Source organism: Brachyhypopomus gauderio, chromosome 3, assembly GCF_052324685.1.
Source record: "Brachyhypopomus gauderio isolate BG-103 chromosome 3, BGAUD_0.2, whole genome shotgun sequence".
NCBI classification, from domain to species: domain Eukaryota; kingdom Metazoa; phylum Chordata; class Actinopteri; order Gymnotiformes; family Hypopomidae; genus Brachyhypopomus; species Brachyhypopomus gauderio.
The window spans coordinates 13,473,964-13,618,142 of NC_135213.1; the positions used below are offsets into that span (position 1 = coordinate 13,473,964).

General features: G+C 40.6%; 3 protein-coding genes across 11 annotated transcripts in view; 2 read left to right on the plus strand and 1 right to left on the minus strand.

The window, feature by feature from the left end:
* Positions 1-911, plus strand: part of LOC143509733 (uncharacterized) — a 2,248-nt gene extending 1,337 nt beyond the window's left edge. Inside the window, exons 1-2 of the mRNA XM_076998564.1 lie at positions 1-272; positions 627-911. The exon at positions 1-272 is cut by the window's left edge and continues 1,337 nt beyond it. The gene's annotated coding sequence lies outside the window, so the exon portion shown is untranslated. The remainder of the gene's footprint in view (positions 273-626) is intronic.
* Positions 912-44,188: 43,277 nt separating this feature from the next.
* On the plus strand, positions 44,189-71,080 carry LOC143510359 (uncharacterized). 8 transcript variants are annotated; one of them, XR_013129954.1, is made up of 22 exons: positions 44,189-44,926; positions 46,680-46,816; positions 56,618-56,780; positions 57,066-57,258; positions 57,451-57,552; positions 58,221-58,322; positions 58,991-59,092; positions 59,761-59,862; positions 60,531-60,632; positions 61,301-61,402; positions 62,071-62,172; positions 62,841-62,942; positions 63,611-63,712; positions 64,381-64,482; positions 65,151-65,252; positions 65,647-65,745; positions 66,035-66,106; positions 67,858-69,807; positions 70,036-70,104; positions 70,305-70,343; positions 70,498-70,572; positions 70,770-70,832. XR_013129954.1 is itself a non-coding variant. In XM_076999624.1 (22 exons), the coding sequence occupies exons 2-22, from the start codon at positions 46,714-46,716 to the stop codon at positions 70,991-70,993; spliced, it is 4,197 nt and encodes a 1,398-aa protein (XP_076855739.1). In that variant the 5' UTR covers positions 44,189-44,926; positions 46,680-46,713; the 3' UTR covers positions 70,994-71,080. The 8 variants fall into 8 exon arrangements, 4 of the variants coding, with proteins under 4 accessions (XP_076855739.1, XP_076855742.1, XP_076855741.1 ...); XR_013129955.1 differs by having other exon boundaries at positions 70,308-70,343; XM_076999624.1 differs by having other exon boundaries at positions 67,858-69,895; positions 70,770-71,080.
* A 10,208-nt stretch (positions 71,081-81,288) lies between these two features.
* cdh10b (cadherin 10, type 2b (T2-cadherin)) lies at positions 81,289-112,707 on the minus strand. 2 transcript variants are annotated; one of them, XM_076999630.1, is made up of 13 exons: positions 112,538-112,707; positions 112,191-112,314; positions 105,485-105,824; positions 95,870-96,164; positions 92,453-92,572; positions 91,129-91,296; positions 90,209-90,396; positions 89,182-89,435; positions 87,388-87,524; positions 86,341-86,459; positions 86,057-86,165; positions 85,537-85,788; positions 81,289-82,396 (listed from the first exon to the last, which is right to left on the minus strand). In XM_076999630.1, the coding sequence occupies exons 3-13, from the start codon at positions 105,680-105,682 to the stop codon at positions 81,906-81,908; spliced, it is 2,331 nt and encodes a 776-aa protein (XP_076855745.1). In that variant the 5' UTR covers positions 105,683-105,824; positions 112,191-112,314; positions 112,538-112,707; the 3' UTR covers positions 81,289-81,905. The 2 variants fall into 2 exon arrangements, with proteins under 2 accessions (XP_076855745.1, XP_076855744.1); XM_076999629.1 differs by having other exon boundaries at positions 112,191-112,414.
* Positions 112,708-144,179: the final 31,472 nt, after the last annotated feature.

The window sequence follows — 144,179 nt, forward strand, 5'->3', positions numbered from 1 at the left end:
ATATCACGATGCAGTACTAGTTTCAACCAGTAGGTGGTTTATTTGTTCACTATCGCTATATTTCCTAAAAATATATAGATTGAGAGAAGAAGCGGTAGCACGTTGTGTCGCTGATACTGTGAACGACGGAGAAGAGAAAAGTTAAGGAAAAGTTAATGGATATTTTCACATTGATGTTAAAGAAATGTTAATTGTTTCTTTATACAACATAAAATTGCAAGAAGTATTGGGAATTGAGAGATTATCAAGACCCTTTTCAGTTGTATTCCCCGGTGAGTGTTCAATGTTCTCTATGTTATTTGAATGGTGTAATTCACTAGCGGTGGTTATGCTAAATTGTACATTCACAATGAATGATAATTGTTTGCATTATATAGAGTTGTTCTTTAAAACCAACCGGGAGGAAAAATGTGACTGTATGTGTGAAGTGAGAATTGCGACGGAATGCGGTGATGAATGGGCATGCAATGTGCTAGCGTTAGCTAGCGGCGAGCTAGGCTCCAGTCGATATAGCACTGTGTAAATGCCCGAGAACTGTTGAATGTTGCGGATTACAGATACGATAATTTTCAGATCTGATGTTATTTTATTTAGAGAATTTATCTGATATTATCCTGCTTATGCAGGTTGGTTTTTTTGTAAGCCTGAAGAAGCTAGGTCGACTGCATGTGGAGCTGCCGTCGAGAACCCTACGCCAAGGACGTGCTGAGCGCCCTCACACTCCACAGTGGACACTTCCTTGCTCCTTCAGGACAGATAAGCTTGAGTACATAACCTATACTACCCGGGTAGTTGTATAGAGATTCCTCTTTTCTTTTTTTGTTATTTTGAGCTCTGGGGTATTTTTTCCTTTCTCCGCCATTCGTGCCAAGGCCAGGTACTGAATGTAGGGTGATTGGTGTAAGAAAAGACTGTTGTCCTTCTAATGTGTAATGGTTAAATAAATGCCGGCTGTATTTGTTAAGACTTTACATTTGGCTGATGGAGTTATTCCACCTTTACTCCTCCTCCCGTGTCTAGACTATCTCACACGTGTATTGTCTGATAGCCCATCTAGTGGGTGTATCTGACTTCTCTTCATACACGTTACAATTGGTTGATTTTTTATTGCACCGCTGAGGTTTTTTCCAGCACAAGTACGAAAAGTGGATTTAAAAGCCGATTTATAGGAAAAATACAAATTATTGGTGAAGCGTTATTAATATATATTACATATAATAGATAAAGCATCCTTTTTAAGATCAATTAACCTTCAGAGAATGCGTTGAAGTCCCTGACGGTTCGCCAATGGTATAGTGTTAATTCACCACATTTTAACATTATATTACCTGTTTTTTGCCGCCTTTCTTCCTCCACTTTTCTCTTTTTACCACCCTGGGCACCAGAGGACTTCTGCCTTTTTGACATCTTTACGGGGAGATGTCACTCACTCTGTGGTGTCTTTTTCCCCCCACAGAGAAACAGTAACGAGGTCCGCAGAGCGCGCGGGTTGGCGCGCGGGTGATAGGTGTCGTGTGTTGTTATTATAAGAATTATTAATTTGACTAATATTATTAAACAATGAAATTATGATTATGTGGTATGATTATGATTTATTAATTATTCATTTGTAAAAAAAAAAAAAACGCATGCACGCAAGCGCCCCCTGGACAGACGGCGCCCCTAGCATTTGCCTATGTCGCCTAATGGAAGGGCCGGCCCTGGGTAAAGTCTAAGTCAAGTCGCAAGTCTTCAGTGATGTTGTCTAGTCAAGTCACAAGTCATCAGTTTAGTGACTCGAGTCGGACTCGAGTCCAAGTCATGTGACTCGAGTCCACACGTCTGCTTATTCCTAGGTTCGCGTGTTCTATACTCTGAGTGTGATAAGACCTTATGTTCGTTCAGTTCTTCTGTCCTTTTCCTGTTTGGGTTATGTTTGAATAATGCTTTTGTGGTAGTGTCTCTAGTAGCCTGTTTAAAGTAGTAGCCTACTTCTAGTAGCGTGTTGCTTGCTTGCCGTGTTGTCATTCTTATGTTCCCTTTAGTGTATATTTATTTCTACCTAGTTGTTTTTCTTGTTCTATTCTGTGTTTATTTTATTTTATAAATTATATTAATCTGTGTTTGCGTCACACCCGCCCCCTTGATACGTTACACCTCACTACAAACTACGATCTCTTCAAGTAACTCCCTCCATCCATTTATGCTTGTGGTCTGCCCAGAGCTATTTATTACATTTTTGCCAGAGACCTTTGATTCTTCGACTGTCAGTTACTGATCTGCTTTCCTTTGTGAGTAAATTAAGATGCGGTCTTACACAGCTAATGACACAGCTGGCACTATGTAAGCAAACGAGGTGTAACAAGGAATTAAAATGGAAGGGCTGAGTTAACAACTGGCATGAAATACAAAATAACACTTAAAGTTTTCTTTTTAACATTTGACAGAACAACCTGTACCATCTGCTATTTGTATGACAGTTGGATGCGTTATGAATATGTAATCCATTTATCTAGCTGAACTGGGTTTAACTTTTGACTCATTAAGTAAGGATGCCCGCAACACTATACTGGCCTACAGTGAGCACCACTGGAAATCTGTACAGTCCCTGACCTAATTTCTGTCGCTTATCCATGTTGTGGACACAAAAGCTTATCATTTCCACAACATGGATAAGTGACAGAACTTATGTCAGGGACTATACAAAGCAAATCATTAAACACCCTCTCTGATCTCTAGATATTTTATCTAATCTCTAATCTCTAGATATTTTATCTATTTTATCTAGATATTTTAATCTATTATCTAAATATTGTCACAATATTTCTAACACTAAAAATAATGTGATGCCTTATAATGAATGACATGAGACATTATAACTACATCTAAGTATGCTGTGTACTATAAAGCAGGAATATCTGATTATAAAGATGCACTATAAACATTCATAGCAATAATGTGCTATGAGCAGCAGCACAGGCAACTGTGAGTTCTGTTTCCACAGGTGCTGATGTAGAAGACAATTGTTGGAATAGAAAGGGGGTCGAGACTTATTTTTAAGAAATATTTTGGGGCTTCTCAAGTTGACAGCTTACTCCTCCATTTTGTGAGGAGACACGCCTCCTCTGAAGCTTCCTCTCACCTTTTGTGTTTGTGCCAAACAGCCTCAAGTGCTATTATGTAGCATTCTCACTTTCTCACTCTCTCTCTCTCTATCTCTCCCTTGCTACTCTGAGATTTCTTTGAGAATATTTGTCCAAATTTTTTTTGAAGTGCATATCATTTACTATACTTAAATTATTTATCATTAGTCTCAATAATTAAATCTTTGTCATGTTCAAAGCAAATCAAAATGACGATCTTTAATAATTCTTATATCTAAGAGAAAGAAAGTAATGATTTGATCACTTAAGAATTTTAATAACCATGATGTCTTTGAAGATATTGGCAATGACCACAATATAATTATTATCATAGAAAACTTGGTAAAAATAAATGGTTCATTTATTAAAACTAACTACTCTGTCACTAACATTATCAACAGCCCCCACACCACCAACAACACGGTTTCATGTTAAACTTATTAATTACATAGGAATTTGGTGCTGAGGTGGTGGTATGGGGGCCCCATAAGGCATTGGCTGTCCCTGGTACCACTCCATGTATTTAAATACTGAATGGTTAATTATTGGGGCAGTTTCATTTGTTTATTTATTTTTTCTTTGCTACTGCTTCTGTCCACTTACTTTGACTCCAGTGTAAGGCAATACATGTTGATCTGTATTTGACTTATGAAGCACTAACCTTCCACCTTGCTTTATTATGGTTGGTCTGGGTTTATTTGCACAGGTCTAAAATAACAGCACTGCAGGTGATTTCACTCTTATCTGTATGTTACACGCTGTGGGAGATCCTAAGAGATGTAATCACAAATATCATGCATCAGAAGCCATGCTCTAGTGTAACTTTTGTGTCAGAAATTTGACCATACTGTCACGGTGAGGCGGCCCCCTACCGGCCGCCTCCGTCCACAACGGCTGTGTTGTTGTTGTTTTGTGACGTCGTGTACGCCCCTCAGGTGGGCGGAGCCCGTGATCCGTTCCCACCTGATGGTCGTTTGTCTGTCTATATATGTCTTGTCTTTGTACCAGTTGACCGCTGGTCATTATATCCTTAATTCGGATCTATTGCACGGGTTTTAGGTTTGCACACTTTATATTAAACCACCCTTTTTCCCTGAGACTTGGCGTGATCGCTTCCTTTTTGTTGCTCACACCTGCCCGTCACAGAATGACCAGCCACCCTTCGGAAGCCGCCGAGTCTCTTTTTCTTTCTCCTTCGTTTGTGGTCATGTCTCGTGGTAAGTGTTTGTCTGCGTGGTGTTTTGTTTGAAGAGCTCCGCCGTGCTTAGGTGTTTTGTGTGTGTGTGTGGCACGGCGAGGACCAGGGCAGTCTGCCCTGAGAAAGCTTTTCATGTCCGTTATTCGTTGCGAGAGTTCCGCCGTGCGTTTGTTTGTGTGTGGCACGGTGAGGACCAAGGCGTCTGCCTGGGAAAACTCTCATGTGTATGTTATAAGTGTGTACGGGTAGCGGACCGTAGGATCAGTGTGCATGCTCGTTTGTTATATGTTCAATGTTGCATGTGTGTGACGCGGTCGCCGCTCGTCACGGTCGCCTCGCTCCCCGTGTGTCTTGTGTTTAATGTGGGGAGCGACTGCGACTCTGAGCGGCGCGTCACCATTGTGTTTGTATATGTAGAGCACGCATGTTTTTGATCCCGTTCGTTTACCGTCTGTGCACTACTTTCTGTTTGTGTAGTATTTGCGTGTTCGTTGTGTCCTAGCGTGTTTGTGAAATGTCGTTGTTATATGTAATTCCACGCTTGCTCCTCCCCTTAAATGTGTGTTTGGGGGGGGGACCGGTTGTGGTCCCGTGCCACTGGGTATGGCACGGAGGGCGTCGGTGTGGCGCGTTTGTGTTGTATGTTGGTGTGTGGTTGGGTGTGTGTGTGTGTTTGTATGTGCTGTTTCTGTGCAGGTGCTTCCCCCTGGCGGTGTCGTGGTGTTCCTGGACCTTGTGGGGGTCTCCACCTGGCAGGAGCCCCCTTATATTGTGGGGTGACCGGAGCCCGGTCATGAAGAGCCCCTCTCTAGAGGGCTGGGGCCCCCGGATGTTTGGGGACCATGGGGCTCCGGTCTGAGAAGCTCCTGCTGAGGAAGGAGATCCTCCCTCCTGCCCGGGGTGACCAGGAGGCCCTTGGGGCTGCTCCCTAGCCCGCGTCGGGGGTGCTCTGGGCCTCGGTCTCTGGCGCTCCTGGGTTGGGTGGAGGAGTCCACCTTGCGATGAGAGGCCCCGGGAGGGGTTGGCTCCCCAGGAGGCTGGGGTGACCCCTAGCAGAAGGCAGGGGTCAGCTCTGGGAGGAGGTAGGTCCAGGAGGTGAAGTAGCCACGCCTCGGGGAGGTAACCTGCACACACGCACACACTAAGGACGACAAAGGAGTCGTAGCTCCTCGTCCGCACACCCTTGGGGCTCTCTGGCTAAACGCCGGTTAGGGCGTGAGGGCCCTGTGACCGACTGGGGCGTGGTTATGTGTTGTTAACGGCCCGGTCGGTCCAGGGTCCCGCCCGGGGAGGTGAGCTGAGTAATGTTTTATGTGTTTTGTGTTTCAGCTCGTGGACTGCAGGAGGTGTGTCCCTGCCTGTCCTTGCCTTCCTGCCCCTTCGTGTTGTTGTGCAGCCGCTGTGTGCCACACACCCAGTGGAGGGGAGTGCGGCTTGGTGGGGGGGTCTGTCACGGTGAGGCGGCCCCCTACCGGCCGCCTCCGTCCACAGCGGCTGTGTTGTTGTTGTTTTGTGACGTCGTGTACGCCCCTCAGGTGGGCGGAGCCCGTGATCCGTTCCCACCTGATGGTCGTTTGTCTGTCTATATATGTCTTGTCTTTGTACCAGTTGACCGCTGGTCATTATATCCTTAATTCGGATCTATTGCACGGGTTTTAGGTTTGCACACTTTATATTAAACCACCCTTTTTCCCTGAGACTTGGCGTGATCGCTTCCTTTTTGTTGCTCACACCTGCCCGTCACACATACAGCATGAAGTAAAACATATTTTTTTTAGAATATCAAGATAAATAAAAGCCATTTAGTGGAAATGCAAATAGCAGTTGTTTTTTTTTTTTTTTGTAAAGAACTGCAAATATAGACTTTAGTATTACTTACTGAAACAGAATAAAAGCACAGAATAAAAGGTAGTAAAATGTTGAAATCTTTGTGAATCACCATTTAAATCTAACAAATGCCAGCCCATGTGCTTAAAGTGCTCTCCGTGTTCAGCTAATTTGTTCGAGGTCACAACAGAATGGATCTATGTCCTCTACTGTATGAAGTTGCTGCTCCTCTTACACCATACTCTCATCAACTTCATTCATTAGGTCATTTTCTCATTCATTCATTCACACACACACACACACACACACACACACACACACACACATACACACACACACACACACACACACACACACACACACACACACACACACACGCACGTATGCACACACACTGTAGGAATAGGGATAATTGAATTCCCCATGCCTGAAGCTCAGGTCATGTGGTATAACTGACTTGTCATCTGCTCGAAAAGGTTTCTTTGTGGGATATGGTTACAGTTGCTATGGAATCAGAACAGAAGTGTGGCACTGAGGGGTTGGTTGAGGCTGAACAGTCTTAGTCAGCAGGATTACCCTTCCCAGCATAGAATCTGGACAATGAGTTTTTTCTTCCCTACCTGAACGAATTTGTCAATTTTCTCGTTCGCAACGATCCAATAGCCTCTTTTTCAATGCATGAACTTATTACAGACACTTATTTAAAATATTGTAAATGAGTATTATCTTTTTAAAGTGCTTCACACATAAAAAATTAAGAAAGTCCTTTCAGTGAAAGTCCTCTGGAAATGTTTAATCACATTTATTTTAAGAAATCATTTGTTTATATAATTTGAGTAAATTGATCAGGTTTGTATCATAACCATTGACTGCTTTTAAGATGATTAGTTTGTTTACATCTGGTGGTCTCCTAAACTATTATGTATTACACATCATTATGTGAAAATGGGTAATCCAGGACTTTTTGCAAATGAACCACTCAAAAAATGGACCACCAATAGCACTGCATATTAGTACACATTAGCTTAGCAAAATCCATGCACTGTATTATTTTCTGCACTTACTGGATTGTCAAAAACACCATCATGAGAATAGTATTGCTTCTGTTCTTTTTGAATATGGGAGTAGGCCTATGGCTAACTCTTTAGAACAGCCCTATAAGATTTCTTTGGAAGTGGCTCATTCAGTCTAAATTTCTTTATCCTGATATATATTGTTCCCTTCATTCAGGCAGTCAGTTGTTTCCTCCGAGCACACAGAGGGGGGTGGACTACCCTCTTCCTCTGAATCCTCTTCCTCATATTCGAACTCAAGCATCAATATTATGAAGGAAACTATCTTCTTCCTCATCCTCATACTCCGAAGGGGTATGAGGATGAGGATGAGGAAGAAGTTAGTTTAATGACTCTGGTGTATAGCTCCACCAGTTTCAAACTTTTTCCCCCGTGCTTACCTCTCTTCATCCTGCTTTTGGCTTGTCTTTCTGTAACATGAGGGGACAGGATGCCAATATGTGCATACATTAGATGCAGATTTTATTAGCTGAAAGCGGCACAATTAGCACTTGCCACATACAATACGTAAAACACACAACATAGTTAGACAGAACAATAAGTGGACTCAACAAAGACTAGTGACATTAACAGCACACACACACACACACACACACACACACACACACACACACATACACACACAAATTTTTAAATATAATATACCCAAGTGAACTACATGACGTTAACAATATGAGACACAGGTGAGACGGATGAACACATGCATATTGAACCACACCCAAAGGAAATACACATATGGACAAAACCAGACACAGACTACACATATATTTACTGAAGGGAGAGGTCAGGGGCTGTACCTACTGAAAACTCACTAACAGGTTATTAATAGAATGAAACGAAGAAACAAATCAAATGAAATTAACCATGAAACCAAAAGTTCCACAAACTTTTTAAACCAGTAGCTATAGTTAAAGCAAATTAAAATGGAGGAAAAATGACTTATGGAGGAAATTCCTAATGGTAATGTTGTGACTTATGCAACAGAGAGACCAGATCCAATTCTGTAATGCAAACAGGAGTGGAATTGACTAAAACATATGTATTACACTGAGCTGACTGACCAGAATGAGTAATAGTATGGTGAGGATAATTATGAGAGCAGTGGGCAAAGATGGTATCAAAACAGCATTATGGAGGAAGGCAGGCTTACTTAAGTCGAGGGTCCTCCACATTTAGATGGCTGTCCTCTTGTGCCAGCTAGAATACTTCTAATAATGTGAGGGCCAATATGAAACCATGTGCAAAGATTACCAGGTTCTGACAGTGACCCAGCAGTACATGATTTTTAGAGAAGATGTTTGAGCGAGACCGTTTCAGAGCCACCATGCACTCAGTTGAACAAGTAAGGCCTTTGGCACTTTGGCATTTTGCCAGTCTCTGAGTCACCACTGCCGATTTTTAAAATGTAGAATGAATAATTATTACTGCTGTCCAGACAGAGCTAGCCTTAACTCTATCAACAAAAAATGTAAGGGAAGGTGACTTCAAACGACAGCATATGTTACATATAGCACCGCCCCCCTCTGACCTGTCCTGTCTTTGCTTTGTTTATCCATGTGTTCTTTGTTTTTTTCTTGTTTCCCTGCCACGACTCTGTCAGTCTGTTCTCACGGCCCTCGTCATTGTCAGCACCTGGTTCTAGTTAAGTTTCCTTGTTCAGTTCCTTATTCATACCCTATGTTTCGTCTTCCTGATTGTCTGCGGATGTTCAGTTTATTCCACTCGTGGTCTCCTTCTAATCGCTCCCCTTTCCTGTATCCCGGTTCATTTGTTATTTCTTGTCCCGTTTTGGTATGTGTATTTCAGCTGCCTCTCTCTTCCCTGTTGTAGTCACTGTTCGTGTCTCAGTTTATGCTTCTGTTGATACGTTGGATTTCCATTCCCCCTGTTTCCCCTGTTACAGCAAGTGTTTTGAGTATTTTGTTTCCTTTTGCCTGATTGACTGATTGCCCCTTATTATTATTATTATTATGTGGTCTATCCTTCTGTTTATCCCGTGCATTCGTTCCTGTCAGCGTTATAATTGTTAGTATTATTTGTAGTTACCATCTTCATTACTTAAGTTAATGTTTCTATCCCTCGCCATGTCTTGCCTAGTCACTGTGTCTACATTTGTAATCCCCATAGTCACGTGTTTTCCCCTTTGCCTCGTTTTCTTTCCGTTTTTCATTGCACGTCTTGTTTCTTGAAAACCCCTTATCCTGTGTCTGCGTTACGCCTGTCCAGCCCAATTGTTACAGCAAAGTAGATAGGTAATAGAACATGCATGGCAATATATAAGAAAACTGTTGTACATTTCCTAAGCACATACTCTATTATTTAAAAATAAAGAATTTGGTTATTAGGAAACATTAGGCAAGCATTTCAGTACTGTTCAATCAGATAAGTCTGTGGCTTATCAGGTGTCTTCAACTCATTATACCTGAGCTGGAAGTGTGTGGCTGTGGTTCTTTTGGCATAAAGGTTGCAGGTTTGGGTACCTCAGTATTCTGGAATGTAGATTTATTCTTACATAAATGTTTATTGTTGTTTGTTGTTTGTAACTTCTCATAGCCAGAGGGCTTGAAGGTGGTGGAGCACACACCTGGTGGAGCCGTACGGGTTTATGGAATTGATAACTGATCATCCAAAGGAGTCAGAGATGAAACAGTCAGAGGTCAAACTGCAGCATGGAGAGTGAATGGTCATTCTCCACTATGCAGATATTAATGCAATAAAAAGTTTGTGTGTGGGTATTTTCCAAGTAATTTATTGTTTGTGAGATGAAAATAAACAGGTTGTTTCTCAAACCTTTTAACCTGTCTTTCAGTTCTACAAATGTTTCAAACACATCCGAACACTATTATGGTCTAGAAGAACAAAACCCCTTTGATGAACATAATTGCTAGACCAAAAACTAAAACGAAATGTTTGGGGGGATGTTTTTTTCTATGGAGAAGGTAGGAGTTCAGTAGTTGTTCACAAATATGAAGTTTTAATTAGTATTGCATACCTAATTATTAATGAATGTAGATTTTATCTTAAATTCCAAAGGGGTTGTTTTATGTCCTGAAAGATCACCAGGCTGGGTTGGGGTGCATTCATTTTCAGCCATGTGTCATTGAAGAAGAAATAAACTTCTCATACCAAGAGGGCTTGAAGACCGGATAAGGTTGTCGAGCTCAAACCTGGAGGGTGTGACGTTCGGTGCGGCAGCAAGGACGAGACAGGAATCCTGCTTGCGGCATACGTCACTGACAGTTTATTAACAGAATAGCGCTTTCTAACACACGGGCAACACTGACTATAGCACACACAAAGTGTAGACTTAGACAACGACGAGCACAGGACACTGCGCGAACGCACATTAAATAGACAGACCACATTAGCCCCACGTGATTACGAGACGATTCACGGGTGAGACAGATTATCACACGACATAACCATAACCACGGGAATCCACTGACGCAGACAAAGCACGTGGACAACGTTAACACACGCCCAAAAGGGAGGGGCCGGGGTCCTCAACGTGACAGAGGGGAGTTGTTAGGGTCAGTCAATCAGAGGTGAAACTGCAGGAGGGTGAAATGCCTTTCTCCACTACAAACCGAATAAGGTTAGAAATTGTTTTAATTATTTTCAATTTGTTTTTATTTACCTATGAAGTGCATGTTTACATTATGTTTGACCTTTGTAAATATGAAGGTAATGAAATTTGTGAACCATTATACTGTGTGTACAGCACATATGAGAATGACCTCTGTCTGTGACTCTCTCTTCTCATTTTTACAACATTACCACATTTCCAGCAATAATTAACTGTTTTAAGATAAATTCTAAGATGCATAACACTCATATATTTCCATATTTCCATCAATTATATATATATATATATATATACAGTATATATATATATATATATATTGTCGTAGCGGCGGAGAAAGGAGTCTCACGTGAAGAGCTCATTTTAACAAGAATTGTGTTTTATTGAGAATCTCCTAGGTTGTTTAACATACCCCTTGCTGCTCTTTATGGCAACTACCCCATTCAACTGCACTCACTCCACGATGAGGGTGTTCCTATGTTTTCCCCACAGACCTAACACATATTCGTCTCCAACCACCATAACTAGAAACATCAAAATAACTATGAACTCACTTATCTTAAACAGACTATTTACAATTTACAGTGTCTCTCTCTCATCTCCCAGCCTCCTCTGCTGGCGCGTGGGCGGGCTTGTCAGTCCGTGTGCCCGGCGCCGTCACAATATATATATATCATATCATATTACTCCGTGTTTTTCAGTAAATTCTGTTTCTGGGTTGGGTCGCGCTTGTAATCTCAATATTTCCAGTGGGTGATTTTGTCCTACACCTGATGGAGGTAAATGGATGCTTCACTCATCCATTTAGCTGTGAATAGCCATATTAACCTGAATATCTGTGTTTGGCCTTGCAAATTCAATGTGCATGTGCTAAATAGTCTAAGTAGGGAGGGGCTGATGAGAGGATGTTATATTGTGTGTGAAGACTGAGCGCTCTTGCCCTGGATGAGATGGGGTAATTAATCAGGCCAGTAATTAAGTGACTGCCATTTCACCCATTAAAAAACATGGGAATATACAGCCTGGTGTCTCCATTACACTAGTGTTACTGCTTGAGTGTCCTTCACTTTCATCCCTATTGTTAATCAAATAGCAGGCCTGGCTAAGTGGCTAATGTGATAGCAGGTGCTTTCTCTCATCTGACAGCAACCTGTCTGCCCCTAGGAAATGGCGCTCAGATAGAAGACTACATAATGAGGCTTATTGCTGCCAGACTAAAAGGTTAACCGTGACTGTACTTTCTGTAGCTCTTGTTGCTGTCGATGAAGGAATCACAGGGCCACAGGCACAGACGGGGCAAAATAAGAGTTAACAGCTGGTGTGTGTCATGGACAGACTACAACAATGCAAGACGTACCCTCGGTAACCATAAAAAAGGCTGCAGATTGGACTGAAGAACACTATGATTGCACAGCAGTACCTGGGGAATTGTTTAGGGTCTTTGTACTCATAAACTACCATGTATGTTTTTGACCCTTACATGCACATAGTCAACCACTGCTTTATTCTACAAGACTTCTGATACTGAGCAAATGACTGACTGTTAAAACCTACCCTTGAGGTATGAACTGAAAGAAAGTACTGCTATTTGGTGGGAATGGAAGGTATTTTATTTACACACTTCCATTGTCCTCTGTGAAGCTTTTTCATCCTTTGCTTTGACAAGGTATAATTTCGACCAAGCATTGCTATGCTTTGAATCTAAATCCGTTACACTTGTATGCATGTAGCAGATGTTGTGAGCTCATTGTCAGGAAAGCTATTGCCCTTCAGTCACATTATGTAATGGCCCCACAAGCGTGGACTCAGTTATTTACCATCAAAGCTTGTGTTCATTACAAATATTGGTGACACACCAGATCTTTCAAAACATAATGGTACAATTATGTCCTCTCTCATCCCAATCCCAAATTGCCCAAGTATGATAGGAATAACAACATCACAGTAAAATATCTCCTAAATATGTTTCTTTGTTAAAGAATGAAGGGTCAAAGGCCTACTGATTTAAAGGCTATGAAGATATGCATTGTCTTGGGTGTGACAAATTGAATGTTATTGTTTTATCAAGAGTGTGTGCTGAAAATGTAAAGAATATATCTGAATTAAAATTGTTTGCCTGTCAGTATCACTCAGGAAGTAATTGATCAGACATTTTAAATGGAAGGAAAAACTTAATCAAGACAGTAAATCAAGACTAGAAAACTCCTAACAATGTATAAGACCCTGCACCCAAGAGTCATCATCACCTGAACAACTAAGTGTATATGGGAAGAATAACAAAGAGTGGTCGAGAACAATAAGGCTAAAATCCCATGGGACCTCTAGATCCAGACAGTTAGGCAAATATTGGCAAACCAACCAGACATTGTAATAGTAGATCAGCAGTGATAAAAATGGATGGTAGTCCCAATTGATGGAAACATTGAAAAAAAAAACGAAAGAAGAAAGAATGTGCAATGTTTATACCAACATGGTCCCAGTGGGAAGAAGAAGGAATCATTTAACAATCCTGATTAAGTACTTGAATGAAAGCCAAATATCTATCACTCATTTACATTGATTCTTTGTCATTCAAGAAGTCTAATCTACACACCCTTTATATATCCATATGCTGAGGTGTCACATGATTAGGATATACATTACAGAACATTCAAAGTCCTCACAAGCTAAAAAACACAAAAAACATATGGTCCAACATGGCACCTACATTTCACTCACAGATATGTGGCAATAATTATTTGTCAAAGTCAAAGTCAAATTTATTTATATAACGCTTTTCACAACACACGTCACAAAGCAGCTTTACAATCGTATGGGTCCAGATCCATAATGAGCAAGCCAAAAGTGACAGTGGTGAGGAAAATCTCCCTATAGGGTGGGGATTAGGAAGAAACCTTGGGAGGACCAAGACTCAAAAGGGAACCCATCCTCCATTGGGCGGCCTATTAGCACAAGTCTGTGGTTGCAGGGTGGTTCTACAGTTCCACAGTAATAGTTAAGGTTCTTGTTCCCCGCCCAAGTAGTCACAGTCCCTTTGGAGCAGGTGGTAGGCCTCAGGTAGGAGCTAGCATCAGCACGACCTCTTGTGGCAATGGCACATCCAACGGCATCAGTACATCCACCGGCAAGCCAGACCATCTCCCAGGTATTTGTGTTAAATATTTGACAATGTACTATTGCCTACATACTTCTGGATTGGATCTGGACTTCTGTGCTGTGAAGCCCAGCTTTTCATGTAGTTTGCACATACAAGTTTTTTGAGAGGCCAACCACTTTTATTGGGCCTCAAATGGTGAGAAGTTGGCTATCCTTGCAGTGTTTTTAGAACGTAAAATCATATTCTAGTCTTTTATGATGTCATAGAGGAGCCTCTTAAGCCCCCCGCACACAGCGAGCAACTAGCTGAGCAAACGGTCACGCGTGCCCGTTTGCTCAGCTAGTTGCTCGCCGTGTGCGGACGCTTGAGACAGAATTCTCTGCCTCTTGAGCCTGTGAGACATTTATCTAACGTGTTTGATATTTTCAGGCACGCGTGCCCGAAATCTCACCGTGTGCGCTCGGCTGAGCAATTTGGCTCAGCAACTTTTCGTCACCAGCCAATTGGAAGCTCGCTTGGCGTCACATGACACTTCGGCGTTTACGCCGTTAACGGCCATCACTAAAGCCTGGTTCACACTACACGACTTTTCAGTCGTCAGGTTTTTGTGCCGTTCGCACTACACGACTGGTCGTGCTGTAATCGCGAGTCTTTCAGTTGTTGTGGCGTTCACACTACGACTGATCGGCGACGCGGGCTCACGAATTACACGACTGGGGAATCGCCGACTCATCTGGCTGCCGTCCAAAAACACGAGAACACGAAAACGAAACTCTCCCAGAACCAGCAACACCACGTAGAAGAAAAAAACAATGTACATGTACTCCACATTTTCGTTATTGTTATTTATTTTTTTTTACCGTTTATACACTCCATAGTCCCAAGTTGCCAGAATTATTTCATCTCTCCGTTGCAGTGAACATATAATCAATCGCACTATTTCTCCAGTGCTGTCACAATAACTTAAACACAGTGTTGTAGTAAAGTTGTAAGAAAGGTGATGATTTTGTGTGTTTGCTGGGTTACTGTTTTGAAAGCATTCTTGAAAGTTTTTTACATTCTTCAGAGATATCTTCAGCGGTGCCGCGGTTCTCTCTCCGCGTTCCCATTGGCTGTAGCTAGACGCTGCTGCCGACTCGCAGTGGCCGACTGCTAAGATATCTGCCAGTCGTCTGCGACCAGTCGGCGACGGCTCGGCGAGCGTCTTTCAGCAGTTCACACTACACGACTGAGCGAGCGACGAGTGATCGCCGATTCGCCTCCGACCACAGTTTTTGTCGGCGATCAGTCGGCGACTGAAAAACCAGCCTATCGTGTAGTGTGAACCAGGCTTAATCAAAAGTAAAGAAAGAAGTTGAACAAATAATAACAACCATGAAATTTAAGATAACATGGCTTATTACATCGAATTTGGCGATAGAACAAGAAAATAATCATTTAATCAATTCGGTGTCGTGAAACATGTCTTTATGAAACATAGCAGCATTTTTATTTGGTTGAGACGCTATATACTGACGACACCGAATTAGGGTTGCCTGTCTGACAAAAAACAAGGACACTGTCATACTGACACAGTGGGGGGTGGTGGGTGGCGAGTGTAAATTGTTGACAGAGGGGGGGGGGGGGGGGGGGGTGGCGTAAAATGTTACCGGGGGTGTCAAATGGACACAGCGAGAAAAAAAGACAGATTTAAAGTGTGCAGAAACAGTCTAAATAGTCGTTTGAACTAACCTAGTGAAAACCAGGACATTAAATTAATTTGTTTTTGCCGGGACCGAATATTAAAAAGAAGGAAAACCGGGACAGTCACGTGAAAACCGGGACAGGTGGCAAACCTACACCGAATTGATTAAAGTATTATTATTTTATTCTATCGCCGAATTCGATGCAATAAGCCATGTTAACTATCTTATATCTCATGGTTGTTGTCTCCTCTTGTATCTCATTTATTATCTGTTCAACTTCTTTCTTTACTTTTGATTACTACTTTTGATGTATATTTGATATATATATTTTTGCATGTAGCTGTATTCTATCCAGTTAACTACTTACCAGGGGCTATGCTCTTCTTCAACTCGACTTGGATTTAGCAAAAAACAACACAGAAATTGTATAAATGTATTTATTAGAAAAAAAGTAATAGAAAAAAATGTATTTTACAGTTTTCATAATGAACAAGTTACGGCAGCTCCGCAACTTGTTCTTCTTTTGGTCTACGCTACCGTTAGTACCACGTGACACTGAAGTGTCATGTGACTCCAAGCGAGCTTCCAATTGGCTGGTGACGAAAAGTTGCTGAGCCAAATTGCTCAGCCGAGCGCACACGGTGAGATTTCGGGCACGCGTGCCAGAAAATATCAAACACGTTAGATAAATGTCTCACAGGCTCAAGAGGCAGAGAATTCTGTCTCAAGCATCCGCACACGGCGAGCAACTAGCTGAGCAAACGGGCACGCGTGACCGTTTGCTCAGCTAGTTGCTCGCTGTGTGCGGGGGGCTTTATGCGTCTTCTTTTTGTTCTTTGTAAATGTTTGGCTTTTTGTGGTAACATTGTCTTTTGTAAAGAAGACCTCTTTGTTCTCAAACTCTATATTATTATTTACTCAAGATACCTATTTAATATTTTAGCTTCCTGAAGGTCCAGAAAATTTGTATTTAGTCATTTCTATTAATCATACTCACCTCTCTGGATAATGTTTGCTTCTTTCTTTCATCTCTGACTCAGTTTTTTTTCTTAAATTGAACCAATGAATGTGATTTCTAAATATATTGGTTACAGAATAATTTTTACCTGCTTTACTTTTTGTCTAGGTTAATTTGTCACGGTGAGGGGGCCGGGTCGCCACCAGAGGGCGCGCAACCCGGCCAGCAGCCGATCCCAGCACACACCCCCGCGCACGCAGCCACTCCCACAGTCGCAATCACCATCATACTGAGCACCTGTTTCTTGTTTACTTTGCACTTCTTAAGCCCGCAGGTCGTCTGGTCCAGTGCTGCACATTGCTGCTACACGAGCGTCTCTGGTTGACAGCACGTCCCTACCGTGTGTGTACGAGCGTCACCTTGCATCCACTGTGTATGCGCTACGAGCTTTACCTTGCATCTCCAGTGTATGCGTTACGAGCTTTACCTTGCGTCTACAGTGTATGCGCTACGAGCTTTACCTTGCATCTGCAGTGTATGCGCTACGAGCTTTACCGTGCATTACGTACTACGAGTGTTACTGGTTGCCATGGATAATAAACCACCTTCTGTCCAACCCACGTCTCCGGCTGCCTCTGTCCCGACGCCCCCGGCGTCACATAATTATTATTTGGTTTGGTAAATGCAGGGACCTGTTTATGGTTTTTTTTTAGCTTTCTTCTCTTTGTGCAGTACATTATCTAGTTCTGCAATTGTAGAATTTTCCTTTTGTTTCATCCTATTCCTGTGTACATATTTTTTCTGAAACACAGAAACACACAAGCAAAAGTAATTTTATGTGTAAGTAAAATTGAAAATAAATAGAAAATGCCATGCATTAATTACTAATGACAAACATCACTGCCCCAGACCACCTAGAAGAGCGTAGGAACTTTAATCGCTGGCAAGAGAAACACAGTTTTGGTATTTGTAAAGGAAGTAACAATTAACATAATTGTAACAGTGGTAGTTGAAAAGGTGCAACTCTCTGTTTTAAAGACAACCTCCAGCAACACACACTCACACATTTCCCTGATTCCCTGACACTGTTTTCTTTATGTGATCTTTAGTTTAAATGGTTTAACCTCTGCCAATACCTTGTCTTAACCCTGAGCACCCAGGACAGGCTGTTATTAGCCCAACAGCCTGGCAGTGGGGACTTCCTGAAGGGGTTGCGATAATTCCAAAGGTCTGTTGTATTTTTGTCTTCTCCACTTGTATCTCTGTCCTTCTACTGCTTCAATCAGGTCACCAAATGTCTTTGTGCCCTTCTCTTCGATTCCTCACAGTGTTTCCTGAGGGACTTTACCCTTCATACTGGATTAGCACTTCTTCCTGACCTATTCCATCTTTAGGTTTCTGCTTTGTTTTTTTGCTGTTATTGTGTCTGCAAACATGAAATCAATATGCTGACCTGCTTATGCTTTTTAAAAATAAACATGTCTACAGCAGCTGTATTTCATGCTTATTGTGACTTACAGTATGTTTCCTGTGCCAGACAATGACAGCAATGATTACATTACAGGTTAATAAAATGTAAATTCACATTTTATCAACTTTGGGCCTTTGGGCCTTGATGCTGCTGAATGCACAAATTGCCCTAAAAGAATTTAAATGAACAAACATCATGTAACAAGCTTTTGACCCTCACAATGAATCCTTCACATGATTGTTACAGGTTTAAAATCCTTCACATGAATGTTACAGGGTTCCCTATTCTAACAAAACCTGTGCATATGGTTTCATTCATGTAGCTATATTTATATTAGCTCAAACAATGTAAAATAGACCTCAAAATGAATGTAGAAAATGATTACATTATTTTTTTAAATGTATAGAAATGATAGAAAATAGAGGCTATAGAAAATGAAGATAAATTATATAGTTTCTCAAATGTAGGAAAATTGGAAACATTTTGTATGTGTCACGGTACGGGGCACCCTACTGGTTGCCCCCGTCTAGAGTGGCAGCTGTCCTGTCATGTGTTGTGTTGTGTTTGTCCCTCGGGTGGGCGGAGCCCGTGATCCGTCTCACCTCCATTTTATTTCGCTCACCCTGCCTGTCACAGAATAACCAGCCGCTTTCGGAAGCCGCCAGTCTCCTTTTCTTTCTCCTTCGTTCGTGGTCATGTCTCGTAGTAAGTGTTTGTCTGCGTGGTGTTTTGTTTGTTGTTGAAGAGCCCCGCCGTGCTTAAATGTTGTGTGTGTGTGTGTGTGTGTGTAGCACGGCGGTGACCAGAGCAGTCGACCCCGGTAGGGCTCTTCATGTTGTGTGGTCACACGTGTGTGTATGTGTGTGTGTGAGTGAACGGATGTATGGATCAGTGTGCGTTGCTCGCTTGTGTTAATTGTTGAATGTGTTGTGTGTGACGCGGTCGCTGCTCGTCACGGTTGCCTTGCTCCCCGTGTGTCTTGTGTTTTATGTGGGGAGCGACTGCGAACTTGAGCGGCGCGTCACCATTGTTTATGTGCAGAGCGCGTATGTGTGGGTCCTGTCTGTTTGCCATTTTGCACCATTTGTTTTGTCTAGTCTTTGCATGTTTGTTTTGTCCTAGTGTGTTGCGTGATTTGTTTTGTGTAATTCCTCACATGCACCTCCCCCTTTAATGTGTGTTGGGAGGGGGTCCAGTGGAGGTCCTGTGCGACAGTGGGTGGCACGGAGGGTGCAGCTCCTATGGAGGTCCTGACCAGGGATTTGAGGGTGTTCTCCGGAGCCGGTAGGGGCCCCTCTCCTGTTAAATGAGGTGAGTTGTTTGGTGTCCCCTCCTGCTGAGATGGAGACCCTTCCCTCCAGGTGCGGGGTGCCGAGATGGTCAGGGTAAATGCACGTATGTGTTATATGTTGGCACATATGTGTTTTGTATTGTATTGTGTATAGTGTGGTAGGATGCATGGTCCTCCCACTTTGGCGCCTTTGTGTACTCATGGTCGTGTAGTGCTGTGTGTGCAGGTTCCTGATGGTGAGAGGCGGCTCTCCCGGACAGCGTGGGGTTCTCCTGAAGGAGACCCTCCCCTTCAAGCTCGGGGTGACCAGGGTGTTCCTGTGGCAAATTTCCCAGGGCCCTGGTCTCTGTTGCTCCTGGGTTGGGTGGAGGAGTCCACCTTGCGATGAGTGTCTCCCCAGGAGCCTGGGGTGACCCCTAGCAAAGGGCAGGGGTCAGCTCCGAGAGGTAAGGTAGCCGGGAGCGGTTAGTGGGTGGAGTAGCCTTGCCCCAGGGAGGCACCCTGCGCACTCGGGTACCACGGACAAGTGGGAAGCTGTTGCTCTCCGTCCGCACACCATGGGGGGGCTAAGCGACCAAATGCCGGTTAGGGCATGAGGGCCCTGTGACTGACCGGGGCATGGTTTTGTGTTGTTAACGGCCTGTCCGGTCCAGGGTCCCGCTCAGGGTCCCACCCAGGAAGGTGAGCTAACCTATGTTTGTGTTCTGTGTTTCAGCTCCTGGAATGCAGGGGGTGTGTCCCTGCCTTCCTGCCCCTTTGTTTTGTGTACTGCCGCTGTGTGCCCCACAGCCGATGGAGGGGAGTGCGGCTTGGAGGGGGGATCTGTCACGGTACGGCGCCCCCCCACTGGTCGCCCCTGTCTACAGCGGCAGCTGTCCTGTCATATGTTGCGTTGTGTTCGTCCCTCGGGTGGGCGGAGCCCGTGATCCGTCTCACCTGAGGGTTGTTTGTTCGTCTATATATGTCTTGTCTTTGTACCAGTTGACCGCTGGTTATTATATCCTTAAATCGAATCTAAGTCACGGGTTTTTGGTTTGTGCACTTTCTTTATTAAACCATCCTTTTCCCTGACACTTGGCGTGATCGCTTTCATTTTATTTCGCTCACCCTGCCCGTCACAGTATGCATATTTTACATACTCCATGTAATTGTAATGCAATCAATGGGATCCTTTACAAAAAAAAACATTCCATACAATTTATGCTATTCCACATTTAATTCAATTTAGTCAAAGGCCTATAAGCATTACTTCTCACAACACTCTTTATAAGCATGTTTTTTTTTTTTTTTTTTTTTTTTTTTTTTTTTTTTTTTTTTTTTTTTTTGGCCCACCTCCACCCCCCCATCTTTGGAGGACAACTTTGTTTTTATGTACAGATTTAAATGGCAATTATAACAATTCTGTATAATATATAGTGTAGTGATAACAATATATAGTGATAACAGTATGCAAAGTGATAATTATTGGGGTTAGGTGGACCAAGAAAAGAGGGGGAGAGAAATAATAAAAAGGGAAAAGACAGAGGTAGGAGAAAAAAGGAGAAGAAAAAGAAAAGAAGAAAAAAAAAAAAATAATAATAATAATAATAATAATAAAAAAAAAAAAAATTAATAATAATAAAATAATAATAATAATAATATTAATAAAATAAAACACGCAACCAGCTCAAATGACCACTGCAAAGAAGTACAGAAAGTAAACCAAATACATATAGTGCAGATGAGTGCGATGTATGGGTGTGTGTGAGTGTGTGTTTATGTGCAACCTAGAAGTGCAACATAGGATAGATGTATGGAATGTACTTACCAGCAAGGGTGGGTAGCTGCGACAGCATTCCCCCAGAGGCCAGAGGCGGGCGGAGAGAGACCCGGGAACCCCACCCGCCCACGGCCCCCCACAGAGCGGTGGAGTACCAGAGCCGCACTTCCCAGAAACCCTCACCCGCCCGCCCCCGCAGGCGGGAGAGAGAGACCCCGGACAGCGCCCCACCAGTCAAGGAGCGCAGGTCCAGGGGAACCAGAGGGAACAGAGCGCCTCCCCCCCAGGATGCCCCCCCCCCCCAGGGGCCAGCGGCAAAACCACGGCGCCACGCGCCCGGAAAGCCACCCACCACCCGGCAGGGCCCACCTCCCGCCGAGGAGCACCCGGCCGCCCCATATCACCACCGCCCAGGGGAGCGGGCCAACCGCCCCTACGCCGGGGGGCCAAGCCGGACACCGGAGCCCCAAGGCGCCCCCCCTCTGGAGTGGTGCAGTAGTCTCAGGGGAGTGTCCATGAGTGAACCGGGCACGACCAGCCCCGACCCAGAACCAGCTGTCCTCACCCACCTAACCAAACCCACCCTACATTTGCCCCTATACACCCCCACCATGTACACACCCACCCCCACACACACACACACACATACACTCAAATTCACCCTCACACCTCCAAACCTGGCCATATGTCCCCTCCCTCCAACACGCACTCATTCATCCACCCATTCAGAAACAAGAAGAAAACAAGGACAGAGACACACACTTATCCAGACTAGCACACCCTCTGCGGCAGGGGCAGATGGCTGGACCAGCAAGGACCAGTAGCGGTCCTAGGAAGCCACCAGCCCAGTCCCGCGCCAGCAACCCCCCCCCCGCCCCGGCAGGGAGCAGGAAGTGGGTGAAGGAAGGCCTTCCCACCCCTCCACCCCCAGTGTTGTGTGTAGGTGTTGGTGTATATGCATGTGTCGTAGTGTGTGATACTATGGTGCAGTTAAAATTGAAGGGACAGATGCTAGGGCAAACGTGAGTGCATGTCCACACCGTCCCCTCAAAGGCCCTCAATGTCTAAAGTGCAGTAAAAACTGAGGGACAGACAGTGGTGAGGAGACGGGTGAACCATGGCAGCAGGCCCACCTCGTCAACCTCTGGGTACCTGCCTGTCCCCAGAATCCTAAATGAGCAAGGATGTGTGTGTGTGTGTGTGTGGGGGGGGGGGGGGTGGGAATGCTTAGGTCCAGAGGAAAGGGTCCTCTGGAAGAGGAGAGCCAGCTTGCTAGCTGGCTCATTGAGCACCGAACTTCACTGCCCCCCCAGCTCAAGGCAGGGAGCGGTCGACCCGGGGAGACCAGGGCGGCAACCCCCCCCACCACCACATCCAAGCACGGATCCACACCACCCCCACCACAGAGAGCAGCCGGTCCGCACATCCACATACACCTAGACACACATTTCTTTCATACACGTATGCACTCACACACATTTAACCCATAAATATATACATATATACCCATATACATACATACATCCATCCATATATATATAAATATATACATACACATACATACATATATACATATATATCTACACATACATATACACCCACACACGCTAGTCCCATATACACCACACCCCTGTGTATGCACCCACAACCATACCAATCGCACAGTGAACAAACGATGGCAGACATCAACAGTATTGAGGACATGCTGGTCGGAGTCCGGAACCCTACCTCCCGGCCCACCCCAGACATCCCCATCATCCACCACCCCACTCCCACCACCCAGGCACCTCGGAGCCCCAAGGCCCAGACCCGACCCCCCGACCCAGGCCGACCGACCCACCCCCCCCAGCGGCGCAACCGCAGCGGCGCAGGTCCCCCCGCACGGGCAGGGCCCCAGCTCGGGGTCGGGAGGCCCCAGGCACCAGGCCCCGGGTCCCGCCACCCGGCCCCACAGGGGAGGCCAGCCACCCCGCCGAGGGCCAGCACCCGCCCCTCCCCACGCCCCGGCCCCACACCCCAGAGCCCAGAGGGAGCGCCACCCAAGCCCCCCCAACCACCGCCCGCCGGGGCAAGCACATGCCATCCCAGGTTGGCAGCCCCGGCCCCCCCGCCCAGAAAGTGGCCGGCACGAGCAGTCTCCCCGGGGTCGGCCCCCAGCCACCAACCGGCCCTCCGGGGGCCGAGGCCCCCGCCAACCACCCCGACTAGCTAATGGAACTGATCAGTGGGGACCAAAGAGAATTAAATTCCTCCAACTGGTCTTTAGAGGAAGCAGACATTCTCTCCAGACAGATGTGATCGAGTAATAAATTTTTGTAATGAGTAATATGCAGGTCCTTTTTCGTTTTCCAATTGATAAGAATGGTTTTCTTGGCGATGCATAGGGCAGTGAGAACTATGTGTGATATGTCTGCCTCTGTATCTAATTCACTGACGTCTCCTAAGATGCACAGTCTGGGTGAAGTTGGGATGCAGCTTTTAAGCCCCGTGGACAATTCTACACATACCTTCTTCCAGAATTTCTTAACAGGCCTACAATCCCATATAGCATGCATATAGTTATCAATTATATTGCCTGTACAGTGGGTGCATATGTTTGATTGTGCTAGGCCCATTTGGAACATCCTTTGTCCTGTATAGTGTGTTCTATGAAGGACTTTGTATTGTATAAGTTGTAAGTTGGGGCTTTTACTTATTTTGAAGATATTTGTACATATGTCGGTCCAGAAATGTTGATCTGGATTAATAAATAGATCTCGTTCCCATTTGGCTATCGGAAGGGATATTGAGTCATCAAATTTTAACAATAATTTATACAATTTTGATAATAATTTAGGAGTATATAGATTAAAAAATTCAGTTATCCATGCTGATATTTCTAAGTTCAGTTGATTGCGGTTGAATCTCTGTTGAATGATGGATTTTAATTGTTGATATTCCAGAAATCTACTGTTGTTTATTCCATATTCTGATACAAGTTCCTGGAATGTGACAAAGTTTCCATCTTTAATAACATGTTCTAAATTTTTTATTCCCCTGTCATGCCATGATGAAAAATGTAGTACTTTCTTGTTCTGACAGATGTCTGGATTGTTCCAAATGGGTGTTAGTTTGCATGGGATGAGTGGGGACCGAGTTAATTTAAGGAATTCCCACCAGGCTGTCAGTGAAGTATTTATATTAAGGCTTTTAAAGCAGTCCTGACGCTTAATATTAGAGCTAATGTAAGGTAGGTCTGAGAGTTTTATTTTCCCGCAAAATGCTTGTTCTAGGTCCAACCATGGCCTGTCTATTAAGTCGTATTTGACCCATTTTAAAATGTACTGTAATCTATTGGCTAAGAAATATTGATAAAAATTTGGTAATTCTAAGCCACCATTGCGTTTTGGCTTTTGCAAGGTTTTCATACTTATTCTTGATGGCTTGTTTTTCCATAGAAATTTTGAGATGTTTGAATCTAGGGATTTAAACCAAGCAGCAGAGGGTTTATTTGGGATTAATGAGAATAAATAGTTAACTTTGGGTAGAACCATCATTTTAATGGTAGCCACTCTCCCCATGAGTGATATAGGTAAAGCGTTCCAACGTGTGAGATCATCTTCTATTGTTTTTAATAGAGGGATATGATTTAACTGCACCAAGTCTAACAGTTTAGCAGAGACATGTATGCCTAAATATCTAATATTACCTGATTGTAGTGGAGTGGTGGTCGTGTTCTGGAAACTATAGTTTATAGGCAAAACTGTTGATTTGCCCCAGTTGATGGAATATTCTGTTATAGAAGAGAAGCTGTCTATAAGTTCGATTGTATTCGGAAGGGAAGCTTGTGTGTTCTGTAGGAAAAGTAATACATCATCTGCGTAGAGACTTATCCTATGGTTTGTGGTTCCTGTGTTAATTCCTGTAATATTTGCATTTTGTCGAATTGCTGCTGCTAATGGCTCAATGAAGAGAACGAAAAGTGAGGGTGATAGTGGACAGCCCTGCCTGGTGCCCCTTTGCAGAGTGAAGCTTTGTGAGGTGATGTCGTTTGTCCTAACCCGTGCATTAGGAGAACTATGTAAGGCTTTGATCCAGTTAATGAAGGATGGGCCAAATCCAAATTTGTGTAGAACTGCTAATAAATATTTCCAGTTTACCCGGTCAAATGCTTTTTCTGCATCTAAAGATACAATGGTAGTCTCTAATTTGTTAATTGTGCAGTAATCTATTATGTTTATTAGTCTGCGTGTATTGTTGGCAGATTGTCTACCCTTGATAAAACCTGTCTGGTCTGGATGTATTATAAGTGGGGTGATTTCCTCTAATCTTCTGGCAAGTGCTTTGCAAATAATTTTAAGATCTACGTTTATGAGTGAAATGGGGCGATAGCTGGAAGGAAGTGTAGGGTCTTTGCCTGGCTTTAGAAGTACACTGATGTTAGCAGAATTCATGTCTGGAGACAGGACATGATCTTTTTGAATTTGATTTACCATTCTAAAAAAGGTTGGTTCTAGCACAGACCATAATTCTTTGTAGAATTCTACAGGAAATCCATCTGGTCCTGGAGCTTTGTTATTTGGTAGCTGCTGTAAGGCTTCATGTAATTCGGGCAGAGCAAGTGGTGAATCCAGTGCAACAATTTGTTCGTTTTCTAGCTTTGGGAGATTTATATTATTAATAAATTCTTCAATAGCTGAATCTGATGGATTAATCTGTGATGCGTATAAAGCTTTATAAAACTCTTTAAAAGCTTTATTTATTTGTTGTGGGTCGTGAATAATGCTGCCTGTTGAGTTCTTAATAGAGGAGATAGTTGTTTTTTCCTTATTAAGCTTTAACTGATTAGCAAGGAATTTTCCAGATTTATTGCCATGTTCAAAATTCTGCCAGCGCAGTCTTTGCAGTAAAAATTGTGTCTTTTTATCTATTATTTCATTCAATTCCAGTTTGAGTTTCCTCAGCTTGTTCAGTGTGTGTTCTTGTGGTGAAGCAGCATGGGCAGATTCTAAAGATTTTATTTTTTCTTCCAATTCTAATACCTGTGTTTTTTCTGTCTTTTTCTTATGTGTGCAGTAGGATATTATTTTCCCCCGCATTACTGCCTTCCCTGCTTCCCAAAGAACACACGGAGAGGTACCTGGTAGATCGTTATATTCTAAATATGTTGCCCATTCTTTTTTGAAGTAATTAATGAAATCTTGTTCCTTAAGTAATGATGTATTTAATCTCCAGTTCCTCGTTGCTGGTGTGGTTCTTTTCTGTGTCAAAGAGAGAGAGACCGGTGCATGGTCACTGATAGTGATAGGGTGAATACAAGTGTCTGTGACATCTGTCATAATGGAATTGCTAACTAAGAAGTTGTCTAAACGAGAATGTGAGTGGTGTACTGCCGAAAAGAAAGAGTAGTCCCGGAGAGTGGGGTGTTGTGAACGCCACGCATCAGAGAGCCCAAAATCGTTCATATATTGTTTTAGGGTGCCTATAGACTGCCAGTTCCTTTGACTCACTGCTGTACTGAGCCTGTCGATATCTGGATCAAGTACCAGGTTGAAGTCTCCTCCTATTATTAGTTTGGTGTCAGAGTGATCAGAGAGTGCAGTGAAAATATTGTGGAAAAAGGAGGGGTCGTCAACATTCGGCCCATATATGTTAGCAAAACATAAACGCATATTTAGAATGGATAGGTTGAGTATTATGTATCTACCATCTGGATCAGTTATATTGTTGCTAATGGAAAAGCTTATCCTTTTATTAATTAATATGGCCACCCCCCTTTGTTTTGAGTTGTAACAGGCTGAGTACAAGTGTGGGAACTGAGGAGAGGTCAGTGTGTATGTAGGTGTTTTAGACATATGTGTTTCCTGTAGAAAGACAATATCTGCTTGTAAGTCGTTTAGCCGATTAAAAATTTTCAATCTCTTTTCCCTCGAACCAGCTCCACGTACATTCCATGTGACGAACTTCAGTGAACTAATGTTAAAACTACTTGTTTGAGTGTTGGACGGTTGCTAAAGGTGTGTGTGTTGCACTTCTGTGTAGTATGCCTGTGTTGAATGTTTCGTGTATGTGTCTGCGCTACATGCCTATGTGTCTGTGCCTGCATGAATCGGTCATGTGTGTGTATCTCCTGTGTGTTAGTGTGAGAATGTGCTATATGTCTACGTGTGTGTCTGTTTTGCCTACCTGCCTGCATGTGCGTGTGTGTGTGCATACAATACATTGCAGTCTTGAAAGTGGGTGAACAAATCGCTGGGTGAGTGTAGAAAGAGAAAAAGAGAGGGGAAGGGAAAAGGAGACGTACACTGGAAGTGCATATACAACAAAAAAAGTATAAACAACTAGGACTAATGACGGAAAACATACAGTACGGTGCTAATTAGACCGGCATTAGTTATTTAAATTAAACATGTCTTGTTGTTCTAGGCGAAAAGTAATGTGTAGTAAGGAGTTGGTGTCGGTGTTGATACATTTCACCTGTTTAGAACAGCCATGGTGTTGTGTTGGTGTCGCGGTAGAGTTGACCGTTTACGTAGAGTTTATCCACTGATATTACAGCCCGGGATCCTGCCTGGATGAAACTCTTGCGGATGGGAAACAAGACCTTGCGTCGCTCCAGGATTTCTTTGGGGAACTGATCGTTAATACTGAAGTTGGTTCCCTTCAGCTCCCGGCCGCGGCTTTTCAGCAGTTCCTTTTGTTTGAAATGTTCAAATTTTGCCACGATCGGTCTGGGTCTCCGCGCATCTGGCCGTTTCCCCCCCAGGCGGTGAACGCGGTGAAAGCTGATGGTTTTGACGGTTGCCTCTGAGACTTTTAGGTGAGTCTGTATGAATGTTTTCACCGTAGTCTCGGGGTCTTCGTCCGCCTTCTCCGGGATACCTGCAAATATAAGATTGTCTCTCATACTGCGGGACTGAAGATCAATGACAGTTTCCTTTATTTTTTTGTTTTCTTCAGAGAGTCGGGTCATTCCCTCGGTGAGCGATTTCACCGACTCTCTGAGAACCGTATTTTCAGCCGCGAGTGCTTCCACTTGCTGCTGGCTAAATTCCACCGACTCACGCAACGCCTGAAACTCTTGGTGGAGAATTTCCACCAGCGCCAGGCGCGCGTCAAACCTGGACAGTTTGGTGTTGATGGACTCCAGGATGTCCGCCGTGTTGCAGGTGTGTGGGGAAGCCGCTCCCGGGGAAGCTTCGGCACGGCTCCTCTTGGTCGATGGCGTCTTGTCTGGTTTGCTCATGATAATTCTATCGTAGCAGTTGTCAATATACGTAAATATATTGTCCAAATCTTTGCGGTGCTCCAGAGTTGTTGCGTCCGTTGATACCTATGTAAAAGAGAAATAAAGAAAAACCAACAAAAAACAAACACAGAGATTATTATGCTATATTTTTAGGTTGTCTTAAATTATGTTAGCGGGTAATAAAAAATATTGTTAATTTTGCTTAGCAGCGGCCTGCCGCCATGTTCCAAAGCTTCCGCCTTCTGCCGGTTTGCTGCCTGACGTGTCACTCCGTCATTTCCCTGTCCGTGAGGTCTTTCTTTTTTATAAGCATGTTTAATTACAAAGTCCTAGATAGGAGAACAAATCACCATATCAGTACAATCTCATGAGGCCCTTTTAAGAACCACTCAGCAGATCTTAACTTGCAAGGCCTAGATTTGGAAAGCCAAAAATCACAACCAGTGTCACCCATGACCACATGGAGCCTACCACTCAAGACACCACGAGGCACTATTACAAACTCGAGACGAGCTTTTAAACCCTTCGCTAGACCTCAGCCTTAATCAGCCTTCATCAATTACAGCCTTGAGGGAGATGTCACGGGATCCCCAATCCAGTTGTTTGTCCATCATTGCCCCATCTTCCGAACAACCTGCTAATAAAATAGCCAACTCACAGATATTCAAAAAAACGGCTAAGGCTGTAACAATATATACAAACCCATTCCAAAAAATTAGAATATCATGGAAAAGTTGATTAATTTCCATAATTTCATTGAAAAATTTTAGATTATAGATTCAGGGCCCACAATTTAAAAGATTTAAAGTATTTATTTGTTTGTTTTTACATAATTTGGGCTTCCAGCTCATAAAATGTAATGAATCTCTTTGCATGATTTCTCTATAGTATTCTAATGTTTTTGTGATGGGTAGGGTGAGTGAAAATAAATGGAAGGGATCACGCCAAGTCTCAGGGAAAAAGGATGGTTTAATATGTAAAGTGCGCAAACCAAAGCCCGTGAACTGATCCGAATTAAGGATATAATAACCAGCGGTCAACTGGTACAAAGACAAGACATATATAGACGAACAAGGGACCCTCAAGTGAGACGGATCGCGGGCTCCGCCCACCTGAGGGACGAACACAACACCACACCCACAGGGCAAGCTGCTGCTGTAGACGGGGGCGACCAGTAGGGGACCGCCGTACCGTGACAGTTTTGAAATCATATTTTGTGGGTTATATATATATATATATATATATATATATATATATATATATATATATATATATATATATATATATTAGTGGTGTTCATTAATTTGATACTCTTATCAGGCGATATAAAAATTATCGCCGTTAATCTATTCTTAAAGTTGGGTTAGAAACTGGGTCAAAATGGGTAAGCAAACTATGATGACTGTAACGCTGCTCGCGGAGCGAGAGGACGGACACAATTGCTGAGATGAGCAAGATTTAATAAAGGGAATACCAAAATCAGGGTCGAGTAGAAAAGCATTGGTCAGATCAGTGAGGGAGTCCGAACACGAAACATAGAGCGACATAACTGAACACTGGGAAATGAAACACGGGTAAATGCAGAACGGCGGAACAAACAGACAATACAGGGCAGCAAACGAGAAATACTCACAATGGGATTAACGGCATAAACACGGCATAAAGCACAAAGCACAAAACCACGGGTGAATAGACTGGGGAATACTGGGACTTATATACATAGAACTGAAACAAGGAACAGGTGATAACAATGACACGGGGGCGTGGTAACAAACGAGGAATCACGGAGACAAAGAGCAGGGCGGGATAAACAGGCAGGGAACACAGACATGAAGAAACCCGGAGTGACAGCTAAGGGAGAGGGCGAGGCCATACGTGACAATGACTTTCAACTTGATGGTTAGGAATACAGCCGAGCTAAACTAAATTGCACAGTAGGGGTGTGAACGAGTTTTCAAACCTGTGAATTACAAATTGTATGTGTGTTTACATGGATGCAGCCACGAAGTCGCCAGGTTTGCTTCATGGAAAATTCATTTTTGGTATCGTAAAGTGTTACCGGAGCGGAGCTCGGAGCGGTCGTTTTCTGCATGGTCCTAGCGCTAGATTCGTCGCTATTTAAATATTTATTTTTAAAACTGCAGAGGACCAAAACTGGCTTTTAGCCAGTTTGAGCATGTTTTATATATAATATATATATATATATATATATATATATATATATATATATATATATATATATATATATATATATGGCAAGCCGTTCAGGAAAAATCTATATATATAGAATGACTGCTAAGTCTGAATATATGGAATGAAACCTGAGAATATGGAATGAAGTCTGAATATATGGAATGAAAGTCTGAATATATGGAATGAAACCTGAGAATATGGAATGAAGTCTGAATATATGGAATGAAACTTGAGAATATTGAATGAAAGTCTGAATATATGGAATGAAACCTGAGAATATGGAACGAAAGTCTGAATATATGGAATGAAAGTCTGAATATATGGAATGAAAGTCTGAATATATGGAATGAAAACCTGAATATATGGAATGAAAGTCTGAATATATGGAATGAAACCTGACGTCACTTGCGCCATTTTATGCTTTCAGTTTGTGGTACCAGGTATGGCGGCAGGCTCGTTTGTTTGGCAGCATTTTGGGTACCCGGCAGAAATGATAAATGGCAAGAGAGTGACTGATAAGTCACTGACCATATACAAACATTGTATGAAAATAATGCTGCACACCGCGGCCAATACGAGCACGATACAGAGACATTTACAGCACCACCACAGCTCAGTACTCAGATCAACATATCTCACTTGGTAGCAGGGACAGAACGGCGCTTTGGCAAGTTGAGACAGCAGGATATCGGGAGCAGTGTGGCGATGTTAATATTCTTAAAAATGAACATGGCAGTGTTGTTGCAGCAAATTCAGTGACATACTTGGTCAGGCTCTGTTTGCACTATTTGCACTCTGTAGCCTATTGACAGAGAAAAACTTTTTGTTTTGCATATAATAAAGTGAGTCCCCGCTTAACGACGGGTCTGGTTGACGGACCGGAGTTACGACCAACTTTTTATGTTATTTTGTGCGGTGCGCGGAGGAGCAGTGGCAGCACAGTGGAGTGTTGTGCACGAGAACATTGTTCATTTTTTTCTATACTGTATTTACAATCAAAGCGTATCTAAATCTGGGGTCGCACTTAACGACGGACATTTCGGTCTAACACCGTCGTTAAGCGGGGACTCGCTGTATTGTTTGCGCTTGAAAAAAGGAGAAATATTTTTATTTATTTTATTTTAACTTTTATGAAATTTTATTTTAATTTCAATTTGTAGGACAAGTTTATTAAGTTCATGCTTGCATCATGCATGTTAAGAGTTCTAATAAAACATTTCAAAATGCATGTGTAACTCAGTTAAATAAAAGTATGTTGTCCAGTCATATAATTTGTCAATTTAGTTTCCTTAAAATCTCGTCACGTCTCATTCTCGTGAACCCAATATCGTGTATCGTCACACCCCTAGCAGTAATCCTCAGTATGGAGAAGATGATAAACACCCTGACCAGTCCACGAGCTATGGTGGCGTACTGCTTACAAGCAGAATAAATAGAACATTTCTCCATAGTACTGCTGGCTAGCATGCTATCGTCGTTAATTTGATACTCTTATCGGGCGATATAAAAATTATCGCCGTTAATCTATTCTTAAAGTTGGATTGGGAACTGGGTCAAAATGGCTAAGCAAACTATGATGACTTTCAACTTGATAGTTTAGCTCGGCTGTATTCCTAACCAAATTGCACAGTAGGGGCGAGAACGAGTTTTTAAACCTGTGAATTACAAATCGTACATGTGTTTACATGGATGCAGCCACGAAGTCGCCAGGTTTGCTTCATGGAAAATTCATTTTAAGGAACGTAAAGTGTTACCGGAGCGGAGCTCGGAGCGGTCGTTTTCTGCATGGTCCTAGCGCTAGATTCGTTGCTATTTAAATATTTCTTTTTAACCGTTAAAACTACAGAGGACCAAAACGGACTTTTGAAACTTACGTCCGTGAGGTTAAATGTACTAAATGTTGGCTTACATTTCAAATATCATGTTTAGCTGAATAAACATTATTTAAAGTACAGTATGTAGGCTTACAAATTCATGTTTAACTGAATAAACCGTTGAACACGAGTAGCCTACATTTTATTGAGCATGTTTTTTTTTTCTTCATGTATCAAAGTAGAACAGCTTCCTCAAGCAGTCATTGATGCATTTTGGAAACAGGAGATGAGCCCCTGGTCTAATGCACCCTCTGTATTAAGAAACCCTATCTCAAAAACTGACTTTTAGTCATTACTTGGGTAGCACGCATATGAGCCATTTTAATATACTGTAGATTAATCTAGATTAATTTCAAGATTTCAGTGAGATTAATCTAGATTAAAAAAAAATTATCTATGCCCACCCCTAATATATATATATATATATATATATATATATATATATATATATATATATATATATATATATATATATATATATATATATATATAATGGGTTTCCATGGTAGAGCAGCTGCATCCAAGCCATAAATCACCAAGTTCAGTGGAGGCGTGTTCTCTGGAGTGACAGTTCGTTGCTTCTCCATCTGGCAATCTGATGGACGAGTCTGGGTTTGGCGGTTGCCTGGAGAACGGCACTTGTCTGACTGCATGGTGCAAAGTCTAAAGTTTGGTGGAGGGGGGGGGTATGGTGTGGAGTTGTTTTTCAGGAGCTGGGCTTGGTCCCTTTATTCCAGTGAAAGAAACTCTGGATGCTTCAGCGTACATTTTGGACAATTCCATGTTTCCAACTTTGTGGGAACTGTTTGGAGCTGGCCCCTTCCTCTTCCAACATGACAGGTCCATAAAGACATGTATGGCAGAGTCTGGTGTGGATGAACTTGACTGGCCTGCACAGAGTCCCGACCTCAACCCAATAGAACACCTTTGGGATAAATTAGAGCAGAGACTAAGAGTCTCTTGTCCAACCTCACAAATGTGCTGAAGAATGGTTGTCCCCATAAACACACTCCTAAACCTTGTGCACAACCTTCCCAGAAGAGTTAAAACTGTTTTAGGTGCAAAGGGCAGACCAACATCATATTGGACCATATGGGTTAGAAATGGGATGTCACTTAAGCTCATATGTGAGTCAAGGAAGCAAATACTTTTGGCAATATAGTGTATATTGCCAGTGTCTCCCTCTATGTTTTAACTCTGCTAGTTAAGAGAGGTTGGAGTGACTGATGGTAGGAGATTCTGGTCAACAATTAATTGATAGGCCTGAGTTGTCCAGGTCCAGAGGCAGAATAGCAAGCCCAGACCTTCACATTTCCATCACCATGCTTCACTGTTGGGAGGAAGTTCTTCTCTTTATATGTTGTGTTGACTTTTCTCCAAACATGGTGCCTGTGACTGTGGCTAAATAATTACATTTTGTTCTCTTATGTCCAGAGAATGGACTCCCAGAAAGCCTCTGGTTTGTCCAAGTGCTCTTTGGTAAAGTTTAAACGGGCAACTTTGTTCTTTCTTGAGAGTAGATGCTTCCTTCTAGCAACTTTCCCATGAATGCCATGTCTATTGATTTTTTGCCTGATTGTAGATGCATGTACATTTATCCCAGATCCTGCCAGAGAGGTCTGCAACTCTCTGGAGGTGATGTGTGGGTTTGGCCTTTACCTGAATTATTATTTTTCTGGTGCTTGGTATAAGTTTTGATGGCCGCCCACTTCTGGGCAGAATTGCGGTGATACCAAGTGCCCTCCGTTTGTAAGTGATTTGTCTTTGTCTTTGATCTGGAATCTTTTGGAGATGGTCTTGTATTTTTCCCCAGACTGATGGGCTGTCACCACCTTCTTCCTGATGTCCTCAGATGTCTCCTTTCCTCTATGCATTTTTGATCTGTGTGCTTTACATCTTGGCACGACAGAAGTTTGGTTTCCTTTGACTTTTAATAAGTATAGCCCAAATCTTTTTACAAGGATGTCTCATTTGATTGGTCTGCTTAAGTGATTACTTGATCACTCACATGAGTTTCACATCAGTCTTTTACCAATGCAGCTGTGGTTCATTTACTTCTGCACATCCTCTGATTTCATGTTACATGCTGGCAACTTGCACATTTCCCTCAAAACAAGTAAATGGAACTTATTCACATTTCACATAAACTTAGCATTTCATATACAAAACTGGTGATGATAAAATATCAGTGCACTCTCAACATTTCATTTTCTCCATCTAAACAAGTTAGTGCATGGACAAAAGGTCAGAACACATAGCAATAGCTATGATATAATAAAAATCCATGCATGTATGGACAAGACTTTTCATTTCATGAAGGACCCAAACACCTCATTGATCATTTTGCCCTCTCTTCAGTTTTTACATCTGTAAAATTTCCATTTTCACTCATTCAGATATTACTCAAAGTCAACAAAGCCCCCTACTAGGACTGTGATAAGGGCCCAGGATGTTTTGAACAATTCTGACCTCTGTTCTTCTCTTTGGTCATGCCCTATTTTAACAAGGTCATATTTTTGCAGCAGCCTACAGCCCATTGTCTGAGTCATGGTCATTACGCAGCCTGTTGGTGATTTCCTGAACCAAAGCCTCCTGCTTTACTGCCCTGAACAATCTCACATATCCATAGCTAAGACTGACAAGATTAAGAGAACGAGTTACAAACATGATGTCTCTGACAGAGTCAACAAACAGTGTATATATATTTTTTCTGAACTATAGGCTCTCAGTGTTCACCTTCAAATGCAATGAAAACATTCATCCCCTGTGGTTGGAAAAGTGGCTGGTTGCCACTCTGATACCTAGTAGTATAAGTGTGTTGCTTTAATACAAACTCAGGCTCCAGATTACACAAATACAAATTAAACTCCAGTTTAATTCTTCCCATTTCTTTCTTTTGATGCTCAAAACGTGTGGACATAGGATCCCTCTTCTGATTCGACAGTCATTGGCCACAGGCTTAAATTTAAGAACTGGAAGACCATACAGGGGGTAACAACACCATAGCAGTCTTCTTTATACCCGGTAGAATGAACACGTTCTCCCCAAATACTACTGTATAGGCTACTGTATTTTTGCCACTTGAATGAATCTTTTGTTTATGTTTATTTAATTTCAGTGTTTGATTCTTGCACATAGTATGCTCTTTGCTATAAGCAGTACCAATTGATTTTTCCTAAATAGTATGTACTACAGTTGTAGTGTATTAAGGGCTAACATGTTGTCAGCATTGTTGGAGACCTGTGATCATTATAATGCTGGGATTGATTTTTCTGCTAAAATCGTAAATGAGCTATTATCGTAAAATAGCTCAAATGTTACAACTAATAAATGACGGCTAGAAAGAACAAGAATTCCTCAAACAGCATGTTTGTCCCCACAGACGTCCTGTCACGATGCCATTCAGTCCTGACTTGGCAGTGTGCCGTAGCTTTCACTAGGTTGCTATTTGCCCTCTTAAGCTGAGCTTAGCATACTCCAGATATACCTTCATTCCTGAAGTGCTGAGTCTGACATAATATTGGCAGCTGGAATAAGGTGTCATTTCTCATGACATATTAAGGTCATCTAGCTTCACTCCAAATCTCTTTCCTGTCTGAGAGGCCAGATAAGAATAGCACATCTTCAATATCAAGCCCCTGACTCCTATGCCGAGTTTGTCATGAAATATGCATGCTCCTTTAATGTTAAACATGCCCCATGACAGTGTGGAGGAGACACTGACTCGCGTGCCACACGTTCAATAAAACTGCAATATTACTGATCGTAAGGGAATAAAGGGATGATGTGTTATCTCGACATTAGGGTCCATCTCAGATTTGTCTGTCTCTGAGAATCGTTTTCCAGCAGATGACAACAGATTCAAGCATTTTAGCTTTTGGCACAGAGTCAAGTTATGTTTTAAGACTTCTGTACATAGGCTTGAAAATGTTATATAGCTACCAATATCACTGACTTATTCTCTGCACTTTTCATGGAAGGCCCACCTATTAATAGTTCAGGGGAAGATTGTGCTGTCACAGGTGTAGGTTATGCTTATTTTTTGAGTGAGCTGTGCAGCCACAGGATAGTCTCTGTGACTCCACTATATCACAGATATCAGGGTATATCAGTGTCCTCTATCGGAGCGATCTGTAATCTCATATGATTTGAGATTTTTTGGTCTGTAGGTATGCAGTTACAGCGCTTTCTAGAATTCGTCCGACATATGCACGGATTTAAAACCACGATGCACAAAATACATTATATCTGAAGGATGTACTGTCATCTGTAGCCATATCTTCATATCACCCCATGATAAATCATTCTTTTTCTTTTTTAATTAATATTATGAAAATATGTCCTAATTACTTGGCACCTTTAAACATAATTTTTCTTAGTGACCAAGGCTAACATTTTCAATATTTCTTATTCTCTACATTTTCTTTGTCGTTAGAAAGGAAGATTCCTTCATGGTGATGTAGACAGGCAGATACTCTAATATACTATTATTAGTAAAAGACAATTTACACATTGATGAGAGGCGTAGGAGGATGACAAATGAACATATGGGAGGCTGACAGATCGTTGAACAAGGTCAAACTACTGTGGGATGCGGTAGAAAATATAGTGAAAATATAGTGTGAATTAATTGACATTCAAATGTGATTTAGAAAAATAGACATTATACGCATTTCAGGTGTTCCGTCTTGGTACAAAAGAAATAAAGAATATTTTACAACTGTACCACAACATAGTCAATAAAACATACAGTGTCCAAATGCATAGTTAATTGGTGTAAAATATAAAAGAAAAGTATAATCTTCCCGTCATCAAAAAGATGCACTAAGAAACAGTAAGGGATATTAGGAAACAATTTCACTGACTACTGTATACTGCCATCAAGTGGTCACATCAGATATTGTTTTATAACCTCTGAAATTAGACTTGATGACTATTGGTATCTGGTATCATTTATGCTATACCTGTAATAAATCTTGCACATTTATTATGTTAATAAAGAATAGTTCTGTGTAGTCTCCGAGGAATTAGTTCACCATCATTTGCATACTTGGAATCACAGAGATGCAGTGATAAAGGATAAAATATTGTAACAGATTACAATGGACAATATCATTTACTTCTTTGTCTTATTTCAAATTATTACATTTTCTTTTTAAACTGAACAAACATATATTTTTTCCTACACTGGCCTGAGTGATATAAAGCCGACGGGAGTAGCCTTTTTGGGACAGTTTGAGCTTGGATACAGTTTCTTGTCACCTTCACGACAACAGAGTAAACTGACATTATAAAATAGAAATTATGAAATGCAGGTATGCCAATATGCCAAGGTGTTTGTGCTTGATTGTTGTGAGAACCTCTGCAGTAATAATGAAATACCCCACTGAGTCCCAACTGTGGTTTTTAAAAGAGGATATTGCTGTTAAAATGTTTTTTTTTTCAGATCTGGACCATTTAACTGTGATAAGCTTTGGCTTGCTCCTAATAGATCACAGATCACAGCTTAAAACTCTCTCTCTCTCTCTCTCTCTCTCTCTCTCTCTCTCTCTCTCTCTCTCTCTCTCTCACACACACACACACACACGCACACACACACACACACACACTTTTCTATCTTGCCATCTCATAAACAGACACCGCACAGTGGGTGAAAGCTATGGGGATGTCCAACAGAGTTCTTTAGCTGGCAGGTCCTCAAGTCTTTGGCATATTACCATGGTGAGCAGAGCCCATGCCAATGGCATAGAGGCGAGTTGGCATAAATCTGCTCTGGCTTGCTCTGTCTCAGTTTCTCATGCAGGGTCCTCATTGAATGCAACATCTTGACTAAATCAGTACAGACAAATGCTGCTTTGTGAACATGTGAGCATGTATACGTGTTAATGATGATTTCTGATATCTTTCTTGCGTGTGAGCATGACTGATTGAGATATTCATTGGTTTAATTTGCACTGCAAAGCAGAATTACTGGCATGTGATATGACCAGCATGACAGCTTATCAGTTCTCTATGCTTCCAGCCCCAAGTCCCAAACTTGATCTGTGAATGTGGGGTGACATTGCTTGAGTCACTGCCCGTGCTGGCTTATTGAACATGGAACAATCCCATTTGGATGCAATGTGAAGACTGGAGCCTGACCAATATGGGTAAAGGGAGAGCTGGCCTCTGCAGTGGACCGACCGTGATTGAACACACTTATTGTTATATTGTATGTTCTTACCACTATATGCTGCAGAGTGCAAGTGAAAAAGTGTCAGTATAGCAACTCAGAAAATGTGATATTTCTACTGCCCTATATATTATATGTAATGTGAAAATATTCCAAAAATGCAACAAAGTACTATACATCATGGGAAATATCTTGTTAGTAAAGTGATGAATTTGGACAGCAGTTTAGCTGCTCAGTGCTGAGGGAAGAAATGACCAGGTTCACATAAAACAATAATGAAAGATGGATCAGAGCTATTTAATGGGCTTCAGAAGTGTTATTTCAAGTTATATGTTAAAGATCTGTGTTTTAAAAAATTGTATTTTTGTTAAATAATGACTAAATTGATTTTTAGAAATGCTTACTTGATGAGATGTGCCAGTCCAATGTGGAAAATAATGTCAGAATAAGGAAATGTAATATCTGTAACCACTGGAAAAAATAAAATAATTATTGCCATCCACTTCCCAATATAACACCATGAACTTTGAACATAAGTAAGATTTAATTACGATATAAAATAAACTGTAGTCTGCGCTGGTTACCTGTCTCATTCCTTTAGTTTTTAGTTCTTTCCTTCCTTCCCTGTCTCTGCTCCTTATATTAGCTGTTCCTTGGTTATACATGTATTTAAACCCTGTGTTTTCATTCTATTCGATTATTGTGTTATTTTTTGTGTAATGCTGTGTAAATGTCAGGGATTTAAGTATAATTTTGTCTTTTTTAAGTAAGATGCTGATGTAGTCACTCTCATAATGTTACAATAGTAAGCATTATGTTGAAATAATTTTCAATTGAAAAGATTACGGTAAATCATAATGTGTCCTAGGCCATAATAATAACCATAATCATATAATTTTGATTTACTGCATGGCTGTGTCAGCAATGAAAGTTAATAGGTAGTGAATGACATTAAAGCTGCTTGTCACGACACTTTGAAGAATGAACGTGGGCAGTGACAACTCAGATTGTTGTGAATTAACAAAATGTAAGAATAACTTTGCAAAACTGTAAAAAATTAAGCTGTATAAGCATGCTGCTGAAGTTGTTTACTAACCATTTTATGTCTTAGAGACTTTGAAGTAAGGAGAACTAATAGTGCCTCAGGTATTTAGGGCAAACTGTGGAAGGTCACAGAGTTCAACCAGTTAATGTTCAAATGAAGGCAGGGGTCAACTGGAGAGAGAAACAGAGGACCAAAAACAGGACATAAATGTTACATTTTTGGTAAACACAAAATTATTTTTGACAGTGCTTACAAAACCTCATCTCACTTGTGAAACACACTGGACAGACTATATTGGTATTGGGAAGTGTTGCTGCTTTAGGGCCAGTATTGTTTTCAGTCATCTATATCAATCAGGAAACTACAACAGAAATGCAGAGAATCTGTCTGTCGTGTGAGCCCTAAAAGAGGTTGGGCCGTGCAACAGAATAAGAACTGGAAATGCAGGAGTACATGAACAAGACTGGCTTAAATGGAATCACAGTAATCAGACAATCTAGAAAACCGACCCTTCGACTGGGAGGAAAGTACTGCTCATAATCAAGAGGTCACTATTTGTGAACTCATATACAGTCAGTTCCCTATGTATTTACACCATTTAGTTAAGACTATAAAGACATTATCACTGTGACTAACTTAAAACTATTGTCTTCTGTAATTGCATTTTCACATTTTCAAATGAATGATATACATTGTATTGCCTAAAGTATTCACTCACCTTCCTTGACTCACATATGAGCTTAAGTGACATCCCATTCCTAATCCATAGACTTCAATATGACATTGGTCCACCCTTCGCAGCTAGAACAGCTTCAACTCTTCTGGGAAGGCTGTCCACAAGGTTTAGGAGTGTTTTATGGGTATTTCTTACCATTCTTCCAAAAGCATATTTGTGAAGTCACATACTGATGTTGGACAAGAAGGCCTGGCTCTCAGTCTCTGCTCGAATTCATCCGAAAGGTATTCTATCGGGTTGATGTCAGGACTCTGTGCAGACCAGTCAAGTTCATCCACACCGACTCTGCTATCCATGTCTTTATGAACCTTGCTTTGTGCACTGGTGCACAGTCATGTTGGAAGAGAAAGGGGCCAGCATTAAACTGTTCCCATAAAGTTGGGAGTATGGAATTGTCCAAAATGTCTTGGTATGCTGAAGCATTCAGAGTTCCTTTGCTTTCACATTTCACTTGAAAAACAACCCCACACCATAATCCCCCCTCCACCAAACTTTACACGTGGCACAATGCACTCAGATAAGTACTGTTCTCCTGGCAACCGACAAACTCAGACTCGTCCATCAGATTGCCAGATGGAGAAGCGCGATTCATCACTCCAGAGAACGTGCCTCCACTGATCTAGAGTCCAGTGGCGGCGTGCTTTACACCACTGCATCCGATGCACATGAACAGGTGGCATCCTATCATAGTTCCACGCTGGAATTTACTGAGCTCCTGAGAGCGACCCATTTTTTCACAAAAAAATTTGCAATATTTATTTTTAATTAGGGTAATAGCAAAAAAATAGCAGAATCTAGCCTAGAATCTAGAATCCAACATTTTCTTGTGAAAATGTCATTTGAAGTTCCCACAAGGTGGAGCTGCATACTATGTTTTGTGAAACAAATTATCCAAGTTAAACCTGAGTATGAAATATTATTTACTTTGTGCCTTTTTTTATTTAACCAACCCCAGTAAAAAATAGGATTTGTCAAAGTATTGTTTGTTCAAAACAAAACAAATAAAAACAAAATACCTTTAGTACTACTAAAAATGGCATGGTCAGATCTTTTAAATTCTTTAATTCAGTCTTTGACACAAAATGCATTTCTCTTAGAGGTGAATAATGTATTCTTACATATTAAATTAGTTTTGATAAAAGACAAAATATTAATTAATTAATTTTAATATTTTTTTGTAAATTGTTAATTAACTCAGGACTTTGAACCTTGCCTGTACTAAATATGCTCAGGTTATGTACACATTGCATATACGAGTATTTAAATTAGGTGACTTTAGGCAAGCAAAGGCAGCAGGACAGATTATTGAGCTAACACTGAGATTTAAATCTCCAGATAATATAACATTTATATATATTTAAAAAACTAGATATTGAAAGATGTCTTGCAGCTCTTCCTGTGCATCATTTAATTTTTCCAATATTTATCATTCACCCTTTTTATTTTTTTTTACCACTGACACAAATCAGGGTGGCAAATGTTGATCATATAGTAATAAAACATCTGAACCAGTAGATGGCGCCATATGCTGAACTATTGGAAGTTAAACAGTATTGCTCGGATAAGTGGAAAAATAGCAAAGACAAAAACACATTCATAACTTCTAAATATTTTGAAGGGCTGTGATAATAGTTTCCTTTTTCACATGTCATAAACCTCTCTGGTAAAGTGAGGTTTAATGGCTTAATACAGTGTACCTTTGAATCCATTTATTTCTTTGCATACTTGTATGTAAATGTTAAAAACTAATATTTTGAAATGAAACGAGAATTAAGACGAAAAGATGTATAATGTACCCTACCTAATAAGAAGATGAACTCTAAGACTATCAGATTCTAGGAATCTGTTCACAAAGTGCATTCAAAGTGTATTGCAACACAAAAATGTATGGAGGTGTAAGAGAGGTATTTTAAAGTGACCAAGGATACTGATGTACAAGGAATGACTTTCATAATCACAATTTAGACATTATATTATAAAAGGGGTGCTCATTGTATTTAATGGCACATGTCAGCGCAAGCATCAAACTCCAGATGGCTTTGACCCTTAAGGGAGAGTGTTTTGGAAGAGAATGCGTTAACCTTGAGTATTCTTGTGCTGTTGGGGTTGTTTGAATTTAATTTACTTTAGCTTAACTCACATAGCCTTAGAGAAAAATCTGTCACTCAACTAAGCCCAAGAAACTGTGCTATATTACACCAGCCAAAATAATCTCAATGCTATTTTACCTTTCGCTGTTTGAATACCCTGGTGTTTACGCTAAACTCTAATGTGGGCCTTCAGTTTGGCAGCTGAGACTGTAATTATCTAAATCACTCCCTCACAATTCAACGCTGTCGTCTCCCTGCTTTCTCCGTAAACTCCCTAAATTGCATGTCCTCACTGTCAGAGGACCATGGCATCATCATTAAGCTGGAAATGACATGATTGGCATTCACTTCCTCCATAATCATCTGAGATGTGATGAATGCATATTACAGCAGAGCTAGAAAGACAGACGACCAAAATTCAAAAACTGCAATTACAGTTTTCCCCTAAGAAAATTGTGCAGATGGTGCCAAAATATGCAACAAATTGCATGGTCATTAAAGTAACTCATTCTTGTTTAAGACTGTGATTACAATACAGAAGGTTTATGTTTCTATTTTACATGCTTGCAAGTCATCTACAGTGGTGGGTATCACTGAAAGAGGTTATACTGTCACTTAAAATGGTGTTTCATGGGCATCAGGCTACTCCGTATTCTCCCTCACTATTTGTGTAAAGAAAATGAAATGCTATGACATATAGTGTGTTTGATAAAAATGGGGGAGATGCCAGACAGACCCAAGGTCTTTGATTTGAGGTTATGCTTTTTATGCCTCTTCCAATCATCAAAGAGTGAAAAACTGAAACTGAAAATGAAATGAACTACATTGGTGTGGATAAATCTAGGTCCACTGCATCTTTGCACTGATGATAAAAGACTATGGAAAGTTTCATATAGCAAAACCTTGTCATCACCTTCACGGAAAAGTTTTAATGGACGGTTTGAGCATTTTTGTTTCCCCTCCAGTGTAGTAAGTGTTTTCTCCCAGGGAATAATTACCAGGTTCTCAGTGAATTAGATCATATGTCCTGTGGAACAGGCTTTTAGAGGGTGAAGAGCACTTGTGAATTATAATCAATAATGCTCATAGTATTGTAATGGTATCTTTCTCCCTGGACACTGAAACTTTAAGACATTATATAATCCGAAATACACTCAGTTTAATAATGAGTTTCAAAATGAATTACATACGAGATGCCAAGCCTTGAATATTCACACACTTAACCACTAAGTACCAAGGAAAGAAGGCAGCAAAATAGATACATAGACACAAATACTAGTCCTTCCAGAGTGCTTGACAATATATCAAACTGCTATCACAAATTGGTTCAGAATCCCACAGCACCACAACATCAGTGCGATGTGTCCCGGCGGCGCCCTCTATTGCTTGTTAGACTGCTATCCTCATAGCCAAGCACCTCGAGATCCTCTGCCCCACTATTACCCTCTGCTTCCCCAGAGAGCCGAGCTGCTTTTTAAGATAGATTTTAAAAGCAATGAGCACGTCCACTGGGATTTAGAGGCGGCATGACTCAAATGATTAATCGTCCGACCAGTTGGCGTTTCTCTCATCACACACCCTTGAGTATGCACTCAAGTGCATGTTATGTTTACAGTCTGTGCTATGACTCTGTATGGCTTATGTGGCTTATGATATGTGTGTGTGTGTGTGTGTGTGTGTGTGTGTGTGTGTGTGTGTGTGTGTGTGTGGGTTTGTATTTATCTCTTCATGGGGACATCATTCTGTTTACACACCAACCTTATGGGGTCACAAAACATCATGGGGACAAAAAACCTGGTCCCCACAAGGGGGACCCATTAAAATGTATAGAGGAGGTTGTGGGTAGACGCTTCCTGCTCGATTTAGCTTAGGCCCATGAGGACGGTTTGGACCTAATTTGTGTGTGTGACGCTGTTCTCCACAGTGGCCTCTATAGTCTGAAGTTGGTATTGCAGGGGGCGGGGTAACCCCCGCCCGACTAACACACTTTGCATGTTTAATTTATGCATATCCGACCTACGGCAAACACCCTAACCTTGATCACAGTTGTGAAGGTAAAATATAGTAAATTTTGATCCAATAAATATAAATTAAATTAGATTCCAGTGTATTTTACATGATCAAGTCTACTTTAGATCAAGTCTAATTATTACTTAAAGTAATAATCTGAATAAAATTGTTAACTTGATCGTTTTCATGATCTAACAAGCTGAGCATTCAGCAAGTCAATATAAGTACTTATTTTGTGCTGACATATGGCATAATAATTCCTAACATGTGAGTTACAGTCAAAGTTATGAGGTTTGTCTGAGAAAATTGCAGTTTTAATAGTGTATTTAAGTACACGAAAAAGCCGACTTGTGAAATCTTAAAATGGTGGATGTAGTTTTTTGAAGTTGCTCTCACGGACCGAAAAGACTAATACAGGAAGTAGAAGAAGACTACAACTCCCATCATCGCCATTAGTTTCTCATGGATCGTATGTAAGCCTAATTGCTATTTTCCTCGACTGTCTTCATGACAGGTAAGCACATATTTTACTAGTTAAACTGGTTTGATTTCATTCATGTATTAAAACAAATATGCGCAACATTTCTTCGTCAAGCAGTGTATGCTTTTAAATATATGTAGTAAAATAATAATTAAAAGTAGATGTCTATTCCAACTAAACGCAGCTAACCAATTAAGTATTCCCTAGCCAGTGCAGAAAACCACGTTTTAACAGGTCAAACTCAAAACTTTATTTTGTAAAAGTCCAGTATTGCGAGTATGTGCTCAACTATAAAACATCGTTTTTAAATGTTCGACATGCACAGCTCTAGGTCTGAAAGCTTTGCTAAACGTTAGCTCAGGTTAGTACTTCCCCATTGTATGTGCAGTAACTTAGCTAGATGGGGGTGATCTGCTGAGTGCGGCCGGGTGAGCGCGGTGGTTTCTACAGATTCGCTGCTCAGAGAACACTTTCTGCAGCGGCGTATTTTGTATTTAAACTGCTGTGATTTCATTCATGTGTTTAAAAACGTTTGGTTATCCTTAAACCAGTTACGAAAGGGTTGCTATGCAATACGTATTGGACCATAGTTATTATTAAAAACAAATCGTTTCACCTCGTTTATAAGACGAGACAACGCTGTAATATTGCAGCGGTAGCGAAGGCGAACCTAGCTAGATGGGGGAGGGGAGCGCTTACAGAGCTAGGGTTACAGAGTTACTCCTCAGAAAACTTTCTGCAGCGGAGTATTTTGTATTTAAGCTGCTGTGATTTCATTCATGTGTTTAAGAGTTTTGTTATCTTTAAACCAGTTATGAAAGGGTTGCTATGCAATACATATTGGTGCATAGTCGTTTAAAGCGGATTCTGTGCTTCACCTCGTTTATAAGACGAGACAACGCTGTAATATTGCAGCGGTAGCGAAGGCAAACCTAGCTAGTTGGGGGAGGGGAGGATCTGTGCAGTGGGGGAGGGGAGCGCTTACAGAGCTAGGGTTAAGGCCCATTCACACCCTACGGTAATTACGGATACGGACCCTTTCGTCCGGTTCCGGAGGTCGTTTCATCCGTCAGTGGGTCCGTTGCCAGAGCGCTTACGAATCCGTAGTAACGGAGCAATATAAACCGCAAATCAGGGGGCAGTAGAGAGTCAGAAGCATCGAACGTACACCAATTCGGGAAAATCAATGAAGAAGAGTACTGGACTTTAAAAAATGACGCTCGAGTTAGAAGAGAAACTTTGCGAGTTGGTTAGAGGCTACATTCTGCTACGGTGCCAGGTCATCGCGATAAACAGCGATGCAAAAACAGCTGGGAGGAGATTGCTGGTGCGCTGGTGCCGGAAATTTGACTATACTGCCCTCTAGAGGATGTATTTAAAAAAATCATAACAACGTTGGAAACGGAAAGAGGTATAGTGGCCCCCTACGGAGGCTACGTTTGGTACGGACGGACGAAATTCGTCCGTGTCCGGAGGTATAAAGCAGGCTTTAGGGTTACAGAGTTACTCCTCAGAGAACTTTCTGCTGCGGATCAGACAAACGAAACCATAGTGACGTTGGAAATGTTAGGCAGCCTACCTGGTCCGTTTGTTTTTCCATCAACCAATACATTGTGTGAATGTACTGCCTTTCCTTTTCATCTCATTATGTACAAAGCACCCTTGAATGTGATAATATTAATATGCTCCTCCATATTATATATTCATATAGTGGAACTGCCTGTGTTTATATTTTTGTGCTTTTTGTTTAAAACTTTTATGAACTTTATTATTATTTTTTATTTAGATTTCATCTCAATACATTACAATAAGAGGTAAAAATGCCACGAAGAATTAGCCCACTTCAAGATGCCATAAACCATGTGGTTACAATGACTGATAAGACATCAAAGATGGATGTGAAGTACATTAATCCACAGAAAGGTACGTTTAACCCATTTAATTTTTCCCAGACATGAAAATATCCAAATCTTGTGTATTTAGTAACCATGACAAATAATTAGTCATTATTTTTTCATGTTTCATGGATAAGTAGGAGTAAAAGTGGTGCGGGAGGTGTAGTGATGGATGGTGGAAAGGGTTTGTGAGGTTGAGTGATGGATTGTTGGAGTGGGTGCGGTGAGGTGGAGTGATAGATGGTAGAGGGGTGGGAGAGGTGCAGTGATGGATGGTGGAGGGTGTTTGGGAGGTAGAGTGATGGATGGTGGAGGGGGTTGGGAGGTAGAGTGACGGATGGTGGAGGGTGTAGCCACCCAGCCAGAAAAGACGGTAAAGCCAACTGATGGTTTATGAAGATTTTAATGCCGTGGTTTCACAAACACACCGTAAGAGCTATAAAAAACGAAATGAATATTATTCATGTGAGACAAACAAACAAAAACCAGTTTCTGTAGATTAATTAAAGGCACAGAAAAAGAAAATGTTAGGTTGACTGACACTACTGCCGTGACAGAAAACCCAGTTTCAACATACGGTAGCCTCGTTAGCATCGCAGTTAGCGAACATTACAACTTGTATAGATGAGTTTAAGGATACATATAAAACAATACATACTTTATAACGGTAGACACGAACTTCAAAACACAAATTTAATCAATCAAATACCTTGTTCCCGTTCCAGCTAGGGGCTAAATTTTAAAATCCATGCGTCCATTTCACCACTCACAGATTTCCGTTATTTTGTCGTGTTCGCATTAGCGCAGATTAACTGAAAGTGATTCACGCGCTCCCTTTAAGTCAAATCAAAACATTCTTTTAAGCGGTGACAAAATAAAAGTACCGTAAACCATCAAAAAGAAAACTGCATAAATTAAACTAGTGTGGACTTGAGGTATTATAAAACTGAATAACTGAGTTATTTAAATGATTGTTACACTCCCACCAATCATTAATGATTTCTAACAGAACTTGAAGATTATGGAAAGCGTGAATGATTCCAGTGTGATCCTAACCTATGTATGTGTGACAATGTAAGTTAAAGCAGTAGGAAGGTAAATCACTAGATTACAAATGGGTTTGCAGAAATAAGAGCTTGAGGAGCGGAGGATCAGAGTTCAACCTGCTTCTTGCAACAGGACTAGCTTCTGAACTGGGCGCTCCAAGACTGACAACTTACTTAGGCGTTCACCCTTCTTACCAAGCTGCTTGTCACCCAAGTGCACTTTGACTCTTCTAACGAACCCGTCCTTATCACGAGTGGTCTCGGAAACTCTACCTAGTCGCCACTCACACCTAGGTAGATCATCATCCTTTATCAGTACGATGTCACCAGTTTGCATGTTCCTTTTTGGTGAATGCCAGCGCTGCCTTGTTGCAATGGTAGTAAGGTACTCTTTGCGCCATCGGCTCCAAAATTGCTCAGCTAAGTACTGAACATGCCGCCATCTCTTCTTTCCGTATATGTCCTCTCTGACAAATTCACCAGGTGGAGGTAAAGCTCTGTCAGATTTCTGGGTAAGGAGATGGTTGGGGGTTAGGGGTTCAAGGCTGTTAGGATCTGAGAGATTGTCCACTGTAAGTGGGCGACTGTTCACAATAGCCATTGCTTCATACAAAAAGGCCCGTAAAGATGCATCGTTCAGTCTGTCAGAAGACAGCGCCATTGTTGACCGAAGGATACTTCTCACTGTCCTAATCTGCCTCTCCCAGACACCACCAGCATGGCTGGCACAGGGTGCGTTCATGATAAAGTCACATTGCTTCTCTGCAAGGAATGTAGCTATGCGTTCTGAATCCACCTCTTTGAGAGCTTCAGTGAACTCATGCTTTGCTCCCACAAAGTTACTCCCTTGATCTGACTTTATTTGTCGCACCGCACCGCGGATGCCAATGAAGCATCGAAGACTATTGATGAAGGCGTCTGTTGACATATCGTCGAGCATCTCGATGTGGATTGCCCTTGAGTAAAAACAGGTGAAGAGCAGACCATATCGCTTGTGCACCTTTCGTCCTTGTTTTGTAGCAAATGGGCCGAAACAGTCCATCCCACTGTAAGTAAAGGGAGCGGAGCGTTCTATGCGTTCTGGAGGCAAGTCAGCCATCTTTTGCTCTTCTACAGGTTTTCTTAGTTTTTTGCAGGTTATGCAGTGATGAATATAAGCTGCTACTGCACGACTAATTCCTGGAATCCAGTAGCCGTTTGCTCTTATTTGGTTAAGGGTGAAACCTTTACCTTGATGCTCAACCTTCTCATGATTATGAGCAATGATCAATCTCGTAATATGATGGTCTTTGGGGAGAATTGTGGGATGTTTAAAGGAGTTGGCAAGAGATGAATTGCCCAATCTTCCTCCCACCTTAAGAATCCCATCCTTGTCAATGAATGCATTTAAACGGAGCAACCTGTTGTGGGATGGTAGGGGATTACCTCTGCTCAGGATGCTCAGCTCCTCTTGAAATATTTCCCCCTGTAGATTCCTGATAATCAGGTATTCCGCGTTATCTCTTTCCTCCATCGTAGTAAGGCTCTTTGATTTGTTCCTGTTGATGTATCTGAGAATCCGTGCTACAGCTCTAACGGCTCGGGACCAAGAAGAAAACCTGGAAAGACGACTAATTATGTTTTCTTGCTCTAATGTTTGGGTTCTCAGAGATCGAGCTCTTCTCACCTCAGGATCTCCTAACTCCAGCTCTGGAGTCACATCTGCTGGCAGCTGAAATTTCTCTTTCCACAAGAACTTTGGACCCGTGAACCACGTAGATGTCATAAGTTCCTTGGGGGTAAGGCCCCTGGAGGCATGATCAGCAGGGTTCTCATTAGAGGCGACATATCTCCACTGTCGAGGATTTGAGCCCAGATGTATCCTTTGGACTCTGTTTGCAACAAATGTGTGAAAACGCCTTGCCTCGTTTTTAATATACCCCAAAACCACCTTGGAGTCAGTCCAGAAGAACTCCTCTGCCTCAAGGGATGCCAATTCCTCTTTGAGCATGTTGCTCATTTTCACCGAAACAACTGCAGCAGTTAATTCCAGCCTTGGGATAGTTGTGACTTTCGTAGGAGCTACTCTGGATTTCCCAATGACAAGGGCACAATGCACATCCCCCCTTTCATTGCAAAACCTCAAATAGGAACACTGCCCATAACCCTTTGTGCTTGCATCAGAGAAGTGATGCAGTTCAGTCTTAGTGACCTTACCAAACCCGTGTGGTGCATAACTACGAGATATGGTGACCTGGTCCAGATTGGCCAAATCATATCTCCAGTCCTCCCATCTAGATTGAAGCTCATCCCCCAAGTCATCATCCCAGCCAGTGCCACGCCTGCATGCCTCCTGAAGTATACTTTTCCCATTAAGGACAAATGGGGCTACTAATCCCAAGGGATCGTACAGCGACGCAACCGTGGATAAAACTCCACGGCGAGTTGCAGGCTGTCCTTTAAGACTGATGCTGAATTTGAAAGAGTCAGATTGTGGGTCCCACTGGATCCCCAATGTTCTCTCTAATGGCAAGTCATCAAAGGCTAGATCAAGGTTCCCAACATCCGCTGACCGCTCTGATGGCGGTATGCTATCTAAGACCGCTCTATTATTGGACACAAACTTGTGCAGTCGAAGACCACCACTGGCACAAAGCTTTTGAGCTTCTCTAGCGAGTTGAATGGCATCATCAATGCTACCCACACTTGCGACCCCATCATCTACATAAAAGTCCCTTGTGACAAACTGAGCGCCAAGAGGATAAAGGTCCTTGTTCTCTTTAGCCAGATATTTCAGCCCATAGTTGGCACAGCCCGGGGAAGACGCTGCACCAAACAGATGTACCCTCATACGGAATTCCTTGGGCACTGTGTTGAAATCGCCATTGCTCCACCAAAGAAAGCGCAGAAAGTTTCTGTCAGCTTCATGTACGTGGAACTGGTGAAACATCCTTTCCACATCGCACATTAATGCGATAGGGTGTTGACGAAACCTAATGAGAACACCAATTAAATTGTTCAGCAAATCAGGTCCAGAGAGAAGGTGGTCGTTCAAGCTAGTTCCTTTGTAACTCGCTGAACAGTCAAACACTACTCGAAGTTTGTCAGGTTTTTTCGTGTGGTAGATGCCATGGTGTGGGATGTACCATTTTTCACCTTCAACACCAGTGTCTTGGACTTCCTCTGCATCTCCCTTACAAATGACCTCCTCCATAAACTTGACATAGTGTTCCTTATACTTCTTGTCCTTTGCCAGTTTCCTCTTTAGATGGTTAAGTCGCAGTACTGCCAGATTCTTATTGTCTGGTAGACTGGGTCTCCTTTTGAAGGGAAGAGGCATTTCATAGTGACCCTCACTATTTTTCCGTATACTCTCCCCTAACTGGCTCAGGAACAAGACATCATCTTGAGACACTGTCTTACTGTCTTTCGTTCCATCCTGGAAGTCAGATTCTAAAGCACGGATTACCTCTGTAGGAGTTACAAGAGGTAGCTCTTTGACAGAGGTGCGATGACACAAGTTGGTGAGAGGAAGAGAGTCAAGCGTGGGTGAAGAACGCCCTACAACACTCCAACCCAAGTCTGTTCGAATGGCAAATGGTTCATCATCCCCTCCCAAAATAACCTGTTTTGGTGCCAATGCTCTAGGACAGTTGTAGCCTATCAGCAACCCTACTTCACAGTCCTTGAGTGGTTGGATTTCACCAGCTATTTCTGAAAGATGGGCCCATTTACTGACTGTCTCACAGGTAGGAATATGCATGTAATTCAAGGGTATGCAATCCTTTGTATAGGTAGGTGGAAGTTCAATGTATTCGGCAGAGCTATAGCCTCTTACACGAAGTCCCAATACCCTTTCACTTGGGAGAATCATGCCCTTTCCACTCATGGTAGTCAACTTAAGTTTCACTGGGTATTTCTCAGCTTGTAGTATGTCACTTACACCATGATCAACAAAGGTGGTGTCACTTTGAGTATCTAAAAGTGCATATACTAGCCTTTCCCTACATGGATTACTCTTTGCTGACACCCATACTGGTACAACCATGGATGTGTTCAGAGTGCTCTCTCCTGCTATGCTGAGTGACATTGAAGTTGCAGTTTCTGTTGCATTGACCCGAGAAGAGTCAGAAGAAGGCGCGGAAGTTTCCTTCTTCTGATAACTGTCGTCATGGAGACATGTGGGGTGTTTCCTTTTACAGGTGTCGCAGGTGTGACGACGATGACACTCCTTTGCATTATGACCAGCCTTCAAACAACCATAACACAGCTTCCTTTCCTTCACATAGTTCCGCCGTTCTTCCAATGACATGGCTGTGAACTTAGGACAACCATGAAGCCTGTGTCTATGATCTTGACATAGTACACAAGGGGGCTTCTCACCGTTTCTAGAAGACCGTTGACTCTCAGTGTCTGTAATAACTTGACTGCTGAGGACATGAGCTTTGGTCTTTTTATGCTCTCTAGGATTGCATTTATCAGAGGAGGAATCTAAGGAATGGAGTGCATGAAAGGAGGTGATTGGGTTGCATGCGACTTCTGCTTCCATGGCTATGAAAGCCGCGAATTCCTCAAACGTAGGGAACTCTTGCCTTTCAGTTAAGGCTTGAGTAACTTGTCTGTTCCAGCGTGAGGCTGCCCAGTCAGGAAGTTTTTGAACAATCTTTTGATTCTCTTCACAGTCGTTTAGTATTTCAAGACCCTTGACATAGGGGATAGCTTCCTTGCAAGAACTCAGGAAGTCAGACAGTTCTCTAAGCCCTAAAGCATCCTTTGACTGAATTTTTGTCCAATTGGCAAGTCTTGTTCGAAAGGCTCTTTGGATTGCAAATGGCTGTCCATATCGCTGGTTCAGCTTGGACCACGCATCCTGAAAGGCTTCCCTGTCATTCCTATAGAAGGTGCCCTCTAACACTTTGCGAGCGGGGCCACCAACATATTTCTTTAAATAAAACAGCTTTTCACCAGGAGAGATGCATCTTCTGTCAATGAGGAACTGAAAGCAGGATTTCCATTCAAGAAACTGAATTGGATCTCCGACAAACACAAATGGTTCGGGAACAGGAAGTCTACTTAATGCCATATTATCTTGAAAGGCCTGGGCCAGGAGGGATACCTCCGCAAGGGGAGACATTGCGTCATTGGATTGACAGACAGCTGCCGGATTTGTTGCACTTGTTTCCCTTTTAACCTTGTTCCTATGGTCGGAGTCAATATGTGTGATTGCTTCTCGAGCTGCCTCCTCATTATAAGCTTCCAACCTAGCTCTTGCTGCCTTTAGCTCTCTCTCTGCCTGTAATCGCTCCAATTCATGACGCTGAACCTCTAGAGCTCTTTGTTGCTGTTCTATTATCTCCCTGTGCTTCCTTTCTTCTAGCAGCATTTCATACTCTGCCTCCTTTGCTGCCAGATCTGCTGCAGCATCTGCCCGTTTCGCTACCACCGAAGAGGCAATGGAATGGAGGCCCGATTTAGAGCTCCTCTGTGAAATTACTGAGCCATAGATTGAATGTGCATAGACATGGTCAAGCAGCTCCTGGAGACGACCCTTTTCATGTTCTGCATTAAACTCGCCATCAACTCCAGCAATTCTCTCGTATGCAATTTTGACAATGTCCTTTGTGACAGCTTCACAAGCATCTACTCGTCGCCTTAACTCAGCTGTAGGTGTGATAATGTCGCGAATTTCAAAAAACATTTTCATTATGTCATCCTTACCCTTCTCCAATGTGTCGATGAGAAGTCCTAACTGACTCTCTGGAATATCTGACATTAGCTGTTCTCTTGCCTTGCGTGCTTGGATTTTCCACTGGTCATACCGGGAGAGCAGCCTCTTTTCTCTTTTCTCAGCTTCCTCCCTTTGAAAGGCACGCATTTTTTCAGTAGGACATCGTGCTCGAACGGAGTGACGTTGTGATGGCAGTTCCACATCTGCTTCATGAGGTTTCTCTTGAGAATCATTTTTGCTTAAACTTTCTCCTTGAAGGTAATGTTCCTCAGATGTCTCTGGAGCCTTAGGAAACATGACCATCTGATCTTGGGCTACATGTTGAAGACTGTCAACCTGCTCCTCAAGCTCTCCTACATCTGAATTACCTAACATTGAATTGGTTATTTGCTTGCAGTTAAAGTGAAATGGAGGCAATAAGATTTAACACAAAAAATAGAGAAGGCAGCACTACCTACAACACTCAACGTAAATAACAAAACCTTATACACCAATGTTGTATATGGAAAATGCACCAATGGAAAATGCAGTGCTGTAATACTATGCTTGATGAACTAATTCAGTATTAAATTACTCTTAAACACTTAGACTTCCATGGAAACAAACTGCAATAATGTCTTTAAATGCAAACATCCATTAATACTTTCAGATGTATGTTACTTGAATTTCACTTAATCAAGAGATGTGAGTGTGAAATATTCACCATGCATCATTCATTTAGTTTGCCTTGAAGAGTTCTTCCCTTTGCCCATTTTACTCACAGTATTGGGTCTTTAACTGATTTGCAATATCGTGTCCGTAACTGACCGTTACACCGAGTCCTTTAGGCTGCTGTTCCATATGGTGTAGGAGAGACCGTTAAAACCGTTAAGAATGTATTGCTGCACGGCGATGAGCCCACTGTAACAAACAGCGGGAGGCGAAGCAACACAGTTCAATGAAGATCCCTCCGCGACACCGTTGCAGTAGATCGCAGCCGTCAGGGTCGATGTGGGTGAAGCTCTTACTGTAGCCACCCAGCCAGAAAAGACGGTAAAGCCAACTGATGGTTTATGAAGATTTTAATGCCGTGGTTTCACAAACACACCGTAAGAGCTATAAAAAACGAAATGAATATTATTCATGTGAGACAAACAAACAAAAACCAGTTTCTGTAGATTAATTAAAGGCACAGAAAAAGAAAATGTTAGGTTGACTGACACTACTGCCGTGACAGAAAACCCAGTTTCAACATACGGTAGCCTCGTTAGCATCGCAGTTAGCGAACATTACAACTTGTATAGATGAGTTTAAGGATACATATAAAACAATACATACTTTATAACGGTAGACACGAACTTCAAAACACAAATTTAATCAATCAAATACCTTGTTCCCGTTCCAGCTAGGGGCTAAATTTTAAAATCCATGCGTCCATTTCACCACTCACAGATTTCCGTTATTTTGTCGTGTTCGCATTAGCGCAGATTAACTGAAAGTGATTCACGCGCTCCCTTTAAGTCAAATCAAAACATTCTTTTAAGCGGTGACAAAATAAAAGTACCGTAAACCATCAAAAAGAAAACTGCATAAATTAAACTAGTGTGGACTTGAGGTATTATAAAACTGAATAACTGAGTTATTTAAATGATTGTTACAGAGGGTGTTTGGGAGGTAGTGTAATGAATCAAATCAAATATATTTGTATAGCGCTTTTCACAACACATGTTGTCACAATGCAGCTTTACAGGATTTACAAGTTTTAACAATCATGGTCGTATAATGAATGGTGGAGGGTGTTTGGGAGGTAGTGTAATGAATGGTGGAGGGTGTTTGGGAGGTAGTGTAATGAATGGTGGAGGGTGTTTGGGAGGTAGTGTAATGAATGGTGGAGGGTGTTTGGGAGGTAGAGTGATGGATGGTGGAGGGTGTTTGGGAGGTAGTGTAATGAATGGTGGAGGGTGTTTGGGAGGTAGTGTAATGAATGGTGGAGGGTGTTTGGGAGGTAGTGTAATGAATGGTGGAGGGTGTTTGGGAGGTAGTGTAATGAATGGTGGAGGGTGTTTGGGAGGTAGAGTGATGGATGGTGGAGGGTGTTTGGGAGGTAGTGTAATGAATGGTGGAGGGTGTTTGGGAGGTAGTGTAATGAATGGTGGAGGGTGTTTGGGAGGTAGAGTGATGGATGGTGGAGGGTGTTTGGGAGGTAGTGTAATGAATGGTGGAGGGTGTTTGGGAGGTAGTGTAATGAATGGTGGAGGGTGTTTGGGAGGTAGAGTGATGGATGGTGGAGGGTGTTTGGGAGGTAGAGTAATGGATGGTGGAGGGTGTTTGGGAGGTAGTGTAATGAATGGTGGAGGGTGTTTGGGAGGTAGTGTAATGAATGGTGGAGGGTGTTTGGGAGGTAGAGTGATGGATGGTGGAGGGTGTTTGGGAGGTAGAGTGATGGATGGTGGAGGGTGTTTGGGAGGTAGAGTGATGGATGGTGGAGGGTGTTTGGGAGGTAGTGTAATGAATGGTGGAGGGTGTTTGGGAGGTAGAGTGATGGATGGTGGAGGGTGTTTGGGAGGTAGAGTGATGGATGGTGGAGGGTGTTTGGGAGGTAGTGTAATGAATGGTGGAGGGTGTTTGGGAGGTAGTGTAATGAATGGTGGAGGGTGTTTGGGAGGTAGAGTGATGGATGGTGGAGGGTGTTTGGGAGGTAGAGTGATGGATGGTGGAGGGTGTTTGGGAGGTAGTGTAATGAATGGTGGAGGGTGTTTGGGAGGTAGTGTAATGAATGGTGGAGGGTGTTTGGGAGGTAGTGTAATGAGTGGTGGAGGGTGTTTGGGAGGTAGTGTAATGAATGGGGGAGGGTGTTTGGGGGGTAGTGTAATGAATGGGGGAGGGTGTTTGGGGGGTAGTGTAATGAATGGTGGAGGGTGTTTGGGAGGTAGAATGATGGATGGTGGAGGGGGTTGGGAGGTAGAGTGATGGATGGTGGAGGTGTGTGGTGAGTGGGTAGGTCATCACTTTAGTATTTAAAACCATAGTGTTTAACGAAGAGTGCTTTAATCAGTTTAGTGGTGAAACAACTTAACACAACTTAATATTTTTGCAGGACGTGGTGTCTTCTCCTTAGCTCCGTTTTCCAAGGGTGATTTTGTGGTTGAGTACAGGGGTGATCTGATTGATTTTAGTGAAGCTCGGCGAAGAAGAAAACTCTACCACAGTTCATGCACTGTGTTCATGTTTGACTTCAAATGGAAGGGGAAAATGTGGTGGTAAGCATCTTGTTTTGTCAGTCATTTAAAGTCTGTTAACATTGTATATGTGAAAGGATGTCTTGAAGGAATGAAATAGAAGTGGGTTGTCTGAATCTTGACATTGAAATAGCACATGCCATCTTGTGTGGTCAGTAATTGCTTAATGGTGTTTTTAGTACATGGCTTTTCTTAAAGAAACCTTCAGATAACAACATAGCTGTGGTCTTGACTCACTGTGCATATCACACAGGTACACACAAAGGCTTCAATTATCTTTTTCCTGTTTGTATCTCTTTTGCAAAGTATTGATGCTGCAAAAGAAGACGGGTCATTTGGGAGGTTGGTTAATGATGACCACAAGCACCCAAATTGCAGAATGAAGATGACTGAAGTGGAAGGAAGGCCTCATCTCTGCCTTTATGCCATAGAGGATATAAAAGAAGGAGATGAAATAGCGTATGATTATGGAGGCAAAGACTGGCCATGGCGAAAGAAGGTTTGAGTACTACAAGTCTAGGCCTGGAATTCATTTTTTGTTTCTAGATATTGTAATCATTGTTAGTTGATTCAATTTCTGATTTACCTCATTTATATCCTAAAGTGTTGATATATATAAACAGCATCTTTGAATTATACAGCATCTCTTGTGATTTGCTCACACTTGTCCAATTCTACTATATATTTACAGATGACTGATAAGGACACACATTTTGAGAGCAATGCTCAAGAGAACAGGCAACAGTTGGAGTCGGGCTCCACTCTGGCTACTTGTTCCTCAGCACATGAACCGGTAGGTTTCTCGCAGTCATGCACAGATGTTTCTTAGGGTGCAGTACATCTTTTGGTTACATGAAGGGCTACTTTTCAGTCTGAATATTTTCAACTCTGAGGTTTGTGCCTTTACACTATATGGTATGAGAAACTCAAAGTGGAAAAGTATACCTTGATTGAGCTTTGATGTTCTAAAACATTACATTTTGTCTGTTTTGCATTTTGTATTTGATAACCTCACGGAGTCCCCACATTGTAGGTTTTGGTCAAATTAGTGTGAATGAAATAAATACTGATTGGATGCTCTCAGTTCAGTGTCCCCACAAGTCACATGGTCGCTAAAAGTGTTAAGCGTCCTCACAAAGAACGTTTAGTGTTTGATGTGTTTAAGCCCTCTTGATTGTTTTGCAATTAATGTTTACTACAGTGTTTATATATCGGAATGATTGTTAGGGAACTGTAAGGCCAGTCTGTTTTTAATGGTGAAATCATTTACTTTGAGAACTACAAGTCTAGGCCTGGAATTCATTTTTTGTTTCTAGATATTGTAATCATTGTTAGTTGATTCAATTTCTGATTTACCTCATTTATATCCTAAAGTGTTGATATATATAAACAGCATCTTTGAATTATACAGCATCTCTTGTGATTTGCTCACACTTGTCCAATTCTACTATATATTTACAGATGACTGATAAGGACACACATTTTGAGAGCAATGCTCAAGAGAACAGGCAACAGTTGGAGTCGGGCTCCACTCTGGCTACTTGTTCCTCAGCACATGAACCGGTAGGTTTCTCGCAGTCATGCACAGATGTTTCTTAGGGTGCAGTACATCTTTTGGTTACATGAAGGGCTACTTTTCAGTCTGAATATTTTCAACTCTGAGGTTTGTGCCTTTACACTATATGGTATGAGAAACTCAAAGTGGAAAAGTATACCTTGATTGAGCTTTGATGTTCTAAAACATTACATTTTGTCTGTTTTGCATTTTGTATTTGATAACCTCACGGAGTCCCCACATTGTAGGTTTTGGTCAAATTAGTGTGAATGAAATAAATACTGATTGGATGCTCTCAGTTCAGTGTCCCCACAAGTCACATGGTCGCTAAAAGTGTTAAGCGTCCTCACAAAGAACGTTTAGTGTTTGATGTGTTTAAGCCCTCTTGATTGTTTTGCAATTAATGTTTACTACAGTGTTTATATATCGGAATGATTGTTAGGGAACTGTAAGGCCAGTCTGTTTTTAATGGTGAAATCATTTACTTTGAGAACTACAAGTCTAGGCCTGGAATTCATTTTTTGTTTCTAGATATTGTAATCATTGTTAGTTGATTCAATTTCTGATTTACCTCATTTATATCCTAAAGTGTTGATATATATAAACAGCATCTTTGAATTATACAGCATCTCTTGTGATTTGCTCACACTTGTCCAATTCTACTATATATTTACAGATGACTGATAAGGACACACATTTTGAGAGCAATGCTCAAGAGAACAGGCAACAGTTGGAGTCGGGCTCCACTCTGGCTACTTGTTCCTCAGCACATGAACCGGTAGGTTTCTCGCAGTCATGCACAGATGTTTCTTAGGGTGCAGTACATCTTTTGGTTACTTGAAGGGCTACTTTTCAGTCTGAATATTGTCAACTCTGAGGTTTGTGCCTTTACACTATATGGCATGAGAAACTCAAAGTGGAAAAGTATACTTTGATTGAGCTTTGATGTTCTAAAACATTACATTTTGTCTGTTTTGCTTTTTGTATTTGATAACCTCACGGAGTCCCCACATTGTAGGTTTTGGTCAAATTAGTGTGAATGAAATAAATATTGATTGGATGCTCTCAGTTCAGTGTCCCCACAAGTCACATGGTCGCTAAAAGTGTTAAGCGTCCTCACAAAGAATGTTTAGTGTTTGATGTGTTTAAGCCCTCTTGATTGTTTTGCAATTAATGTTTACTACAGTGTTTATATATCGGAATGATTGTTAGGGAACTGTAAGGCCAGTCTGTTTTTAATGGTGAAATCATTTACTTTGAGAACTACAAGTCTAGGCCTGGAATTCATTTTTTGTTTCTAGATATTGTAATCATTGTTAGTTGATTCAATTTCTGATTTACCTCATTTATATCCTAAAGTGATGATATATATAAACAGCATCTTTGAATTATACAGCATCTCTTGTGATTTGCTCACACTTGCCCAATTCTACTATATATTTACAGATGACTGATAAGGACACACATTTTGAGAGCAATGCTCAAGAGAACAGGCAACAGTTGGAGTCGGGCTCCACTCTGGCTACTTGTTCCTCAGCACATGAACCGGTAGGTTTCTCGCAGTCATGCACAGATGTTTCTTAGGGTGCAGTACATCTTTTGGTTACTTGAAGGGCTACTTTTCAGTCTGAATATTGTCAACTCTGAGGTTTGTGCCTTTACACTATATGGCATGAGAAACTCAAAGTGGAAAAGTATACTTTGATTGAGCTTTGATGTTCTAAAACATTACATTTTGTCTGTTTTGCTTTTTGTATTTGATAACCTCACGGAGTCCCCACATTGTAGGTTTTGGTCAAATTAGTGTGAATGAAATAAATATTGATTGGATGCTCTCAGTTCAGTGTCCCCACAAGTCACATGGTCGCTAAAAGTGTTAAGCGTCCTCACAAAGAACGTTTAGTGTTTGATGTGTTTAAGCCCTCTTGATTGTTTTGCAATTAATGTTTACTACAGTGTTTATATATCGGAATGATTGTTAGGGAACTGTAAGGCCAGTCTGTTTTTAATGGTGAAATCATTTACTTTGAGAACTACAAGTCTAGGCCTGGAATTCATTTTTTGTTTCTAGATATTGTAATCATTGTTAGTTGATTCAATTTCTGATTTACCTCATTTATATCCTAAAGTGATGATATATATAAACAGCATCTTTGAATTATACAGCATCTCTTGTGATTTGCTCACACTTGCCCAATTCTACTATATATTTACAGATGACTGATAAGGACACACATTTTGAGAGCAATGCTCAAGAGAACAGGCAACAGTTGGAGTCGGGCTCCACTCTGGCTACTTGTTCCTCAGCACATGAACCGGTAGGTTTCTCGCAGTCATGCACAGATGTTTCTTAGGGTGCAGTACATCTTTTGGTTACATGAAGGGCTACTTTTCAGTCTGAATATTTTCAACTCTGAGGTTTGTGCCTTTACACTATATGGTATGAGAAACTCAAAGTGGAAAAGTATACCTTGATTGAGCTTTGATGTTCTAAAACATTACATTTTGTCTGTTTTGCATTTTGTATTTGATAACCTCACGGAGTCCCCACATTGTAGGTTTTGGTCAAATTAGTGTGAATGAAATAAATACTGATTGGATGCTCTCAGTTCAGTGTCCCCACAAGTCACATGGTCGCTAAAAGTGTTAAGCGTCCTCACAAAGAACGTTTAGTGTTTGATGTGTTTAAGCCCTCTTGATTGTTTTGCAATTAATGTTTACTACAGTGTTTATATATCGGAATGATTGTTAGGGAACTGTAAGGCCAGTCTGTTTTTAATGGTGAAATCATTTACTTTGAGAACTACAAGTCTAGGCCTGGAATTCATTTTTTGTTTCTAGATATTGTAATCATTGTTAGTTGATTCAATTTCTGATTTACCTCATTTATATCCTAAAGTGATGATATATATAAACAGCATCTTTGAATTATACAGCATCTCTTGTGATTTGCTCACACTTGCCCAATTCTACTATATATTTACAGATGACTGATAAGGACACACATTTTGAGAGCAATGCTCAAGAGAACAGGCAACAGTTGGAGTCGGGCTCCACTCTGGCTACTTGTTCCTCAGCACATGAACCGGTAGGTTTCTCGCAGTCATGCACAGATGTTTCTTAGGGTGCAGTACATCTTTTGGTTACATGAAGGGCTACTTTTCAGTCTGAATATTTTCAACTCTGAGGTTTGTGCCTTTACACTATATGGTATGAGAAACTCAAAGTGGAAAAGTATACCTTGATTGAGCTTTGATGTTCTAAAACATTACATTTTGTCTGTTTTGCATTTTGTATTTGATAACCTCACGGAGTCCCCACATTGTAGGTTTTGGTCAAATTAGTGTGAATGAAATAAATACTGATTGGATGCTCTCAGTTCAGTGTCCCCACAAGTCACATGGTCGCTAAAAGTGTTAAGCGTCCTCACAAAGAACGTTTAGTGTTTGATGTGTTTAAGCCCTCTTGATTGTTTTGCAATTAATGTTTACTACAGTGTTTATATATCGGAATGATTGTTAGGGAACTGTAAGGCCAGTCTGTTTTTAATGGTGAAATCATTTACTTTGAGAACTACAAGTCTAGGCCTGGAATTCATTTTTTGTTTCTAGATATTGTAATCATTGTTAGTTGATTCAATTTCTGATTTACCTCATTTATATCCTAAAGTGTTGATATATATAAACAGCATCTTTGAATTATACAGCATCTCTTGTGATTTGCTCACACTTGTCCAATTCTACTATATATTTACAGATGACTGATAAGGACACACATTTTGAGAGCAATGCTCAAGAGAACAGGCAACAGTTGGAGTCGGGCTCCACTCTGGCTACTTGTTCCTCAGCACATGAACCGGTAGGTTTCTCGCAGTCATGCACAGATGTTTCTTAGGGTGCAGTACATCTTTTGGTTACTTGAAGGGCTACTTTTCAGTCTGAATATTGTCAACTCTGAGGTTTGTGCCTTTACACTATATGGCATGAGAAACTCAAAGTGGAAAAGTATACTTTGATTGAGCTTTGATGTTCTAAAACATTACATTTTGTCTGTTTTGCTTTTTGTATTTGATAACCTCACGGAGTCCCCACATTGTAGGTTTTGGTCAAATTAGTGTGAATGAAATAAATATTGATTGGATGCTCTCAGTTCAGTGTCCCCACAAGTCACATGGTCGCTAAAAGTGTTAAGCGTCCTCACAAAGAACGTTTAGTGTTTGATGTGTTTAAGCCCTCTTGATTGTTTTGCAATTAATGTTTACTACAGTGTTTATATATCGGAATGATTGTTAGGGAACTGTAAGGCCAGTCTGTTTTTAATGGTGAAATCATTTACTTTGAGAACTACAAGTCTAGGCCTGGAATTCATTTTTTGTTTCTAGATATTGTAATCATTGTTAGTTGATTCAATTTCTGATTTACCTCATTTATATCCTAAAGTGATGATATATATAAACAGCATCTTTGAATTATACAGCATCTCTTGTGATTTGCTCACACTTGCCCAATTCTACTATATATTTACAGATGACTGATAAGGACACACATTTTGAGAGCAATGCTCAAGAGAACAGGCAACAGTTGGAGTCGGGCTCCACTCTGGCTACTTGTTCCTCAGCACATGAACCGGTAGGTTTCTCGCAGTCATGCACAGATGTTTCTTAGGGTGCAGTACATCTTTTGGTTACATGAAGGGCTACTTTTCAGTCTGAATATTTTCAACTCTGAGGTTTGTGCCTTTACACTATATGGTATGAGAAACTCAAAGTGGAAAAGTATACCTTGATTGAGCTTTGATGTTCTAAAACATTACATTTTGTCTGTTTTGCATTTTGTATTTGATAACCTCACGGAGTCCCCACATTGTAGGTTTTGGTCAAATTAGTGTGAATGAAATAAATATTGATTGGATGCTCTCAGTTCAGTGTCCCCACAAGTCACATGGTCGCTAAAAGTGTTAAGCGTCCTCACAAAGAACGTTTAGTGTTTGATGTGTTTAAGCCCTCTTGATTGTTTTGCAATTAATGTTTACTACAGTGTTTATATATCGGAATGATTGTTAGGGAACTGTAAGGCCAGTCTGTTTTTAATGGTGAAATCATTTACTTTGAGAACTACAAGTCTAGGCCTGGAATTCATTTTTTGTTTCTAGATATTGTAATCATTGTTAGTTGATTCAATTTCTGATTTACCTCATTTATATCCTAAAGTGATGATATATATAAACAGCATCTTTGAATTATACAGCATCTCTTGTGATTTGCTCACACTTGCCCAATTCTACTATATATTTACAGATGACTGATAAGGACACACATTTTGAGAGCAATGCTCAAGAGAACAGGCAACAGTTGGAGTCGGGCTCCACTCTGGCTACTTGTTCCTCAGCACATGAACCGGTAGGTTTCTCGCAGTCATGCACAGATGTTTCTTAGGGTGCAGTACATCTTTTGGTTACATGAAGGGCTACTTTTCAGTCTGAATATTTTCAACTCTGAGGTTTGTGCCTTTACACTATATGGTATGAGAAACTCAAAGTGGAAAAGTATACCTTGATTGAGCTTTGATGTTCTAAAACATTACATTTTGTCTGTTTTGCATTTTGTATTTGATAACCTCACGGAGTCCCCACATTGTAGGTTTTGGTCAAATTAGTGTGAATGAAATAAATACTGATTGGATGCTCTCAGTTCAGTGTCCCCACAAGTCACATGGTCGCTAAAAGTGTTAAGCGTCCTCACAAAGAACGTTTAGTGTTTGATGTGTTTAAGCCCTCTTGATTGTTTTGCAATTAATGTTTACTACAGTGTTTATATATCGGAATGATTGTTAGGGAACTGTAAGGCCAGTCTGTTTTTAATGGTGAAATCATTTACTTTGAGAACTACAAGTCTAGGCCTGGAATTCATTTTTTGTTTCTAGATATTGTAATCATTGTTAGTTGATTCAATTTCTGATTTACCTCATTTATATCCTAAAGTGTTGATATATATAAACAGCATCTTTGAATTATACAGCATCTCTTGTGATTTGCTCACACTTGTCCAATTCTACTATATATTTACAGATGACTGATAAGGACACACATTTTGAGAGCAATGCTCAAGAGAACAGGCAACAGTTGGAGTCGGGCTCCACTCTGGCTACTTGTTCCTCAGCACATGAACCGGTAGGTTTCTCGCAGTCATGCACAGATGTTTCTTAGGGTGCAGTACATCTTTTGGTTACATGAAGGGCTACTTTTCAGTCTGAATATTGTCAACTCTGAGGTTTGTGCCTTTACACTATATGGTATGAGAAACTCAAAGTGGAAAAGTATACCTTGATTGAGCTTTGATGTTCTAAAACATTACATTTTGTCTGTTTTGCATTTTGTATTTGATAACCTCACGGAGTCCCCACATTGTAGGTTTTGGTCAAATTAGTGTGAATGAAATAAATACTGATTGGATGCTCTCAGTTCGGTGTCCCCACAAGTCACATGGTCGCTAAAAGTGTTAAGCGTCCTCACAAAGAACGTTTAGTGTTTGATGTGTTTAAGCCCTCTTGATTGTTTTGCAATTAATGTTTACTACAGTGTTTATATATCGGAATGATTGTTGGGGAACTGTAAGGCCAGTCTGTTTTTAATGGTGAAATCATTTACTTTGAGAACTACAAGTCTAGGCCTGGAATTCATTTTTTGTTTCTAGATATTGTAATCATTGTTGGTTGATTCAATTTCTGATTTACCTCATTTATATCCTAAAGTGTTGATATATATAAACAGCATCTTTGAATTATACAGCATCTCTTGTGATTTGCTCACACTTGTCCAATTCTACTATATATTTACAGATGACTGATAAGGACACACATTTTGAGAGCAATGCTCAAGAGAACAGGCAACAGTTGGAGTCGGGCTCCACTCTGGCTACTTGTTCCTCAGCACACAAACCGGTAGGTTTCTCGCAGTCATACTCAGTTTTTGATGGTGAAATCATTTTAAATTGTGAAATTTATCTTAGCTAGGAAACAAAAAGGCATATCAGCCAGTTTAGCTACTTTGGGCTTGTACTTTATTGGTTGCACTCAGTGAAGATCTAAATCACTAATCACCATAATTTGTGGAACAGTTACTCATCATATGAAATTAAACTATTATCTCAGGCCTAGATTGACCCCTTTCAAAAGTTGGATTTTCCTCTTTCTTGTCAAAAAATTAACAGGGTCTTACAAAGTTTTTGTTGAAGAGCAATGAATATAACGAGAGACTTCTTGAAACACTGATACATACTTGACCACTATCAATGTGCACTAACATTATGAAATCAGCTGCATTTGAATTTTATAGATGATATATTACAATCCTAAGATGACTGCCCGGATCAGCCCTGTATCTCGTCAGTTAGAGCCTATGAAGGATCATGCCATTGACATCACTTCAGGCCAGGTACGTTTGTTTTTTAAACCTTTTTGAAATTGTAATCTGGACATGGGTGCAGCTTTACTTGTCCTATTGAATGACAATAAGAATTTCTAATCCTCACAGCATACTACTTTAAGAATTAAATTTCCTGCAGATTTCATTTGAGAACACTTTGAAATGTTAAATTGTGCTGTGGCTACTCGTATCAATGCAACCTATATTGTGGAAAGATTTATGGACTTTATGGAATTATTGTTTACACTCTCTCAAATATTTTTGTGCATCAGTGATGTTTTTTGTTCATTTGTTGAAGAATTCATCATCAGAAGACATTGTTGAAGAGGGTGTTTGTGTACCAAGATTAAAAAGGACTAGAAGTGTTATAGTAAGTGTGCGTCATTTTTTTTTTAGAAGCGGATTAATTCAGCTTCACTGGCATGTTCATTCATATCTTTTTTGTGTTTTTTTCTGAAATCTCATACTTTTATTTATCAAATGAATTGCAAAATGAATAGAAATATAGTCCAGACATTGACAAGGTAGAAATAATGTTTTTTTTTTTTTTTTTTTGAAATAATTTTCTACTTTAAACTTTGCTTTCGTCAAAGAATGCTCCCTTAGCAGCAATTACAGCATTGCAGACCTTTGGCATTCTAGCTGTTAATTTGCTGAGGTAATCTGGAGAAATTTCACCCCATGCTTCCAGAAGCCGCTCCCACAAGTTTGATTGGGTTGATGGGCACTTTTTTCGTACCATACGGTCAAGCTGCTCCCACAACAACTCAATGGGGTTGAGATCTGGTGACTGCGCTGGCCTCTCCATTACCGATAAAACATCAGCTGCCTGCTTCTTCATTGTCCTGTTGCAGGATGAAATTGGCTCCAATCAAGCGCTGTCCACAGGGTATGGCATGGTGGCATGGTGTTGCAAAATGGAGTGATAGCCTTCCTTATTCAAAATCCCTTTTACCTTGTACAAATCTCCCACTTTACCAGCACCAAAGCAACCCCAGACCATCACATTACCTCCACCATGTTTGACAGATCTTTTCAGATCCAGCATCTTTTCAGTTGTTCTGCGTCTCACAAATGTTCGTCTGTGTGATCCAAACACCTCAAACTTTGATTTGTCTGTCCATAACACTTTTTTCCAATCTTCCTCTGTCCAATGTCTGTGTTCTTTTGCCCGTATTAATCTTTTTCTTTTATTAGCCAGTCTCAGATATGGCTTTTTCTTTGCCACTCTGCCCTGAAGGCCAGCATCCCGGAGTCACCTCTTCACTTTAGACGTTGACACTGGCGTTTTGCGGGTACTATTTAATGAAGCTGCCAGTTGAGGACCTGTGAGGCGTCGATTTCTCAAACTTGAGACTCTAATGTACTTGTCTTCTTGCTCAGTTGTGCAGCGGGGCCTTCCACTTCTCCTTCTACTCTGGTTAGAGCCTGTTTGTGCTCTCCTCTGAAGGGAGTAATACACACCATTGTAGGAAATCATACAAGAATAACAAGAATAGACTGTTGAGTTTCAATTGAAAGTTGTCTTTTTCTGGCCATTTTGTGAGTTTAATCGAACCAACAATTGTAATGCTCCAGATTCTCAACTAGCTTAAAGGAAGGTCAGTTTTATAGCTTCTCTAATCAGCAAAACTGTTTTGAGCTGTGCTAACCTACTTGCACAAGGGTTTTCAAGGGTTTTCTAAATATCCAAAAGCCTTCTTACACAGCAAACACAATGTACCATTAGAACACTGGAGTGATGGTTGTTGGAAATGGGTCTCCATACATCTATGTAGATATTGCATTAAAAACCAGACGTTTACAGCTAGAATAGTCATTTACCACATTAATAATGTATAGAGTGTGTATTTGATGCATTTATTGTTAGCTAAATTGAAAAAAAATTGCTTTTCTTTCAAAAATAAGAACATTTCTAAGTGACCTCAAACTTTTGAACGGTAGTGTACATGCCATGACATTTACTTTAAAATGGTGGAAAATGTGAAGCTGCATTTTTTTATGGAAATTCTTAAATATTCCAAAAATCATGTAGGAGATAAATGCTTGTTATATGAACAGATTTTATTCTTTGAAGCTTACTGTCTTCAAAATTGAATAAATTATCTTGTAATTTTTTAGATGAGGGAGTTCAATCCTGAAGAGTCAGATGAGCTGTTTGATTCTACTGCAGACAGTGAAGAGGAGTACATTCCTAACTCTAGAGAGGAAAGCAATGAGAGTAGTTCAGAGAGTAGCATGTCCCTTAAACCTCTGAAACATAGCCGTCCATGTTCCACATCTGAAGCTCTCCACTCTAAATCTAGTCTTGATAGCACACCTTTAGGTGTCATGGGTGTTGAAGAGGGAGACAGTCATGAAGTCATGGATATAGGTGAGAGGCCCGGCAAACGTCAAGTGATGGAGAGTGATGGAGGCTCCAGCAGCTCTGAGCTTATGCAACAAGAAGAGACAGTAGTAGTTAATGCAGTCAAAAGACAGTGTGATGGTCGTAGAGTATATGACAAGAAACATTACTGTCTGTTTTGTTTGAAACCTTTTAGTAAAATAGCAAGACATTTGCAGTATGTCCATTCCAACGAAAGAGAAGTGGCTGTAGCATGCAGTTTTCCAAAGGCTTCCAAACAGAGAAAAATGCATTTGGATGATTTACGTCGCAGAGGGAACTATGTCCATAATGCTGCTGTAATTAAAACCGGCAATGGTGAACTGGTTCCATGTAAACGACCACCAAAGAAAGCACAAGGCACTGACTTCATGCATTGTGCATATTGCCAAGGGTTATTCACCAGGATTGTTCTTTGGAGACACGTGAAGGTCTGCAAGCTACGCCCTGAAGACTGTAATGCAAAACCTGGGAAAAACCGAGTCCAGTCTCTCTGTGCATTCACACAGCCTGTACCTTCACACATAAGCAAAGCACTATGGAAGACTTTAAGTGTCATGAATGCAGATGAAATCACAGCTACTGTCAAAAATGATAGCTGCATCATTCAGCTAGGAGAACATTTGCTGAACAAAGGTGGATCAACTGCCAAGACTAAGGCATGCATACGACAGAAGTTGCGAGAATTAGGAAAACTACTGATAGCTGGCAAAAAGGTTGCATCCCTGAAGACAATAGAAGATTTCATAGACCCACAAAACTACATGAAAATGGTTTTAGCTGTCCGACACACTTGTGGATATAATAGCGAAACTAACACATACAAAACTCCTTCTCTAGCAAAGAAACTTGGAATAAGCCTAATGAAGCTAAGCAAACTTGTGAAAGCTAAAGCTTTGATTGAAAAAGACCACTGCTTAGCACAGAAACTCAGTAGCTTTCAAGAAATACATACAGAACGGTGGTGTGAATTGATTTCTGCAACAGCGGCACGAAATCTTGAGGAGTCAAAGTGGAATGCCCCCACAGTTTTGCCTTTTACAGAAGATGTGCAAAAACTTCATGCATTTCTCAATAAAATGCAAGATGAATCCATCAAGCAATTATCATCAGAGCCCACAGCAAAATATTGGTCTGACCTTGCACAGGTCATGTTGACTCAGATCATTCTTTTTAACCGCCGTAGAGAGGGAGAAGTATCAAGTATGCCCCTATCCACTTTCTTATCCAGGGACACCAGTGATCCACATGGTGATATAGATTGGGCCCTTTCTGAAGTTGAGAAAAAACTCTGCAGACATTTCTCCAGAATTGTAACTAGAGGGAAAAGAGGACGTCCAGTCCCTATTCTTTTAACGCCTAAAATGTTGAGTGCATTAGAACTGCTGGTTAAGAACAGAGACACATGTGGAGTGTTGAAAGACAACGTGTACCTGTTTGCTCGGCCATCAGCAATGTCCCATTACAGAGGCTCAGACTGTATCCGCAGCTTTGCAAAGTCTTGTAATGCAAGCAGTCCTGGTGCACTGACATCCACAAAACTACGGAAGCATGCTGCCACTCTTTCTACAGTTCTAAACTTGAAGGACACAGACATGGATCAGTTAGCAAACTTCCTGGGGCATGACATCAGAATTCATAGGGAATACTATCGCCTTCCTGAGAAGACCCTCCAACTTGCAAAAGTCAGTAAAATTCTGATGGCATTAGAACAAGGGAGACTTGGGGACTTCAAGGGCAAGAATTTGGATGAGATCAATATTGACCCAAATGGTATATAACAATGTACCTCTGTCTCTCTTATTATCCAATCATTCATTAATTCAGTCATGCAACAGTACAGATGTTTTAATGTTGCAACCTATGAGCCTTATTTACTTATTTATCAATACATTGTTTTTCAATCTCCACAGAGGAGATTGAGGTCATTGATGATGAAGGAAAAAGTGAGGAAGAGGTTGGAAATGTTGAAGAACTTGAAGGTATGCAATTTCAGATTTTCATGATTTTGCAGTAATTGGAATGGGATTTCAAATGGGATTTGTAGGGGTTTCACATATATTACAAATAGTACATAAAATTGACTTAAGTTATTAATGAGGCTCATTAAATCTGTCTCATTAATTAACTTGTATTTCATCAAAACAAAATCAGAATCACAATCTTTAATTCTTAACTAAAGCAGCTCCAGGACCAGACCTAAACACCCCATCTTGCACAGGTAATTGCTATGAAACTATAAGATTTTAGTATTATTTTGTAGACAAACATGGATATGATACATATTGTTGAAACATTTTTAGATGTAATTGTAATGTTGAAAATATAATAGTTGAAATATAATATTGAAAACTGTTAATGTTGAAAACTTTCAGCAAAAGCAACACACGAAGGGTCACGTGAAACACCGGTTCCACTGTTTGACACTGCAGTTGTGTCCCAGGCACACAGTAAGAATTCCCTTCAGATACTTTCAGTTAAAGTGATGTTTTGTTTCTCAATGTGTTTGCCACACATCGTTGTAATGCCCAGTCAAACTTGCGTTTTATGAGAGTTTTACAACATTATTGAAATAGTTTAACTAACTCCTTATTTACCTCATCATACTCCATTTGCTTTTATATCAATATTTATTTCTCACATTTAGGTAAAACATCAACCCAGAAAAAAAGAAAAGCTTGGGAAGTCGAGGAGATCCAGGCTGTGGAAAGACATCTCAAACACTTTATTATTTCATGTCGTGTCCCAGGGAAGGCAGTCTGTGAGAGATGCATAAGTGCTGAGCCTTTAGCACTTAAAAACAGAGACTGGCAAAGTGTCAAATTCTTTGTTCACAATCGCATTGTGGCTTACAAAAGAGGCAAAAATTAGAACGTTAAATGTTTTTTTCTAAATTAACAGATGTAAACATCAATGGTCGTACTTTTTGGGGTTTTTTTTTCTACATTCTACATGGTGTGTAGGTGGTGTGTGGGTGGTGTGTAGGTGGTGTGTGGGTGGTGTGTATGTGGTGTATGGGTGGTGTGTATGTGGTGTATGGGTGGTGTGTGGGTGGTGTGTAGGTGGTGTGTAGGTGGTGTGTAGGTGGTGTGTAGGTGGTGTGTAGGTGGTGTATGGGTGGTGTGTGGGTGGTGTATGGGTGGTGTGTATGTGGTGTGTGGTTGGTGTGTATGTGGTGTGTGGTTGGTGTGTAGTTGGTGTGTGGGTGGTGTATGGGTGGTGTGTAGGTGGCCTCAGTGTATTATTTTTAGGGCATTGGAAAAGCCATAAGGCATGTCATAATTTGTGCAGTAAAACCAAAAGCTGCTATTTTTTCACACTACTTTAGTTATACTGTACAGCTCTGCTGTTGACTCCTGTCACACTTTTGTTTTATATATTATTTTTTGTAACTGGCCTTGACAGAAATAAAAAAGGGAGTCATTCACAGATGTAAACATCAACGGTCGTACTTTTTGGGTTTTTTTTTTCTACATTCTACATGGTGTGTGGGTGGTGTATGGGTGGTGTGTGGGTGGTGTATGGGTAGTGTGTAGGTGGTGTATGGGTGGTGTGTAGGTGGTGTGTGGTTGGTGTGTAGGTGGTGTATGGGTGGTGTGTAGGTGGTGTATGGGTGGTGTGTGGGTGGTGTATGGGTGGTGTGTAGGTGGCCTCAGTGTATTATTTTTAGGTCATTGGAAAAGCCATAAGGCATGTCATAATTTGTGCAGTAAAATCAAAAACTGCTATTTTTTCACACTACTTTAGTTATACTGTACAGCTCTGCTGTTGACTCCTGTCACACTTTTGTTTTATATATTATTTTTTGTAACTGGCCTTGACAGAAATAAAAAAGGGAGTCATTCACAGATGTAAACATCAACGGTCGTACTTTTTGGGTTTGTTTTTTCTACATTCTACATGGTGTGTGGGTGGTGTGTAGGTGGTGTGTAGGTGGTGTGTGGTTGGTGTGTGGGTGGTGTGTGGGTGGTGTGTAGGTGGTGTATGGGTGGTGTGTGGTTGGTCTGTAGGTGGTGTGTGGGTGGTGTGTGGGTGGCCTCAGTGTATTATTTTTAGGGCATTGGAAAAGCCATAAGGCATGTCATAATTTGTGCAGTAAAATCAAAAACTGCTATTTTTTCACACTACTTTAGTTATACTGTACAGCTCTTGCTGTTGACTCCTGTCACACTTTTGTTTTATATATTATTTTTTGTAACTGGCCTTGACAGAAATAAAAAAGGGAGTCATTCACAGATGTAAACATCAACGGTCGTACTTTTTGGGTTTTTTTTTTTCTACATTCTACATGGTGTGTGGGTGGTGTGTGGGTGGTGTGTGGGTGGTGTGTGGGTGGTGTGTAGGTGGTGTGTGGGTGGTGTGTGGGTGGTGTGTAGGTGGCCTCACTATTATTTTTAGGGCATTGGAAAAGCCATAAGGCATGTCATAATTTGTGCAGTAAAATCAAAAACTGCTATTTTTTCACACTACTTTAGTTATACTGTACAGCTCTGCTGTTGACTCCTGTCACACTTTTGTTTTATATATTATTTTTTGTAACTGGCCTTGACAGAAATAAAAAAGGGAGTCATTCGTTACACAAGATGGCTTTTTGTATGCATTTATTTGTGTGTGTATGTATGTATATATATATATTTTCGTTTTTAAATGTCCCCGTGATGTTTTTTAACTAATTGATCTGTGTGTACTGTCCCCATTATGTTACATACACATATGCTAATTTCTGTGTTATGCAAATCAGATCCTAAGTCCCCATTTGACATGCTGGTAACACACTGGGATACTTACTTGGTTAAATCAAAAATCTAAGATGACAATTGTATTTGTAGATTTTAATTATGCATGCCTGATTTTTTTCACATCTATAGAACCACAGGAAAGTGGTGTCCCCGAAAAGCATGTGCTTGACTAGTGTCCCCACCAAGAGATTAATACAAGAATGTGTGTGTGTGTGTGTGTGTGTGTGTGTGTGTGTGTGTGTAGATAAAGCATGATAGTGTGTAATTGTAGTGTGTAACCTGTTGGAGCAGGTACAGTTACAGCCACTGTTTGACATTACCAATTTTCCTGGTTCTCCTTTTCTCTGTCCCTGTCTGTTTCTACAGTTCCTCTGGTTAAGTCAGGTGCTTGACATGTCACATCTCACAGCACTTCATTTCTGGAAAGCTAACTTGCACACTGCCTCCTCAGGTTGCTTCAAGTTCAAGTTTATATTAAAAGTGGCCTAATATGTGTACAAGAATGCTTATTAATTTCTTGCTGCATGCCCATGGTGTATGTCAGATGAAAAGGTAAATATGAGGATACAGTACAGAGTATTAATATTTTATTAGTATTTTTTAATCTAAGTGAGTTTCTCAGTGTGATGTTAAGCCTTGCTTCACCTTTCAGTCATTTAAACAAGGAGATGCATTACCATCCACTTTATATTATTTCTCTTGCTTAAATGTGCGGTAGGGCTAGGATCAGTGCCTTTTGGCACAATACACATGTGTATACTTTATAGTTTGGAGCATGTTTGGACATAGCAAGACAAGATATTTCTGAATATTTGATAAATGTATTGTTACTTAGATGAACAACATCTAAGTAACAATATGTTTTTTTGGTTCTTGCTGCTGATACAGCACTGTCCAGTGTCACACTTTCCCCTGTCTCCTTGGTTACTTTCAGGTTTTTGAACTGTTTTTTTATTTAGAGTTTTGAATTGAAAACCAGACTCACACAGTAAACTCCAATGGCTTCAATTAGCCTCATATACTTCATCTACTCATTGAACATAAAAGAAAGAAGAACTAATAATAGTAAACAGTGTTAATAGTAAACAGAATTGGCCCAAAATGCCTTAGTAGGCTATATGAAAAATATTACCCAGAAACAAATTATATTTTAGACATTGGCCTTATATTCTTCGTTTCAATTATAAAATAATGAATATGTAACAAAAATATTCATAGTCCTTACACTTATACTTCACTCTGATACACATGACTCAGTGTTTCCAATTCAACTGTCAGTGTCTCTAGGAAACAAGGTGCTCAAAGCAGTGAGAGGTAAAGTCAAATTTAACTGCTTACCTTGAATTATTCATACTCAGCAGAGCAGTTGTGTCTCGAGCTGTGAAGAACAAAGAGAAAGTTTTACAAATCAGATATAACTCTTCTCCATCAGGATATAACAGTTCTCCTTTGGGAGTTTTAAGCCCAAGGGATAAATTGTCCCTACAGACACTTATAAATTCAAAGGCTGCACTTTTAAAGCATGAGAAATAACAGCAATACTGTACATATCATCATCATTAAGTACTGACAGACACCTACCGATGTATTATTAGTCCCTTATACTAGTAAGAATTGTGAACTATTCAGTAATTACAGCGAAATTAATAAGAACTGTGAGTTAAGCAGTGGGTTTCTGGATTCACTGGTAGGGTGCAATGTGAGAGCTGACATTGCTAAAATGAAGCACAAAATACAAGAGCATACTTCACATGCATCAGTCCTTGCTGGCTTGACACTTTCTGGCTGTGCTGTGAGATAGTAACAAAGCACATGCTCGCAATGAAAACTGATCTGGAGTCAGCTTCTAAAGGCTTGTGAAACATGCTGTAATTGACGGCTTATTGAAGACTGACTGTTCGACCTTCTGCCAGCAGTCAACGTGTGAACTGCCAACTTAGCATTAACAAGACTGCTTTCATGTGTTATTCCGTGTGGCACACAGTTTACTATGCCTCTTGAAACGGAGCATTATATGCGTGATGGAGCATCTTGCTACCGGGATCCCTATGATCATCCCCTACGATCAGCCTGATTGATGTATATGAGGATCTTTCCCATCACGTTGCTCCGGCAACCCTGCAGTGTCCCTCAGGACATGAGACATTTCCCACAGTTCATTGCAGTGCATGGGTCATTGCTTTCTCCAAATAGCTCACTGTGTGATGCCTGGTCCCCTACCCGCTCTAAAAGCTGTGATTAAACTGTTTTCACCTCTACAGGAAGCCATGCTTTGCGTCACTCTTGCCCTGTTGGTGGTGAATATCCAGAGAAATCAAAAAGTCATGACTTTGACAGCCACTTTTATGCTATGGCAGTAACATTTTCCTCTTCTGATTGAGAAATAAATTAGAGTTCCTCATGAGTTTTGAGGGCTTTTAATGTGACATTGTCTGCTGCTCAATATCATTATCGCTGATTTGAAACATTATAAAAGACAAATGATTGCAATTAGATGAGAAATTTATGATGGAATATGTTTCCTTCTTGTCATTATCTTGGACTTTTCTTGATTCTTATGCATGCAGAGATCTGCTCAGAAATCAGGCTTTATGAAAGAAATACAGCAAATGCATGACTGACTGAAATTACTGGCCCCAGGTCCATAGTGTCACTCCCCTCCTTAAATGACTTATACCTAATGACATGAGGGCTTTTCACTTGGTTACATCACATCTCTATGGTTTCTGGCTTTGGATTTCCAGGAAACTTCATCACCTCTTTAAAGCTCATCGCGCTTTAATATTTAAGAACCGCCTATCTAGGGTGTGATGCCACTTCGTTCAGGTAGGCTATTATTTGCATGTTTACATATTTACATAGAGGCGAGGAATGTATTCTCGTACTTTGATGTATGACAATAAAGGCTATTCTATTATATTCCTCTGCAACAGGTCAAGTTTTAGTTTTGTCTGGAACACCTGCTGTAGAGAATCATTCCCTATTTACAATGCATTGTGAAACCTGATGAGGCAAGTCAAACAACTTGAGTAAACTGCCTTAATGCATGAGCACAAATAAACTCTTAAACTGAGTAAGAACAACACATATATTTATTATTGTGTAAATCTAAATACATCAAGTGAATTTACTAATTGTGTTGACAATGAGTAATAGGTCTGTAGTAACTTATAAGAATGGAAATCTAAACAAAATGAAGTTATAATGAAGGTATAACTAATGGGTAATTTATTAGGCCAATTTTAATTAGATATTTTAACAAACTTTTCTCACAGTTAGCCCCTTCCCCAGCTGTAATGGTTTTGTTTTACTAACCATGTGCGTGTTGTAACCTGACACCCTCGTTATTGGATTCATGTGTTGCTTGTTTAGTTTGGTCTATTTATATCCTAAGTTTGGTCTTGTCTGTTGCTGGTCATTGTTTTGCATGCAGCCTGTTTTAGTGATTGTGGTTTGCTCTGTGTCTTGGTTTCTATCAGAGGTGGAAAGAGTACTGAAAAATTGTAATTGAGTAAAAGTATCATCACTTTGCCTAAAATATACTCAGAGTAAAAGTAAAATTACCCATCTCAAAATTTACTTGAGTAAAAGTACAAAATTACTTCATTTAAAATGTAATTTGAGTAAAAGTTACTTAGTTACTTTCAGTTATTTAATGCATGGATGAATCAGGATGAATGGATGAATTCAGCACATGTTGTTTTAATCGATTTCAAAGCGTATTTAAGTGCACATCCAGGCCCGTTGACAGTCTTGCTGGGGCCCGGGACAAGAAAGATTCATGTACCCCCCCGCGCGAGGGTTCGCGCGAAAATGAAGTAATCGCAGTGGCTCCGCCCGTGCGCGAGGGCCTCGCGCGCTGTCGTTTCGCGAGGTCGTACACCTCTCGAATTTTGTAACTTCGCGCGCGCCGCGCTTCAGCGCAATGAACAAAGTCATGTTTGCAGGGTTCATACACCTTTATAAGGTGGAATTAAAGCACGTGTACGTCACTTTAAAGGTCCATTTCAATATTTTCCAGCACGTTAAACTTAATTAAGTTAAATATTTATACATATACTCGAAATTATTCGAAATAATTCGCTTTTTATCACATTATTTAATGGTTGTTTATTTTCAAAACGCCCAATCTTAACGTCTTCACGAGAACTGTTCAGTCAGACAGCTATTTGTTGTGAAACGAAGTAGTTACAATTTCAAGCATTTTCAAGTACTTTACCCTAAATTCCAGCACTTTTCAAACCTGGAACACAATGCAACTTTAAAATTCGCCAGGTAAATGTTTTTCCTTTCTTTTCTGCGCTCCAGATTTCTGTATTTACTTTAACTATCCACCACTGTATTTCCCGCTGTTGGGCCGATACCGGCCGGCTACAGTCGGTGCTGGATCAAACCATTTTCCAGTGGGAGGCGGGGGTGTATGCACTTAATGGAAAATATGCAGATAGGTAAAAAACATATATATTTGAGCCATTGAGCTTATTATGAGTACATAATGTTATATTAATGAAAGATTTAAAGATTATTTAAAAATTATAGACTTTAAATAAAAAATAAATTGCTGGGCTCTTTGATGGGGCCCCCCTGGCCCTAGGGCCCGGGACAACAGACCCGGTTGTCCCCCCCTGTCGACGGGGCTGTGCACATCCACACTTGCAAAAGATCAGCTGGGCTCAGGAACATACTTCCTCACAGCACAAGAACAGTCACAACCTGTACCATAAAGTGCAAACTATTTTCAGTCCTATTGTCCAACGGACAACACTATGATAAGAATAAAGAAATTTAAATTACAAATTATTCAAAAAACAAAATGCACACAAAATTAAGTGCCTGCAAGATGCCACAAATCAACCTAAAATGCAACAGGATTCCACTACTCACAATAAAATGCCCACAGGATCCCATATCAAAAATTAAAAAATGCTCTTAGGATCTCACAATTTAAAAGTAAGTGCTCACAGGATCCAACTATTCAAAATACAGTGCCCACCGGATCCCACTATTCACAATAAAATTCCCACAGGTTGCCACAGCTCAAAATAAAATGTAAAATGACCACAGGATCCCACATCTCCAAATAAAACAAAAATATGCACGGGATTCCACTATTTAAACTTCTGAGTCCCAGAACTGAAGGCCAATTGCGTGGCCTTGCCTTGCGTGCGCCCTTTCCATTATCTCATAATCAGGTCATAATCTGGTGCACTTATTTCCAAAAGGATGAGATTGTTCTATCTTTAAATCTTCTATCTATCAGGTTCTGTGGGATCCTGTGTACATTTTATTGTGAAAAGTGGAATCCTGTGGGCACTGTATTTTGAATAGTTGTGAATCCTGTGAGCGTTTTAAATTTCTGCCCGCATTTAATTTTTCACCATCAATATTTTTTTACTCAGTAATGTGAGGGCGTTCAAAAGTAGTGAAGTAAAACTACTTGGGTCAAAATTTACTCAAGTAAAAGTAAAAATTACATATTTCAAAAACTACTCAGAAAATTACAAATTACTCATAAAAAGTACTCAATTACAGTAATGTGAGTAATTGTAATTAGTTACTTTCCACCCCTGGTTTCTATGTATCTTTTTGTGTTCGTTATATCTCTGCGTCTTGGCTATGTTTCATGTTCGGACTCCTCCTCTGATTTGACCCAAGCCTGCCTGTACGACCCTGATTATGGACTTCCCTTTAATGAATCTTGCTCTTCTCAGCATTTGTGTCCACCTTATCGCTCCTTGACGCCGCGAGTGTTACATTTTTACTTAAAAGAAAAGACCAGAAGGTACAGAGATACATGGCCAGATTCATAAACTCTGCAACACCACGCAAATTATGTGGCGCAGTATGTAATTCATATTCATAAAGTTACCGTAGCGATAATTAGCACACCATTGTCAACTTACCGCTGCGGTAAATTTACCCTTGCCCAGGGTGAAAGCCAATCAAATCCGACATGCAAATAAGGCCATGCGTATTAAAGAACAACATCAAGACACAGCTGACTGACTAACCCCAGTTGTGAGATCAGTGGTAGACTGAAAACATAGTTACTTAAAAATGTAACAACATTGGTTAACTTTGATCAAGTCATGAGCTGCATGATTGCAGTTGATGGTTTTTGGTACTTCTTCAGAATCACTGCAGACCAGCAAAACGGCATCTCTCCTCAGTCTTTATCTGTTTATATTTTCTTCCTCTGTAACACCTAAACATTTCGTATTGGAAAATTGCATGGTATTCTGGTATGCAGCTCAAAAGTCACTGTTCTGTTAGTGTACAACTATTGCAGTTGCAAAGTTTACCAACCCAAACAGAGAGCAAAGACATACATTTTAAAGAAACTTGTCAATGAATGTTATGTGTCATGGTTGTGAACTAAAAATTTTGTTGACTTGCAGGTGTGACCCAACATTATAGAGAGAAAAGACCATTCAATACACATGGCTTCTTTCCAGGCTCTGCCTGATGTCAAATACTTTCTCCTGCTCTATTTAAACTTGTTGGTTTGTCATTGCAAAGTTTTGTTTCTGCCACAAAACATTTGTTTCATTGCCTGATGTTGTCTTCCTGGTTAATACCTGCCTGTTTTTGACGAAATTTTTGGAAGAATGAATAAATAAATAATAATAATAATAATAATAATAATAATAATAATAATAATAATAATAATAATAATAATTATTATTATTATTATTATTAATAATAATAATAATAATAATAATATTAACTAATACCTCTTTCAAAACCCTCATCCAATGCTAAATAGTTGTTTGTACTTTTTTTTTGTATTGTGTTTTTTTTTACTTGAAATGGTAATACAAAGGCAGGTTCACCGTTAATAGTTCAACGTTTGCGCAATAATTTAACATTAAACATTTGTTCAACGTTGTTTACAGACAGTATTTAAACCATATTTCAACCACATTTCAACGTTGAAGGTCGGTCGTGTGCCAGCTGGGCAGGTTCAGGTAGTACTTTTTTACAGAGTAATGTTCTATTATGAATTGCTAACATCATATGCAAATAAGAACAAAACACGTTCAGACTATCAAAATTAAGGTCAAATATAATGTTTGCTATTAATTGAACCTGATGGTAGATTTGTGAATGTAGTCCAGGCGATCTACTCATTAATCTCCGCAAAGTTACTTACGAGTTAATACATATACATATATGTGAAATATAAATACAGAACAAGCTAACTGAAGGATCAGACATTCATATAATGTCTGTGACAAGAAAATGCTAGAGATGATTCTGATGTATATATTGCCAGGTAATAGGGTGATGAATTGTTCCATGCAATAGAATAATACATTTACATAGTACAGTGAAATGTTAAAGATAAATATCACATGGCAATTTCACTTACTGAGTATGTTTCAGCAGAGAAGAAATATAAAAACATGCAGAATAAAAAAATGTTGAATGTTTTCAGACATATGTATGACTTACTTGTCATGTTTTTCTACATCCACATCCTTGTATACAGGATCTGTTTAAAACTCCTGTTGATCTTGGATTTCGGTTTGATTTCACTCAAACACCACTGTTATGTCTCTTCAGTTTTTTCTTTGCATTACTGCAAAATGTGCAGTTTGGATTTCTTTTTTGCTACCACAGCATCTTTCCGAGTGTCTGAAGTGCAAATTGAAGTTGCACAACTTAGTAATCATCTAGGGACAGCATTGAAAAATGTATCAGAGGAAGATGAAACATGTTCTTCCCAGCAGAATGAATCAGTAACACCCTTATGTGCAGGTATAAGCATAACTGCTTTCATTTTTACTTTTACTTATTTCAGCGGCATAAGATTCGTATTGTCTTTGCGAAACTGCAGTTTTTATCATAATATTCGACCATGGTAAAACATGATTTTTCAATATAATAGTAAAAAAATAATTGCTGAATTATGAAGGCACTTATAAAGAGCAGTGTGTAAACAGTAAATGTATTCATACCGTGAATAACTACACGAGTTACAAGTTTTAACACCAAGAGCAGTTTCACTGCAGGAGTGATATTATTTTTTTGACTAGATGCTGACTGGGATTATTTAGTCTTTTTTGCAATAAAAAACATTAATTTTGGGAGGATTTCTTTTTGCAGCGTTCCCTGAAAGAGGCTCAAGGTCATCAATTCCTCACATCACTTTCAGTAAAAGGAAGAAAATATCACAGAAATGATGTTAACAGCTTTTTATCCAACAAAATCCTTTTCTCAAACTCTTCAAGGTCAAATAGTCGTTGGTCACTATAAGCGCATTCAAAAGACTTTCACTGCTAAGAAAACAGATACCATGTTTGTGTGGTGTTGCTGCACTAATTAAGCTGAAAATGAACAATTCTGCCATCTTAGCATGCACCGATAATGAATGCAATAAAATGTTTTTGATTTTCAAAACTTTATTATCAAAATAAGTATAAAAATATAAATACAGTATAAAACAACATGACAGCATCCAAACAACATGGAGAATGTATGGCCAGTACTGTATTCTACAAGATTACACCTTTCATTATACATATCTATTCAATGTGCTGACATGATTGCACAGTTTGACAAAACCCATACAAACCTTTCACTGGGACACGTCCTCTTAAACAAAGATACCAAATAGTTTACATTATGTTCGTAATTGGAAAACATATTACATGGATCTATTGTAGACATGGTTTGCAATAAAATCTAAGCTAATAATCAGAATATTTTCATCCATTTATTTAGCAATAAACATCAATAGTATAGAAAGCTGCTATCACTGTTTGTAGATACAAAACACATTGTTCACACCATCGATCACAACAAATTCCTAAATTTCAAAGGCATCTTTACTGAATAAAAAAAGAGATAAAGAGAAAGAGCAAGAAGTTGAAGAAGGATGAAAAGAAGAATTAAGCCTGTCTTCTGTGTGAAAGGTTTCCAGTAGCTGACTTTCAGGTCTTCATTGACTCTATATGGATTACACAACTGCGTAAAAGTGTGAGTCTAAGTTCATGTAGTGATGTGAGTCAGTATACTCAGTACAGTGTTAAAACTTAGCTTTAAGTCTCTCTCTGCGTCTCTTTTCCTATATACATGTCTGCCAGTTTTTTGAACGGTGGGCCCCAGTGACTAAGATAATCAAAATCCTGATCACCTTCAGTCGCTGATGACTCGAGTGAACTGAGAGATTCTGCCAGCGACCCATTGCCCTCATAGGCATACGTGGCCAGTGAGTCATAAGGAGGCGCTGTGGGATCCGAGTCGTTCTCTTGGAGGCGTCCACTGATGAAGTCCCTCACGTCCGTATTGTCTTTTATGGGGGAGACGCGTCGGAATGGGAACAGCATTTCTGGGATGATGTCTCGTCGCATTTTGTTGGTATCGATCACCTCCGGGTTTCTTAGCGTACCGATGTCAAACGCCTGCGTGTCCTCCTCCCCTCCCCCTTCGTCATTGTAGCTCACCACGTTGTCCCGGACGTCCTCTTTGGAAATTATCAGAGGCTCTTTCTTCTTCTGCCTCCTCAGTGCCGCGAACAGGACCACAATCACTATGGAGACAGGGGACAGACAAACAAAACATAGCAATCACTATGGTGACAGCTGAGATGAATAATGCTTTATGGTCCCTAAGCATTTCTGTGCATGGAAGAGAGGGGCAAGTACAGGAGCCATGAATATGGACACAAAGACTGAAATCTGATCACTACGATCACTATAGCAACAAAAGAGGGGAAAATGCTGTAATCGAAGCCAGAATGACATTCATTGACTGAGTGACCAGAGAAATAACAATACGCACAAAAGGCAAAAATGTTACAGATTTTTAAAAAGCAGAAAATAAGGAGTGCTTGGCTACCCTCCATTATTAAATACTAGTTCATCAGTTTATATTTAGGGGGTGTTATGTCCATTACAGCAGTGAGAAGAAAGGGGGTGCTAGTGAGCCAGAAATGCATAGCTGTGGGTTGGCTGGAGCCGGGAGAGGAGATAAGAATGGAGCTAGCGCTGCATAACACTGCGGAGGGCTTAGCAGAAGATGCAGAGGAGTGTGTTTCAAAAGGTGTCGTGCGCTTATGATCCTCATGAATAGGGTGAGGAAAGAGCCACACTGTTGCTGATAAAGACTTAGTAGTGCCGGCAGCGATCACCTCGGAGCATTAAAGATTCAGGAAAAAAAGGGGTGGAGAGCTTAATTCTGCTGGCTCCCCTCACCTTCGCTTACTCTATACTCATGTCATACTATAGACTGCATAAGGCTTTTAAGAGCTTGTTCTGCTGGACCAGGCTTAACCTGTCAATGCTTTTGCCACTTTATTTTGTCCACTACATAAATCGGGTTGGGCTTCTGAACTTTTGCTAAAAGCAAGATGAGGCTAATAGTTAAACTTAGGTAGAAAATCATGTTTTTTGTTGTTTTGTGGTTTTTTTTTATATATATTTGAAGTAGGGAAGGAAATCTGTGTCTGAAAAGAGAGCAGGTGCTCCTGTTTGCAGCTTGTTTTCCTGATCAGTGCCTGCTCTCTCCTCTCAGCAGGTAAACGGCACGATTGCCCTGCCTCCCACTCAGGTGTTAATTATGAAGGAGGCCCTGCAGGGGGGCTGCCCGGCCTGGAGGGCTGCAGGGTAGGAAGGGCTTGTTCTGAGGTCTGGAGGGGAGGGGAGGGGGTGGTTGTGGGGGTGTGGATGGAGGTAGCAATCTCTCGTTATGGCCCGCTGCTCCCTTTCGCAGTGCTGGGTTGCGGAGTTGAATTAGACAGCTCGTCAGAGAGAAAGACTGGCACGATAGAGAGAGGGAAAGGGTAACGAGCAGATGTCATGATATTGCGCTCAAGAGCCGTAAAAGCTAAGGTTCAGCCTTCAGTGCTATAACCTGTCTACTCAGGAATGAAGGACCGGTTGAAAGGGCTATTTAGAGAAGGAGCAAGAAAGGGTGGGAAATTAGATGGTGGGCCTTACTGTGCTTGATATGCGAAACAATAAAACGCGTGACAGTTACTGCCGCTCACCAGATGGAGTCGTGATGAGACTCAGTTAAATATAATGGGTTGATATGGACTACAGTATGTCACAACAACCAAGCTGCTGTTCATTATGTATGGTGTTTACATAAATGCACGCAGATAACACGTGCCATTATGTTTTTTCCATGCTCCTTAACTTGAGATACTAAATAACGAGTTCACCAGATCACCAGTTCACCTGAAACCCTGGACCACTCCCTGTGTCCACTAATCGCATATATAAGTCTGCAGATTAATATCAATATAATATGTGTTAAAAAGCAAACGGTGTATTTATTTTGTAGCTTGTTTGTATGTTTTCCGTTGTTGGGGGGGGGGGGGGGGGGCAGCTCTGTTATGGAACTAATTTAGGGAATGTTTTGGGAATTCTGCAAACACAAACACAATACTGTCACAGTGACTGTATTATTTATGCAATCATTCTTGTACTGATTCCAATAATACTACATCAGATAAGCTATGATTGGTGTTTGGTCAAGTACCATGTTCTGAGATTTTCAACAGGTTCTTTTTTGATGGACATCACAACAGGATATTTTAGGACCTTGCTTCAGAAATAACTGCTGTTTGGAGCTGTGCACTTTTTCCTAGCCTGCATTAACTTACAAGCGGATAAACATGGTTCTTCATTATGGTAGGCAGGAGCAGGCAACCTACTTAGGGGACTGCAGGTACACAAAGGACTTTCTGTCAATTGCCAGCATTTAATAATGAAAGCTCTTTTTCTCCCACTGTTGCACATCCAAGGCAGGGAGCAGGAGGAGGAGGAGGGAAGGGGAGATGTCTATAAGCATCACCTGAAGTAATGTCTTAATGGGGTGCCCTAGTTTTGCCCTGCTTTGTCTGAGGGAATATTTGGGAAAAAATTAGGTGCAAGAATAAATAACATCAGGAAGAAAGCTGCACAGTCTGCAGTGTGTTATCACCAGTTAGGAGAACTGTTATCAGATAAATATATATACACAAATGCTCTAAAACTGTTTAACACTGTTTTATAGGAACTATGTTCAAAACAATGAGCTTTGTCTGATTATATAAACAAAACAGAGACCAAAATCTTTCAATTAATATATTGATCTGAACTCGAGCACCATGGTCAGGGCAGTGAGATGGTGCTGGACATTGCTGTGATCATTATCTGGCCATGGTTTAAGAACCCTCTTAGAGGCGAATTGCTCTCCATCATTCATCAAAGAGAGAGGAGATGTAGGTCAGAACACAGTGTGAAAACACGGACTAAGATATCTCTGACATACTTAAAGATGGTCTAATCAGTTCTGGGGGTGAATGGGCTGGGAAATGTGTAAGGTTTGTGTCCTTAGTGTTTCAGTTCAATCTCGCAGGCTTTAGTATTCTTAAAAACGCTCCTTCTGTAAGCATTGGGCCCTGAAATCCATTTACCACACAGTTTTGTTGCATGTGTATGTGGATAATGTATTATTTTGAACTTGCCTTTGTCCTAGCCACTCATTACAACATAAATTTACATGACAACTTACATTTGCCAAGCTAGTTTTTATATCGTCTTTATATAAAAAAATACAACCTAACAAAATTTTAAGCTTTGTGAAAATGGACCAAATAGACTTTAATTAGCCAGAAATATGAGGAGGTGGATGTCGAGGAAAAAAACTGCGTTCTGTTTAAGGAGGCCAGGCATTACTCACTGAGCAGTATGATGATGCAGAGTAGGATAGCCACCAGGGCTCCCGTGCTTAACCCAGCAGAGAGGAGCAGGGCTTCTGGGCTGCAGGTCTGCACCTTGCCGTGGCTGTCGCAGGCACACACACGCACTGTAAGGGTGCTGGTGCTGCTCTGGATGGGGTAGTCGTTGTCCGAGATCACTACGGGCAGCAGGTACGAGCTCATCTCCAGTCGGCTGAACCCTCCCCTGCGTGTTAGTATCCGCGCCGTGTTATCTGCAGGGTAAACGGCAGCGTGGCCAGGATTAATGGCCATTTGTCTGTTATCAGAGCTTTGGAAACAACTGGCTGATCTCAGTCTGGCTTTACGCCAGACCAGTTCAATAATGTTCACATGTTCCTTCTTAGTCGTGTGCTTTTGGTTCTCTGAGTCAGAGCACTGGGGGGGATGTTGGTGGGCCTAATTTTTAACACTATTTATAAACGATGCCACTTTACTGGTATGCTGTGTGCTGTGTGATGCGTTTGGCTTTGCAAATGTTACCTTCATTGTCGAAGATGGTGAAGTTTGGATTGACTGTGCTCAGGCTGAAAACAAACTTATGTGCAACTAGAGGCTCATCTGTATCCACTGCACTGATGGTCTGAATGAGCTGAATCACACACATCACATTTCAACAGGAGGATATTTGTGACAAATGCAGAAAGTTCTGGACCAAGTTCATGCACCTACACAATGTCATTTAGAATCAGAGAATGCAGTTATACAAATATATTAAATACCCAAGTCACATATTTAACTGTAAATGTCAAACAGGCATTTCATACCTGCCCAGCTTTAACATTTTCACAGACGAAGGTTTCATAATACATGGCAAATTCCGGAGCATTATCGTTCACATCCCGCACTTTGATAAATACGGGGACTCTTGTTTGCAAGGAACCACCTGAATGTGAGAAATGTGTTTGAATAGGCAAGCTTAGAAAGTGAGGTATGATATTTATTTTTATGACAGACTACAGATGCACATTTCACATCAAGGATCAACTTAGACATTCTTTTAACTCTTTTATGCATGACCACAGCTGACTAAGAAAGAATTGAGCAGGAACTTGATACTGTCCTATGCTTTGTCCTTTTTAGATATAAGTGCCCTCAAATTAAGTTTAGCATTCTGCGTTATAATTCCATAGCCATTGTTTTTATTTGAAATCCAATGTGCTGTAGTACAGAGTCACGACAGGCACACTACTAACTGTAAAAATGCAAACACAATGAGATCCTTATTTCACTTTGCCATTACTGTGAGCAAATATGCTTATACAGAGAATACAGTAATTGAATCCAACAAACAGCAAGAGTTAGGTAGTCTGATGTTTATCTTAAAAAATTAATGAGTTTTATAGATTTTTGTGAATGTCTGGATTTATGTGTTTAGGCAATATCAGATTTACTCTTTTGCTAGAGTTTAAATTTTACTTTTACAGGATATAAAAAAAACATTGTTAGAGCCTTTGGAGTTACCAGTAGATATATATCTTGGAGGTTTTTTTTTTTTCATTGCAAGCAGGAATTCATTCTTAACCCAAAATTGAAGTAGAATGCTGAACCCAAGGGAAATACTACTGTATGTTGGCAAGTGTGAACTTTATTGAAAACAAAACAAAGCAAAACTGTACTTGCACTCGCAGATAAACACTGCATCGGCTGACAGTCGAATTTCAGTTAAGCTGCCTTTTGTTCACATTTAATAATTGGCCAGACCTTTCCCTTTCTTCTAGAGCAAACATGAAAGCATATTATTGTTAATTGCATAACGTCCATTCTTATTCTTATGGCTGAAATAAAAGCCAACAACAAAAAACCATACTTACTGATTTCTGTGGCTAAGACGGAAATGTTGTGCCATTTGGACGTCTCTCTGTCCAGAGCTTGCAAGATGCTGATGGTGCCATTGTTGGAGTCAATATTAAACAGCCTTTCCAAGTCTGTGTGCCGATCGATGGTGTATCTGTACAGAAGAATAGCCATAATTGAATGCAAGAAGAATGTATATGGTCTGCTAGAGAGACAACACTCATGTAGATTTGGGTTTTAGTGCACAATTCCATCGCAAACAGAATTGATAATTTATCAGGATTCAGAAGAGTACCAACATGTGGGATACAATGAAATTCATTTTGGGCTATACATTATTGCGAATAAATGGATATGTAGAATTAAGTATTTAGACTAAGTTATTTATTGTTATAAAAACATTTTATCCTCTGTAACTGTATATTTTATGCATGTGAGTCTATTCATTCATTCATTCAATTTCAGTGAAAGAAATTGTCCTTTGAATTGACTAGTTAGCTATGATTAGATGGGATTTCTCTCACCTGCAAGTGACTATGTTATAATAATCAGTCACATTCAGCTGCATATAAGGTGACATTTTAACTTGTCTCATTTGACAGAGCTCCCAAGCTGATGACACGGACTGTTCTATTCCTTTTGTTGTCAGGCAGGAAGGAAGGGAAATCCTTCATATTAGACCCATTTATCAATGTCAACTTATATATTCTGCTGACATTTAAATATGCAGTAGAGTAGGACATGCATTACAGAAGCAGAGGGACAGCTCTCAACCATCACTCAGAGAACGTGTGCTCGCCTCTCCCCCCACTCACTCACACACTCCTTTCTCTTTAATCTCCTGCTTTCTGTAAGTATGTATGTGTGTGTGTGTGAGAGAGAGAGAGACAGAGAGAGAGAGAGAGAGAGAGAGAGAGAGAGAGAGAGAGAGAAAATATGTAGATGGGAGACAACAGAAAACAATGCAGGCTCTTTCACATCAAGTTTGTGACTTATAGAAGTTGGATGGAATTCAAAAGGGTGGGGGATGGTTGGATAAACAGTGTTTGCATTCATCCTGCTCTACTTCCGCAGGGAAATCACTGGCAGAGATGCCAGGAAGAATTTGCTCTTCCTCCTCCTTTAAAATCAAACATTCACAAATGCAACACTACAAGCACATGCACATGAGTACATACGCATACTGCCTTCAGGACAGGTTGATTCAATTTAACCACGTCGTCAAAGGTATCAGATCACCAACAGGGATGGAGAATGAGGAATATGAGCAGGCATTTCAATGGAGCCCTGCTTGGTTTTAGTTCTAATTTGTCACCTCACCCATGTTCTTCACATTATTTCTAAGCAAGTTGTGTAGTAATGCAATTTGGGTTTGGTGTCATGTGGTTTCTGACTAAGCTGGCAATAGACAATCACTCCAACCCTCTTGTCATTGCAGTCTGGCTCCTCAGTCCAGTGGGACTGTACTGACGTGAAATCTGGCAAACCATCTTGGGAACAAATGCTAGATGTGTCATGTTGCCTGATACTATGACAGAATATTGCTTGATGTTTAGTGTTACATTTTGTTTTGATTACAACTTCCCATGCCATATTAAATCCTGGTCAAGTGAAATGAAAATTTTCAAAAACATGTGGAATAAGTATTCATATGTGAAATAAGTATCCATATATTCATTATGTGTAGTATTCGATCCTCTAACATTCTGTAGGCTCAAGGTAAGTGGAGAGTTAAACATACAGGTCTGCGCACATTGGGACAGTCACATGATTTCTGTTCAGTGGCATTCGTTAATTTCATCATCACTCACTTGACCACGTGATTGGCAGCGTCAGGATCCCGGGCAGAAACCGTACCGACAGAGCTTCCAGGAAGCCGGTCCTCATCCACCTCAAAAATGTAGTGGCTGCGTCCAAAGACAGGCGGCTCATCCACATCTCTGACCGTGATCCTGACCATAGCCGTATCGCTGAACGGACCTAAATGACTGAAGCGCCGGTCCAGGTGTGTGTTCGTCACCTGCACGTTTAGCGAGTACGTCCGCTTGCTTTCATAATCCAGGGGCTGAAGAGATGAAAGCGTTAAAGAGAAAAAAAATTGATACCTGAATAAATCTGCTGTTCACTACCCCTTTTCTGATCTGATATCCCTTCAAATTCAAAGGCAGCCTTACTTCTTTAGGTCTTTTCAGTTTTGACCCGAATAGAGCATTTGGCTGTGGATTAATGACATCGCCTAGCTGCAGTTGGGCTCGAACTTTTCTTATTCTAATGTTGAGCCCTGATGTGATACTCGTGTTGAATAGTGCTTATCACTACCCCTTTTCTTCCATGTTAAGTATCTTTTTTTCGTTAATGCACAAATGACTGGCCTTAATACATCCCTTTAATTACATGCAGATTAGTGACTCAAGGTGCTCTTTTTACCTCTCTGCCTATTCTTTTACCTCAGTATCTATCGCCTCTTCTTATTTTAGCAATACGGTTTGAATAACTGCCAAAACTGCTTCAAAGCCTGACCTTACTGGGAGAGAATGAAAGCACGCCAGGGGCAGATTTCACAAACCAAATAGATCCCTATATTATGCTCAGGGAAATAAGAGAGATCTTGGCAGTGAATAGAATTAAACACCTTTGTAAAGTTAATAGGACATGATGGCTTTAGTTTAAGAGATTGTTTCGTCAGCACCTCAAGCCCAGAAGTGTGCTTGCATGCTTTTCCTGTGCACAAATCTAAATGTCTGCAAGGCTATAAAGGAGGACGGTGTCTGGACAATGGAAAATTCGTAAAAAGCGGAGCCACATCACACTGGAAACATAAAATATTTGTCTGTTCACCTTCTTGACTACGACTACTCCCTCTTGCCTGGCGGCGTCCGTGACGATACTGAACACCTCCTGTCCGTCACCATCCAAAATGCTGTACCACATCTCTGCATTCTCGCCAGTGTCTGCATCGCTTGCCTTGATTGAACCGACTGAGGATCCCACTTCAGCCGACTCAAAAGCATTCAGAGGGTAGACGCCTTAAAAATAGTCAGAGAAAAGCAGTGAGGAAGAAACGAAGAAACTGAGTAAACAGCCAGGCATACACGCCAACTCTTTGTTCTCTAAGCGACTGCTTCAGAGTGTATTTGTCTATTTGTTTACCCATGTTTCACAAGAGAGGCAAAGCTATATCGCTATGGTTATTGTTTAATAGAATTTCAGCTTCGATTAACTACTGGAGGTTTGGGTGTGTGTGTGTGTGTGTGTGTGTGTGTGTGTGTGTGTGTGTGTGTGTGTGTGTGTGTGTGTGTGTGTGTGTGTGTGTGTGTGTGTGTTTCTGGTTTCCTAAGCTTGTCTGTTTCTGATGTTGGATTTAAGAATGCAGCGAAAGGAGGGATTACAAAACTAAAAGAAGCTCTTACGGAACACTCTCTCTCTCCCTCTCTAGGCTACTTTATTCTTTTCTAGATATTCCCCTTGTTCATAATGTGAAATGTTGAAATGTGCCCTGAGTGCCACTGCATGGATCTTTCCAACAGCCCAGATATGCAGTTTGGGATACATTTTTCATTTTAAGCACTGACACCAAGGAGTGTTTACATGAGGGTCTTGACTACAGAAGTCACCAGCAGTGCAACGATCTCGTTGGTGGATTATTGCTAACACAGCTTAGTTCAGCGTATTGCTTGCAAATGCAGATTTTCCAATGTAGGTTTGATTTTTCCTTCACTTGCCTTTTTCATGTCCGGCATGCAAATACGGATGCTTACTAGAATTGAAGCGAGGAGGGCTATTATTGACATCCAGGAGTGTGATGTTGACGGTGGCCGTGCCCGAGAGACCACCCATCTGGCCTGCCATGTCCTTGGCCTGGATCACCACCTGGTAGTGTTCCCGATTCTCTCGAATCATATTGGGCAGAGCTGTCCTTATTACACCTGATGGGCAACAGAAACACGCACATATGTTGTAGCTTATGTTCATGTTTCCATATGAGCACAATGGCTTTCATATAATGGCTTACATGCTATTGTATTGTAGGACCCTTTAAGCTCTATAACTTGTAAATGTAAATTTTTTAATAATTGATCATCAGTCAAATAAATTTGCAGCCCAAAACTCGAACCTTTCAGCAGAAATGCTATGCTTGCACTAAATGTTGCCTAACATACAGTTTTCTATCATACAGTTTAGTTCTATAACAGTAGATTGATTTCCTGTATCTCTGCAACGTGTCCATCCCCAGAGAGTGATACCCTGTATCTCTGTAACGTGCCCATCCACAGACAGTGATACCCTGTATCTCTGTAACGTACCCATCCACAGACAGTGATACCCTGTATCTCTGTAACGTGCCCATCCCCAGACTGTTATACCCTGTATCTCTGCAGTGTGCTCCATCCCCATAGAGTTATACCCAATAACAGAGTTATACTCTGTAATATACCCATCGCCAGATAGATATACCCAATATCTCCACCGTGTACCATCTACCAATCAGTTATATCCTGGATCTCTGTCATAAGCCTATTCCTAGTCAGTTATCCCCCATATCTCTGTAATCTCTGCCATTCCCAAACATATATGGCCAATATCTCCACAGTTAACCCAACCCCAGTTTCAGGTTTGGGGCTGCTCTATGGGACAACTGTGGAAAACAGTTTAAGTATTATACAGTTCTAAAATTCAGGACTGAAAACATGTACACAGAACCCTGGCCTTATACATTCAGAGAGTAGCTCTGCATTTCAAGCATCTAAACAGGATAATAAGAAAAGGTCATGCAACATCCTGCACTGTGAGGTCCTGTGACTGGGCCTCTCACACACTCACACAAACACACTTTCAACACCCTTGCCCAGAATTACTCTAATTGTTCACTTAGGCAGAGAGAGTACTCTGAGAAGTGTGACCACCTGATATCACAGCACAGCCTGAAGGAAGGAAGGATAAAGAGGAAATGAGGGAAGCTTGTGCCTGTGCCAGTGCACAGAGGAGCATATCACTTAAAGGCAGAGATGATGGCAATTTGAACTTTAAATAAACAAATGAATAAAAGCAGACATGTTTGGACATTGGTAGATGATCATGTACCTGTCTCAGGTTCCACAGAGAAGTAGGGCTGTCCCTGTAGTATGCTGTACACAAGCTTGGCACTGTTTCCATAGGATTCATCATCAGCGTCTGTAGCTGACACTTTCATCACAAATGCCCCTGTATAAAATGGGTAGTACAGAGAATGAGAACCAAATGATTCAGAACAGTTAGTGATATAGACCACTAGTAAGAAAATTACAACTCTACATTTACACATTTTATAACACCAACAATAATAAGTGCAAAAAGAACAATACTACTAATATTATTAATAATAATACCACATCTCTCACAGCCAGCACTATGTGCATAAAACACATCCTGATGGTGTTAATCCAGCATATGTGCACACCCTTTGAGTTGTAATTAAAACATGTAAATGTGTGTGCACCCCCCAGCGTGAACAGTAATGAAGTAGAGGCAGGGCTAGATCACTGGCTCTTTTATCTGAGTTCAACTTATCTCCTAGCGTTTATTATCTAAATCGCAATCTCATAATTACTCTGACTCTGCTAAGAGATGGACATGTCTTTGATAGTCAGATTTTCTTCAGTCTGCTGTTACTGGGTCATCCTATTCTTTTTTATCCTCTCATGATACTCTATATTGCTAGAGAGTAATGTGGTCTGATCAGCTCAAAGAAACATAATTAGCCCAATTAAACCAAAAGTAGGCTGTTTCAAATTATTGTAGCATGACATTTTTAGAGTCTCATTTTCCATTCACCATCACATAATTACTTTGGATGACTGCTGTATCTAGACATTACTATTAGAGACGTTTTTTTTCCATCAGTCTAAGACAAATACTAATACATCAAACAGAAGCACAAACGGTTCTTTGAAACAAGTGTGACTCCTTTGATCTGGGCAGACACTACTACTAATTCAGTTTGGCCAATAAAAGGAAATGTCAAGCTGTTGTGTCTGAAAGGTTGGCATATGAAAAAAGACATAAAAAGATTTAATATCTTGAGAAAAGAGTGGTGTTTGTCTGCAAGCCAACAATCCTCTCAGTCGGGTCTGACTTTCAGAACTTCCTCAGACACAGCCGTGCTCTGCCTGCTCCTTGTCTCAGCTCAAGTGTCTTTTAGTTTTTTTGCTTATATACAACAAACAGCTTTGCTCTTGGTCATACATGGACGTCTGAGGTGACCTAGCCCTTCTGCCTCGCCTCACCTCGCCTCTAAATGCAGAACTTCCTTGTCCGCTGCCTCTACCACTGATCCATGCTGTCCTTGGCATCTTCGAGACCTTCGCCGAGTGGCATTCACTAACTGTCCGACTCGGAGAATGCTAATGAACGCAGAAACATCTGTCGCGGTCCAATGGTGGCGGGGATAACGTGGCGAGGAGCAGGGGCTCACTCTTCACGGATGGCCGGGCCTGATTAACAGCGCGCACGCTCATGACACATGGCTGGTTTGTTCAGCTTAAACGTGCGTGCCACCCGTGACCTCTCGACTCGACATGCGCGGCGAGGTGTGAGCGTGCTCGGCGCCGAGCGGGGCCAAGGAGACGGAGGAAGACCAGGTGGGGAAACGAGTGCAGTGTCCCATTTAGAGTCGGAGTGCTGCGGATGATGTAACTCTGAACCCCACAGAGAAATAGACAAATGAAAGGGAGTGTGGGGGCTTGGGGCAAGGCAGATGGAGGGTTTGGAGCGTGCGTGCCTGGGGAGGCCAGAGAGGGACCCATTAAGAGTGCTGCTTTTACTTTATTCTGCTGGATGAATGTGACTTCATGTCACATGGGAGTACCACAAAATAAAAGTCGGGTTTTACCCGGAAGAAAGTAGAGGGTTGACTACTGTCAGTTTGCACATGGAGTGGAACGTTTGCACTTAGTCGTTTTATGCATTTTTGCACATTTTTCACTGTCTGCACAGCTCTCTAATGTAACAAATAGAAATGTTTCAAATCCAGAGTCCAGTCTGAATATTTTTTCTCTGTGTGTGGGTCCTTTATTGTTGCGTTTCACTACTGGCAGGCCAAGTATTTTACACTGGCAGTCATAGAGTGCTGCAGTAAAAATCATTGTCACACACATCTATGCCATCACACACCTCCAGTGTTAAGAGTTGTAAATGGAAAACACATGTGCTGCTTTCATGGCTTGCCCATTGAATAATTGTCTTACCTGTTGATTCATTTGCTAGTCATGATCATTAGGATCAAAACTGATTGTACCGTAGTTATAACCCAATAGTTCTAATAAAAAGACTGGCATACTTTACTTCATCAGCCACTGTGTTTTGAATACATTGTGATAAAAGTGCAAGTTAATTTGATGTTTTTTAACAAGTAATAGATTTTTCATCCTTTTGGCATTCATTTGCTGTGTTAGTTCAGGGGAAAAGTTAGAAGGTTCAAGTTCAAGTTAGTAGGTTTAATACTGACAATAAAGGTAATATATTAATGTTAAAATAATGTTAATATTTTTTCCCCAAGGTTGAATGTTCATTATACTTACATGTTCTTAAATAAAAGTGTGAAAATAAAATATTTTGTTACTCTCTTCGTTTTGTTTGTTATATTTTTGGAATTACTCTCTAGAAATTATGTCTTGTAATGTATCATGTAATTCCCTGACTATGTTTGTGGTTGATACATTCTTTGTTCCTCTAGAGCTATGCATTCCACTGTTCTGTTAGGAAAGTAATATTTTAGGAGTGTCACGTTGAGGACCCCGGCCCCTCCCTTTTGGGCGTGTGTCAACGTTGTTTACGTGCTTTGTCTGCGTCAGTGTATATACGTGGTTAGGGTTTTGTTGTGTGATTATTAAGTCTCACCTGTGAATCGTCTCGTGATCACATGGGGCTAATGTGGTTTGTCTATTTAATGTGCGCTCGCGCAGTGTCCTGTGCTCGTCGTTGTCTAAAGTCTACACGTCTCTGTAGTACACGTTATATGTTTCTCGTGCGCTATTGCGCAATCTCCGTGTTACCAAATAAAAGTGACGTCTACAGCAAGGATCCGGTGTCTCGTCCTTCGCTCACCCCGTATCGTCACAAGGAGGTCAAAGGTCTACTCCCAACAGGCTCGTGAGCATGTTTTATTTAGGAGTCTATTCTTAGTAGATGCACTATTTTATTGCATGTGGTATAAGAGCTGTTTATGGAAGCATTAAAGCTCTGGAATAATATCCAGTAAGCAGAAGGAACAGTTGATGTATAAATTCAATGGACTATTGATGCAATTCATGTTGCTGAATAAAGTAAGACCATTCAGTAAGTATTCAGTTTAAATGCATCGCAAAAATAAGCAAAATAGAACCCACTGTATCCAGGACCAACAGAACAGCTCTGCCTTTCCACAAGTACATCACACCAGATATTTGACTGGATAAATTAAATTCACCATCAATTGTCTAAACAATAACATTTGCATGAAAACAAAAGCAATATTAAACTTACCAACATTGGACATCTCAGGCACACTTGCCAAGTAGGTGTCCTTACTGAACTTTGGCTCGTTATCATTTATGTCATGGATCTTGATGATGAAGTCTGAGGCTCTCTCCAGGACTTGTCCAGAGGATTTGTTGACCGCTTTGGCACTAAGCGTGTAGGATGACTTCTCCTCTCGGTCAAGCCTTCTGGTGGCATGGATGTCTCCCGAGTTTTCATCAATTTCAAAAATGGTCCCTGCTCCATCTCCTGTGAGGACATACTTCACTGAGCCGTCCTCTGTGTCCATATCAGAATGAAGCTAAAAGAAAGTTTAAATTGCAAAGTTTAGGAGCCTTTTTATTTTAATTTCTCATGAATCAAAAATAGTTAGTGAAAATTAATTTACTACTACTAATAATAATAATATTTATTTATACGTACTAAACAATAAATACTAAGTTTTCAGAACAAGAGAAATTTCTTAATTGCTCATAAAGCTTCTGAAGAAACACCATTGCTTCCTCATGACACAATTACTGCAGAACTCCTTATTGTTGCATATGCTCATGCCATTTGCAAAGTCATCCATTCAATCATTTATTCAGTTTCTGACTGTATATGAACTCAGAAATGTTTGACCTGACAACAAAAACTTGATTCTTCCAGCGAAAAGTTTCTTTTTGCACCTGTCTCTTAGCAACAAGAGTAGTTGTGTACGTGCTTCCTCTCAAACTGATTGCAATGCTTCTTATCTTGATTGTAGATGCTACGTGAAGAGGACATCTCTGAAACTACGTGTCCCAGCAGACAGAAATAACCGACTGGTTCCAAGATCATTATACCACATCATTATCAATTTTTACATGAATATTTCACTAAAATTGTATCTATCTAAAGCAACTAAATCAGCCATTGTGCTATAAGAGGCAACAAAAAGAACATTGCTTCTATTATGATACTGGCGTTGGAAACTCTGGAGGCCACAATTTCATGATTAGAGTAATTACAGCTTACTGCAGGCCATAATTGGGTGTAATTTTTTTTGTCTGCATGCATTTATCTGGATGCAGGTAATCTGAGTCACTCATATTTCCATTGAAGGATTGCATCATCGCGCTATCATTGTTTCTAATCATGCAATTACATTAGGTGTGCATTATACATACACAGCCCTGCAATCACTACAGTGGCGGTTTTTGTTTGTTCTGTTCTAGTTTTGTTTTGTTTTGTACTTTTATTCGGCATTTTCTTTTATATAGATAGGCCTATATATTACCAGAATGTGTATATATATGCTTGAATTGTTTTACTTTCTGAGGGTCAGCACTCACTATTTTGTGCAATATATACAGAAGCTTTCTGCTGTTAAATGTCTTACTTGACATTGCTTTTGCTGTTTGCAAAAGGTGAACTTTTGTGCTATTTAAGAATTATATATAAAAAAAGTAGGATAAAGGAAACACATTTACATAACATTAAAAAAAATGTACATTACAAGGATGAGCCATCAGTGTCCTTCTCCTGCCCCCTGCATCTGTTTGCATTTTGTATAGTGAGAAGCAGAACTTGTACTTGAGACACACCATGCTGTCCTGTACCACCACAGCAGGTTAACAAGTCTTACTTGCTACAGTGTTGCAGATTTAGTTTAGTAGAGGGTAAAAGGTTAAGGCTGATTCACTGCAGTATTTCTTTTTTTTTTACAAAGGTCATTAAGGGATATATTCTGTAGGTTTCTGCATAGGTAAAACCATTTTGCGTGTTTCAGCACAGACAGAAGTATTCTGTCTTTGTCAATCAGCAAACATATTCTTCTTGTTTAACAAAGGGAAGAAATTTTATGTTTGTCTGGTTTTGATTGGCAAAACAGGAACTAGACACAACATAAACTTTAATAGCTGTCTGAGTGAGGAAAAGCCAATGCATCGTCTTCTAGCATAATGGTGAGTGATAAACAAGAGAGCTCCTTCCCATATTCACTACAACTGTAATCCTGCTATCCTGGGTGTGATATGTCAAAGGCAAGATTGGTAATTAGCCTCTTCTGACCTGTCAAGCAAGGCCAAGTATCTGCTTCTTTTGACAAAGTTCTTTTGACAAAACAATAGCAGAAATTGTCAACCAGAGAGGAAAAGAGGTGGAATGGTGGTCTGAGATTTTGGCACATAGGCAGTAATGTATGCAAACATGAGCATGGAGCTCATTAGCATGTGGTTAATGAAATGTTTGTACGCTCTATCTCCTGGGTCCATGTTTTCCAGAGTGACAGGGGGAGGGAGTCACAGCATGCATACCAGCCAAAGCAGATATAAATAACTTCAGATAAGATCTAATTATTTTTCCACATATTTACGCATGATAATCTTGAGAACTCGAGAATCGTAGCAACAGCTGTAATGTGGGGTGAACCAGTTTTTAACTTGAAATGACATTGTATTTAGAATTTTCTTTTCAGATGATGCCTTGCTGGGTCTCTGGAAAAACTGAAGTTTTTTGAGCGTCCATTAACAAAATGGAAACTTTGCTGTGGACCATTTACCTGTTCCCCAGTTCCAGGCTCCTTTTGCTTTTACAGAGCAAATCCTGAGTAGCAATTTGAACTTTTTCTACAGATGATTGTGAGTCTTCTGTAGCAAATAACTTAAATGATAATTTTGAACATAAAGTCCCTGCAATTGTGAAGCAAAATGACGCTTTCTATTGTAGATATCTTTGAGAACAAACAGTATATTACAATAAAATGCTGGCGAATTAGAGAGGGGCTATTAATGTGGTTTTTGATCAGGAGAAGCTGCTATAATAATGAAGATTCCATTTTCATCACAGCTATGTATAAAATCCCTTGACAGCTCCATAATTAGACATTTTGTGTCCTTTATTGTGGAAAAATCCTTCAGTGGAGCCAGGCTTTCTCTGAGATTTGAGCTTTAAATCCATATGAAGATGTCTAAGACAAAGTCACACAAAGAAAGAAGTGGTATGTGTAAAGCCAGTGTACATACTAAAGTGTCTGTAGAATAACTGGTATTTGATGGACAACAGACTACTGGCTCAGGGGATCTACATACAATAATTGTGTTAATCCCTCATGTAAACATACAATTGAACAGCTAGCACTTGCATTTGTAGGTCATTAAGAAGAAGTGAATTACTTGCCCTTTGGGATGGTAATTTTTTTTTTGTTGCTTGTGACCAGTAGTTCTCTATATATATACACAAAACATATAGTCAAAAGTAATAGCATTATGAATATTAGCAATATTTACATTCTATTTTCTTAGAATTGGCTAGATCTGTCTTGTGTCTTTCCTGTAGTCACTAGTGCAAATAATTGTCCTGAGCACATCTGAGAAAAGAGAAAAAAGAAAATAGATAGATAGATAGATAGATAGATAGATAGATAGATAGATAGATAGATAGATAGATAGATAGATAGATAGATAGATGGTCATGGTGGTCATGGTGGTCATGTCTCGTGGTAAGTGTTTGTCTGCGTGGTGTTTTGTTTGAAGAGCTCCGCCGTGCTTTTGTGTGTAGCAAAACAAAGACCAGGGCAGTCTGCCCTGGGAGAGTTCTTCATGTCCGTTGTTTGTCGGAAGAGTTTCGCCGTGCGTTTGTTTTGTGTGTGGCATGGTGAGGACCAGGGCGTCTTCCCTGGAATACTCTACATGTTGTGTGGGTAAAGTGTACATGTGAGTGGGCGTGTGGATCAGTGCTCGTGGTGTTTTGTGTTTAGTGTTTTGTGTGTGACGTTGGTGCCGTTTGTCACTGACGCCTCGCTCCCCTTTCGTCTTGTGTTTAATGTGGGGGAGCGACTGCGAACCTGAGCGGCGCTTCACAATATTACCGAGCGCGCATGTATGAGTCCCGTTCGTTCGTTGTTTGTACACTGTTTTTTGCGTGTGTGTTGTCCTCGCGTGCCTGTGAAATGTTGCTTGTAATTCCACGCATGCTCCTCCCCTTAAGTGTGTGTTTGGGGGAGGACCGGCTTTGGTCCCGTGCCACGGGGAGTGGCAGGGAGGGCGTCGCTCCTGAGGGAGGCCCTGACCAGGTAAGTGGGGGGTTCTCCTGATTTGGGGGAGACCCTTCCCCCCCTTTGTAGGGGGGATCAGGGTAGTGCGCGTTTGTGTTTTGTGTTGGTGTGTGTGGGTGTGTGTGCATTTGTGTTTTATGTGCAAGTGCATCTCCCTGGCGGTGGATTGTGGCGTTCCGGGGCCTTGTGGAGGTCTCCACCTGGCAGGAGCCCCCTTATGTTGTGGGGTGACCGGAGCCCGGTCTTAAAGAGCCCCTCCCTAGAGGGTTGGGGCCCCCGGATGTTTGGGGACCAGGGGGCTCCTGCACAAGATGGAGATCCTTCCACGGGGTCCTGGAGGTGACGTAGCCACGCCCCAGGGAGGTAACCTGCACACTTACACCCCGGACGGACAAGGAGCCGTAGCCTGTCGTCCTCGCACCTGTGGGGCTAAGCGGCTTAATACCGGTTAGGGTGTGAGGGCCCTGTGACCGACCGGGGCGTGGTTTTGTCTTGTTGACGGCCCGGTCGGTCCAGGGTCCCGCCCAGGTAGGTGAGCTAACGTGTGTTTGTTTGTGTTTCAGCTCCGGGACTACAGGGGGTGTGTCCCGGGACTACAGGGGGTGTGTCCCTTGTCCCTGCCTTCCTGCACCTTTGTTTTGTGTGCTGCCGCTGTAGGCCAGTTCACGGGTTTTGGTTTGCGCACTTTACATATTAAACCATCCTTTTTCCCTGAGACTTGGCGTGATCGCTTCCATTTATTTTTGCTCACCCTACCCGTCACAATATGCTGTTTTAATTACTATATTAATATATTGAATTAACTGTATGTTCTAATATTTTTAATATTAGCATATAAGAAAAAAAAACACTTTACTCGGTTAATCTATTGCACAGGAAATATCTTCCATGATCATGGACATTTCATGGGCTTTTCATTTAATCGCAACCACTGGTGACCATTTATCTTCCTCATGGACTAATGCACAAAAATGACTCTTAGGTATGCACAGGGCCATGCACGTCAACCTGAACAGGGACCATTACTGCACTTATGGCGGCATTAATAACAGGCCTAATTGATTGTAATCCCTTTTGTATTTTTGTCTTCCGATGGCTCTGAATCACAATACTCCAGATGTTTCTTTTCCACAGTGAGGCCAATGTTTCCCATTCAGCTGCTCTCCATGCTCTCAGCAGTGTCCTAATTAGTGTCCGGGAAAAAAAAGGTCCTCTGGGGTTTTAGGGATGAATTAAAAGACATTTCAAAATAAAACATCCCTCGGCTATATCGTGGACATTTACAGTGACTCATGTAAAATATAATTGTTGGGCTCTGGCCGTGTTGCTCCTCTTCCTACCCCAGGCACAGTCCACCCACTCATCTGAGAGACACCACAGGGAGAGCACAGCATGGCAAGGAATGCTGATAGCCAGATCATTTGCTCAGTGAACACTTTTTGGCACAGCCTAGCCCCCTTTTTGGCCTGACACTGCACTCTCTGTGGCATTGGCAAACATGAACAGAACAGCCTTTGTTCTATAGCAGGAATAATTATTCAACAAAGATGGACGAATGAGTGGTACGTACAGCGAGCGGGTCGAGCACTCGGCCGAGCGCGCATATATACGAACCAAAACATTTAGGGTGGTTCTTGGCAGCTGTGTTTTACATTGTGCTTGGTTTTCAGTTGCTTTTACTAATTTGCATAGTGCAAAATTAGCCTTTGACTGTGAAGCTGCTTGAAGAGTTAAATCCCTCGCAGACACACAGAACAAGTGGAGAAATCACTGACAATTCTTGTTAGGCTGGCGGTGAACACATGCTCAGTGCTGCACAGATAGAACAAAAAGTGATAGACCTCGAGTGGCTCTGTGAGAATTATAGATATGCTTGCTTTTTTTTTGCTATCAGCCATTAGTGTTTCAAGTACACATACAGAAACAGGCCTTTTTGATTTCTTGTTCCTTCATTCATCTTTGTTTGTTTCTTTCTTTTTTCTTATTCTTGGCTGTCAAACCTATGTCCTCCGCTTTAATTTGCACTTTGTTGTAATTTTCTCTCTTAATATAAAGGCTTCCCTTGCTTGCTGAAATTCTCTCTCTCTCTCTCTCTCTCTCTCTCTCTCCAATCCCATTCTCTTTGTCTTCAAGGTGTCTTTTTTACACTATCCATTGGTTCCTCCCTACAGCTCATACAAGCCCTACTGGAGGAACTCCATCCTCCCTCTTTTTTCATACATTGTAGTTTCCAGTGCATTTCATCTTCTGCAGAACATCCTGTTTGAAATGGTTGAGAAGCATGTGAGCATCGACCCCTGCCTTCCCTCTCCCCTTTCTCATCTCTTCTTCTGGCTATGAACACTGATGGGGTATTTATGTCAATAAGGACAAGCACTGCAAGCACTCAGATGGCTTTTCCACCTTGTAAGATTGTCCGCAAAATTGTCAACAAATGTGCCTGCAAAGCCATCTGCTGAAATATCTGGCAGCTTGCGTTCAGCATGTACACACAATGCTTTTTGCTTCACAGTTCTGCGCGACAGCATATCTAAATATTTCAGGCACAATATATTACAATGCAGGTATGCCTCCTCGTAATGTAGAAACATTTTAGAGACATTTTAGCCTTGGCTGTAATTTACTCATCATTCCAGGTAATTGTGTGGTCTAATGTGCATAACTGTACTACCGTGGCATTTAGTAATCAAGGCACCGAGCTCAAGTGACTCCATTAGCTTGTGTACAATTGTTTACCTAAATCATGTATCATCAACCAGACAATTAGCTAATGAGTAGCAACAGGTGTCTAGATAGCATGAGTAGAGAGCAGTTATAGCCTGCAAATGTAGCTTGGTTTCAATTCCTGGAGTAGTCATTGAAAGAAGTGCATTTGTCAAGATTAAATGTTAGACTCGTGCTCACTTTAAAACAAGGTATCTTAAACTTTTCTTTGCCATTTTTACAATCTGAATATGCAAAAGGCAAGAAGTGACTGAGATTTAAAATTTACGTCAGAGTGGACATCAGATGTTTAAATTAACCGCTTTGGTAACACTTCAGCCAAACGGAAGCTAACCCCATTTGGTTTTGCTCCTAATTTCCCATGCAATAGTGAATTTTTAGTTTTGCGTTCATGGACTGTGGACTGTAAGGCAGCTTTGTGTTGAAACTGAAGCCCTGTGTGGCTGCAGGGCAGTTTGTGAGCTCCACTCTCCCCTTTCAGCACTGTAGTGCAGCACATTCAAATGGGTCCATAATCCATGCTTATGCGGCTTTGGCAAAGCTCGCTGCCTCTGTGTTTGCATATAGTTAGCGATCGCTGTCCTCCTCTCTATCTCTCTCTTTGATGCTTTCATAATTACATAAACATTCTGTTGTTCAGACAACCATTTGTTTTTATTAGTATTATTGTTGTTTTTTCCCCCCAAGAAGTCAAGTGTGGACGATCAGGAAGGGGCTTGTTAGGAGGGGCTGAAAAGGGGCAAGGGGAGTCTGGGAGAGCATGAGTTTGTTTACTTACCCAGTGAATCACAGGGCTTGGGAAGGTTAATAGGATTTTGTTCGCATCAACAGTGCTGATGGAACAGCGCCTGAGCTACTGCCCTCACACCAAACTGCATCTACAAAAGCAGAGCGACCGCATGCCGAGGAGCAGCCCTTCTCAGCATCACGCCGCTTACCAGGGCCAGGGTGCTTCTACTGACTAATGGCAATCCAGTGGCAAGTGTGTGTTTAGCAAAATGTTAGTGTGGATTTGCTGCTTTGCTTTATATTGAAAAGTAGGTAGGGTGCCCTGAGTATCAAACATTTCATGTTGACCTCAAATCCTCACTGAGCTCTACCAGATTCTTGGATATGTTCAGTGTGCTTTAGTACTGTCAGAACTAAATGGGCGGTTTTATTGTCAAATACCATTTCCAGATTTCCGAGTTAACCGCAGGACGTTTGGGCATTAACTGGCGAGAATGAATACATGTCATTATTGGTCCTTTCTTTCTCCATATATGTTTGCTTCTATAGCTTTTCAAGGCATTCCTGATGCATGATAGACATGTCTTAGAGGTCCATGACACATGAAGCTTTCATGGGAGAGAGTATTTCATTAAGATGGAAGACCACTGGAGGTCTTGAACAGAAATAAATATTGCCTCCCACAGGCCTTAGCAATGACTGCTGAATTATGTTTAGGAGAAGGACTGTCAATGGCTGTGATGGCTTCTTGCTGGGCTTTTAAGTGTCAATCTATTGAACAGTACACACATAGCCTATACATTCACACAAAAAACACACGCACACACATGCACATGCACATGCACACACAGATACACAATTTCATTGATTAACTTAACGATATGGTAGTTCCACAGAATCCTCATTGAAACAGTGTTTTCTTTTTGATCCCGCCCAGTATTTATTGTGTCCAATTGTCTTTCTGGCACTTTAATTGGGAGTGAGATTGGGCTGTTGTGGTCAAGACAAGGGTCAAATGCATGTGATTGCAGTCACGCCAGAGAAACTTGCCAGCTAGAGAGAGAGAGAGAGAGAGAGAGAGAGATGGCCTGGATGGGGGTGGAGAGAAAGCGAAGCATCAAAGTTCTGGGAGGAAGGCTAGTCCATGCTGCGTTTACCACTTCCTCTACTAGGCCTGTCCCAGTCAGCACTGTTTCATTGCTTCATTACCTAAACATTACACAATGAATGGGAGAATCTCATTCTTGCTTTCTTGGCTTGTTGCTCCCTTTGATTGATTTATTGTTTTTTTAATTCACTTTCATCTGTTTTTCTGTGCGCTCAAGCGTGTTTCCTTTACCCGGCGATCTCCTCATACACACATCACAGGCGTGAGAGGAAGCCTCTCTCAGCCCGTGCTCACTGTTTCAGACCCCCTCTCCAATCCTCTCCCCTGCTCCTGACACTTGTTTACTCGGGGGAGATGAAGGAAGCGATGAAAGCAGGCTTCCTCTACACAAAATTGTCTGCCGATAGCCACGTTGATTCCCCTCCCCCTCAGGAGTGTAACTGCAGCTCTCTAAATTATGGCTGTCTCAGAGCTCGGCGGTAACGCTGGTGGCTTGACGAGCGTGCCGCTCTGATCAGATGCCACGCGGACAGCGAAGAACACTTCCGCTATTGTGATTTTTATCGCGGCGCTGCTCGCTGGCAAGCACACCTTGCAGCAACTGCCGCTCGCATTGAGCTTGCGTTGCTGCACGTGGGGCTTTTGCTTGTATTTCAGTGCTTTGTTGAAAGTGCAGGCTATTCGGGGGGGCTAGGTTTCCAGCTGCGATTTACATAGTCAAATTCACAGCTAAGAGTTTTACTTGCATTTTGTAAGTAAGAGTTTTAGTGTGACAGAGTCCTCTGTGAGCTTCTTCTCTAGCTTGCTTGTCTGCTTGTAGAACAAAGGAAGTCATATTTGTTCTCCAAAATAGCACTGCGCCTGCACTGTTTGTCTGGGCATTTATTTTCCTCGCTACCCATGTTGTGACGGATCAGCAGCATTTCCTGAACCAGTTCTTTTACATAAATGCTAAATAAGCTCATGTCTGTTTTATTCAGCTTCTCCTAGGATCTTCCTTTTTTTACCACCTCCAACTGAATCTTTTTTAAAATGTGGTCCTTACCTTGCCAACATACTGTTTGCCACTTCCTGTCCACTCTTCTAAAAGGAAGAAACTATTCCACATCCATCCTCGTTTAGTGCGGTGAAGTGTCCGTCCATCCTTATCAGGTTTGCTAATTCCAGGTACGGGGCGGATTAGGGCGGAGCTCCACTCCGTGATAGACAGCAGCAGAAGCAAAGTGAACCGATTGGTCATCATTGTATCCAGTCACTCCTGGAGAGTGCTCGATAAGGAATCAGTTAAGCAACTGAATGCTGTATGAGATAATGCAACTGAATGCAGATCACAACAGAATGGAACATCTTATCCTCACTCTCCTTTCTGTCTTTCTTCTTTGGACCTGGAAGAAGGCAAGAACAGATTGATGAGGCACATTGACAAGCATTATGCTAGTTTTTCTGTTCTTGAAGTCAGACAAAGATAACAGTAATTGAATAACCCTAAGCTGACACAGCAGACACAGTGACACGATACTGTGTGGATGCAGGCAAACAAAATGACCAAACAGTGTCCAGCTGAGTTGTCCAGTACTTAAATAACTTGGTCAGCAGTAAACCTACTTAAACCTTCACTTCCCTAGAGTATACAGACCAGTGTACACAGCAGTAGATGAAAAGTCTATAGCAAACTGTAGTGGTGCACTGAAAGTTCTAATTACGTACTCTTCTGTGCTACACAATAGACAGAGCAGACGGCTTAGCTAAACCTGCAATGGCTCAATGAAGCATAGAGTCCTCCAGGGCCACTCCTGATAGGTAATTTAAGGAGTGCATGCATAATGTATGGGTTTTTGGAACTTAATCCTAATAAATCTCTTTTTTTACCCAATTCAGTGGAATCCCAGTTTCAAGGAAAATACAGAGGGCCAAAAGTGCCAAGCCAGCCTAACATGCAATTAATACCTACACTATGTCAAGGGGAATCACAAGCAAATGAGGAGTGGATTCATAATACTGTCGTTCTTGTTCGTCGATCTGAATCAACATCAGAAAGGAAAGCAAAATTAAAAGGCCCCAGTATCATTGGAGATACTCAGAAGAGCAAAGTGGACAATTTATTTTTTACGAATTAACATTCTGGGTCCACATCACATGACTGGAGCACTACACTTAAAATATATTATCTTATGACTGAAATAATTTGGTTAATGAGATACAGATGAAACTGGGCATTATTCACAAAGTGTCAGTATGTGCCAACCACTGTAATTTGGGGAATCACTGACTGTGCTAATGTCGATAATGAATTCACGCAGGGCTAGCATGGAACCGCCTCTGTGGGACTCCTTCATACACTTCATGCATCTCAGGGAAAAAGACCCAGGGAAAATGTTGACATTCAAAACCTCTGCAGAAGCCTTCATGAATAAAACAGAGTATTGTCAATATACAACCGTAGTACATAATGTGGAGTCATGTAAATATGTGCACGTTTGCACCCTATTCATTGTGTAAATATCAAATCAATATAAAGAACTATAGGGCTGATACAGGGTGGCTGCCTGAGCCCTAATCCTGCTAGATGCACAGAAGATTTAATTCAGTCTCACCTAATACTCATTCCGTCATTCCTTCATGGCAAGTGAACATCCTCAAACTTTAATGGACTTTGCAATACTCTTCATCACACTACTCTATACCACACCACACTAAACCACACTGCTCTATACTACCCCACACTACACCACACTACTCCATACATACTACTCCATACTACACCACATTACATCACACTACTTCATACTGCACCACACTACACCACATTACTCCATACTACACCACATTACACCACACTACACCATACAACTTCATACTGCACCACACGTGTATAGCTACTGGATGTCCTTAATTTCCCTCTGGGATCAATAAAGTATCCATCATCATCATCATCATCATCATCATCATCATCATCATCATCATCACTACACCACACTACTCCATACTAAACCACACTGCTCCATACTACCCAACACTACACCACATTACATCACACTACTCCATCCTGCATCACACTACACCACACTACTCCATACTAAACCACACTGCACCATACTACATCATACTACTCCATACTGCACCACACTACACCAACTACTCCATACTACACCACATTACATCACACTACTCCATCCTGCACCACACTACTCCATACTAAACCACACTGCTCCATACTACACCATACTACTCCATACTGCACCACACTACACCACATTACACCACACTACTCCATACTACACCACATTACATCACACTACTCCATACTAAACCACATTACACCACACTACTCCACACTACACCACACAACACAGCACTTCACCAATGTTAACTTCCCCAATGTCTAAGCCATACGAAGTAACTGTGAGCATAAAGATGTGGATACACTTGAGTGTGCATGTGTGAACTGCAGAAATATAATTAATAGTTAATATTTTAATGTAATAATTTGTAATAATACTTAGTCACTGCACATTAAACTGGTTTCACATGCACTAAGCACATTCCTGCCCTATGTTGATGCAAGTCACTGGCACATGCGGCATTGCTTACTCAAGCACAGCACCACTGAGATATCACAGTATGCATCACACATGGAGCTTGAGAGGCCACGGCGTCTTAAGAAGTGCTGCGCACGTAACCAGTTCTGCTGAGAAAATGTTGACACTGCTGCCAGGTAACGTGACTGTTTAGATGATGCGTTTTGTGGAAGGCACCAAAGAGGAGATTATGTGCTCATGTGGAGATCAGATGATTCACAATAAGCTTAGAACATTTCCCCCAATTTCTCTTTTGCCTGTTATTGTCCTCACGGTGGGTCTGATACCCCAGCAACGACAAGAGTGTTCAGTAAAAATGGCGCGTGTGGCAATTAAAGCGTGGTGATTCTTGTGATTGCATTTTCTGATTATCATTCAAGGCTGTCCTTGAGCTTTAATAGTATTCTGGATATTAATCTTTGGTATAGCATGCTTATTAAGCATTAAACCTGCACATCTTTTTTCAGATTCCACTTACTGCACCCAAAGGAGTGGTTGAGGAGACTACACAAGAGGGAAAAAACCCACACCAGATGTTTGCTTAATTAGCTCAACTTGATTAATGTATTAAAAATCCAAAGCATATTGAAAAGTTGTTTATGAACGGAATGACGATAAATATCAGTGTGGGAGGATTTCACTATAGTTTATAAGCAGTAGCCTATAAATATAGAAAGAGGACATATTAACTGGCTTTAATTAACAGGTGAATTAATAAGGTTATATATGCAAGCAAACAGTATTGGAAGGTTCATTGTGCCTTAATATGTATATATGAGGACAATTCCCAGGAGGAATTGAGGTGCACTTTAGTAAAAATGAAGAGGCAGTATAAATTGTACTCAGTACACAGGGTTTCCAGAGAAACAAGATATAGACCATGCTTATTTTACTTTGATGTCAAATTGAGGAGGTAATGAGGTTAGGAGGAATGCACTGCATTCAGGAACTTCCATGGTTTTCTAAGGACACTGTATTTACCTAAACACTAAGGATTTTGGTCTGTTATGTAGGGATTTATTACTGTGACACACCAAACCTGACTAAACCAAAGGACAAAATAGCAGTAGAAAGCCATTCACACACAAAGGCACACACACACACACACACACACACACACACACACACACAGTTGGGAGAGTAGAGCGGCTGTGCCCTGGCTAGGAAGACTCTGTCTCCATAATTGCTGTAGTCCTGTCTGCGAAGTGGGGCTCTATTTCTCCAGAGACTTATAAAATCAGTCTGGAGCAGCAGGCTCTGCTGGGAATACATTTCCCATAGTCCAGCACAGCCTCGTTTGCTCAACCCCATCTCACTTCTGCTCTTGCTCACCCTCTCCCTCCCTGCGCATTCCCCCATAAGACTTCCTCAGACATGGATCATTTAAGGAATCTGGGCTGGTCCTGTCCATGCCTGGTTCTGAGCTGAGTGATGGTTGTAGGCGTATGTGGGGTACCACCAATATGCTGCTCGGCATTCATTTTACACTTAGGCAGTAGAGAAAAGTTTTTTTTTTTTCTTACCTTCCCTGTGACCTTGACATAGCACATATGCGGAGGATGGAAAATGGATTTGAAGCCCTGATGGGATTGAGTGGGGAGGCTTATTGAGGAGGAGAGGGAAGGAAGGAGATGGGCAGGCTATTTGCTAGCACAGCATTTATTGGATGAGCTATGGACAGCATACAATAGAAAAGATTGAAACACTGCCTGAAGTCTTTCAGATATACGTCTGTGATAGGTCCTACCACTCCTGTACTCTGCTGAGAGAACTGGCCCCATGGGTTACAAGAACTTGAATATTTAAATGAATACAGAAAAATATAGGATTCTGATACTGACCCACTACAGCTTGTCAGAACGATCTGTGTCAGTGATGCAAAGTGTGCGATGAAGCGAGGGAGAATAAGATAAAGATGGAGAGAAAGACGAAGACAGAGCTGGGGAGTAAGAGTGAAAGAGTGAGATAGGGAGTATGAGAGAGAGAGATGGGGAGTAAGAGTGAGAGAGAGAGAGAGAGAGAGAGAGAGAGAGAGAGAGAGAGATGTGATAATGTGTAATGTGTAATGTGATCATGATCTAAAATTAGTAGCTCTATAGGTAAGGTTGCATGGCTGTGCAGTGCAGAAAAACATGACCACTTGGTGGAGCTCACCATCTCTCATACAGCACAGCAGTTACAGCAATCTACAACTCTCTCTCTCTCTCTCTCTCTAGTTCTCTTCATCTTCCTCTCCTCTCAAATCTTTTTTTGGTTATATATTAAATGTAGGTATGTATATGTTTATTACATTGAGAGAACGCTAATTATGACTCCATGTCTAGGTAGTATATTCCTTTTTACGTGTGATTCCATAAACTGCATGATTGTTGAAATACTGAAATCTACAATCACCCTCAGGTGGCAAATCAGTGACACCATATGAACAAATCCAAATGATCTCACAATTTCCAAATTTGTGTAAATTTCGATAACCCAGGTCATAAGAAAAGTTCTGAAAGTAACGGTTAGATTAGGGTGCTGGGTTAGGATGCTAGGATTAAGGTACTGGGTTAGGGTGCTGGGTTAGGATGCTAGGATTAAGGTACTGGGTTAGGGTGCTGGGTTGGGCTTAGTTAGGTGGTTAGCAGTCAAACCTTTTATTTTGACATCACTCATAGGGAATTCACTGACAGCTTTCAATCACTATAATTAGCTTGAGATTTTGTGAGATCACACTTCACATTTCAATAAATGCAAACATGTTGTTCTGAAGATATACTGCTGCTCTCTAATCAAGCATTTATTATGCATAAGTCACATCAACATCTAAGCAGGCTAGGAGGTGTATAGCAGAAGTTAAGCAATATTTAGTGTTGACTGTGTGTGTGTGTGTGTGTGTGTGTGTGTGTGTGTGTGTGTGTGTGTGTGTGTGTGTGTGTGTCTGTGTGTGTGTGTATACATGTGTGTGTAAGAGTCCAAAGCTTGTAATAGCTCACTTGATTTTAGAATGGGTAAGGTAAAACCATTACACTTAAACAAATCAGAAAAAAAAAATATATATATATATATATATATATATATATATATATATATATATATTACACATCAATGTACCAGAAAGCATCTTAAAACTCATAAGTGAGAATTCCATTTAAAAAGGCATATTCAGAAATACATATACTCACTAGGCGTAGTATTACAAATTTGATATGAGAGAGAATACATTTTCAGAAATACATAATACAAGATGCAGTAAGATGCTAACCAGTATTTTCTTGTATCGAATATCTCTTACTCTCACTTTCTGTCTGTCACTCTCTCTCTCTCTCTCTCTCTCTCTCTCTCACACACACACACACACACACACACACACACACACACACACACACACACACACCATTTATTATCTGACCCAAGGCCAAGCTGAAGAGTGGCGGACAGATGACGCACAGGTCACCAAAATAATACAATCAGCTTACTGGAAACAGAGATTCACATGTAATTGGAGAGCAAATTGTAATTGGAGAATTCCTATAAAAATTATCTTCAGAACGTTACCAAAGCATAAAAACATTCTGTTCACAATTCTCAATAAGACACTAAGTTATTTGATTGATTTCAAGGAAACTCTAAGCTTTTCAACACATGCATTTGCATTTTTCCTGTTTTTCTGCATTTTTAGTGATGTTAAGCCCCCTCTATCAGAGGTTAAAATGTACAAAGTGCAACATAAATATTTGCAAAGTGCAACATGAATATGAATATTTGCATGTAAATAAGAATAAAATATATTCAAATCCATAATATGCAAATCCATCATTGTCTAGCCAGGAACTTCTGAAATATCTCCTGCTACAGAAGCAACAACTGCAACACCTCTCTCTGCCCACTGCCTACCCTCTAAGTTGAACAACTCAGCCATGTAGAGTGTGAACAATAATGCCTGAATCAGTATTAGTATTAAAAGCTTGTTCACTGCTGCCTCTTGCTGTCAGCCCAGTCCGAGCTTTTTAAAGTAACATTGCAAGCTATTCTCAAAGGAGAATATGTAAATGTAAACCAAGAACAGATGTAATAATCAGGACTTATATTCCATGTTCGTTATAGATATTTTCACTCCTTTCTTTGCATTTAAAAAACTCTCTACCTAAAGCACCTGAATATAAAAAATAAATAAATGTATTTACTCACATTTTTGTTCTTGGTTCCATACAGTTTCTCACTTGCTTCAAATTCTTCTTTGGCAATCTTTAATCAGTTATTTTCCCTGGTTTAAAGTGATGTATATCTCCACGGCAACTGTGGGAGTCCTGCTCTGTAGGGTACATTTGTCTTAATGATAACCTTTAGATTCAGCGAACGCTGGAGGAATCATGTACATGACTGCACTCTTTCAGGATGCTCCTTTCATTCGTCTGAGAGGGAGAAAAAAGAGAGAGAGGGAGAAAGCGACAGAGAGAAAGAGAGAGAGAGAGAGAGAGAGAGAGAGAGAGAGGGAGGGAGATAGAAAGGGAGGGAGGCAGCGTGAGAGGTTTTACCTTCAGTTTTCATGCTCCACTGCTGATCTATGCGTTAGCAGGCATGCTTGCTGCTTCCTTCCTTAGCAAAGCGAAGCACTGTCTGCTCTGTCACCTTTCCTGCACTTACACTCTAAGCTTGAGTACGGACCACGCGCACACGTTTGTGTGTGTGTGTGTGCGTGTGGACAGATGCGTATGACTGTGACAGAGACTGCGCTTGTGAGACTGTGTGAGAAGGGGAAAGACAGAGAGACAGAGTGAAAGAGAGAGAGAGAGAGAGAGAGAGAGAAAGAGAGTGAATGAGAGAGAAAGAGAGAGCAGCTACCTTGCTGACAGCCCTTCTCTTTGGAATATGTGTCCCTTCGTGGCACTGTCTCACCCTCACTTGCCGCCTCTCCTCAGTCTTTCTCAGTGCTTGTGTGACAGGTTTTCTTTTCCTTTTCACATATTTGTGTTCTTTTGAGCCTTGTTGCCACTTCTTGTTGTAATTGTTGTAATTCTCCCTCTTCGTATAAATGCTTCATGTGCTTGCTGAAATTTCCTCTCTCTTTGTCACTGTCTTTCTCTCTCTCTCATTCTCTTTCTTACTCTTTCGCTCTCTTTCTCTCTCAGTTACTGTCAGGGAGAGACAGAGCAAGGCAGAGAGGGCTCATCTCATGATTGGCTGCCACTCAGAAGTCCCCAGTAAAAGATGACAGGAAAAAAGAGTTAGAGAGAAACAGAGAGAGAGAGACAGAGAGAGGGAGAGAGAGAGAGAGAAAGAGAGAGCGAGCGAGAGAGAGAGAGAGAGAGAAGAAAGAAGGGGTTAGGGGAGCCTTTAGTCCCCCAGAGCTGCGGTTTTGACTTAGCTTGCCATGGAGCACAGTGGGGGTGAAAGGATACATAAAGGCTGGCACTGGGAGGTTAGGATATACAGCAAAGGGGAGAAAATAAAGAGGGGGCAAAGAATAAAGGAGAGTGGAAGGAGAGGAGGACAGAGGAGGGCAAAAGCAATAGATGGCAGTAACGATCCATGGCCTAAAAGGCATTCCATGATGGATGGACGTGCTGATGTTTGATGTCTAAAGCAATCTAAGCCCTGTCTAATCCACCTTTCAATGACAGTAGATGAAGGTGAAAGACAGCCTATAGGATGTAGATCAGCAGGAGGGGAGAGGAAGGAGGGCGGCTCTGTAACGGGTCTCTCGCTTTTTCTTGCTTATCCCAAGTTTGAGTTTCTTGGTGGATGCTGCTCAGGTCGTTGCCATTACCGTGGTGTTTGGATAGATCACTGCCTTCACCAATAGCTTGGAGAAATAATGGTGTTGAAGAAGCTAACAGTGCACCAAGCCATGTGATGCTTTTTTGTAAAATAAATAAGACAGAGATTATGAGAATATGAGTAAGCTTTGGAAAGACAGATAGATAGCAAGAGAGGGCTTCATATGATGAGTTGTATAAAAGTACCACAAGCCTGATAACCTATCTGGTGAAGACACTTTGAAGCACATGGGTGTCCATGAATATTTTACCAGCAGAAAAAAATGAGTCAGTGGTGATGGGTTGCCTAACATTTTATCCACCATGCATATCAGGGAGAGTGGATGTACTGTCTTCACTATCTGAAATTTATCCAGCTAAAAGAACAAATTAACAGATAAGAATGAATGAATGAGGTTCCTCAAAGCAATCCAGAGTCTAATTAAACTTACAGTTTCTGTTTTGGCAAATCTTTATCCTCTTCAGGCAAATCTTCATCTACTATTTGTTTTTTGTTTCTGTGATCTGTGATTATACACACACTCTGTCTTTCCTTCTCTTTGAGTCTTGTACACACACACCCACACACACACACACACACACACACACACACACACACACACACACACAGCACAGCACAGCACTCTGAAATCACTGAGTTTCTGGTAATTTGGTTTTATTTGCATCACATTTTTGCAGCCAGAATATACTGCTGGGTTACTGGTAATTTTTCATGTTTAAAATATAAATTATATTTAATTGTCGAAACCAGAAAGTTCTGCTTTTACTCGATAAATATTAGTCAGAATCACATCTCTAACTATCATTAGTGTTTTTGGATGTCCATGTTAGTATTCAAATGTAAGTGAACAGAAATGATTTAGAGAGTTTTGTCCAGCTTTTGACACACGCAACAGTGGATTAATTTAGGAAAATGGCTACTGATGGCAGAAGAATTATTTCTGAACACATCAAAATGTATGAGAGCTTAGCACTGCCATTTCTCAATACTACCACAGGCTCAGCCATCCATGTGTTTTATCAGAAAAGACTTTGGCCTGACTAAAAATGCACTGACTGCACTGAGGGAACCTCTCATTGCATTTCTGACGCCAAACTAAAAACAAGTAACGCAGACAAAGCTCAGACTAATTTAAGGCATTATCCTACACAGGACACTGCTGCAATATGCTTTGGTTCCACCAGGGGCCAGAACTTTTACATTAAAATGTAACACTGTGGAGAAGCTCCATCTTCATGGAGATGAATTAACCCACTGAGATGATGTGAGGTGAGTACTGCAGGTCAAAGACTAAGGCACTTAATGATTTTACGTTGCCAGTTAATCCCAAACAGCAGTAAATTCTAGTTTCCAGCATTGATGGAACTCATAAATGTTATGAACAAAGACTTGAACAATGACTCAAGCCTGTCAGGAGAGTTGTGGATGACAGACTTTAAAGGAAACATGGTCAGAATGGTATGTTTTGAGTATCATAATTCTGAGGAACTGTTCATGGTGGATTTGAATCCTGTTCCTTGACCAAGTTGCCTACTAAACACATCATGCAGTTTGTGTTCAGGTAGCAGACACCTTTAGGTAACACAGGGGTACCAAAACAAGTGAAAGACAACAAGGAAACGATGGATTTTGATATTTTCCCACAGAGAATCATTATTTACTTTCCATATTTTTTTCCATTTCTTGAAGCTACACTATTAAGTTTCCTGCCAGTTTTGTTGACATTAATTGAGTGCTTAAACATACAGCTTTTACAAGTCAACCCCAGAAGATTGTGTGAGCAGGTACCCTATTGCCAGGACTATTTTTCTCTTCTGCCCCAGCTCAATTAATATCTTAAAAAAAGCATGTCTCTGTGCACTACAAAGGCTTATGAACACTGCCTATGTGTTTGTTTCTTCCCTCTCTGTGTATCAAATCTATATGGATAATGTGCATACATTATATTGCTGCTCCAGGCATATGTGAATGTTTGTGTGTGTGTGTGTGTGTGTGTGTGTGTGTGTGTGTGTATGTGTGTGTGTGTGTGTGTGTGTGTGTGTGTGTGTGTGTGTGTGTGTGTGTGTGTGTGTGTGTGTGTATGTGTGTACTTTGTTTCTCTCTTTAGATGAACATCTTTGTGTAAATGTGGGCTTGTGTGAGACAGAGAGGTGGAGAGAGAATGTGACAGAGACATATAGAGAGTGAAAACTGAGACAATTAGATGTAAATAACATCATCATGTTAAGGATTACCAATGGGGGGCAGTATTGAGCTGAGGTTCTTGTTTCACTGGACTGAATACTCTTCTAAAAATAACTTTCCAAAATGATTAATCAACAAACATATATTGAAAGAGGAGATACTTTGTGGCAAACAAAGTTGTGTGTATGTCCGGATATAAGATTAATACATATCATAAAAAGATCACTGCAGAAGCATTAATGTGATTTATCATCTCTTCCACTCACCTCACCCCAAAGTACAAATACATACACACAGCACATTCATATGCAAGAAGGTTAACAATGGACTTTGCATTTCATCTTCATAGTGCTGATGGCAGATTGTAAATGTGGTGAGTAATGCTCAGGGAGAAAGGTCTCCATATTCCATCCTTCATCTGAGAACTATCCTCAAAGCCAGACTAGAGTTCAAAATGGGTTCTGAGGAAATTTCCTCTTCGTGACAAAGAGGAATCTATTCATATTTTCTTGGAAATTTGTCACCTACAGAAAAATAGTAATAATAATAATAATATTTATTTTATTTAATTGTAAAAACATAAATCAAGAGCTGGATGGAAGTTCAAATCAAAGAGTCTGTTGAGAACACCAATAGCGGACAGAGGCAGTGACATTGGTAGGCCTACTAAAAGGCATCAGGAGAAACCTTCACTGGCACACACTCCCCATGACCTCAGCATCACATTCTGCCAAGCAAAAAATACTGAAGGTCACCAATGACTCAAAGCATAGGCAGTGCAGAGAATGGCACGAAGATGTCATCAATCTTCTGATCGAAAGGAACATGGCGGCCTGATGAACTGAACGATGTCACAGCATTTGTACACAGGAGAATCTGCAAGCAAGGCTGGTTTTACTCAGAAAGCAATGGGTACTTGTGCCTGGGATTAGAATGAGCTGTTAAAATTCCCCTAGGACGTGGGAATCAGACCGGACATGATGGTACCTGCAATGCAGTGATTAACAGGGGAATTAGAAGAGCAATCATCAGTGACACTGCAGTTCCAAATGGCAGGAACATGCTGGCTGGTGAACAGGAGTTAACTGGCAAGTATCTCCCACATAAAGAGATAACTGCAAGGTAATGTCCAATGCAGTAATTGTCCAGCACCTGCACAGTCTCCATGATGCCCGTTTGTAGTATGCAAGGCAGCATGCACCCTAATTACAGTAACATTATTTGGAAGTAAATCCATCCTTTGCAGGAAACTGAATGTACCAGACAACTGGTAGGAACTCCCAGATCCAGAATGTAATAATAACCAAGGCATGGAATCCAGAAAAGCCTCACCAAATAAGAATATCAATAATATTAATACTACTAGTAGTACAGTAGAAGTAGTAGAACATTTAGAATTAGTAGAACGTTTAGAAGTAGTAGCGATAGAATTATAATAAGCATTTTTTTTTTGTTTGTAGCATTAACTTACACAGAACATGAAGTAATTTCTGAGAACATATTAAAGGTTCCAGCTGTGCTAAACTCTTCATGAGTAATATGTAAGGTGAAGTAATGTGTTTTTGATCTGACCAGCATGTTATGTTATTCTTTTTGCTGTCCACAGCATTCATACAGACATGCAGTTTTTTTTTTTTTTTGTGTGTGTTAGTTTAGTTTATTTTTAGCTTCTCAGAGTTATTATGGATGCTGGCTCCAGCCTTCTCCTGATGCTTTGACAAACGCTTGCGTATCTGGACGTCTTTAGCTGTGGTTTTCTCATGTTAACCTTTGCTAATACCTCACTTCTACACTTCTACTTTTACATCCTCCTCTGCATATCCATACTAGCATTGATTTCTAAATTTCTCTCTCCCGTTCTCTTTCTCTGTCTCTCTTTCCTCCCTCTCTTTCTCCTTCTCTCCCCCCCCTCTCTCTCTCTGCCACCCCTCTGAATAGTCTGACTCAGGCACTGGATCTTTGCGCTCACTCCTCTTGTCCTATTTTTTCTAACTCAAATGTTTATCCAAGGCTTCCTTCTGAGATGGTTTTGCCAGTGAACCTTGTACAGTCACTAAAATATTCAACCTATTCACAATGGACTGAATGGTTTTAAATGGTTAACTATTTGAATGTGTGTGTGTGTGTGTGTGTGTGTGTGTGTGTGTGTGTGTGTGTGTGTGTGTGTGTGTGTAATGGTTTTCAAGTCTGTGATTCAACAATAATGTGCTTTTTGTGCAATGTGGCCGTTCTGTTCATGTGTTGTCTTGTTTTGAGGTTTACAGCACCAGAGGCTTTTTACAGCACTGTTGTAGCAAGAAAGAAGTAAAAAAAAAATTACACACTTAAATATTGCAATTACGGAGAGCATGTTTTAAATATACTCTAACCTCTTTTAGAAATGCTCTGGTGTTTGAGCTATAGCTCTGTTGTTGCAATTCATTATTTTTCAGTTTATTGTTATATTTTCTTTCAAAATTATTTTTGTACTACAACATCTATTGTTTCTTTCCATATCACTGTTGATGTGTAAGACCTTAGAAAGATAGGGTGTGTTACCTTGATAAGACACATAGAACACACGAGTCCTTTATTTCATTTGAAATAAACTCAGCTCCTGTATTGCCTGCAGTTTCTGGAGAATAGAACATTTCCATTTTAGCGTCTTTTTTATTACTGTGCTTTCAATTTACCATGCTTTTGTCCCAAAGGCCTTTTTATTTTTAAATTCAGAATGGATTTCATACACTACACCTTTTTCAAGTAATAAGCTGATAGATTGGACTCTCCAACCTAAGTTAAAAGGTTAAAAAGGGAGAAAGGAAAAGAAAAAAGGGAAAAAAAACTAAAAAGAAAAAAAATTATTGCTTTAGTGTCTTTTCAAATGAAAGCTATTGTCCCAGTAGATGATGGTATATTTTGCTAATTTGTTGCATTTAGCAAATGCTTCTGCATTCATTTGTTTTTACTACCCACTCCAGTCTGCCTCTGGTGCTACAGCTGTAACACATCGCTATAACGTAGCTGTCACAGTTCAGCAAAGCAGTGTTAACAGAAGACCATCTATGCCACACTTAGGTCTTCTGCTATAAGCTCAACACCACCACGGCATTATAAGACTTGTTTACCTCATCACAAGACGACATATGAGTGATCACAGAGCAGCTCAGGTGCTGGGCTAATCCTTAAAAGCTGCGTCTGGCATGGCGACAGAGCCCCAAGCACTCTGTTAGCTGCTGGGAGCTTTTCATGCCTCTATCAGGATGTGCTTCTCAGGCTGCGAGCGGTCCCAGCCAGGGGTCAGGGACAGACCGTGAGCTCTGGAAGAATCAGAATAAAGGCAGATGTGTGGAGTTTAAAGACAGAGTGAGAAAGGAGAAGTGCAAGGATATATGTGGAGGAAGACGATGGAACAGCGTAAGGAGGACATTCCAAATATGTTGCCTAGCATAAAGTCTCCAGTAAGCAATTAAACCTGGTGACAGACCATGCTATAAAAAGAACCTTTCACTGTCTTGTGTGAACCATGAACTGCAAATCTGTGGTTAATTCTTAGGCTGACAGATTGTTAGAGATTTTGCAGATCCAATGTTTTTCCTATTCCATACGATTCAGCACACGTCCTCTCACTGTACACAAGAGAAAACCAATCACTTCCATTCTATTTAAATGACTGGTACTTCTCTTCCTCAAGAGAATGGATCTGTGTGTTCTTCAAAGCACAAAAGTGGGTCAGAGACTGGATACAGTGAGACAATTCCTTTTATAGGGCCAAAGATATTCAGTTTAATCACTCCTTCAGTTTGTTAGTAGTGGATAAGCTGGCCCTATTTTGGAGATTATACCAAGTAATGACTTGTTTGGGGTGACTTGCTGGGGAAGAGGACTCTTGAAATTGAACTGCTGCAGTAATGAATGCGTTGGTGTCACTGCAGCACACTGTTTCCACTCTCTCATCTCAGGTTCCATCACCCCAAGACCCATTTTGTCCTGAATTTCCATTCAGCTTCGGAAAAGCACTCACATACAGCGAAATACTGTAATTCCTGTGCTCACATGAGCTTCAGAGTTAAATCATGTTTATCCATGCTAAAATCACTCTGGCAGCACTGATGTTGCTGTTAAAGGTGCAATCTAAGGGTATTTTGTGGGCATGAGAATATAGAGTGTAGTATATGGCTTAAAAAGTGGAGAGCATTTGCAGAATCGACATGTGTGTGCTGCTCAAAACCAGCAGGCTGATCCTTAACAAACAAAATTCAAAGCCTGGTCAACATTGATAACATTCCCCTCTGTTTCTTTCTTCTCCAATCTAAAAGAGTCGATGCATATCTGAAGAAGAAAGACTGCGTCAGGAATGGTTGTTCCACATCTGTTTCTCATGGCAATGTTTTAGTAGGTGTGTAGGAGCTCACAAAGATGGACGCACTGGAGCATGTTTGTGTTGTTCTTATATCATCACTGGGGACTGGAGCATGTGAACCTGTAAAAGGTAATTTATCATGATGTAGGATAGAGTCATAAGTGTCTGAGATGGAGCTCATACATCACTGCCATGTTTACCTGCGGATGAGGATTCATCAGCTTTGAAGGAGTTTTATCATTGGCTAGTGGTATTTTGTGCGTGTTTGTGTGTGCGTGAGTGAGTATGTCTAAATGTCATGTGCCTGATGTTCTCTGTCATGGATAATATAGTGTGCAATGATACTCATGCTCTGATTAATGAAATACTGATAAAGCAAGTTTCTGCATCTTGAATTATGTCCCATAACATATACTACTGTAACATATATCATGGTATTAAAGACAATAGTACATATGATTCAAAATGTAATATAAACCTCCCAGATTGGCCTAGTTCCACATTCTCAGGTGTACCCAACTCCATCCCCGCCCCTAGGAGCTGAAATATGAAGAGCCATGCGATGGTAGTCAGAAGGTCAGATTGACAGACATTCATCATCACTCAGTGGGGACAGAAAAACAAATCTATCCTCATTGAGCCTGTCAGTCTCTATTGCTTTCATGTGACAGAGTGGAAATGTGACAGTCCACCCACCCAGAAAAGTGACATGTGGCCATGTGGTGACACTTCACTCATGGAGACTGTCACACTGAACATCATGATGTGAAAAACCACCAGTTCAGAATGCACTGTTGAAGGACAGTAAGTAAAAATGATTGATGAGGATTAACAAAGAGACCACAGTGATCCCTACATTGATTAGTTAAACTTTTGAAGGTCCATACATTTTTTAGGTCACAGAATGCTGGCTGTAGTTGTTTATTTTAAAAACTCCATGACTTGATGAATATCATGGGTAAAGTTCAATTTGCATAAAGAATGTGGATAAGGTCTTCTAGATAGTGATGATAATGAGCATAAATTAGATGAGATTCAGCCCTTTCCTATGCTTCAATTAACTTCCAATTTATTTGGACCATAGTGCAGACTGTCCAATGGATAATATTTGCAGGACTAGATAGCCTTAATATCATCCTTAATTGGCTCCAAATTAAAAATTTAAAGTGATATTACAAACATTAGCAGGGCTCAGGTGAAAAAAAATGACTGAAAAACTCAATAATGAAACAGTTAGGAAATCAATTCTTTCCAATAATAAATGCTGTAATAGGTTATCACAACAGATGCTTTTAGCAAATGTGATGCTTAATGATGGGCATCACCACAAATCCAGGAAAGCTATGAATGCATTAAAAGAGAAGATTCATTTCTGTGTGTAGCCCCTTAATTTCCATGGCCTGTGTACAGGTTTATGATTATGTTTTTTATTAGATTATATTGATGTTTTGAATTCATTGGTATTCTGACATACTGTAGACATACCCATGTTAAGTGGGAGTTTTCATTGCCTATGACAGCCACTGGACTATCAGTCCTATCAGTATTCCCCTGGTGTCTGAGGGTAAGGTCATTACTGAATGCAAATAAATGTTACACCAGATAAACCACTGACCTAAGATTGGATTAGAATAATAAAGAAAGGTCAAATTTACATTTTATTCTTTCTTGCTCTTTCATCCTCACCTCTGTAAAACAACATATCATTCATTTTTTGTTTTCTCTATGTCCCTGCTTTACAATCACATGACCAGAATGGACACAATAACATGCTCATACTGAAGTCACTGACAGTTTTCTCAGATGAATGATGCGGGTTACTACACATGCACTTGTTCCTCTCTTTGCTGTAATGTTTCTACGAGTTTCTCTCATGCATTTTATGGGGCGAAGAAAGCAGGGCTCACCAGTGCAAAGACCTCCGCTGCCACTGAGACTGAGGTTTGAAGCCTAGCCGTCCGCTGTGCCCTCCACGGCTGAGTTATCCAAGAATCCGAATGATAACCCTCTCCTATTGCTTGGTAGGAGCTAGTAAGATGTTGAGGAGTTTCAGCATCCTTCTGCATGTGTGTTGACATGTGTGACAAGGCTGCATGGTTGGTAGCTCAAAAAGGATGTGGGAGAAAGATTCACACAGGTGTATGGAAGTCGTCACCCTCCCAGAACTGTAGGTCCTGTCAAATGGAAGAGAGTTGGCTTGGACTAAAACATTAGAAAACAAAGATGAATAACAATGTTTCCAGAAGGGCCTCTTATATCTATGGCAGCTGTTTAACAAATGGTGTTGAACAAATCTTGCCAGTTATTTCTTGTAATCAGTTAAGTGGACTGACATCTTCTTCTCATCGTTACCATGGACAAAACCTATAACCAACTCCCAAAGGCCCTGAACCCGAGAGCTGCGCCTGTGATTTGTGTCTTGTGTTTGGTTTTCTCTCGGACTCATCGGGAGCACAAAGTGGTTTCAACACCATGACCACTTATGCCAACTAGTCGACCCGCATGTGACAAAGCCATACTGTAGGACAGCGGGAGGACAGGAAGGAAGTGTGGGAGGGCGCTCAAAGGACATCGACATCCAATCTGCACCTGTCCTCAACTACCTAATGCGTTGACAGAATGCCCCTGGGTGCAGTCCTCAAAACAGCTATCAAATTCCCATTTGAGATATTTTTATTCCATCTCTTTTTCTCTGCTCCCATAAGATGACTGTACAATGCACACAATAGAAGTGATCAAGCCGAGCTTTGTTTCCCTAAGCCATTGTTGTGCTAATTGTGCCTGTGGCTTGTGGAACATATTCTAATTTGACTGCAGCAAGCTTATTTGATTTGACTGCACACCACCGTGGGTGAAGGTAATTCTAAACAGCTCCTCAGATTTGATTAGAGCGACTGACTGGTGCATGAGAGCATTGCTTTCACACCTCCCAGCTAGGCTCAATTGTTTCTGATTCAGAAAAAAATAAAGGCATCTTCAACACCTCTAGCATTTCCACTTGGCAAAGCTTATACAATCAGAACAAATGTTTGCCAAGTTTTCAACATCTTATACTTCCCTCTGTGACAGTACCCTTCAATTAAGTGTTCAGCTATAATTTGTCAGTTGTACTTTCAAGAAAAGAAATACTGATAAAAAAGTAACAACTATAACTAATAAATATAGTAATCGATCTATTATTGATATTTATGCTGGGAAAATGGAGTGGGGCAATTTTTGCTTGAGTGAATATAAAGGTTTTTTAAACAGGCAGATTCACAGTCTTTCCTTAACCTAATATTTATTTGACTCTCCATATTAACAGACTGAGGTAATTAATAGAAGTGGAGCTCAAATAGGTAATAGGTGGTAATATATAATAGGTAATATATACTCTGATAATTGATGGCACAAAAAAGTAACAATTGATCATTTCAGTAATCCAAAAGTCACTGAACTTGTTTGTGTCCTAGTGATTTATATGAGGTTTATTAGACATCTGGCATGATGATGCTAGCCAGTTCACGATATGTTCTATAATGGCAAGATGAATTATTAAGTAAAATTAAATAGGTGATGTACTTCAGCATCTTTAGATGAAATTTTAGAATACACAAAGATTAAAAACAGATAACAGTAAAACTGTGCTAAATCCCTTAATGTAATATTTGTTTACAGAGCCAATACTAAGACCAGAGCTTAAGTAGAAACTTTGGTACATGGACTCAAACCCGAAAGTCAGGCTGCAAAAATTAGGTACCTCGTGTTCCGAGGTGAATAATTTATCTAAGATTGATTCTCCGTGTTCTGGTATAGGGGAAATGGGAAATTCAATAGTGTGTGTGTGTGTGTGTGTGTGTGTGTGTGTGTGTGTGTGTGCACTCCCTCACGCTCATGTAATTTGGCATCATCTCTATCTCAACTGTATTTGATATTCTTTGAGAAAGAAAGACTAGTCAGAGACGGAGACACAGAGAACCAGAAAGACAGTAAGAGAGAGTCAGAGAGACAGTAAGAGAGAGTCATATAGACAATAGGAAATAGTCAGAGAGACAGTAAGAACGATTCAGAGAGACAGAAGGAGAGAGTCAGAGAGACAGTAAGAAAGAATCAGAGAGACAGTAAAAAAGAATCAGACAGTAAGAGAGAGTCAGAGAAACAGACTGAGAGCCAGAAAGACTATAAGAGAGAGACAGATAGAGAGAGTCAGAGAGACAGTAAGAGAAACACAGAGATACAGTAAGAGGTTTCTGATGTTCTTACTACTGTCTGCTCCTCAGTATGTTGAGCAGATCAATAAAGATCACAGTGTGTAAACAGTTTAGGTGCTTCATGTTCTAAATGACAGAAGCATTTCAGATAAAACACATCATTTGTTATTCCCCATTAAGGGTTAGGGTTTAGCTAACAGCTTCAGTTATTGCAGTTGTATGATGACCTATTCGACTGATTTCCCCCAAGTGCCCCCCCCCCCCCCCCCCCAAGTTCAGATGGTCTAGAACCTCCACTGCACAGACTTGTCAGCATGTACTTTTTTCTCCTCAAGTGGATGAATACACAAGTGGATGAATACGTTCTGTAGTTCCTTTCAAAAACACTACAAATCCCAGATTTATGAAACATGTAACATTCAAATCAAGGAATTTTACAAGACCAAACAAATGAAAACAAATTTGAAACAAGCACAAGAAGAGCAATACCCAATATTAGAAAAGAGTCTATATAAAGATTATACTGTGTGCATTTGTGTTAGGCTGGTATGCAACCAATACCATTTACCTAATTCATTTTATTTGTGATAATTTTTAAACCATCATATACATACTTTTATTAACCTTAAAGCATAATGTGCAGCGTGAATTAATAGTCTTATGAACATCATCTGATTTGTCATCATCTGATTTTCTTTTGTTATCTTGTTATCTTCCATGAATCTTCTATGTTGTCCACATAGAGGTTCGGTGTAGAGGTTTGGTGTACCGAGGCATATAGTGTACACTGCGATCACTAATGTTGTTATGGTGATGAGAGGGATCATTATGAAACTATGACTTCAAATTCACCATTTTTCTTTGGAATCCTAATGACTATGCAATTCATCATTTTGTTTTTTCTCTGTGATCCTTACTTCATCTGTACTTAAAATTGTTCTCATTCTTCTACACTGTGTTATGCTTCCAGAACTGTGAACACTTTAATGTGTAGATGATGCATTCTTCATGAGTGCTTAAAAGTGACAGGGCATGTAACAGTCTTAAAAAATAGTGGCATAACACTTGTCATTTTTAAAGAAACAAAGGACCTAAAAGGACCAAAATGTTTATAACTAGGCTTAAAGAGTCATCCCAGTCATATAATTGCTATGAAAGGTCTTGATTTTAACATAATGTAAAAAGTTCTCACCCATCCAGGTCATGGTAGTCTTAAGTGCTTGAGTTCAGCACAACATGATTCTTTTTTCTCAGTCATGGGGAGTCCCAGGAAGTGAAGTCATAGTGGGGATGTCCTGTGTGGAGAGTTGTTCCTGTGAGTCACTGTGAGTCTCCCAACTTGTCAAACTGTTGATCATAGAACCCAAGGTGTGACTAATTTGCAAGTAGTATCCCATCCTGCCATCATGTGACTTCTTAGGTTCATCAGGTTCAAGCTGTGAATGGGGGTTCACACATATGTGAGTCATTGACACATTTTGCCATCGTGATGCATTAAGGAGTTAAATGGGAGTTAAACTGCCTAGGAATGGATCTCTAGACAGATTTGTAGGTGGTTGATAATTGGTGTCTTAAACCAAGATGGTTGCTCTATGTAAAAAGTTATACTAGAGTCTGCCACACCTGTCAGCCACTAGCCTCTGAAATCTTAAAGAATGGGACCGAAACTAAAATATACTATTCTCCCAGGTATTTCCTTCACCAGTAAAATGTATCTCCAAACAAAAGTTTATCTACTAGCAAAATTATTTTGTTGTTATTTTAAACATATGTGTGACGGGCAGGGTGAGCAACTAAAAAAGGATGCGATCACGCCAAGTCTCAGGGAAAGAGGATGGTTTAATAGAATGTGTGCAAACCAAAAACCCGTGCATTGTTCCAAATGAAGGAAATAATAACCAGCAGTCAACTGGTACAAAGACAAGACATATATAGACGAACAAACGACCCTCAGGTGAGACGGATCACGCGTCCCGCCCACCTGAAGGACGAACATCACGTGACCAAAAACAGGACCGCTGCCGCTGTAACCGGGGGCGACCGGCAGGGCCCCCCCCACAACGTGACAATATGTATATTTTGTGGTGACCTAATTGAAGCTACTTCATTTTAAGCTTTTGATACATACGTCTTAGATCTCTCAATATGTGTGAACATTTACATGTGTATGGAGAAGTCCAGTTCTCAAGTACTGATAATTTCATTGTAGGTAATTATGCTATCTTATGCTATCTGTATTAGGCATATTACATTGGGCTGAAGTTAATTTCCCTATAAAATCCACTGGACCTTAGGATAGATTGTGATTGCCTACATCTATTCCAGACACTCCAACACCATATGGAGAGCAAGATGATTTTACAGGGTAGGACTGGATTGAGGAGACACTTATGGCTTTAGTAAGTATAGTTTATTTATGGAGAAAGCAACTACAGACCATAGTGCTAAACACATGTAACATGCAGACATGTTAGAGACCAGAGATGGGGACTTGAGTTTGGGACTCGTACTCGAGTCGCAGTTAACTGTCCTATTATCCTCAAATATACTACTACACGATTCGTCCTTGGGGTCAATTTGACCCCAGGGATATTTGACTCTAGAAAATGATTTACAGAATATTGTTGACCACATTTTTGGGACAGGCACAGGGCCGGCCCCACAGGGGGGGTGGGGGTGGGGGAGCAAATGGGGGCGTTGCCCCCTCAGGCGATGTGTCCCACCCCCTCAATGTAAATAATAAGACCCATTTGTTTTACTTATTTTATTTATCGCTATACGGCGCCCCCTCACCTGCCCGGTACCCCCTGGTCAACAACTTACGTTCGCCACCCCCCCCCCCCCCCCCCCCCCTTTCGGTCAACAACTTACGTTCCCCCCCTCGGTCAACAATTTATAACCCCCCCCCAGGTGATGTGCCCCGCCCCCTCAATGTAAATAATAAGACCCATTTATTTTACAACAATCGCTACACGGCGCCCCCTCAACCACTCGGCCCCCCCCGGTCAACAACATACGTTCGCCACCACCCCCCCCCCCCGGTCAACAACTTACGTTCGCCACCACCCCCCCCCCCCTCGGTCAACAACTTACGTTCCCTTCCCCCCCCAGGCGATGTGTCCCGCCCCCTCAATGTAAATAATAAGACCCATTTATTTTACAACAATCGCTACACGGCGCCCCCTCGGCCCCCCCCTCGGTCAAAAACTTACGTTCCCTGACCCCACCCACCCCCAGGCGATGTGTTCCGTCCCCTCAATGTAAATAATAAGACCCATTTATTTTACAATAATCGCTACATGGCGCCCCCTCACCTGCTACCCCCCCCCCCCCCCACCGGTCAACAACTTATGTTCACCACCCCCACCCACCCCCCCCCCCCCCCCACGGTCAACAACTTACATTGCCCCCCCCCCCCTCCAGGTCAACCATTTACATTCGCCACCCCAAAATTTTCTGACGCCCCCCCCACTGTATAGCCTATGTCCTGACACCGGCCCTGGACAGGCACTTTATTTATTTGTTGAATACATAAATAGCCCCTTGAAAATCTGTGAGTTGACCTGTCCTCTAGCGCCACCATCAGGCCAAACTTTTCAATTAGAATGAATTTATCTTGAATTTTTCATACAAATCTAGTTAAAACAGCTTGGGGTCAAATTGACCCCTGAGGACCACCGATGGGTGCAATATGTGTTCAGCACATTGAAAAAAAATCATCATGAAAATTTTATGCTTTATCACTTGTCCCCATCAAATTAGGAAATGTCATGAAATATGAAGTAAAAGAAAAAAAGTCAACTACTATTTTTTCAATGATAAACATTGAATGGGGTCAAATTGACCCCAAAGACGATAGGAGGGTTAAGTTGCATATACAGTGACTTCAGACTCGACTTAGACTTGCATTCAAAAGACTTCCAACTTGACTTGGACTCGTGATTTGAGACTCATGAACAATATTTTATTGTAATGTTCTTTTGTGTTTCATTTGACAATCTGTTCTCTGCCTGTCTGTATGCCTTTCACTTCCTGCTGACATAACGTTACATAACACAAACGCGCTCGTCGCAAACCATCGCGATCATGGCGGCGCCGGTGAGGATGCTCGCTTCTATTCCACCATTCATAAACGTTGCACAAGTAACAAATAGAAGAGCAGCAAACTGCAGCATGTGTGGCAAAAAAATACAGGACGCTGGTTCCACCACATCTAAATTTATTTGCCACCTGAAAACCCACACATAAAGATTAGTCACTGCCTGAAAGGTTATTAGCATCCGCTACAAACAAGCTTAGCATCACAGTTAGTGTGTTACTTATAACAACCTAATGTTTACCCAGTTAGCTTGGTAGCCTATTGACTGGATATTTTTTAAAGGAGAGGCATTTCATATAATGTTTTGGCCTCTACATTCAGACAAAAATAAGCTGTAACGTGCCGTATTTTAAGCTATTCATGTCTGACTAATTTGTTTATCAAGGCTAATTTGGTACACATTACAAAACTAATAAATTTCAGAAGCCTAATTACTATTCTAAATAGATATCCATGTTCATCTACAGGTTTTCTGAATTCTGTAAAGCAAAAAAAAGTGTCACTCAAATATTTGGGACTTGACTTGGACTTGAGACCAAAGATTGAAACTTGACTTGGACTTGAGATCAAAGACTTGAGACTTGACTAGGATTTGCAAAAAATGACTTGTGAGCATCTCTGTTAGAGACTCACAAAGATGAGCACGGGACAAGACTACCACACACAACGAGCCCCACGTATAACACATTAGACTGACAAAATTGGTGAATACATACACAAGACAACCACACCCACAGGAAGAACATATATGGACGCAGACCCGAAGGGAGTGGTCCGGGGCATTAATGTGACAAATACACAATATAAGACTACTGAGAATAGATTTCTTTTTTCATACTGTACCTTTATTCAGTCCATTGTGTGTCAATTATTATTATTTAAAATAGAAATGATTAAGCAATAATATTTAAACTACTTAGAACAAAAAACAAGAACTCACTATGCGAGTCCATAAATATATTGTCACGATGACAGCTACGGACCCTTCCCTGTGGGCGTGTCGCTATGTCGTCTGCGTGCCGTTATGTCCATGTTTGTAGTTCCATGGGTGTGGGTCGTCTGTGAGCGTGTTCGTAATCTCACCGGTGCCTTGTCTCGAGATCACGAGGGTATGCGTTAATCACCTATTTAATGTGCGTTCGCGCAATGTCTTGTGCTCGTCTTTGTCTTGAATCCATGCCTGTGTGAGTGATCCTGTGTCTGTGTGCTTGCGTTCAATTGTGCTGTGCTGGACTTCACGTCTTTTTGTTTATTAAACAAATAACAATTGTTATTGTTTATTAATGTATTTATAGATTTCTTTGATAATAAAATAGAGAATATTAGACAAAATATAAAACCCTTTATTAGCAATACAACTGGTATGTCATCTGGTTTGGTTGATATTGATTTAAATTACATACCGGGAGAAAAACTTGATGCTTTTCATCCACTCCCAAAGTCAGAATTAGAGAAAATAATTTCTTCCTTAAATTGTACTACCTGCACACTAGACTCAGTTCCCTCAAAGTTATTAAAAGAGGTATTACCAGCTGTAACTGAACCTCTTCTAACTATAGTTAACTCATCCATTACAATAGGTCACATGCCCAAATCATGTAAATTAGCAATTATCAAACCTCTGATCAAGTAACCAAATCTTGATCCGACTGTGCTATCTAATTATAGACCCATTTCAAACACATCATTTATATCTAAGATCATAGAAAAAGCTGTTGCCCAGCAATTATGCCTATATCTGCATAGGAATAACATATTTGAAAAGTTCCAATCTGGTTTTAGGCCCCATCACAGTAGGCTACTGAAACAGCATTAGTTAAAGTAACAAATGATCTCCTCCTTGCATCAGATCAAGGCTATGTATCACTGTTAGTGCTTCTTGATCTTAGTGCAGCTTTCGACACAATTGATCATAGGATCTTGCTAGAAAGGTTAGAACGCTGGGTTGGAGTCTCAGGCACAGCCCTTTCATGGTTTCAGTCTTACTTAACAAATCGCTATCAGTTTGTAGAGCTCAATAATATTTCATCCAAATGTACAATGGTTAAATATGGGGTCCCGCAAGGCTCCATCTTAGGACCACTATTATTTACATTATATATGCTACCATTGGGCACAGTTATAAACAAACATGGTGTCAATTTTCACTGCTATGCGGATGACACTCAACTTTACATATCAGCCAAACCCGATGACAAACTCAGTTTAGGAAAAATTGAGGCCTGTGTAAGAGATATTAAATGCTGGATGTCTCTAAACTTCCTACAATTAAATGAGGACAAAACAGAAGTTCTCCTTGTGGGCCCTAAGGCCGCAAGACAGAAAATTCCAAATTTAATGCTTAATCTTGCAGACTATCCCATTACACGTGGCACAGTAGCCAAAAACCTAGGCGTCATACTCGACTCCGACCTATCATTTGATAAATATATAGATAATACTACTAGGATAGCTTTTCTACATCTCCGCAACATTGCCAAATTAAGAAATGCATTATCACAGGATGATGCAGAAAAATTGGTGCACGCCTTTGTTAGCTCTAGACTAGACTACTGCAATTCACTACTGTCAGGATGTTCAAATAGGAATCTAAATAAACTTCAAATAGTTCAAAATGCTGCAGCTAGAGTTCTGACCAGAACTAGAAAATTTCAGCATATTAGACCAGTCCTATCAGCCCGGCATTGGCTCCCAGTTAAATTTCGTATTGATTTTAAAATTCTATTATTAGCATATAAAGCACTACACGGGCTTGCTCCTGAATACCTCCAGGAACTTATTTCCTACTATGAACCCCCACGTCAACTAAGATCACAGGGTGCTGGTCTGTTATTAGTTCCACAAATTAACAAGGTAACAGCAGGGGGAAGAGCCTTTTCTTATAAGGCCCCCCAGCTTTGGAATAATCTTCCTAAATGTGTCCGGGACTCTGACACAGTCACAATCTTTAAATCTAGGTTGAAAACCCACTTATTTAGTCTAGCGTTTGATAATTAATATCCCCCTTAGATAAAGGTACAGATCCAGGGGTTCATAGACGAAGGGTTTTATGGTAGACTGGGGTGCTGGTGCTGTCATCCTGTCACTGCTCGTGGTCACTCAAGTTTGTTGACAGTGCAGTGGACGGATGCCATTGTCTCAGAATGCCCCCAAGCCTATGTTACCTTCTGGTTCTGCCTTTTTTTAGCTAGGCTGTAACTTAGTGCCGGAGTTGCTGCCACACTCCAGAAATGTTTATAATTTCACCTGTCCTGTATATGTCCTCATACAGAGCTAATTTTCCCTGTTTCATTTCTCCACATGGCTGCCCACCTGCTTGAGGAATAATGAGATGAGGAGAGACAAGCGATCCATCCTGGGCCGGCCACCTCCTGCCTAACCGGATGCCTACACCATGATGGACATTATTACATCTTTTATATTCTGTCTAAATGGACATTATTGCATCTTTTACATTCTGTCTACATTCTGTCTATATTGTTGTTGTTGTCATGGTGACCGGTGTCGGCCAGAGGAGGATGGGTTCCCCCCCTGAGTCTTGGTTCCTCTCAAGGTTTCTTCCTCATGCAAAAAACTAGGGAGTTTTTCCTTGCCACTGTCGCCTTTGGCTTGCTCACTGGGGGCTAGGACTCGGCACTTGTAAAGCTGCTTTGTGACAACAACTGTTGTAAAAAGCGCTATATAAATAAAATTTGATTGATTTGATTGATTGAAACGATGTGTGTTGCACCGTGCTACGCTCGTCGTGCCTCCTTCCTTCGAGTGTCACATATATTAGTTCTTAATATATTAAAGAATTTTTTTTTTCAGTACAATAACTAATAATGTAATTTACTATATCATCCAACACAATAAAAGGAAAGGGCCTGAATGAAATAAAAAATAAGTAAACTATATATGTGTGGGTGTAGTATCTCAAGACATGCCAATCTATTTAATGTTTTATTTGTTGCATGCATAAAACATCTATTTTTAGACCATATTGTAATATTGCACTTTTTAAGTGAGATATAAAAACTCCACTTATAGTTTTCCCTTTTTTTCTGACCTACACATATACTCAACCCTGTGGGCCTAATCACTTTTTTTGGTATTTTCGACCATGCTGGTACCCTGATGAATAGCTGAAGAGTACCTGACAATGTCCATGCTTGGTGTATGCTTTAGTTATGTTAGTGAACAAGAATAATTGTAAAAGGAAAATACATAAGATAAAATTTTGCACTGTACATTTTTTAAAGGCCTCAGAAGACTCAAAATACACCAATTTCTAGTGATTTAACTGTCACCATCCTTCAATATTTCATTCCTTTATACTATGCAGTATCACCATCCTTTTCTACTGTTTGTCCTCTCCTGTGAAGTACAGAAATTACAAAGGCAAGATATTACTAATGTAATGTTTTACTATTATAATCTAATGCTACAAGTCATCAAACTGTAAGGTCATGTTTTGTTGCTGTACCTAGCTGATTTAATTCAATAAATTCATAAAGGGTCAAGCCCTTTATGAGAAAAAAATAAACTGCAGTATTATATCACATACCCACTAAGACTGGAGTTAAGGAATCCTGTTATATTGTCTCAGCCAGTGATGAAGCAACTGAACTAATGAACTCATTCATGTATGATCACAATTGTATATCATTGAATTTCAGTCAGGAAGCGTGCTGTGTGTCACATCACACAACCAACTGGACTCAAATACCCAGAATTCCTCACTCTCCCCAGCCCAAAGTGCCATAATAAGATCATCATCACCGGATTATTGATTTCACCTGCAAGTCTGTTCCTCTGTTATTTAAGCCCCTTTCCCTTTTCATTAGTTGCGAAGTATTGCCTCAGTTCTCATGTGTGCATACCAAGCGTTTCCACGGCTACAGTTCTGGTTCCGACTTCTGCTTGTGTCCTGGTATCTCGTTCCTAGCCTGCTCCCTCGGATTTGGTTGCCTGATACTCCTGCCTGTTCCCGGAGTTCAGTGTCATCAGGACTACTTTACGTTTCTGTATACCTATTAAAAGACCTGTTGATCTGCACGCGTCTCTCCGACTTTGTATCGTTACACTGTGGTAGATTATCTCACTATGTTTAGATGTGTCCTTGCAAGTACATCTAATCCACAGACCATCAGTGATTACAGCCCTACTGTAAATATTAGGTTGAAGATTGATAAAGTGTATTGGATGCCAACAACAGTCATACTAACTTTTTTAATAGGGCTTTTAAAGAAAAGAATGGAATAACAAATGAATGCACATGTGCTTGATGGCAGAGGGGGGTTGTCAACAAGTGACAAAGGTCAAACTCTTTTGCCTTCCAGATTAACGCAATGGGGCAGAGCCCTGTGGCTAGTGAGTGTTTTGTTATGTACATATGCACTGCTGTGCTAATCTGCACATCTGACTGTGTGGACCGTGAGATTGCTTCCAATCCAAGTTTGGTTTTGTTGCCTCATAACGAGCTGGAAGTGGCCCATATATATTTCCCCACATGTGAAACAAATCAGATTTTTCTAACAATGTGATCTTTTAAAATCTGATCCTTGCCACTTTTTTTGAGTGGTCCTCACTGAAAACATGTCCCAGTAGGAACAGTCAGATCAGAATCTAACCCCCTCCATCTTCCTCTTCCTCTTTTTCATCACTGAGCAGAGGCACAAATCACATCTCAGTCCCTCTACTCCCAGCTCCCTTGTTCACACATCTCCTCACGCAGGAGTGGAAGTGATAGCTGCTAAAACAACAGATCTGCCCTTTCACCTCATTCTCCCTTTCACGCTAATCCTCAACAGCTGACAAACTGTCAGCACCAGCCTCTACTGACACATAAGCTTGGCAATAAGCGCTTGTGACATTCTAAATGTTGTTTCACGGCTGTTCAGTTTCACATGCATTTTTTAAAATATGCACTTGCAGGACTTGTAAGGGCTGGAGTGTGTTCATACTGATGTCAGATATAGGTCACTTACAAATTGTCAAGGCAAAAAGAACTGAGCAAAAAAAAATCTTATTATTAAGTGCTTTAGGCTGATAATGTTTATGAGGCTTAAGAAAACCTTATCCCAGCTGGTTAAAGTGGGCAAAACAGTGGTATGTTTTTTTTTTCCAACTGCACATTATGCCAATGTTAGAAATTAAATAACTGGGTTAGAAATATACTTTTGAAACATCAATTACAAAAGCCATCTTCCTCATGCAATGAGATTCAGATTTTAGCTTTGAACATACCCTTCATCACTGTGAGAACATGGCTGATTTCCATTACCACTTTGAATCTCCCCCCACCCCACCCCACCTCCACCTCCTTATTCTGGGCAAATATGAAGGTCTGCTCTCTTAATAACTTCCCACATGCAGCCAAGGCCTAATGCACATGAAAGATGAACAGTGTCCATGTTGTATGCTACACCTTTTATAAAATTTTTATTTAAACAGGAGTAATTTAACTAGAATGTAATATAATGTGAAATCTCATTATTGTTGTGATGCTTAATTTTAAAGGTACATCTAGTACAACAAAGCTCAGCAGATTGAAGACCAGAGATGCAATAAAATTTAAACTCATCCAAACACAGACTATTTGTAAGAGGGCTTGTGTATCGACTGTATTGTTACTACTTCACATAGCAATTATGCAAATATGACTGTGTCCTATGTACTTAAAATCATGAATCACACACTTTCCGAGGCTTATAAGGAATATGATGATTCAAATGTTTGTCATCTTCCTACAGTACAAGCCCTTCCTTGATGAGGACTGCTGCCGCCTGCTTTGAACGTTTTCTCATCCGACATCGTTGGCGTGATGTTGGCTCTTCAGTGTAGGGCCTTATAAAGAGTTTGACTTTTTCTTTACGAGGGTTCTTAATCATATCAAATTGGATTATTGCATTACACTGCACCCTGCCAAGCACTGATGACTGGGGGAAATTTGTATTTGAGAGGTACAAACAGGGTCTGAAAATGAAAGCTGGACACTCCAGAAAGGCCACTTCTGTCAGCTGGGTGTCGCATTATGACATGAACTTGTGGTGGTAATCCTTCAGCGTGACAAGATTATGGCACATTAATTTCTTAAACACACTTTAAGATCAAATCAGCCTACTAGCTTCATATGCAGACAGTGACAAAGCTGCAACTGAACTTGAGTAATGGTTGAATTTATGCCACAGAAGTCTCATAGTAGTTTTTGTTTGATAACCCTCATGCCATTAAAATGTTTTTGCTCTGACATCATAATGCACAAAGTGCCACAAATGCACCAAGATAAATAACCCAGCCTTAATAGTTTTGGTTGACTTTGGATTTGATTAAATGGAATATATTAATCTGCAACATGGAAACTAGGAAATAGTTGTAATAAAATTACCACTGACCAAATGCCACCTGGAATGTGGCTGTATTCAGTATTGTAAATAAGGAGTGAGAGATTACCTGCTTCTTTGGCTTTGTAAACACCTGCGACTGAACCTGCGTAAAATTTGATAACAGCTATTAAACAGCTGCTGTAGCACATGGAGTGTGCTTCAATACAATATCACCACAGAGGAAAAATGAGTTATCTAAAAGTCTGTATAGATAAGACTTAACATACAATATCTCTATGGAGCCACTCACCATACCACACTCTGGTGCACATGTTAGCAATCTCACTACTGTGGTATAGAAGATTCAAACACTACCATATATACTGCATATTCAAAAGACTGACAGTGCAATTCAGTTCAATAGTTCATGATTATTCCATGTGGCCATGTCTAACTGTATGAAGAAAAAAACTACATCAATCATACCTGCTCCTGTCTACTAGAGAGCTTGATTGTGTTTATGCAGGTGTCATCAGACACAAGAGCTTTCCAGTGTTTGGAATCTTCGTGTTTTTTGGTCCAATAATTTTACTTTTATTTAAATGTAGCATTTCGTCTAATATTTCTGAATAACTCGTGCTTTGATAAAATTTCACCTTTCAATATAATTAGATTCAAAAGTATACTGTCAACCAATGAATTGAAAAATTAACTGACAACCTGAAGACATTTCACTTATTTAGATACGAAGCTTGCCAAGTCCTGCCTGAAGCCTGGAGTCCTGTCAAGTATTGCTGGAATGTATTCATTATGAAGGACCTGCTGTCGTGCCAGTGAAAATAAGACTCTCTTCACTGACAGCAGTGTTACTGTAAATAGTGTGTGAAAGAGTGACCCAAATGGGACAGTAAGTTGTCTCCCCTACAACTGCAGTCCAGACCAGCATTGCCTTTGTTGTGTCCATTTAACTTAGAGGTTTGATGCAGATGTTGTGGGAGGAGTTCCACCACAGTTCACCACCTCTTCGACAAACATTAATGGATTCCAGGATCCCTCTACAAATTCATGCTTAACAAACATAGACAGATGAAAGCATTACACACATGTAATTTCTACTCAAGATATTAGATTGGAACACTGGTGATCGAAACAGAAATTGCAAATTATAAACATAAAATGCAGATCACTGGCGTACTGCATAATTTGTGGCCCTATGGAAACAGGTACCTTTTTATTACAATAGCAGTGACAAACATGTTTGTGCGAGTAACCTAACAATGGAAACATGTTAATGTACAAAAAACAACTTTGTAGATTCTATGCTGTAATGTACCTGATTTAAATCAGCTTGTAAAGTATTAGACTTGATGTTTAATTAATACTAATATGTTGTCTAATTTGCACTCTAATGCAAAATTATAAATAGATGAATAAATTGTTGAACCAAAACAGTAGGTGAGTACAAAGATTTTTTACACTCCCTAATTTGTATTTAAGAAATGATGTTCATTAATCCAAGAACAAATGTAAAACGGGTGAAAATGTTCAGAAAGACACACACACACAACCAAACAATTACCTCAGTTGCTTTGTGGTGCATGTAATTCTAGTGAGACCTTTGTGTCACTTAGGGCTTTTCTGCCCACCAGAAGATGTGGTCTCTCCGCAAAGGGGCTAAATCTCTGAATCTTTTCACTCATGGTTTCTGTTCTCCTGCACTTTGCAATCAGTGTGGGCAACAAGTGTTAAAATTGGGCACAATTATGAGCAGGCGCTAATTTAGAAACAGGACATGGCTAGTAGGTACCTGATTCTGAAACCTTTATTTTTAAAATGAGCACTCTGTATGTGGCTTTGACCAAGGCACTTGACTCCATGTTGTTCAAGAATGTAACTGCAGTTTGCCTCCCCCCCCCCCGGGTTGATAAGTAGCCTACTGCTCAATCAGGGTCACCTTAAAAACAGTAAAATAGATTAAAATATCAATTGCTAATCCTGGACTAATCAAAATCTTTGACATGATTCTCAAATATATTTTATATTGCTTCTTTGCACATCTAAGCTGTGGTGCAAAAAGTTGAAGATAATAACAACAGTTGTGAATAATTATGGTGAGAACACAGTAACTACATAAATGCTAGTACACAGTCTGGAATAATATGGATACTGTACTTATTGGGTTCATCAGATTTAGAATATATATAATATAATAATTTGATTTGACCTAATTAAGTAATAATCTATGCATGGAAATCTTACAGATAAAAATATTAAATCAATACATGACTGGAATAGAGACATCTATGGTTTTAGAATGTGTCGTGTGATATGTTTCTTTCTTTAGCATTTGGCACTGGCACATATCCAAAGTGAGTTCAGAAAGATGATCTATGTGTTCTTTGGGAATCTAACATGGCACTGGTGTTGCAAGCAAGCTTACTCTACCTGTGCTGCCATTTTAGCTAAGGGAGTTCTATATAAAATGTATTGGGGAGACCGGGTTGTAACATGGGAAGAGTTGTAACACCATCAGTTCCACCGATCATGGATAAGATAGGAGTCATATGATCATTCCAGTATTTACCCAATTCCTCCCTGATCCCACATGGTGAATATCAAGGCTTGAAAGAGGCACATGCAGATCGCAAAAAAAAACTGATTTTGAGGTGAAAAAAATCAATTTCTGAATCAAGACTATTTTTTTGTTTAGAATTATATTACATTAAACTGTAGTTTCTCAGGTAAACTATGACGCATTTTCCCCTGGTAATTTCAAATCACCTTGCTAATACAGCTACTTAAACAATGGCTGACAGGGGTGGGGTGGGTTGTAACACAGCTTTAAAACGTGTTACGGCCATCACCTTACATACAACTAAGAAAACTTTCTTGATTTTTTATCATTTTAAAGAAAGACTAACAGAGATGTGCCTGCAAACGCTTTTAAAAGAAGCATCTGATGAGGTCCCAAATAAGGGCAAGTTAGTCAGATCAGTTGCACATGGCACATGGTATCTGCCATGTAACACACACACACACATACACACACACACACTTCTGAGTAAAACAAAGTGGATGTGAGTTATGGTCAGTCACAGAGAGAGAGATTGTTCTGGATTGTTATTTTATTTTAAAAAAAATATTTTTGAAGCATTTTGCATGGTGTGGCCTCTGTTTTGGCTTCTTTTGTCTAATTGTTACAACTTACCCCAGCATGTGTTACAACCTACCTCGGTAGTGGGGTAGGTTGTAACAAGGGAACACCTTGTATTTGACATCAACTCACGACAGCTGTGATATTTCCATTGAAGTTTGAATTGGTGCCATTTGTAGTAAACAAATGGCTGTACTTTGTATAAAAGTTTGAGAAGTCTAGCTCAAAAATTCAGTGAGTTACAGGTGCTGATGCAAAAAGTGTTACAACCATACCTGGTCTCCCCTATATATTTTTTGATTCAGAATGTTTCTTATTTAGCTTTTAATATAGTTAACAGTTGAGGAAAGATTACTATTTCTGATTTATTATGAAAATCCAACAACAACACAACAATAATAATAGTAACAATAAAGTTTTGAAATAATCCATAAAATATGAAAAAAGTGTTTTAGCCAAAGAAACATTACAATTAATGGTATTCAATGATTCAGCCAAGTGCAATCAATGTATTTAATCTTGTTTATTCTCCAAATTCATTGCTTAACTTTGGGTCCTGGTTCATGACTATATGATAATAAATTAGGCCTACTGTAAAATATTGTGTAGTGTCGCTGGCATACACAAACGTAGGGCCACCTGAAGAGTTTAATGACAGTGACAATACGACACTGAACACAAAAGTCCCCTAAGGGGTACAAAAGGAAGTCAAGAAGATGAAAATGACACAAAATAACACAAAAAGGCTTACATAAGAAACACCATAATAACACAATGGCGTAGCATCAAACCAAATGCCACCAGACATCATGATGGTGGCAAAATAAAGGGGAGGTGGGAGAGGATGCAAAAGGCAGCGTGCCCACCCAAGCATGGGAAGAGAGAGCTCCGTGTCCCGGACATAGTAAACACTGCACCACCCAGAGCCTGGGGCATGATAAGCCCCGTGCCACACAGGCTTTGGAGCATGGCAAGCACCATGGCATGCAATGCCCGCGTGGATGGTTCCCCTGTATGTTGGCAGGGACAGGCTCCCCAGACAGGGCATGGAGACATCGCCCCTCTACATCAGTCGAGCTCCCTCTCGTCCACTGGGCACAGAGCTGGTGCACTCTTGCATCAACAGTGCTCTTTGGTCAACTGTCGGTCAGCTGGCACCTACACAACAACAAGCCTAACAAAACAAGCAGGTTACTATGCCCCTGTGTGGGCCTCCACACGACCAGCCTGCCCACATAGTGATCAGGTGTGGACCAGTCAGAGCCTGGAAGGCAGGCTCTCCAGAGGCAGACCCAGATCTCAAGCCCCTGGTCCTCCGAGCTCACATTCTGACTCCCATGCTGTCTCAGATAGGGAAGTGTGATAAGGTCACCTAGTAACAAAAGATGAAACATGAACAAAAAGCCACATGTAATGCCATTCGCTGCTTCACAGAGGCTACAGACAGGGAGGCACCATCATAGCTAGTAAATTACTCAGACCAATATTTAAATTACCATCAAGTCATACTGGAAAAAAAGTAACTTTTTAAGTAACTGGGAATATTTAACTGCCAATCAAATGATAAAGTTTCATGGTTTTCATTATGTTTTTGTGACCACAGGATAAAGCAACCATTTTCTATTTAAAATAATTCACAAATCAGTTTAAGCATGCTCTTGATGTCTACTCTTCATCCTTTAAAGCCTTATGTATAACAGTTTACCCAAAGACAAGTGAGACACAGAGCAAGGCATCTAATGTATTAAAGCTCTTTGATAAATTCCATTTCTCCTTCTACGAGACCATGCCAAGGTAACCACCCATCTCACACTGTATTCCCACAGAGATTCCTGACTGTACCCTTTAAATGTCAGGATTTCTCCTCATGTCTCAGTCACAATCTAGTCTTCTCTTTGCTGACTGTGACTTAATTATGTAACTGCCACGATGCATGACTAACAATCCGCCTCTCTCATCCACCCCTGCTGCAATCTCCACCTCAGAAACTTTAATTGGTCTTCATTATAGAAGAATTTCCATGAAAGTCAGCAAGACTTACCCACCTGCTGGTCCCTGCTTTTTGTATGTGAACACTTTGAAAAGAAGCAAATTATGAAGACAGAAATTCCTAATGACTTTGTAATGTATTCATTCTTTTATTCTTCTGAGTCGTGCGTCGCCTTCTTCTTCTTCCATCATTAAAGTCATGTGCTGTGTGTTCAGGATGCGGTGGAGTTTAGTTTGGATTTAATTATAACCACAAGGCTGTGGGTCAGTCTCTCAGTACTCAATAGCACCTGGTTCATCATTATGTGTGTGGAGAAAACCCTTTCAGTTTGAGGCCAAAGTCTTGGTCAGGTAATCCTCCCGTGTTTAAGTGGAATTTGATTAAGAGCCTAATTAAACTTTATTTGGCCAAATGTGGAAATATAAAATGTGGAACAAAAAAAAATCATTATACCAATGATTCATAGTAGAACCAAGTGATGTGAATCTGCTCAGTATCGTTGGTTGGTTGTAAAAGGCCACTCAGTCTTGCCTTTGTAGCTTTTTGATTGCATAATTGAAAAGGAGTTGCTTTGCTTTACTCAAAATGAGAGAGTTAATTCCAGTTAAATCCAGTTATGGTGAAAAAAGGTAGAAAATACTACTGCCAGAACATTATGAAAGGCTGTGCCATTGCAGTCTTATTGAATTCGCTCTGAGAAGCTAGAAATCATGAAGTTGTTGATATTTTATATGACTGTAGATATGTGTCACTGTCCAGTGACTATTCAGACTTGTCTGGGGTCAGTCACACTATATTGATAGAGCGAGAAAAAAATCTAGTTAGGCCAGAAGACTTTCATTAATAGCACAGTGTGCTGTGAGCAGGTGTTGGTGGAAAATCTCTCCCAGTCCAATTTAAGAAGCCTCAGGCCAGTCTTTCACTCATTCTCAGATCCATCACTGCTACATATCTGGGGAGATCAACTCTGAACACCCAACTCACAGCACTGATTTAAAACTTCAACAGGAGATGAATTTAGTCTATTTTAATCACAGTCTGTTTTAAAGTGCATATTTTGTTGTATATGACATATATGCCATGGTGTTTGTTAACTTTTTAATTGCAATCATAAAAATTCTGTACACTAATGTCAAAGACAACATGATATCAAGTGGTAAATTATGTTTAGCAACTGACATCCATAATTAATCACTATAATTAAAAAATTAATTACTATAATAATAACAATTACTATCCAGTGATTGGGCTGTTATTTTGATGGGAGGCTAAAATAAAATAATAATAATTATGGCACTTCTTTTTCAAACTGTCAAGTAGACTATGTTACTCATTCATATTTCAGAAAGAACACAATAAAAGTGTGTGTTTGGGGGTTGAGGTTGTGTGTTAGAGGCTCAGTTCATGCAGTTTTCTGCCTCATACTCCAGGTCTGCTCGAGTCAGCCCTGTATTCCTCTCATGCTATTACATGTAGTAGATACAGTTTTCAAAATAGCAACACTGTGTTTTCACTGAGACTCCTCTAGTGGTGTTTGGAAGCACATTAAGACCTGTTATTGTCTGTAGTAATGCATGTAGCAATGCTTACAATCTCATGTGCGACTTCCACCTGTCAAATCTGAATGCTGTTTTATCCTCCAGGGCTGTTCTTGTTTTTTCCAGTTAGTTTGGAATTTGATTTATATTGAAAAGCAGTCTATCATTAGAAAATAATAGGAGATAGTCTAATACAGAGTATTCACACTGTGGTAGCAGTAATAGTCCAGGTGACAAGCAGTCGGATTGGTGTGCACCTGTCAGCCTGCGTTGTCTGGCTGCATTCATGCATAGCTTAGGGACTGCCTTCCCTCATATCAGAAATCAGGGTTTCATACCTGGCCATCTACTCCTGTGGCCCACTTCAGAATATATTTTAACACTACAGTAAAAATCCAGCCTCAGCTAGATATTGGTGACATTTTATGTGGAGTTTTAGGTACAATATTTGTAAACAGATTCACAGAGGGGTTTGAATCCATTATATCATATTTACTTTCTGACAGTTAATACAACACAATGAGAGTAGTAAGTAATACAGATTTGTAATTATTAACTTGTTGAACCAAAAACAACATAAGCAGACACAGGTCTCAGAATTATAGAAATGTTCAAAGAATTAAATTAAATTAAGTCTCCAAAAATTCTCCAGTATTCCATACTGTCAGAGGAGTCACACTGGTACGCTGTTTTTTTTATTTTTTATTATTGTGTACAAAGCCAGGCCTTTACTTAGGATTTTTAAATATATAAAAGAAATATACTGTAACATGCTGTGAAAGATTATCCAGAACTTGACTTGGAGTCTTGTGGATTTTGGAGTCAGATTATGTTATATATATTATATAAATTTGATGTTCTGTGGGCTTTAATTAGCAAGAAGGTAACTGATAGACAATTACAAATCTAAGACTGCTTGGCAACAAAGTTTTCCCCCTATAACCAGACCTCAAACACCACACTACCCTGTGCATGAGGGGAAAAAGCAACAATTTGAACCTCACATTTTTCACCCTTCAAAAAAACCACAGTGAGACCTCTGTATGAACCTATGTAACTTCCATAGCACAACAGTTTTTAAAGTAATATAACTGATTTGGATGAGTTCTGAAGGTATTTTGAACTGGGATATAGATATTTGTTAGTGCTACATAGATATGGCTAGGGATGTGTAAGAATATATATTTGCAGTTTTGTGGTGTCATAAACTGAGAGCTGAATGAATGGCACATGTTTTTACTTGGCACCATATGCCAATTCTGGTTATGGCCATTGGTTGAGGAAGTTCATCATTTCCTTGGGTGTGGTTTCATGTGAGTATGTTCATCGGTCTCACCTGTGGCTCATCTCATCATCACTCGTGTCTCGTGTAGTTCATCTATTTAATGTGTATTTATGCAGTGTCCCGTGATCGTGTTTGTTAGTCTAATGCTTACGTTTGTTAATGTGAACGTGCGCTGTCTGCGCTGTGATATTGTTAATAAAATGTTGAGTGTGCCTACGCATCTGCCTCATTATTTCAGCCTCACCTCGCCGTTACACATATAAAGAATGCACTTTCAAATAAATACAGCACAACTTCTTAACTGACATGG

Coding starts and splice junctions, on each gene's coding strand:
- LOC143510359 (XM_076999624.1), top strand. CDS start 46,714: ATGCCACGAAGAATTAGCCCACTTCAAGATGCCATAAACCATGTGGTT. Junction 59,093..59,760: donor GTTCCTCAGCACATGAACCG/GTAGGTTTCTCG, acceptor ATATATTTACAG/ATGACTGATAAGGACACACA. Junction 65,746..66,034: donor TTGACATCACTTCAGGCCAG/GTACGTTTGTTT, acceptor CATTTGTTGAAG/AATTCATCATCAGAAGACAT.
- cdh10b (XM_076999630.1), bottom strand. CDS start 105,682: ATGATGACCAATCGGTTCACTTTGCTTCTGCTGCTGTCTATCACGGAG. Junction 86,460..87,387: donor CGTCTTAGCCACAGAAATCA/GTAAGTATGGTT, acceptor TCTCACATTCAG/GTGGTTCCTTGCAAACAAGA. Junction 82,397..85,536: donor CTGCATCATCATACTGCTCA/GTGAGTAATGCC, acceptor CTGTCTCCATAG/TGATTGTGGTCCTGTTCGCG.